At 43.1% G+C, this 128979-nt stretch overlaps 5 protein-coding genes across 13 annotated transcripts; 2 read left to right on the top strand and 3 right to left on the bottom strand.

Annotated features, from left to right (window-relative positions):
• Positions 1 to 9368: 9368 nt before the first annotated feature.
• Positions 9369 to 22638, bottom strand: LOC124018393 (glucocorticoid modulatory element-binding protein 1-like). 3 transcript variants are annotated; one of them, XM_046333697.1, is made up of 11 exons: positions 22547 to 22596; positions 21988 to 22066; positions 15292 to 15436; positions 14895 to 14953; positions 14544 to 14665; positions 14215 to 14318; positions 13420 to 13568; positions 12742 to 12885; positions 12178 to 12315; positions 11563 to 11685; positions 9369 to 10876 (listed from the first exon to the last, which is right to left on the bottom strand). In XM_046333697.1, exons 3-11 carry the CDS (start codon positions 15417 to 15419, stop codon positions 10239 to 10241), a joined length of 1605 nt encoding a protein of 534 aa, XP_046189653.1. In that variant the 5' UTR covers positions 15420 to 15436; positions 21988 to 22066; positions 22547 to 22596; the 3' UTR covers positions 9369 to 10238. The 3 variants fall into 3 exon arrangements, with proteins under 3 accessions (XP_046189653.1, XP_046189655.1, XP_046189654.1); XM_046333699.1 differs by lacking the exon at positions 21988 to 22066 and having other exon boundaries at positions 22547 to 22638; XM_046333698.1 differs by lacking the exon at positions 22547 to 22596 and having other exon boundaries at positions 15292 to 15433; positions 21988 to 22102.
• A 205-nt stretch (positions 22639 to 22843) lies between these two features.
• si:dkey-34d22.1 (discoidin, CUB and LCCL domain-containing protein 1) lies at positions 22844 to 63585 on the top strand. Of its 4 annotated transcripts, none has more exons than XM_046333701.1 (15): positions 22844 to 22998; positions 37101 to 37322; positions 45032 to 45169; positions 50091 to 50142; positions 50308 to 50380; positions 50582 to 50715; positions 50961 to 50998; positions 51568 to 51762; positions 52076 to 52188; positions 52372 to 52546; positions 52740 to 52832; positions 53639 to 53732; positions 54106 to 54146; positions 54230 to 54337; positions 62314 to 63585. In XM_046333701.1, exons 1-15 carry the CDS (start codon positions 22899 to 22901, stop codon positions 62748 to 62750), a joined length of 2013 nt encoding a protein of 670 aa, XP_046189657.1. In that variant the 5' UTR covers positions 22844 to 22898; the 3' UTR covers positions 62751 to 63585. The 4 variants fall into 4 exon arrangements, with proteins under 4 accessions (XP_046189657.1, XP_046189656.1, XP_046189659.1 ...); XM_046333700.1 differs by having other exon boundaries at positions 54227 to 54337; XM_046333703.1 differs by lacking the exon at positions 62314 to 63585 and adding an exon at positions 54942 to 55487.
• Positions 63586 to 63810: 225 nt separating this feature from the next.
• On the top strand, positions 63811 to 69342 carry taf12 (TAF12 RNA polymerase II, TATA box binding protein (TBP)-associated factor). Of its 2 annotated transcripts, none has more exons than XM_046333695.1 (6): positions 63811 to 63961; positions 65618 to 65868; positions 66293 to 66370; positions 66508 to 66622; positions 67057 to 67145; positions 68517 to 69342. In XM_046333695.1, exons 2-6 carry the CDS (start codon positions 65698 to 65700, stop codon positions 68550 to 68552), a joined length of 489 nt encoding a protein of 162 aa, XP_046189651.1. In that variant the 5' UTR covers positions 63811 to 63961; positions 65618 to 65697; the 3' UTR covers positions 68553 to 69342. The 2 variants fall into 2 exon arrangements, with proteins under 2 accessions (XP_046189651.1, XP_046189652.1); XM_046333696.1 differs by lacking the exon at positions 63811 to 63961 and adding an exon at positions 64166 to 64323.
• On the bottom strand, positions 69331 to 89498 carry rab42b (RAB42, member RAS oncogene family). The gene is made up of 2 exons (XM_046333693.1): positions 88253 to 89498; positions 69331 to 70211 (listed from the first exon to the last, which is right to left on the bottom strand). Exons 1-2 carry the CDS (start codon positions 88468 to 88470, stop codon positions 69770 to 69772), a joined length of 660 nt encoding a protein of 219 aa, XP_046189649.1. The 5' UTR covers positions 88471 to 89498; the 3' UTR covers positions 69331 to 69769.
• A 489-nt stretch (positions 89499 to 89987) lies between these two features.
• Positions 89988 to 119212, bottom strand: ctps1b (CTP synthase 1b). Of its 3 annotated transcripts, none has more exons than XM_046333690.1 (18): positions 118704 to 119212; positions 106568 to 106748; positions 106291 to 106461; positions 106005 to 106105; positions 105626 to 105742; positions 105253 to 105336; positions 105091 to 105171; positions 104780 to 104931; positions 99542 to 99674; positions 99161 to 99249; positions 91742 to 91836; positions 91474 to 91536; positions 91297 to 91340; positions 91108 to 91204; positions 90973 to 91028; positions 90770 to 90866; positions 90391 to 90535; positions 89988 to 90172 (listed from the first exon to the last, which is right to left on the bottom strand). In XM_046333690.1, exons 2-18 carry the CDS (start codon positions 106731 to 106733, stop codon positions 90106 to 90108), a joined length of 1758 nt encoding a protein of 585 aa, XP_046189646.1. In that variant the 5' UTR covers positions 106734 to 106748; positions 118704 to 119212; the 3' UTR covers positions 89988 to 90105. The 3 variants fall into 3 exon arrangements, with proteins under 3 accessions (XP_046189646.1, XP_046189647.1, XP_046189648.1); XM_046333691.1 differs by lacking the exon at positions 118704 to 119212 and adding an exon at positions 118106 to 118237; XM_046333692.1 differs by lacking the exons at positions 106291 to 106461; positions 106568 to 106748; positions 118704 to 119212 and adding an exon at positions 106191 to 106222.
• Between the last annotated feature and the right edge of the window lie 9767 nt (positions 119213 to 128979).

Raw genomic sequence — 128979 nt, 5'->3', positions numbered from 1 at the left:
AACGGAGTGTTAAGCGCCGTTTTCCACTCGTCCCCCTCTCTGATGCGCACGAGATGGTAAGCGTTACGAGGTCCAACAGTAAGCACCTGGCTCCCTGCAGAATCTCGAGGCTGATGACATAAGGGAAGCGGATAACGATTCTTAACCGTTATGTCATTCAGCCCTCGATAATCCACGCAGGGGCGCAGAGTACCGTCCTTCTTCTTAACAAAAAAGAACCGCCCCGGCCGAGGAGAGGAAGAAGGCACTATGGTACCGGCGTCAAGAGACACAGACAAATAATCTCGAGAGCCTTACGTTCGGGAGCCGACAGAGAGTATAGTCTACCTCGAGGAGAGTGGTCCCGGAAGGAGATCAATACTACAATCATACGACCCGGTGAGGAGGAAGGAGTTGGCTCAGGACCGACTGAAGACCGTGCGCAGATCATGATATTCCTCGGCACTCTGTCAAATCGCCAGGTTCCTCCTGAGAAGTAGGGACAGAAGAAAGCGGGAGGATGGCAGACATTAAACACTTCACATGACAAAAGCGTTCCAGGATAGGATAGAATTACTAGACCAATTAATAGAAGGATTATGACATACTAGCCAGGGATGACCCAAAGCAACTTGGGAATTAAAGGTGAACGAAAAATCAAAAGGAAAATAGTCTCACTGTGGTTGCAGATACTGTGAGGTTAAAGGTAGTGTCTCAAATCTGATACTGGGAAGATGACTACCATCTAAAGGCGAACATGGCGTAGGCTTCTCTAACTCTCTGAAAGAATGTCCATGTTTCCGAGCCCATGCTTCGTCCATAAAACAACCCCTCAGCCCCAGTCTATCAAGGCACTGCATGCAGCACCCGAACCGGTCCAGCGTAGATGGAGATGGACAGGATCCCTGGTAATGGCGTCACCAGTAGCCCTCCGGCTTACTGATGGCGCTGCTACTCGGGTGCCATCAAGATCCTATTCTGCCATGTCGGTCCACACGCTGGTTTCGTTCATCCTTATTAAACATGGACGAAAGCATGGGACTCCCGCGCCGTGACATTCCCTTCAGGCAGATTGAAAAGCCTTCGCCCCATGATTCGCCTTAGATGAGTGGTCATCTCATACGGTATCAGGCCCCGAGACACTCCGTGGCACGCTCACGTATGCTGAGACTGTCTCTTTTTGATTTTCGTTCTGTTTACACCTGTTGTCCTAACACGATAATGTCATAATCCTTCCTGATTTAGTGGTCTGTGAATATCTAATCAGATCTGGTGCAGTGTTGCGTGACCCAATGTCTGCCATCCTCCCGTCCCGTCCGTCCTACCTTCTCATGGCGAGCTGCAGGAGTGCGAGCATGCGCACGGTCTTTCGGTGATCCCGAAACCAACTCCCATTCTCCTCACCCGGTATGCTCGTGTAATCCGAGGATTACTCACTCACCATCACGGCTCCCAGCGCTCAGGGTGGGCCCATGTCTGTGATCTCTTGACGCCGGCATATGTGCCCTCTCCTGCCGGGGCGGCGTTTTTTTTTTTTGTTGGGACGACTGCGCCCCTGCGTGGATTATCGAGGGCTGAAATGACATGTGGTTGAAATCGATTTATCCATCTTCCCCTTATGTCGAAGATTCTGCAGTTCTTACTAAGTTGGACAACGCTTACCATCTTGTGTCGCATAGAGAGGAGACAGTGAAAACGGCGTTTAACACTCCGTTAGGAGCATTTTGAGTACCGGGTTGCCGTTTGGTCTTCATGTCGTAGCTATTTTTCCAGGCATTAGTTAATGATGTTCTGAAGACATGCTGGCTGTCTTTGTTTTTGTCTATCTTGTGATATCTGATTTTTCTCCGTCACTCGGGATTTAATATTCAGCTTGCGTTAAGTGTTCTAGCGCCTTTTGAAAATTGTCTCTACGCAAAGTCTGAAGTGCTTTTTCATGTCTCCTCAAGGTGCTTTTTCTCGATTCCGTTATTTCCATGAAGGCATTCAGATGGATTCACTTCAAGGTCAACTGTCAGTGATTGTGTTCCAAAGTCAGTTACTGCTTTTCCCCAAATTTCAAGGCATTCTTCATCGGCGTTCTGCATTGTGAAGATTTGATCAATTACTGCCTCTGCCCCTCTGGCGGCTAAAGTAATCCCAGTTCCTTAAAGCCTGATCTTCTAAAAAGAAGCGATTTTAAATCATTTCTCTATCTCGTTACTCCCAACGTCACTAGGCTCTTCATTGGCAGCGCTTAGGGAGTAGCGGCTCTCAAGCAGCTTCCGGTGATCTGGCGATAAGGCTAAATCCTTGCTATTTTCTAGCCCCATATGTCGGCGTAACCTGATAATGACATCGCCGGCAGCCCCTAGGCGGGCCAAATTTCAGTGAGCAGAGAAGCGGCATTCGTTTGGACAGACCATAAGAACCTTGAGTATCCGTTCTACAAGCGACCTGTACCATCAAGCAGTTTAATGTGATTTTAAACTCGTTGAGTTTGATTACAAGATCAGTATGAACATAACCCTGGCTCATTTGAATTTATTCAACCATGATCGATTCTTCCTTATAAATGTTGTCGGGTTAACAGTCTGGGGAATTGAAAGACGGGTTAACCAGCACTCCACGCACACTCTCGCCAGCAGCGCTTGTCCTAGTAACCTCCTTTTAAGTTCTGTTTCCTTTTTCATCAGCTGTTCTTCGGTGACTCACTCTGCCAATTGAGCGGTATCCGATTGTTCAGTATCTTAATCTATTAGCCAGCGCTTTTTGGTGGCGACTCGAGGCGTGACCACCGCTTGGTTCGTGACTAACATGGACTCGCACTTTGCAAGACTAAAGTGGTAAACTCCTCCCTCCTGCAATTAGTCTCAGAACCCCACTCCCCATTCTTCAAGCCATGGTGCCTCATGGCCTGTTTGACTTCTGGTCTTTTGTCTGCGGGAAGACTGTGATTCTTACGGTTGTCGATAGGTTCTCTAAGGCGGCACATTTCATTCCCTCGCTAAACTTCCTTCCGCTAAGGAGACGGCACAAATCATTATCGAGAATGTATTCAGAATTCATGGCCTCCGTTAGACGCCCGTTTCAGACAGAGGCCCGCAATTCACGTCACAGTTTTGGAGGGAGTTCTGTCGTTTGATTGGTGCGTCGTCAGTCTCTCTTCCGGGTTTCATCCCCAGTCTAACGGTCAAGCAGAGGGCCAATCAGACGATTGGTCGCATACTACGCAGCCTTTCTTTCAGAAACCCTGCGTCTTGGGCAGAACAGCTCCCTGGGCAGAATACGCTCACAATTCGCTTCCTTCGTCTGCTACCGGGTTATCTCCGTTTCAGAGTAGTCTGGGTTACCAGCCTCCTCTGTTCTCATCCCAGCTTGCCGAGTCCAGCGTTCCCTCCGCTCAGCGTTTGTCCAACGTTGTGAGCGCACCTGGAGGAGGGTGAGGTCTGCACTTTGCCGTTACAGGGCACAGACTGTGAGAGCCGCCAATAAACGCAGGATTAAGAGTCCAAGGTATTGTTGCGGCCCAGGCTTTCCACTCGCAACCTTCCTCTTACGACAGCTTCTCGTAAGTTGACTCCGCGGTTCATTGGTCCGTTCCGTGTCTCCCAGGTCGTCAATCCTGTCGCTGTGCGACTGCTTCTTCCGCGACATCTTCGTCGCGTCCATCCTGTCTTCCATGTCTCCTGTGTTAAGCCCTTTCTTCGCACCCCATTCGTCTTCCCTCCCCCTCCCGTCCTTGTCGAGAGCGCACCTATTTACAAGGTACATAAGATCATGGACATGCGTTCTCGGGGACGGGGTCACCAATACTTAGTGGATTGGGAGGGTTACGGTCCTGAGGAGAGGAGTTGGGTTCCGTCTCGGACGTGCTGGACCGTTCACTCATTGATGATTTCCTCCGTTGCCGCCAGGATTCCTCCTCGAGTGCGCCAGGAGGCGCTCGGTGAGTGGGGGGTACTGTCATGTTTTGTCATTTATTATCTTGTCTTGTCCCTGTGCTTCCCATTCTATTCGTTTCCCTCTGCTGGTCTTATTAGGTTCTTTCCCTCTTTCTATCCCTCTCTCTCCCCCTCCCTCTCTCACTCTCTCGCTCTCTCTTCTCTCTATCGTTCCGTTCCTGCTCCCAGCTGTTCCTATTCCCCTAATCAATCATTTAGTCTTCCCACACCTGTTCCCGATCCTTTCCCCTGATTAGAGTCCCTATTTCTTCCTTTGTGTTCCGTTCCTGTCCTGTCGGTTCCTTGTCTAGAATTCACCGTGCTGTGTTTGTGTATCGCCCTGTCGTGTCGTGTTTTCCTCAGATGCTGCGTGGTGAGCAGGTGTCTGAGTCTGTCTGGTTCAAGTGCCTTCCCGAGGCAACCTGCTGTTCACCTGCTGTTCAAGATCGAGTCTCCAGTTTGTCCTCGTCATTTCGAGTGAAAGTTGTGTTTTTTGTTTGTATTTACTTTACTGGATTAAAGACTCTGTTTTCGCCAAGTCGCTTTTGGGTCCTCTTTCACCTGCATGACACATCCACACACTTTATCATTTTTTTGTTTGCAGTCGGGAAAGGCTTACTGACTAGTGGCCAATGTGTTCTTAGTCAACTTACCTGGTAAAACAATGGTAAAATAAAATAAATAAAATACTGTGACTACTAGGAAGTAGTCAAGAGCCAATAGAAAGAGAATCATCCAGGAGCCAATTGAAAGAGGGGGTTTGTTTTCCCTGAGAGTTTTGTAACTGATAGGCCTGAGATATGAGAGCAACAGTGTGTGATTGCGGGGTGTTCCTGCATTTTGGGCATTCCTGCATGTGGGCATTCCTGCAGCTGCAGGAACACCCCCCTCAAACATCCCATAGGTCCATCTGAAAAAAAGTGTGACCAACTCATATCTAAGGCTCTGTAGCAATTGACAAGCTATTCTTAGTGTGTACTTATCAGGTTTGAAGGTAAGACCCAGGTGCAGACAGTGTCAAAGTAACAAAAGTTTATTAAATTGAACACGGGTAGGCAAAGGTACAGGATGGCAGGCAAGCTCAGGGTCAGGTCAGGCAGAGTTCGGTAATCCAGAGTAGTGGGGAAAAGGTACAGGACAGCAGACAGGCTCAGGGCAGGCAAAGGTCGGTAATCCAGAGTAGTAGGCAAAGGTACAGGACAGCAGGCAGGCTCAAGGCAGGCAGAAAGGTCAAAACCGGGAAAATTAGAGAACAGGAACTATAGACAAGACAGGAGCAAGTGGCAACAGACAAACAGAGAACACAGGTATAAATACACAGGGGATAATGGGAAAGATGGGCGACACCTGGAGGGGGGTGGAGACAATCACAAAGACAGGTGAGATCATGGTGTGATAGTACTAGCTAGATAGGGGATGGGCAACTTTTATTTGTATTTTAATAGAAGACACAATGTGCAATTTCGATATTTGGTTGCGCATCATCAGTTTTCTCTTGTTATGTCAATTAGCCCATGTCAGCTAACATTTTTTAGATTACTAAATTAGTTTAGCGGCCAGCTATCTAAACTTGTTAACAGGTCGAAGTACCGGCCGGGGGGCATTATTTTGTTAGTCAGTCTCACTTCAATGTAACCCTCTCCTACAGTTAAATTACCTAGTGTCCTCATGGGTGGAATGTTATTAATATTTTTCTTAATTTCATCATTAATAAACATATATCTTTTTTAACTGTTTTGTTATATTTCAGTCTTCTGTAAATGATGTCTATAAAGTGTAATATTGGGATGCAAACTCAAAATGTAATACATTTCAACTCTATATCTGACATGGTACAGGTGTCTTAATTTTGATAAGCCCATAAACCATGTGTCTGAGGTGTATACTTTTGTTTCAAAGTAGATTTGTTTAAGTCCTCCAGGAAACACTCTGTGTGACCCGTATTTAGCCCAATGCAGTAAAAGGTTAAATACAATTATATCATATTAAAAACAGCAAACATTTCTAACCGCCCTATTGAAAAATGTGTAGAATTGCAGGAAATGAGCTGTAAAACAGCAACATTCTCTCTACACCCCATGGTAAAATGTATAGAATTGCACAAAATCGAATCGCCTTTTAACCCTTTCTGCATTTATGCTAACCCTTACCCTAACCCGTGTTTTGTGTTTGCTTTTCATGTATAGTGTAATTGTTGTTTATTGATGTGTTCATTCAGGGCTCATCTGCGAAATAGACCGTGGTCTCAGCATGACTCCCTGCTTAAATAAAGGTTAAATAAATACAATAACACCCTTTTCCAAACCTTAAGCTAATTATCCTAACCTGCTACGTTGTATTACATAAACTGTGTACCATCTAGCCAAAGCCTCTAACCTATGGCATAGTGCTTTAGACACGCAAACTCCTTCCTTTCAACGCACCCACATGCCCACTACTCCGGGGTGCACCTACCCATAGTTGCCTTGTGCTAGCAGGGACATCAAACATGTGCCATTCAGACTGCCTTGGTGTAGGTTGTCTCCTTGCCTTCTTAACTTGCAAGGGGAGAAGGTTTAAAAACGGGGAAAATATGCCTACAGTAAGATTTCCACCACCACGCCAGTAGTGCTACACCAAGAAGTAGCGTTCGGCGTCCAGCCAATCATTTGCACATTGTACATACAGACCAGGCTTGACTCTGTATGTTAGGAGCAACCTGATTGGCTGAACAATATTAGCTACGCTTACCATGGTGATGGATTTAAAAATAGATATTTTAAGACTGCAGGCATATTTCCCCAGTTGTGCATAAATCTGCTCACCTTTTAAATTGGAAAGGAGCAAACCGACGCCATCTCAATGGCACGACCATGGTGAACCTTTGGCGCGGAAGCATGCAACTGGTTGAATCAACATGGTTTCCACGTAATTTCAACCAAAAAATTCAACGGAATTTCTTCATTTTTCACCCAACTTTTAACCTAAATCCAATGACATGGTGACATTTTTTGTTGAGTGCACATTGGATTCACGTTAGTTGACAACTCAACCAAATGTAAATAAAAACTAGAAACTGAACTGGTGTCTGTGCACAGTGGAATATTTTTCAAGTTTTGTCCCAAAAAACAAACCAACAAAATTCTGCGATTTCAATATTCCTCACTGGATTAGTAACTCAGCACTTTTTTTTTGTAAAATAAACCAATGGTGACTCCATTCCGCTGCCTCCGCTCTATAAAACTTCAACCTCGGTGCCAACCCTACAATCACGGTATTGCGATGTAAATGTAAAGCAATGACAGTGTGGGTTGTTGTCGTCGGTCTTTCATTTTTCTACTGAATGAATTCACAGATAAAGATCTCATATGCAATGGATTTTTAATTCAACTTTTACATAACAAGTTTGTACAATTGTCATTATCAGTCTTACTCAATGTAGTGCATTTACTCTCACAATTAAAGGTGCTATGACGTTTCAATATATATATTTTTTCAATTGTTGTTGGGTAGATGATGTGGGACGAAAGTGACAAACACAAAAAAGTTTTGCTTTAAATCTTTAGCAAACATGTTTGCCGGTTTAAAAAAGAATCAAACTACAGACGCATCTCTCGGTAATATAAATAATAACGCAAAATATTTCTTTATACAAAATAATAACCCTGAAGAAGGCAATATGATGCCGAAACATTGGTGGTTTACCGAATACATTTCTGGGAGGCTTATACATGGTGTGTGACTATTCATTTTTTATAGCATACCAAATAATAAAACATTAGATGTCTATGCATCAGAAGCACCTCTAACAACCAAAACATTTATCATGGAGCATTCCATTACTAACAAAAATGGGAAACAACGTTTTTCATTTGAACATGTGAAAACTTTAGGAAGAAAAAATATTTAAAGGAATATTCTAATGTTTGCACACAAAACCCTTTCGACAACTTTGGACTTGCTAGAGTCCTGCCCCAGTCTGTGCTGTCATTTTGATGCCAATATGTAATCAAATCTGAACTAAAGGAGACAGGAACCATCTGCGCTATTATCATTTGGCCGTTTGTTCCATTCTGGGTTCTTCTATGATAATTCAGAACCCAGAATGGAACAAACAGCCAAATGATAATAGCACAGATGGTTCCTATCTCCTGGTGTACTTGAGAGGAACAGTGAGTTCTGCGTCTCAGAGTAGGAGTGCTGTTTAAGGATCAGGTCCCCCCTTTTTATTCATTATGATTTAAAATGCAAAACTGATCCAAGAGCAGCAATCCTACTCTGATATGGTTTATGAATACAAGTTGTGATTTACAGGAGTTGATGAGAACTACTGAAGAGGTTGTGATAAAACCCTGTAGGGGAGGGTGGGGTAAGCTGAGCCAAAGGGTAAGTTAGGCCACTCTTGTTTTTAGGAAACCATACACAAAACATGTAATACATGACCAAATATTTAGGAAGAGCTCTGTGAAGAAAGAAACCACATGGAAAAAGTGGTAAGCAAGTTAGATCCCAAAAAATGAATTTATTGTGGTAAGTGTTTTCATGATGCTTGTACTGTATCTAAACCAATGTAGATCATTTTAAGATCGTTCTGTACATCAGTTGGGGGTCTCTATAACATTTACATTTACATTTAAGTCATTTAGCAGACGCTCTTATCCAGAGCGACTTACAAATTGGTGCATTCACCTTATGACATCCAGTGGAACAGCCACTTTACAATAGTGCATCTAAATCTTTTAAGGGGGGGTGAGAAGGATTACTTTATCCTATCCTAGGTATTCCTTAAAGAGGTGGGGTTTCAGGTGTCTCCGGAAGGTGGTGATTGACTCCGCTGTCCTGGCGTCGTGAGGGAGTTTGTTCCACCATTGGGGGGCCAGAGCAGCGAACAGTTTTGACTGGGCTGAGCGGGAACTGTACTTCCTCAGTGGTAGGGAGGCGAGCAGGCCAGAGGTGGATGAACGCAGTGCCCTTGTTTGGGTGTAGGGCCTGATCAGAGCCTGGAGGTACTGAGGTGCCGTTCCCCTCACAGCTCCGTAGGCAAGCACCATGGTCTTGTAGCGGATGCGAGCTTCAACTGGAAGCCAGTGGAGAGAGCGGAGGAGCGGGGTGACGTGAGAGAACTTGGGAAGGTTGAACACCAGACGGGCTGCGGCGTTCTGGATGAGTTGTAGGGGTTTAATGGCACAGGCAGGGAGCCCAGCCAACAGCGAGTTGCAGTAATCCAGACGGGAGATGACAAGTGCCTGGATTAGGACCTGCGCCGCTTCCTGTGTGAGGCAGGGTCGTACTCTGCGGATGTTGTAGAGCATGAACCTACACGAACGGGCCACCGCCTTGATGTTAGTTTCAATATGAGGTCCTAAACCTAGCATGAAAGTGCATCCTTGTAGCTGTGTGGGCTAATATAGTCAAAATGTTTGCCATGGGGTGTAGCCAATGGCAAGTTGAGCAAATGTAAGTGTTTTCTTCTCATTATCGCTGGGATATGAGGTGACAATAGGGCCTGGCCTAAGTTAAATGTGTTTTTTAAAAGTACAAAGAGTTTTAGAGAGCTAAACAGTAAAACTGCTAAAAACTGGTTTAAAGTCACTTGCTTTTTTGTAACCTATTGTGTGTACTAAGTGTGAGTTAAGAGAAATGTTATTAAATATGCTAGTGTTAAATATGCTTTAAATTATTAAAACACAAAAAATTGATTGTGATTGTGTTGATTTGTGTTTAGGAAATAAAGGTAGACAGTGTTTTAAAACAGTAGTGGTAATATTTAATTCAGTACAGAAATAGGCGGCTTAACTTACCTTGTCCCGCAAAACTGTAATATATACATAATTCTGATTATTTTCAGGGATACACAACATCCTGAAATAAATGTAGACATCTTTGTTAGAAAGAATACAATATTTCCCTTGACGGAGAAATGGCTCAACTTAGCCCACTCTCCCCTATCATTAAGTATATCAATATCTTTGATGATGAAGACCATGGGTAATTAAAGTACTATGGGCCCTGCAGTAATAAACACCATGTGAAAAAGTACTGTACGTTAAAATGATGTTACACATATAGCCTAAAACACATATAGCCTAAAATCTGTGTGGAGCTACACATGACATGACATGGCGAAGTTCACCTTCTTGCTCTCTTCCACACAGACACACTGTCACACACTCACTCACTCACTCACTCACTCACTCACTCACTCACTCACTCACTCACTCACTCACTCACTCACTCACTCACTCACTCACTCACTCACTCTTTCAACTGTATTCCTTACAGTTCTCTCTTCTCTCAATTGGTTTTACGTTCTTTTAATGCCCTCTTCCTGCCAAAGACTCTACATTATACTCTACATTATGCAACCCTTCCTTCTGTACCTTCACTCTCCTGTCCCTCCCCTGCTCCTGCTCCTCCCCCTCTTCCTCCATCTCTGATTGAGCCCCCACTGTTCCCATCAAAGTGTGTCTGAATCCCTGGAGTGTCCAGTAGTACCCCCTGCTGCACAAGTACTATCCTCTCCTCCCCCAGTCTCTGACTCTCCTTGTCCCCAGAGTCCTGCTCCTTCTTCTGGGTTAGATGAAGCGCCTGTAGAGGGGTCCCCACCCATGACTCTGTGGTTGTGTTGAGCACAGTCACCCTGGAGGCTGCATGGAGAGCCACAGACATGGCACTGCCTCTCTTTCCTGCAGAGGTGTTGCCAGTGGTGTAGTGGGTGAAGAGCTGGGAGCCAGTGGGGAGTTGGGCCAGTGTGGCCACAGGCAAGCCGGCCACATTGAGAGGCTGACCCACTAGGGATGTGGTAATGGGAGATAAGACGATGGACGATTGTGTGGTCTGGTTCTGAGGCTGGATGGTGGAAGAGCTAGAGGGATGCAGCCGCGGGCACTTTGAGGGGGTGGCCTTGGAGAAGCTGCCCATGTAGAGGTGACCAGGGCTGGGTGGGGGCTCATCCTGCCTCAGCTTCCTCTGGTCCTCCAACTGGTCCTCCAGCACTGAGGAATGACACATGGTTGTACTGGTATAACATCGAGCAATGAAAAGTGTGTGGTATCCCAGGAGGTCTACCCCAGGGGGTGATAATAGAGGGGAGGTACGTGATGCGACATTTGGCACTGTGGCACACCGCCAGCGAGAACCGGGAGAGACCGACACAGAGCCAAAGCTGAGAAGAAGGACTGAGCCAAACCTATGTGATTTTCTTTGCTATGTTTATTTTATGGCCTAGTATAGTTGTGTTTGCTGACTAACACCTCACTGTCTCTGTGTTAATCTCTGCACACTCAACCCAACACCCCACGTTTTACCACAAGTGAAATAAGAAAACCTAACATAGTAATAGTCTGTATACATATCAGGTAAGCAAAAATAACTTAAACAACGGTGTTACTTTTAGTGCAGGGATCCAACCCTATATATTGTAAGTACAGTACAAATGTGTTGTGCAATCTAGAATCCCATAGGAGAGCCCTTTGAAGAACCCCTTTTGGTTCCAGGTAGAACCCATTACAGAGGGTTCTACATGGAACCCAACATAGTTATACCTGGAACCAAAAAGGGTTCTACCTGAAACCAAAAAGGGTTCTCCAATGGGGACAGCAAAAGAACCCTTTTTGAACCCTTTTTCCAAGAGTGTATGTTTGCCCATTCTAAGCTCACATCCAAGCTTACATTATCTCACCATTAAGAGCATTGTGGACCTGCTGCTGGTTGTCATCAGTCTCACTGCGTCTCAGGTCCAGAACCCTCCTCACTGAGTCCAGCAACCCAAACATCTCAGAAAGGGAGTTCAGCACAACAGCATCTGACACAACAAAACACATTACAGGAACAACAAATAGACAGGCAATTCAAATAAATCAGTCCAACAAATTAACCAATCCCCAATTATAATTTTTTTCTACGAAACTCTTGCCAATCCACCTGCCTCTATATAAACCTGCTAAATACACTGAGTACAGGTGCTCAACAGTTTCCCGTGTGTACCAAGAATGGTCCACAACCCAAAGGACATCCAGCCAACTTGACACAACTGTGAGAAGCATTGCCGTCAACATGGGCCAGCATCCCTGTGGAACGCTTTCGACACCTTTTAGAGTACATGCCCCGACAAACTGAGGCTGTTCTGATGGCAAAAGGGAGGGTGCAACTCAATATTAGTAAGGTGTTCTTAATGATTTGTACACTCAGTGTACATGTTACCCATAGAACATTACATTTTTTAACTCTCTGATATTTCATACATGTAAGTATTATGTAAGTATGTGTGGGAACCTGTAACAGTGTGTAAGCTCACCGGCTTCTTGCAAAATGGCCTTCTCACTGCGGACCTCCACTCCTCTCAACATGGCCACTAGTTCTGTGCGGAAACTGGATAACACCTCCCCCATCAGGCCAACGTCTGCTATGCCTCTCCAAAAGCTTAGACTGCCATCTAGAGAAAGGCAAGAGACGTGGCATGATTAGGAAAGTGGAATGGTGTTGGGGGAATGTGTGTGTATGTCAAGACGTCAGATGTGACCAGGATGCCTTTTTAGTCATCAAAGTGACTTTCCTTAGTACTGTAAGTCCCTAACACACGTGTGTGTGTGTGTGTGTGTGTGTGTGTGTGTGTGTGTGTGTGTGTGTGTGTGTGTGTGTGTGTGTGTGTGTGCGTGCGTGCGTGCGTGCGTGCGTGCGTGCGTGCGTGCGTGCGTGCGTGTGCGTGCGTGTGTGTGTGTGTGTGTGTGCCACCATGCGTGCGTTAGTGTGTGTGTTTATACAGTATGTGTGTGTGAACGTGTGTGCGTAAGCGCGTGCCTGTTTGCATGTGTTTACATTAAGCTAACTATCAATGTATCCCTGTTGTTGTTATACTGACCAGGGATGGTGTCACCCCTTTTCCTCTTGACATGTCCATTGGCTGTGCTGGTGATGGGAGGAGCTGGCCCAGGGCTCCACTCCACTGTAGTGTAGGCCTTCTCCTCTATCCTGTCATCTGACACTGCAGCATGGCCTCCATCTACTATACACAGAGAGCCACCAACACACATCAAATCACTCCTCCAACATCTCATGTCATCACTCATATCAGTAGCTCAAATTCTGGTTCAGTTCTGTCATAGACATTTTGTTGTAAGCAGTGGTAACAACTGTGTGGCTCTGCAAGTGCCTTCACAGCACAGGGTTTTCAATTCAAGTGCTATGCGCATCTGAGGAGACCATTGAGGCCCCTAAATCGAATTGTTTTCCTACTTCTAGATTCCAATCACTGCCCTGTGCAGTGATAAAATAGGTGCCACACCAAAGACTGCTGAGGGCAATTATTCATTGATGTTTTGATGTAGTCCATTTCAAAATATGAGTGGTACAGTTTATGAAGGTGAAGTGTAGTTTGTGCAGGGATAAAAACAGCAGTTTAATAAATGGCAGCAGCCACGGGATATGAGAGAGTAAATGTGTACATAGTAAACGTGTACTGTAGTTAGGTAAGCTCTTGGCTGATAGGCACACTGGGCAATGTGTAGTCAGCCCTTGGCTAATTGGCTGATAGGCTCACTTGGCAGAGGAGAAGGGGGGAGCTGCATGGCTCTGCCCGGAAGGAAGCGGGTGCTGTTGATCAACACGTCAAACTTGGTGCTGCGGCAGGTGTTGGTGCACACTGTGTCATGCTGATAGAAGTCAATCTGACCTGAGTCCATCATTTTCCTGCATAGAGGACATAAGAGAAGATTTGGGAGAAGGAGAATGGTTTAGTATATTTATTTTATGATTAGTTATATAATAATAAGCATTGTTATCACTATATCTAATCCAGTCAGAAAATAGCTACTTCTAGTTGCGGCAATATGTGTATTACACAGTGAAATGTTTACAAGTGGTTAATGAATTCAATGTTTCATCAAAGCTTTGCTTGTAACAAAAGCTTCTGATCTGATATGTAGGGATAAAGGCAGCAGACTAAACCACAGATGGACAGAGAACATGTGCAAACACGAAGATGGGGTGAGAAATGCATCACTCAGCAATTTGACAGCGTGATATGTGATCCTACCACCACAAGAACGCTGCTTACTAACTGCTAGTGGAATGTATGGGGCAAAAAAACTCCAGGTAACCCGATGCAGGCAAAACAAGAAGATCCCAGACACATATTGACCCCAACCTGTCTTTTTCCTAGCACTGATTCTGCTTATAGATGCTTTATTTAATACAGTTTTTACTTGAGATATGTGGTTGTCTTAGCTTCTTTAGTTATATGCACTGACTGTAAGTATCTCTGGATAAGAGCGTCTGCTAAACGACCAAAATGTAAATGTAAACCCTGCCCTCCACCCAGTATGACGCAGCCTACCTGAGCATCACCCCTCCCAGTCGGATGGCCCTCTTCCAGTCCTTCAGAGTGGCTTTCCCTGCCACGTGAACAAACTGCTTGGGGCTGATCAGCTGGTCATTGAACTGCAGGGAGGAGAAAAAGCAACACAGAGAATCACAGGCACAGAGAGAGTTAAATAATAATAAAATATCTCACATGCTTTCATATCGACAATGGAAAGCAAAATTATCTATGAACACCCCCCCCCCCCCACACACACACACACAAAAACAGCACACACACACAGGTACCAGCGTGTTTCTTAGTGGCATACTGTACTTATGAACAAGTTACTTGATGACTGGTACCTTGACACATCTGATGTTGATGCCAGGACAGACAAACTTCTTAAACAGGAGGACAGCTTTGCTCTTGCCACAGGTGATGGGGTATCCATACTCAACCTCCTCACCCTCCGCAAGATTGTCTTCTAGCATCCATAATGGTAAAATACAATATAAACACACAGTATATAACATACACAATATCACAAGCAAGCATCCATACATCAAAACAAAACAAAATAATACAAATTATATATCCAGTTTTTAAAAATTACTAGATGATGTATACAATACAAATCTAATCTCCAAGTTGAATGGATTAAAATATGGGTCATACAAATAAGCAATAGAAACAAAGCGTCTTTGGAATCTTACCATGATGCGTCTCTATGGCTAGAACAGTAGAGCCAGTGTCAGCGTTGTCCTCATTTGCCCTGTAGGGGGCGACAAAGTCCACTATTTCATGCAATATTCACTCCCACTGAGGCAGCTGTTACAATGTACAGTATATAACAGAACCTGCTATCAGAATTCTACACTTCAAAGACAGTTTTATCTTACTGACAACTTGGATGTCTAGAAAAGCACACTTTGTACACTTAAAAAAATACATTTGTAATGTCTTAGTGTAATTACATTACGTAGTAACGATAAATTAAATTAGTTACTAATTGCAAATAGAATTTTGAGACTTTTGCGTTTTGTCCAAATGGTAACTCCAACCCTCCACCCTGTTGTGTCCAGTGCCCCCTCTTTGCATTGCAAGTCTTACCCCTGTATGATGGGCTGCAGATGGAGGATGACCTGAGTCTTGCGGCTCTCACAGTGCTCCCCTTCCTCCTCCTCTTCCTTCACCATCACTATGTTTCTTGAGGACACTGTGATCTCAGCACTCGCCATGACCACTCCCTGGACTGCTGTAGGGACAGGCATATTTATGGGCATATATATATATATATTTATTTTTTATTTAACCTTTATTTAACCAGGCAAGTCAGTTAAGAACAAATTCTTATTTACAATTACTGCCTAACGGGGAACAGTGGGTTAACTGCCTTGTTCAGGGTCAGAAAGACAGATTTTTACCTTGTCAGTTCAGGAATTCACTCTGTATGTTCTAACGACTAGGCTACCTGCCTAGGCTACCCCATGCACGCACACACACACACACACACACACACACACACACACACACACACACACACACACACACACACACACACACACACACACACACACACACACACACACACACACACACACACACACACACACACACACACACACACACACACACTTTTCAGCATACTGTATAGAGGTCCATGTTACGCTAGTCCTAAATAGTACTGTAGGTCCTGACATGCAATAGTAGCTATTGAGAATAGATCCATATTGAATTTATGGCACAAATGGTTCTGACTGGGATTTCTTCTCATGTAATCAAATAATTTATCATCTGACAAAAAGTATTTTGCATGAAGGTTATGAGCCATTCCTAGTATGGGTTACCCCCCTTCAAAAAAATATATATATAAATAGGGGTTAACAAAAACAGACTGACAGGCTTCAACAAGTTGAATTGTTCTTTCCCTAACTTCGGAATGGTTTATAAGAAGAAGTAGAGAAAACAACATTACCACTTAATTGCATGTGGTGCTAAAATCATATTCTAGTTAGCTACATATAAGTAGCAGACAGTGTAGTCTCTCATTGGTTATTCTGGGTGCTAGATTACCTACTGTATTAACCAGGGTCGGGTAGGTTACTTTCTAAATCGAATCCGTTAACAGTTACTAGTTACTTGTCCAGTAAAGTAACTTACCTGTAAATTACCTGTAATCAGTAACGTAACTTTTGGATTACCCAAACTCAGTAACGTAATCTGATTACGTTCCGTTACTTTTAATTTACTTTCCCCTTAAGAAGTATTAGAAGAAGACAAAAATGTATGTTACCAATTGAACTACATCTATTGCAGGATAAATCAATGTTAAAGTTTACATAGCTGGCAAAACACGGATGTAAAATTTTACTTTATGGGTTGTTTATGTAGGATTCTTCTAACCCCTCGCTTTTTACTACATATAATAATACAATTACAATGTAAGTACACACACTGTACATAAAAGTAGCCCAGTGAACAAAAATATAAACGCAACATCTAAAGTGTTGGTCCCATGTTTCATGAGCTGAAATAAAAGATCCCAGAAATGTTCCATATGCACAAAAATTGTATTTCTCTCAAATTTTGTGCACAAATTAGTTTACCTTCCTGTTAGTGAGTATTTCTCGTTTGCCAAGATAATCCATCCACCTGACTGGTGTGGCATATCAAGAAGCTGATTAAACAGCATGATCATTACACAGATACACCTTGTAAGGCCAAATGCAATGTTTCATCAAATATATACAGTACCAGTCAAAAGTTTGGACACACCTACTCATTCAAGGGTTTTTCTTTATTTCTACTATTTTACACATTGTATAATAATAGTGAAGACATCAAAACTATGAAATAACACATAATTTAGTAACCGAAAAAGTGGTAAACAAATCAGAATATATTTGAAATTTGAGATTCTTTAAAGTAGCCACCCTGTGCCTTGATGACAGAATGCATTTCAATTAACGGGTGTTACTTTGAAGAATATACCATTTTATTTGTTTAAAAAAATGTTGGTTACTACATGATTCCATATGTGTTATTTCATAGTTTTGATGTCTTCACTATTATTCTACAATGTATAAAATAGTAAAAATAATGAGTAGGTGTGTCCAAACAATTGACTGGTATTGTATATATTTGATGAAACATAGAATTTGGCCTTGCCACTACTAGCCCATAGAAATGCATTGAATAACAGATTCATACATGGAAAAACAGTTCTTAAGTGTCTGTCCTATATCTAAAATCTAAGAAAGCTTAGGGGAAAAAATCAAATACATTTTTACCGTGGTATTACCTGTATACCTTTGACGTGGAAATGCCCTATTCACTTCCATACATTTTTCAGGTAACAAGTTACCTTCATACGTGTACGATGACACTCGTAGAGCAAAACACCATCGTGAGAGTAATCTTTCCATTGAGGGGTCATGTTAATTTGTAGGACAAACCGTTTGGACACTACAGACGTTTTTGTTAGAAGACGGATTTTCGAGATGTCTCCTGGCCTGACAAACACCGCTGGAGCTCTGCCACCTTCCACGGCAAATGCAGAAAGTCAAAATCAGCATTTGAAACGCAGCTCATGCAAAACAACAGCTGAAGCAGACAGATATTGATTGGGATGTTTTATTTGATTTATTTATTATGCCTCGAGCAGAGCATAATATTTTACGCCTGAAGCATAGAAATGCACTATGCATAAATCGCTCCGCCATTTCCTGGTTGCTAAAATTCTAATAGTTTGCCTAATTTCAGTTTATATGACAAAACAAGCAAATATAGTGTAGAGAATCATTGTACCATCTAAACCACAGTGGAATATATTTTCCATAACCAAAAATATTGTATTTTCAGCTGTTTGAAGCTGGTGTACAAAACAACTTCAAGACAGAAAAATGACACATAGAACTACAGCTTCTTAGACTTGCATTCAACGATAATGACAGATCTACAGTATAAGTCACATTTCTATGTGAATTTGGTCTGGTCGCCCAAAAAGTTAAATGCCATTATTGCGTATGTGATGTATGGGGACCACCCATACGTAGAATGTATGCACACATGACTGTAAGTCGCTTTGGATAAAAGCGTCTGCTAAATGGCATATATTGATGTATGTAGGATTGGAGGGATGCATTTTCAAAATGGTACAGTAAAATAGCTTCCAGTCCATAACATAGATATGGGAGTAGTTGTTGGATGAATGGCACGACAATGGGCCTCAGAATCTCGTCAGGACCTCAGTGCATTAAAATGGCTATTGATAAAATGCAATTGTGTTCATTGTCTGTAGCTTATGCCTGCCTATACCATAACCCCACCATGGTGCACTCTGTTCACAACGTTGACATCAGCAAACCGCTCACCACACGATGCCATACACGCGGTCTGCCATCTGCCCCGTGAAGAGCACACTTCTCCAGCATGCCAGTGGCCATCGAAAGGTGAGCAGTTGCTCATTGTAGTCGGTTATGACGCATAACTGCAGTCAGGTCAAGACCCTGGTGAGGACAACGAGTGAGGACAACAAACACGCAGACAGGTTCTGACATTTTGTGCAGATATTCTTCAGTTGTGCAAACCCACACTTTCGTCAACTGTGGTTGGTCTCAGACGATCCCGCAGGTGATGAAGCTGGATTCGGAGGTCCTGGGCTGGCGTGGTTATGTTGGAGGCGGCTTATGGTAGAGAAATGAGCATTAAATTATCTGACAACAGCTCTGGTGGACATCCCTGCAGTCAGCATGCCAAATGTGTTGTGTGACAATCTGCACATTTTGGAGTGGCCTTTCAGTGTCCCCAGCACAAGGTGCACCTGTGTAATGATCATGCTGTTTAATCAACTTCTTAATATGCCACACCTGTCAGGTGGATGGATTATCTTGGCAAAGGAAAATTCTCACTAACAGTAATGTAAACTCTACATTTTATTTGAAAAATAAGATTTTTGTGCATGTGGAAAATGTCTGAGATCTTTTATTTCAGCTCATGAAACATGGGACAAACACTTTACATGTTGCGTTTAGATTTTTGTTCAGTGTAGTTTGCAACTGGAGGAAAAAATGTAATTCAGTTTTGTCTGAAGTGTGCTCTATACACAAAATTGACACTGGGAGATGGGAGATGAATGCACTTTGCAGCAGGACAATAACTTAAAACACAAGGCCAGATCTACCCTGGAGTTGCTTACCAAGAAGACAATAAATGTTACTGAGTGGCCGAGTTACAGTTTTGACATAAATCTACTTAAAAATATATGGCAAGACTTGAAAATGTTTGTCTAATAATGACCAACAACAAATTGTTAGAATTCTTTAAAGAATAATGGGCAAATGTAGCACAATCCAGGTGTGGAACGCTCTTAGAGACTCATCCAGAAAGACTCACAGCTGTAATCGCTGCCAAAGGTGCTTCTACAAAGTACTGACTCAGGGGTATGAATACTTAAGTAAATTAGATATTTCTGTATTTCATTTTCAATAAATGTGCAAACATTTCTAAAAAACAAATGTTCACTTTTTTACTATGGGGTATTTATTTAATACATTTTTAATTCAGGCAGTAACAATAAAATGACGAATAAGTCAAGGGGTTTGAAAGGTTTCTGAAGGAACTGCAAATGCCATTATGTCGTATAAGTAGATTGGAGGAGTGCATTTTCAAAATGGTACAGTAAAAATTACTCTAGATCATAACATAGATAGTGGAGTAGTTGTACTACATTAATCCATTGAGTTTGATCACAAAGTATATGAAACAGCCCTTTAATTTATTCTTTAACATGGGAAAAATGCCATTATTTTGTGTGATGTAATTAGGTTTAGAGGAGTGGATTTTGTAAATGGTACAGTAAATATGCTTCTAATACATAACTTGATAGAAGAGTTGTTGAAAACATTAATCCATTGAGTTTGCTGACAAAGAATTTGAATCAGTCCTTTAATTTAGTCTCCATTATAGGATAAATGCCATTATCATATATGCAAGTATTCAGACATTCAACATTTTGTTATATTACAGTCTTATTCTAAAATGTTTCAAATTGTGTTGTTTCAAATTTACACACAATACCCCACAATGACAAAGCAAAAACTGTTTTTTATTTATAATTTTTTTTTATAAAAAATAAAATAAAAAATAACTGAAATATCACATTTACATAAGTATTCAGACCCTTTACTCAGTACTTTGTTGAAGCACCTTTGGCAGCGAGGGTTAGGGTTAGGGTTAGCATTGTCTTGGCTGTGTGCTTAGGGTCATTGTCCTGTTGGAAGGTGAACATTCACCAAGTATGAGGTCCTGAGCATGGAGCAGGTTTTCTTTAAGGATCTCACTGTACTTTGCTTCGTTAATCTTTCCCTCGATCCTGATTAGTCTGCCAGTCCCTGCCCCTGAAAAACAGCTCCACATCATGATGCATTTCCTCCAGATGTGTCGCTTGGCATTCAGGCCAATTAGTTCAATCTTGGTTTCATCAGACAAGAGAATCTTGTTTCTCATTGTCTTGAGATTCTTCAGGTGTCTTTTGGCAAACTCCAAGTGGGCTGTCATGTGCCTTTTACTGAGGAGTGGCTTCCGTCTGGCCATTCTATCATAAAGGCCTTATTGGTGGAGTGCTGCAGAGATGGTTGTCCTTCGAGAAGTTTCTCCCATCTCCACAGAGGAACTGTAGTTCTGGCATCGGGTTCTTGGTCACCTCCCTGATCAAGGGCCTTCTCCCCCGATTGCTCAGTTTGGCCAGGTGGCCAGCTCTAAGAAGACTTCTTCCATGTAAACTTCTTCCATGTAAGAATGATGGAGGCCACTGTGTTCGTGGGGACCTTCAATGCTGTGGGGACCTTCACTTTTTGGTACCCTTCCCCAGATCTGTGCCTCAACACTCCTGTCTCGGTGCTCTACGTATAATTCCTTCGACCTCATGGCTTGGTTTTTGCTCTGATATGCATTATCAACTGTGGGACCTTATATAGACAGGTGTGTGCCTTTCCAAACCATGTCCAATCAATTGAATTTACCACAGGTGGACTCCAATCAAGATGTAGAAACATCTCAAGGTCAATGGAAACAGGATGCACCTTAGCTCAATTTCGAGTCTCATAGCAAAGGGTCTGAATACTCACGTAAATAAGGTATTTCTGTTTTTTATTTGTAATACATTTGCTAAAAATAAAAAAAATAAAAACTGTTTTTGATTTGTCATTATGGGGTTTTGTGTGTATAAAATAGTTTAATCCGTTTTAGAATAAGGCTGTAACGTAACAAAATGTGTAAAAAGTCAAGGGGTCTGAATACTTTCCGAATGCACTGTAAGTTTGGGGGGGGGGGTGCATTATAAAAATGGCACAGTAAAGATAGATGCTTCCAATCCAATCCATAGATAGTGGAGTAGTACATTAATCCATTGAGTTTTCTAAAAAAGTATTAGAAACAGTTCTATAATTGAGTCTATAATATGGGACAACAACTGTGGTTAATGAAAGGAATTAAACCCTATCAAAAAAAGACACCCAAGTTATTCAAAAATTAGGAAAATCCGATGGAGATCCACTATAAAATACCAACAAAGGTTTCAGAGATCTTAGCCAGTATTCCCAGCGCATAAACCACTTCGGCACTTGCGTGCCTCTCTCCCTCCTTCACCCACTCAAACTGACGTTATGTTGGTGCGGCGGCACGCACACAACCAACCAATGTGTACATAGTACACACCATTCCAGACTAGGCAAACGAAAACACAACGTAAACCAACCAGAAATGATCAAATATTATTTTAACTGAATACTCTGTGTTTTTCCTTACCGTTTCACTGCAGAGAATTCATCATTTGCTTGCAGAGAGTTCTCAGAACATGCGCTGTACTGCTGCTTCGCTACACTTCCTGCAACGAAGGCAGTATTTGCCTGTGAGAAGCATCTGTCCTACTGTCACGAGAAGCGGTTGTTCGCACGCGATGTGTATATCGGTCAAACTGCTCTACTGCACCGCTTGCTTGAGCACCGCGGAATGGTTTAGAGAATGTTAAGGCTAAAATGACTAGAATAGCTCACAACAACTATAAATATTGTTTTATTTGACCGCGCGTATGTCATTAGGCCACTAAAGGAGTGTTGTTATAATACACATATATTATTTGCATGCAATAAGTGATGTTTGTTGAGCGTGTAAAATGATTTAGCATATAATAAATATGTAGAAATCAATGCACACCTTGTAGCAAAGGGTAGCAGACTTTTACAGTTGTGTACAGTAGGCTAATCATAGAGCGCACATAGTTGTATTAGGCTATGGGCTCAACCCACAGCCTAATAAATCATTAGCACTCAATTAAACTCAGAAAATATAGGGAATGTATGCTCACCTGCTCTAATGCATTTTGCACAACTCAAGTCATTTCAAGTTTTAGGGGGTGGTTGTCACTAAGCACGGGTCTAGGACCAGCGTATCCCCCTCGGCGACATGAAATAACAAGTTATACTGACCTTAGATCAGCATTTATGGGTCCACATCTAGCAAGACCCCCTTATTTGGGAAAGCGATTCTTGAAGTGATTTAATTGACACATCTGGAAGCCAATGAGATCTCAGTTCGTCTCCCTGTGCCCAATCGTAAATATTCAATGCCTCGTAATTTAGTAATTTCTGCAGAAGTGAACTGAGTAGTGTTATCCCGGGGTTTGAGGGTTTTACTCCTTGCATTTATCCTCGGAAATCATGTTCTTGAAACCTGGACAGATTAGAGATGCTGTGAATTATTTGGGCAGTTTTTGGATCGTCTTTAGTGTCGTGTTTATAATTGTCAACGGACAGGAGGGTAAGCTATTTATTCCCTTGTGTATGTCCTCGGCAATGTACAGTATAGTATAATATATGTAGAGCAATAGACAACCAAAGACATTCGACTAGCTATATTTTTTATAAATCGCTTACCATATTTTTATTGAGATAATTACTCTGAGCCTTGACTGGATAATTATGAAATAACTCTATAAATTGTAGGCTATTATGTTTATATAATAAAAGTTGTGGAATTTAGTTGGTACTGTAAACTCATCGACATGAATAGCCTACATAGCCTACATAAATGAACATATTCACAGATTATCTTCATGTCATTTTAATGTTGTGTGGTGCTTACTTTATTGAAGATATTGTCATCACTTTCTAATTATTATTTTTTGTTGGCTGTGGGCTACACACCTTGTCCACATTTGAAACCGTTTGACATTTTCTAAAGTGGCTATTGGTGACATAAATAGTGCTCCTGCTGCAATTTCCAGTCCAGTTCAGAAGGCCATAGATTATTGATCAATCAGATGACTTTTTTAAAATACAGTTAAGAATACATTCTTATTTTCAATGACAGCCTAGGAACAGTGGGTTATAACTGCCTGTTCAGGGGCAGAACGACCTTGTCAGCTCAGGGGCTTGAACTTGCAGCCTTCCGGTTACTAGTCCAACGCTCTAACCACTAGGCTACCCTGATACCCTGATGCATGAGTTTAATTCAGGTTTCTTATAAAAGTCCTCATAAACAAGGTAGCTGTTGTATTGGTAAGTTAAAGGTACACTGCCCTTCTTTGGTAACTCACTCTTATTGGCAAGGGTGAGGTGTGTGTACACATCCTCGTTTGGAGCTGTTCTGCTTGTGTTAGTCATTCCAAGTATTTACGACAAACTGAGCATCCTTTCCATTGCTGAGCATCCTTTCAAATCATTTCCAAGAGTAAATATTTTATGCAAAAACCCTGTCACACATACAGTTGACTTCAGCAAAAGGTGTGCATGCAAGTAGTCGACAACACTAGCTTTGATAGGGTTTAAATGAATATAAGGCTCAGTGCTCCTGTCAATAACTCTCTTCCAAAACATGGGGTGGATCAAACCAAAGCCACAAATATCTTTGGGACTGTCTGGAGCAAACAATCCCGATAGTTCAAAGGTCATCTGTGATGTCATGGTGGCATTCCATTGCAGATAGTGAACTCTCATCTGTGTTTACCTATGATTGCCAGGGCCCGTAACCGAAAGCTCGCTGGTTTGAATACCCAAGCCGACAAGGTGAAAAATCTGCCGATGTGCCCTTGAGCAAGGAACATAACTATAATTTGCTCCAGGGGCACTGTACTACTGCGGCTGACCCTATAAAACAACACATTTAATTGCACCTGGTGTATGTGACAAAACATATATACATGTTTCCCCCCCCACTATTCCCCACAAGAAGACTTGCAGGAAGACATGCAACAATAAGAGAGTGTACCCCTTGTGTTGACATGGTATTTCACAATCAGGCAAGGGTCAACATGAATCACACATATATGGAAACTTACTGTGAATGTCCAAGCAGATCTGGGCTCTCTTGACACATTTTGTTTTGCTGCTGGGGATTTAGTATCATCATAGAGGAAGATGACCAATTCATGGTACATTTCTTCCTCTGAATCACTTTGGCACCAGAGAGAAGCAAGAGACAAATGTACAAGAAAAAAACATATCAATCCTCTCCTGGTCAATGAATAACTCAGTGTGTGTTGTCATGCTCTGATTGACACAGCAGTATTGTGTAGTGACAGATTACACAGCTAAACATCCTGTCTCATAGTACAGACCTGTGGGGGCCTGCCTGCAAATCCCCCAAAGATGTCAATACATTTTGGTCCAATACAGAGCTAATGATTGACTACAATTCCCTATCATCTGTCCAGTTATTACTACACTACCGGTCAAAAGTTTTAGAATACCTACTCATTCAAGGCTTTTGATTTTTTTTTTTTTTTTTTACAATTTTCTACATTGTAGAATAATAGTGAAGACATCAAACTATGGAATAACACATACAATTGAAGTCGGAAGTTTACATACACTTAGGTTGGATGTCATGTTTGTCATTTATTATCATGTCTTGTCCCTGTGCTCCCCATTCTATTCGTTTCCCTCTGCTGGTCTTATTAGGTTCTTTCCCTCTTTCTATCCCTCTCTCTCCCCCTCCCTCTCTCACTCTCTCGCTCTCTCTTCTCTCTATCGTTCCGTTCCTGCTCCCAGCTGTTCCTATTCCCCTAATCATCATTTAGTCTTCCCACACCTGTTCCCGATCCTTTCCCCTGATTGGAGTCCCTACTTATTCCTTTGTGTTCCGTTCCTGTCCCGTCGGTTCCTTGTTTAGTATTCACCGTGCTGTGATTGTGTTTCGCCCTGTCCTGTCGTGTTTTTTGCCTTCATCAGATGCTGCGTGTGAGCAGTTGTCTCTGTCAACTACGGCCTGCGCCTACCCGAAGCGACCTGCAGTCTGTGGCCGCTTCTCCTGTTATTCCCCTCTACAGACTAGAGGATGTCTGTTATTCCCTGTTTGGACTTGAATAAACTCTGTTTCTGTTAAGTCGCTTTTGGGTCCTCTTTCACCTGCATGACAGAAGGAACCGACCAAGGAATGGACCCAGCGACTTCAGACGCTCGTTACACTGCCGTCAAGATCCAAGGAGCCATGCTCGGCAGACACGAGCAGGAATTGTCTGCTGCTCGCCATGCCGTGGAGAACCTGGCCGCTCAGGTTTCCGACCTCTCTGGACAGTTCCAGAGTCTACGTCTCGTGCCACCTGTTACTTCCTGGCCTGCCGAGCCTCCAGAACCTAGGGTTAATAACCCACCTTGCTACTCCGGGCAGCCCACTGAGTGCCGCTCCTTTCTCACGCAGTGTGAGATTGTGTTCTCTCTCCAACCCAACACATACTCTAGAGAGAGAGCTCGGGTTGCTTACGTCATTTCACTCCTTACTGGCCGGGCTCGAGAATGGGGCACAGCTATCTGGGAGGCAAGGGCTGATTGCTCTAACAAGTTCCAGAACTTTAAAGAGGAGATGATTCGGGTTTTTGACCGTTCAGTTTTTGGTAGGGAGGCTTCTAGGGCCCTGGCTTCCTTATGCCAAGGTGAACGGTCCATAACGGATTATTCTATTGAGTTTCGCACTCTTGCTGCCTCTAGTGAGTGGAACGAGCCGGCGCTGCTCGCTCGTTTTCTGGAGGGACTCCACGCAGTGGTTAAGGATGAGATTCTCTCCCGGGAGGTTCCTTCAGATGTGGACTCTTTGATTGCTCTCGCCATCCGCATAGAACGACGGGTAGATCTTCGTCACCGGGCTCGTGGAAGAGAGCTCGCATCAACGGTGTTTCCCTGCTCCGCATCGCAACCATCTCCCTCCTCTGGCTTTGAGACTGAGCCCATGCAGCTGGGAGGGATTCGCATCTCGACTAAGGAGAGGGAACGGAGGATCACCAACCGCCTGTGCCTCTATTGCGGAGTTGCTGGACATTTTGTTAATTCATGTCCAGTAAGAGGCCAGAGCCCATCAGTAAGCGGAGGGCTACTGGTGAGCGCTACTACTCAGGTCTCTTCATCTAGATCTTGTACTACTATGTCGGTCCATCTACGCTGGACCGGTTCGGGTGCTACATGCAGTGCCTTGATTGACTCTGGGGCTGAGGGTTGTTTCATGGACGAAGCATGGGTTCGGAAACATAACATTCCTTTCAGACCGTTAGACAAGCCTACGCCCATGTTTGCCTTAGATGGTAGTCATCTTCCCAGTATCAAATTTGAGACACTACCTTTAACTCTCACAGTATCTGGTAACCACAGTGAGATTATTTCTTTTTGATTTTCCGTTCACCGTTTACACCTGTTGTTTTGGGTCATCCCTGGCTAGTATGTCATAATCCTTCTATTAATTGGTCTAGTAATTCTATCCTATCCTGGAACGTTTCTTGTCATGTGAAGTGTTTAATGTCTGCCATCCCTCCCGTTTCTTCTGTCCCTACTTCTCAGGAGGAACCTGGCGATTTGACAGGAGTGCCGGAGGAATATCATGATCTGCGCACGGTCTTCAGTCGGTCCCGAGCCAACTCCCTTCCTCCTCACCGGTCGTATGATTGTAGTATTGATCTCCTTCCGGGGACCACTCCTCCTCGAGGTAGACTATACTCTCTGTCGGCTCCCGAACGTAAGGCTCTCGAGGATTATTTGTCTGTGTCTCTTGACGCCGGTACCATAGTGCCTTCTTCCTCTCCGGCCGGGGCGGGGTTCTTTTTGTTAAGAAGAAGGACGGTACTCTGCGCCCCTGCGTGGATTATCGAGGGCTGAATGACATAACGGTTAAGAATCGTTATCCGCTTCCCCTTATGTCATCAGCCTTCGAGATTCTGCAGGGAGCCAGGTGCTTTACTAAGTTGGACCTTCGTAACGCTTACCATCTCGTGCGCATCAGAGAGGGGGACGAGTGGAAAACGGCGTTTAACACTCCGTTAGGGCATTTTGAGTACCGGGTTCTGCCGTTCGGTCTCGCCAATGCGCCAGCTGTTTTTCAGGCATTAGTTAATGATGTTCTGAGAGACATGCTGAACATCTTTGTTTTTGTCTATCTTGACGATATCCTGATTTTTTCTCCGTCACTCGAGATTCATGTTCAGCACGTTCGACGTGTTCTACAGCGCCTTTTAGAGAATTGTCTCTACGTAAAGGCTGAGAAGTGCTCTTTTCATGTCTCCTCCGTTACTTTTCTCGGTTCCGTTATTTCCGCTGAAGGCATTCAGATGGATTCCGCTAAGGTCCAAGCTGTCAGTGATTGGCCCGTTCCAAGGTCACGTGTCGAGTTGCAGCGCTTTTTAGGTTTCGCTAATTTCTATCGGCGTTTCATTCGTAATTTCGGTCAAGTTGCTGCCCCTCTCACAGCTCTTACTTCTGTCAAGACGTGTTTTAAGTGGTCCGGTTCCGCCCAGGGAGCTTTTGATCTTCTAAAAGAACGTTTTACGTCCGCTCCTATCCTCGTTACTCCTGACGTCACTAGACAATTCATTGTCGAGGTTGACGCTTCAGAGGTAGGCGTGGGAGCCATTCTATCCCAGCGCTTCCAGTCTGACGATAAGGTTCATCCTTGCGCTTATTTTTCTCATCGCCTGTCGCCATCTGAGCGCAACTATGATGTGGGTAACCGTGAACTGCTCGCCATCCGCTTAGCCCTAGGCGAATGGCGACAGTGGTTGGAGGGGGCGACCGTTCCTTTTGTCGTTTGGACAGATCATAAGAACCTTGAGTACATCCGTTCTGCCAAACGACTTAATGCCCGTCAAGCTCGTTGGGCGTTGTTTTTCGCTCGTTTCGAGTTTGTGATTTCTTACCGTCCGGGTAGCAAGAACACTAAGCCTGATGCCTTATCCCGTCTGTTTAGTTCTTCTGTGGCTTCTACTGATCCCGAGGGGATTCTTCCTTATGGGCGTGTTGTCGGGTTAACAGTCTGGGGAATTGAAAGACAGGTTAAGCAAGCACTCACGCACACTGCGTCGCCGCGCGCTTGTCCTAGTAACCTCCTTTTCGTTCCTGTTTCCACTCGTCTGGCTGTTCTTCAGTGGGCTCACTCTGCCAAGTTAGCTGGTCATCCCGGTGTTCGAGGCACTCTTGCGTCTATCCGCCAGCGCTTTTGGTGGCCGACTCAGGAGCGTGACACGCGCCGTTTCGTGGCTGCTTGTTCGGACTGCGCGCAGACTAAGTCGGGTAACTCTCCTCCTGCCGGTCGTCTCAGACCGCTCCCCATTCCTTCTCGACCATGGTCTCACATCGCCTTAGACTTCATTACCGGTCTGCCTTTGTCTGCGGGGAAGACTGTGATTCTTACGGTTGTCGATAGGTTCTCTAAGGCGGCACATTTCATTCCCCTCGCTAAACTTCCTTCCGCTAAGGAGACGGCACAAATCATTATTGAGAATGTATTCAGAATTCATGGCCTCCCGTTAGACGCCGTTTCAGACAGAGGCCCGCAATTCACGTCACAGTTTTGGAGGGAGTTCTGTCGTTTGATTGGTGCGTCCGTCAGTCTCTCTTCCGGGTTTCATCCCCAGTCTAACGGTCAAGCAGAGAGGGCCAATCAGACGATTGGTCGCATACTACGCAGCCTTTCTTTCAGAAACCCTGCGTCTTGGGCAGAACAGCTCCCTGGGCAGAATACGCTCACAATTCGCTTCCTTCGTCTGCTACCGGGTTATCTCCGTTTCAGAGTAGTCTGGGTTACCAGCCTCCTCTGTTCTCATCCCAGCTTGCCGAGTCCAGCGTTCCCTCCGCTCAAGCGTTTGTCCAACGTTGTGAGCGCACCTGGAGGAGGGTGAGGTCTGCACTTTGCCATTACAGGGCACAGACGGTGAGAGCCGCCAATAAACGCAGGATTAAGAGTCCAAGGTATTGTTGCGGCCAGAGAGTGTGGCTTTCCACTCGCAACCTTCCTCTTACGACAGCTTCTCGTAAGTTGACTCCGCGGTTCATTGGTCCGTTCCGTGTCTCCCAGGTCGTCAATCCTGTCGCTGTGCGACTGCTTCTTCCGCGACATCTTCGTCGCGTCCATCCTGTCTTCCATGTCTCCTGTGTTAAGCCCTTTCTTCGCACCCCCGTTCGTCTTCCCTCCCCCTCCCGTCCTTGTCGAGAGCGCACCTATTTACAAGGTACATAAGATCATGGACATGCGTTCTCGGGGACGGGGTCACCAATACTTAGTGGATTGGGAGGGTTACGGTCCTGAGGAGAGGAGTTGGGTTCCGTCTCGGGACGTGCTGGACCGTTCACTCATCGATGATTTCCTCCGTTGCCGCCAGGATTCCTCCTCGAGTGCGCCAGGAGGCGCTCGGTGAGTGGGGGGTACTGTCATGTTTGTCATTTATTATCATGTCTTGTCCCTGTGCTCCCCATTCTATTCGTTTCCCTCTGCTGGTCTTATTAGGTTCTTTCCCTCTTTCTATCCCTCTCTCTCCCCCTCCCTCTCTCACTCTCTCGCTCTCTCTTCTCTCTATCGTTCCGTTCCTGCTCCCAGCTGTTCCTATTCCCCTAATCATCATTTAGTCTTCCCACACCTGTTCCCGATCCTTTCCCCTGATTGGAGTCCCTACTTATTCCTTTGTGTTCCGTTCCTGTCCCGTCGGTTCCTTGTTTAGTATTCACCGTGCTGTGATTGTGTTTCGCCCTGTCCTGTCGTGTTTTTTGCCTTCATCAGATGCTGCGTGTGAGCAGTTGTCTCTGTCAACTACGGCCTGCGCCTACCCGAAGCGACCTGCAGTCTGTGGCCGCTTCTCCTGTTATTCCCCTCTACAGACTAGAGGATGTCTGTTATTCCCTGTTTGGACTTGAATAAACTCTGTTTCTGTTAAGTCGCTTTTGGGTCCTCTTTCACCTGCATGACATTGGAGTCATTAAAACTCGCTTTTCAACCACTCCACAAATTTCTTGTTAACAAACTTCGTTAACAAAGTTTTTGCAAGTCGGTTAGGACATCTACTTTGTGCATGACACAAGTAATTTTTCCAACAATTATTTACAGACAGATTATTTCACTTACAATTCACTGTATCACCATTCCAGTGGGTCAGAAGTTTACATACATAATTTGACTGTGCCTTTAAACAGCTTGGAAAATTCCAGAAAATTGCATTAGAAGCTTCTGATAGGCTAATTGACATAATTTGAGTCAATTGGAGGTGTATTTGTGGATGTCTTTCAAGGCCTACCTTCAAATTCAGTGCCGCTTTGCTTGACATCATTGGACAATCAAAATAAATCAGCCAAGACCTCAGAAAAACAATTGTAGACCTTCAAAAGCCTGGTTCATCCTTGGGAGCAATTATCAAACGCCTGAAGGTTTCATGTTCATCTGTACAAAAAAATAGCACGCAAGAATTAACACCATGGGACCACGCAGCTGTCATACCACTCAGGAAGGAGAAGCGTTCTGTCTTCTAGAGTTGAACGTACTTTGGTGCGAAAAGTGCAAATCAATCCCAGAACAACAGCAAAGGACCTTGTGAAGATACTGGAGGAAACAGTTGTAAAAGTATCTATATCCAGAGTAAAACAAGTCCTATATTGACACAACCTGAAAGGCCGCTCAGTAAGGAAGAAGCCACTGCTCCCAAACCTCCATAAAAAAGCCAGACGACGGTCTGCAACTGCACATGGGGACAAAGGTCGTACTTTTTGGAGAAATGTCCTCTGGTCGGAAGAAACAAAAGTAGAACTGTCTGGCCATAATGACCATTGTTATGTTTGGAGGAAAAAGGGGGATGCTTGCAAGCTGAAGAACACCATCCCAAACGTGAAGCACGGGGCTGGCAGCATCATGTTGTGGGAGTGCTTTGCTGCAGGAGGGACTGGTGCACTTCACAAAATAAATTATGTGGCTATATTGAAGCAACATCTCAAGTTATCAGCCAGAAAGGTAAAGCTTGGTCGCAAACGAGTCTTCCAAATGGACAATGACCCAAAGCATATTTCTAAAGTTGTGGCAAAATGGCTTAAGAACAACAAAGTCAAGGTATTGGAGTGGCCATCACAAAGCCCTGACCACAAAGCCCTGACCTCAATCCTATAGAAAATTTGTGGGCAGCACTGAAAAGCGTGCAAAGAGGCCTTAAAAACCTGACTCAGTTACACCAGCTCTGTCAGGAGGAATGGGCCAAAATTCACCCAACGTATTGTGGGAAGCTTGTGAAAGGCTACCTGAAACGTTTGCCCCAAGTTAAACAATTTAAAGGCAATGCTACCAAATACTAATTGAGTGTATGTAAACTTCTGACCCACTGGGAATGTGATGAAAAAAAATAAAAGCTGAAATAAATCATTCTCTCTACTATTATTCTGGCATTTCACATTCTTAAAATAAAGTGGTGATCCTAACTGACCTAAAACAGGAAATTTTTACTTGGATTAAATGTCAGGAATTGTGAAAAACCGAGTTAAAATGTACAGTGGGGAGAACAAGTATTTGATACACTGCCAATTTTGCAGGTTTTCCTACTTACAAAGCATGTAGAGGTCTGTAATTTTTATCATAGGTACACTTCAACTGTGAGAGAAAATCACATTGTATGATTTTTAAGTAATTAATTGGCATTTTATTGCATGACATAAGTATTTGATACATCAGAAAAGCAGAACTTAATATTTGGTACAGAAACCTTTGTTTGCAATTACAGAGATCATACGTTTCCTGTAGTTCTTGACCAGGTTTGCACACATTGCAGCATGGATTTTGGCCCACTCCTCCATACAGACCTCCAGATCCTTCAGGTTTTTCTAAAGATTTTCTATTGGGTTCATGTCTGGAGACTGGCTAGGCCACTCTAGGACCTTGAGATGCTTCTTACGGAGCCACTCCTTTAGTTGCCCTGGCTGTGTGTTTCGGGTCGTTGTCATGCTGGAAGACCCAGCCTCGACCCATCTTCAATGCTCTTACTGAGGGAAGGAGGTTGTTGGCCAAGATCTCACGATACATGGCCCCATCCATCCTCCTCTCAATACGGTGCAGTCGTCCTGTCCCCTTTGCAGAAAAGCATCCCCAAAGAATGATGTTTCCACCTCCATGCTTCACGGTTGGGATGTTGTTCTTGGGGTTGTACTCATCCTTCTTCTTCCTCCAAACATGGCAAGTGGAGTTTAGACCAAAAAGCTCTATTTTTGTCTCATCAGTCCACATGACCTTCTCCCATTCCTCCTCTGGATCATCCAGATGGTCATAGGCAAACTTCAAACGGGCCTGGACATGCCCTGGCTTGAGCAGGGGGACCTTGCGTGCGCTGCAGGATTTTAATCCATGACAGCGTAGTGTGTTACTAATGGTTTTCTTTGAGACTGTGGTCCCAGCTCTCTTCAGGTCATTGAGCAGGTCCTGCCGTGTAGGTCTGGGCTGATCCCTCACCTTCCTCATGATCATTGATGCCCCACGAGGTGAGATCTTGCATGGAGCCCCAGACCGAGGGTGATTGACCGTCATCTTGAACTTCTTCCATTTTCTTATAATTGCACCAACAGTTGTTGCCTTCTCACCAAGCTGCTTGCTTATTGTCCTGTAGCCCATCCCAGCCTTGTGCAGGTCTACAATTTTATCCCTGATGTCCTGACACAGCTCTCTGGTCTTGGCCATTGTGGAGAGGTTGGAGTCTGTTTGATTGAGTGTGTGGACAGGTGTCTTTTATATAGGTAACGAATTCAAACAGGTGCAGTTAATACAGGTAATGAGTGGAGAACAGGAGGGCTTCTTAAAGAAAAACTAACAGGTCTGTGAGAGCCGGAATTCTTACTGTTTGGTAGGAGATCAAATACTTATGTCATGCATTAAAATGCAAATGAATCACTTAAAAATCATACAATGTGATTTTCTGGATTTTTGTTTTAGATTCCGTCTCTCACAGTTGAAGTGTACCTATGATAAAAATTACAGACCTCTACATGCTTTGTAAGTAGGAAAACCTGCAAAATCGTCAGTGTATCAAATACTTGTTCTCCCCACTGTATTTGGCTAAGGTTTATGTTAACTTCCAAATTCAACTGTATGGAATCTTGTAGTAACCAAAAAAGTGTCCAACAAATCAATATATATTTTGTATTTGAGATTCTTCAAATAGCCACCCTTTGCCTTGGTGACAGCTTTGGACACTCTTGTCATTCTCTCCACCAGCTTCATGAGGTCATCATGAAGCTGCTGCATTTCAATTAACAGGTGTGCCTTCTTAAAAGTTAATTGGTGAAATTTCTTTCTTTCTTAGTGCGTTTGAGACAATCAGTTGTGTTGTGACAAAGTAGGGGGGTAAACAGAAGATATCCCTATTTGGTAAAAGACCAAGTCCATATTATGGTAAGAACAGCTCAAATAAATACAGAGAACAGCAGTCCATCTTTACTTTAAGACATGATTGTCAGTCAATAAGGAAAATTTCAAGAACTTTGAAAGTTTCTTCAGGTGCAGTCACAAAAACCATCAAGCGATTTAATGAAACTGGTTCTCATGAGGACCGCCACAGGAATGGAAGACCCAGTGTTACCGCTTACTGTAGAGGATAAGTACATTAGAGTTACCAGCCTCAGAAATTGCAGCCCAAATAAGGGCTTCACGGAGGTCAAGTAACAGACACATCTCAACATCAACTGTTCAGAGGAGACTGTGTGAATCAGGCCTTTCATGGTCCAATTACTGCAAAGAAACCACTACTAAAGTACACCAAAAAGAAGAAGAGACTTGCTTGGGCCAAGAAACAAGCAATGGACATTAGATCGGTGGTAATTTGTCCTTTGGTCTGGAGTCCAAATTGTAGATTTTTGGTTCCAACCGCCGTGTTTGTGAGACGGATGAGATGGTGAACGGATGATCTCTGCATGTTTATTTCCCACCGTAAAGCAGGAGGAGGCGTTATGGTGTGGGGGTGCTTTGCTGGTGACACTATCTGTGATTTATTTCAAATTCAAGGCACACTTAACCAGCATGGCTACCACAGCATTCTGCAGCGATATGCCATCTGGTTTGGGCTTAGTGGGACTATCATTTGTTTTTCAACAGGATAATGAACCAACACACCTCCAGGCTGTGTAAGGGCTATTCTACCAATAAGGAGAGTGATGGAGTAATGCATCAGATGACCTGGCCTCCACAAATCACCCGACCTCAACCAAATTGAGATGGTTTGGAATGAGTCGGACCGCAGAGTGAAGGGAAAGCAGCCAACAAGTGCTCATCATATGTGGGAACTGTTTCAAGACTGTTGGAAAAGCATTCCAGGTGAAGCTGGTCAAGCTCATCAAAGCAAAGTGTGGCTATTTGAAGAATCTCAAATATAAAACAATTTTTTGGTTACTACATGATTCCATATGTGTTATGTCATAGTTTTGATGTCTTCACTATTATTCTACAATGTAGGAAATAGTCAAAATAAAGGAAAACCCTTGAATGAGTAGGTGTTCTAAAAACTTGTGTTACTACTTTTGGTTTTTCTGCCCCTGAAGGTGAGGGTTTCCAGAAGGATATCCATCATAATCTAAACGTTTGATTATATGTCTGAGACAGTCGGAAAGCCCAGTCTGTCAAGAGGGACCTAAAAGTAGGACGCACGTATGGGCCAGTAGCAGGAATGCCAGGGGGTAGGCTATTCACTCCATGGAACAACCAACAGCTATAACGCATGAGTTAAAGCTTAGGTTGATCCCAAGCACTGAGGAAAGAGAGAGAGAGAGCCCCACTAGACAAGACCTTAATGGGACAGGCCAGGTCAAAGACAGGGTGAGAGGGTAGGAGTGTAGGGGGGAAGCTCGGCCTGCCAACCCAAAAACGTCCCCAGAATACAAGGAATACTGCTCCCAAGCAGACTTGATGGTGACACAGATCCACGCTCTGTTGCCCACAGCTACAGTTTGTCGCGATGGCATTTCCAGTGAATCCTAAGGGACAGGAAATGGGGCGGTAGCGGTGAGAAGTTATGGGAGATAGTTAGAGAAAGGGGGAGAGAGAGAGAGAGAGAGAGAGAGAGAGAGAGAGAGAGAGAGAGAGAGAGAGAGAGAGAGAGAGAGAGAGAGAGAGAGAGAGAGAGAGAGAGAGGTAGATAGATAGATAGATAGATAGATAGATAGATAGATAGATAGATAGATAGATAGATAGATAGATGAGAAAGAAAGATAGAATGTTACGTATTATGATTGGAAGAGTCTCTTAGCCGGACAGGAAAGGCTAACCAGTGTGACATGTATGTGACATTTGAGTGGAAAGTAACAGAGACCACCAACTCTTCACGCAAACTTAATTTTAAACCCAAGGGAGAACTGCGCTTCTTTCTGTCTACCCTGGGAGCGTAGGTGTCCTTGGTTTGACCACAGTACAACTTTAATCCAGCCAGCCAACCCCACTGCACTTACCTCTATGACCTAATGCACTGACTCATCCAAACAGTCACATTAAGAATGTGTCTAGCTAAATATTTGAGTTCTTTCCGTTACAAAAATAGTTAGTCATAGCCACAGAGGTAGACCATGTTGTGTTGTTGTCTTAGGTCTCTCTTTATGTAGTGTTGTGTTGTCTCTCTTGTCGTGATGTGTGTTTTGTCCTATATTTGTATTTTATTTGTATTTTTAATCCCCGCAATAGGCCTGTTGCTTTGTGGTAGGCCATCATTGTGAATAAGATTTTATTCTGAACCCACTTGCCTAGTTAAATTAAGGTTAAATAAAGTACAAATTAAAAATAAATAGGAAAAATATAAGAATAAGGTACAACAGAGAACTAGCAGGAAAACATTGATTAAAATGAAATAGAAACAGAGTGGAAGGATGATGAGTTTGCTCAACACTCTGTAGTATTAAGGATTAGCCCCTGTAAGGAGGGTAATTGTTCAATCAAACATGTTAACAAACATGTTAACCCGTTAAAGAGTTATGATTGCAGTTTTGGAGTCAAATGACACAAATGACACAATCAAACACACTTTCTCATTGCCTTTGAATAATAGTATTTTCCACTTAGTTTTGATCGCATAGGGCCTTCAATCTTGTTTCACTGTAAGCAGTGTCCAACAGTGTTGAGGAGGACTGCTTCAGCAGCTGGTTGTTTTAGGACATTTTGCGGTTATGATCTCAGGAGTGTAAACATCTCCTGCTCTCCTGCGCACACTCAGTGCTCCCTCCCTGGAGACTCCTATTACTCACTTTGTCTGGGAAAGGAGCCCTATAATTATCAGAGCTCTAAATAGTGTCCTTACCGTATTAACATCATTAATGAAAGTCCCTGTTATGTACTGTGACTAAACAGTGGGGAACTTGGCCGTCCCCTCTGCTAACAAGCCACAGCTGCCCCGCCGTACTGCCTACACTGCTAGTCATGCATTCATTCATTTCTCACACCTACACACCATGCGGACAAGGATTTCCTGGAAATAGCCATTATCGTACTTGTGTGGAAATTTGACATTACTGTGGATTTACCCTGGATGCCAAAGCAACATTACCATACACAGTGTTAGGATATATCATTTGCCTGGAATTAGCCACCAAACCATTGCATATATGGCAGATGTATTATGAACAAATACAATAACTGTTATAACTGTAAGTTTGGTTGTCTTCATATTTCAGGCAATGGCTGCGGGCACACTGTGATGGCCACAGAGAGTGGCACCCTGGCCTCTCAGAACTACCCGTGGACCTACCCTGTTGATTCCTGGTGTAAGTGGAGACTGCGAGTTCCAAAGGGACGTACACTGCACCTCCTCTTTGGGGACTTTGACGTGGAAAGGAGTCCGGGCTGCAGGAATGGCTCCCTCACCATCACACCCAACAACGGAGCTCCCAGCCTGGGTAAGACTCTCCAGTGCACACAGGGCCGCAGATCTGGCTAGCTATGTGCTTGTCTCTACTTTTACAAGGAATTTACTGTACATGCTATTGACAAACTATTTTATAGTGACATTGTCATGTTTTGTCTTAGATTGTCTTGTCATTTTGCTTTTCCCTCTGTTCATTTTCCCCCTGCTGGTCTTTTTAGGTTCGTTCCCCTTTTTCTCTCTCCCTTCCTCTCTCTCTTCTCTCTATCGTTCCGTTCCTGCTCCCAGCTGTTCCTATTCCCCTAATCAATCATTTAGTCTTCCCACACCTGTTCCTTATCTTTTCCCCTGATTAGAGTCCCTATTTCTTCCCTTGTTTTCCGTTCCTGTCCTGTCGGATCCTTGTCTATTGTTCACCGTGCTGTGTCTGTGTATCGCCCTGTCGTGTCGTGTTTCCCTCAGATGCTGCGTGGAGAGCAGGTGTCTGAGTCTGCTAGGTTCAAGTGCCTTCCCGAGGCAACCTGCAGTTCTTGATCGAGTCTCCAGTCTGTTCTCGTCATTACGAGTGGAATTATGTCTTATGTTTGTAGAATTACTTTACTGGATTAAAGACTCTGTTTTCGCCAAGTCGCTTTTGGGTCCTCATTCACCTTCATGACAGAAGGATCCGACCAAAGAATGGACCCAGCGACTACAGACGTTCGTAACACTGCCGTCGAGATCCAAGGAGCCATGCTCGGCAGACACGAGCAGGAATTGTCTGCTGCTCGCCATGCCGTGGAGAACCTGTCCGCTCAGGTTTCCGACCTCTCTGGACAGTTCCAGAGTCTTCGTCTCGTGCCACCTGTTACTTCCTGGCCTGCCGAGCCTCCGGAACCTAGTGTTAATAACCCACCTTGCTACTCCGGGCAGCCCACGGAGTGCCGCTCCTTTCTCACCCAGTGTGATATTGTGTTCTCTCTCCAACCCAACACATACTCTAGCGAGAGAGCTCGGGTTGCTTACGTCATTTCACTCCTTACTGGCCGGGCTCGAGAGTGGGGCACAGCTATCTGGGAGGCAAGGGCTGATTGTTCAAACAATTACCAGAACTTTAAAGAGGAGATGATTCGGGTTTTTGACCGTTCAGTTTTTGGTAGGGAGGCTTCTAGGGCCCTGGCTTCCCTATGCCAAGGTGATCGATCCATAACGGATTACTCTATAGAGTTTCGCACTCTTGCTGCCTCTAGTGACTGGAACGAGCCGGCGCTGCTCGCTCGTTTTCTGGACGGACTCCACGCAGTGGTCAAAGATGAGATTCTCTCTCGGGAGGTTCCCTCCAGTGTGGACTCTTTGATTGCTCTCGCCATCCGCATAGAACGACGGGTAGATCTTCGTCACCAAGCTCGTGGAAGAGAGCTCGCGTCAACGGTGTTTCCTGCTCCGCATCGCAACCATCTCCCTCCTCTGGCTCAGAGACTGAGCCCATGCAGCTGGGAGGTATTCGCATCTCGACTAAGGAGAGGGAACGGAGGATCACCAACCGCCTGTGCCTCTATTATGGATTTGATGGACATTTTGTCAATTCATGTCCAGTAAAGGCCAGAGCTCATCAGTAAGCGGAGGGCTACTGGTGAGCGCTACTACTCAGGTCTCTTCATCTAGATCCTGTACTACTATGTCGGTCCATCTACGCTGGACCGGTTCGGGTGCTACATGCAGTGCCTTGATTGACTCGGGGCTGAGGGTTGTTTCATGGACGAAGCATGGGCTCGGAAACATGACATTCCTTTCAGACAGTTAGACAAGCCTACGCCCATGTTTGCCTTAGATGGTAGTCATCTTCCCAGTATCAGATTTGAGACACTACCTTTAACTCTCACAGTATCTGGTAACCACAGTGAGACTATTTCTTTTTGATTTTTCGTTCACCTTTTACACCTGTTGTTTTGGGTCATCCCTGGCTAGTATGTCATAATCCTTCTATTAATTGGTCTAGTAATTCTATCCTATCCTGGAACGTTTCTTGTCATGTGAAGTGTTTAATGTCTGCCATCCCTCCCATTTCTTCTGTCCCCACTTCTCAGGAGGAACCTGGCGATTTGACAGGAGTGCCGGAGGAATATCATGATCTGCGCACGGTCTTCAGTCGGTCCCGAGCCAACTCCCTTCCTCCTCACCGGTCGTATGATTGTAGTATTGATCTCCTTCCGGGGACCACTCCCCCTCGGGGTAGACTATACTCTCTGTCGGCTCCCGAACGTAAGGCTCTCGAGGATTATTTATCTGTGTCTCTTGACGCCGGTACAATAGTGCCTTCTTCCTCTCCGGCCGGGGCGGGGTTCTTTTTGTTAAGAAAAAGGACGGTACTCTGCGCCCCTGCGTGGATTATCGAGGGCTGAATGACATAACGGTTAAGAATCGTTATCCGCTTCCCCCTTATGTCATCAGCCTTCGAGATTCTGCAGGGAGCCAGGTGCTTTACTAAGTTGGACCTTCGTAACGCTTACCATCTCGTGCGCATCAGAGAGGGGGACGAGTGGAAAACGGCGTTTAACACTCCGTTAGGGCATTTTGAGTACCGGGTTCTGCCGTTTGGTCTCGCCAATGCGCCAGCTGTTTTTCAGGCATTAGTTAATGATGTTCTGAGAGACATGCTGAACATCTTTGTTTTTGTCTATCTTGACGATATCCTGATTTTTTTCACCGTCACTCGAGATTCATGTTCAGCACGTTCAAATGGTTCTACAGCGCCTTTTAGAGAATTGTCTTTACGTGAAGGCTGAGAAGTGCTCTTTTCATGTCTCCTCCGTTACTTTTCTCGGTTCCGTTATTTCCGCTGAAGGCATTCAGATGGATTCCGCTAAGGTCCAAGCTGTCAGTGATTGGCCCGTTCCAAGGTCACGTGTCGAGTTGCAGCGCTTTTTAGGTTTCGCTAATTTCTATCGGCGTTTCATTCGTAATTTCGGTCAAGTTGCTGCCCCTCTCACAGCTCTTCTGTCAAGACGTGTTTTAAGTGGTCCGGTTCCGCCCAGGGAGCTTTTGATCTTCTAAAAGAACGTTTTACGTCCGCTCCTATCCTCGTTACTCCTGACGTCACTAGACAATTCATTGTCGAGGTTGACGCTTCAGAGGTAGGCGTGGGAGCCATTCTATCCCAGCGCTTCCAGTCTGACGATAAGGTTCATCCTTGCGCTTATTTTTCTCATCGCCTGTCGCCATCTGAACGCAACTATGATGTGGGTAATCACGAACTGCTCGCCATCCGCTTAGCCCTAGGCGAATGGCGACAGTGGTTGGAGGGGGCGACCGTTCCTTTTGTCGTTTGGACAGACCATAAGAACCTTGAGTACATCCGTTCTGCCAAACGACTTAATGCCCGTCAAGCTCGTTGGGCGTTGTTTTTCGCTCGTTTCGAGTTTGTGATTTCTTACCGTCCGGGTAGCAAAAACACCAAGCCTGATGCCTTATCCCGTCTGTTTAGTTCTTCTGTGGCTTCTACTGATCCCGAGGGATTCTTCCTTATGGGCGTGTTGTCGGGTTGACAGTCTGGGGAATTGAAAGACAGGTTAAGCAAGCACTCACGCACACTGCGTCGCCGCGCGCTTGTCCTAGTAACCTCCTTTTCGTTCCTGTTTCCACTCGTCTGGCTGTTCTTCAGTGGGCTCACTCTGCCAAGTTAGCTGGTCATCCCGGTGTTCGAGGCACTCTTGCGTCTATTCGCCAGCGCTTTTGGTGGCCGACTCAGGAGCGTGACACGCGCCGTTTCGTGGCTGCTTGTTCGGACTGCGCGCAGACTAAGTCGGGTAACTCTCCTCCTGCCGGTCGTCTCAGACCGCTCCCCATTCCTTCTCGACCATGGTCTCACATCGCCCTAGACTTCATTACCGGTCTGCCTTTGTCTGCGGGGAAGACTGTGATTCTTACGGTTGTCGATAGGTTCTCTAAGGCGGCACATTTCATTCCCCTCGCTAAACTTCCTTCCGCTAAGGAGACGGCACAAATCATCATCGAGAATGTGTTCAGAATTCATGGCCTCCCGTTAGACGCCGTTTCAGACAGAGGCCCGCAATTCACGTCACAGTTTTGGAGGGAGTTCTGTCGTTTGATTGGTGCGTCCGTCAGTCTCTCTTCCGGGTTTCATCCCCAGTCTAACGGTCAAGCAGAGAGGGCCAATCAGACGATTGGTCGCATACTACGCAGCCTTTCTTTCAGAAACCCTGCGTCTTGGGCAGAACAGCTCCCTGGGCAGAATACGCTCACAACTCGCTTCCTTCGTCTGCTACCGGGTTATCTCGGTTTCAGAGTAGTCTGGGTTACCAGCCTCCTCTGTTCTCTTCCCAGCTTGCCGAGTCCAGCGTTCCCTCCGCTCAAGCGTTTGTCCAACGTTGTGAGCGCACCTGGAGGAGGGTGAGGTCTGCACTTTGCCGTTACAGGGCACAGACTGTGAGAGCCGCCAATAAACGCAGGATTAAGAGTCCTAGGTATTGTTGCGGCCAGAGAGTGTGGCTTTCCACTCGCAACCTTCCTCTTACGACAGCTTCTCGTAAGTTGACTCCGCGGTTCATTGGTCCGTTCCGTGTCTCCCAGGTCGTCAATCCTGTCGCTGTGCGACTGCTTCTTCCGCGACATCTTCGTCGCGTCCATCCTGTCTTCCATGTCTCCTGTGTCAAGCCCTTTCTTCGCACCCCCGTTCGTCTTCCCTCCCCCCTCCCGTCCTTGTCGAGAGCGCACCTATTTACAAGGTACGTAGGATCATGGACATGCGTTCTCGGGGACGGGGTCACCAATACTTAGTGGATTGGGAGGGTTATACGGTCCTGAGGAGAGGAGTTGGGTTCCGTCTCGGGACGTGCTGGACCGTTCACTCATTGATGATTTCCTCCGTTGCCGCCAGGATTCCTCCTCGAGTGCGCCAGGAGGCGCTCGGTGAGTGGGGGGTACTGTCATGTTTTGTCTTAGATTGTCTTGTCATTTTGCTTTTCCTCTGTTCATTTCCCCCTGCTGGTCTTTTTAGGTTCGTTCCCTTTTTCTCTCTCCCTTCCTCTCTCTCTTCTCTCTATCGTTCCGTTCCTGCTCCCAGCTGTTCCTATTCCCTAATCAATCATTTAGTCTTCCCACACCTGTTCCTTATCTTTTCCCCTGATTAGAGTCCCTATTTCTTCCCTTGTTTTCCGTTCCTGTCCTGTCGGATCCTTGTCTATTGTTCACCGTGCTGTGTCTGTGTATCGCCCTGTCGTGTCGTGTTTCCCTCAGATGCTGCGTGGAGAGCAGGTGTCTTAGTCTGCTAGGTTCAAGTGCCTTCCCGAGGCAACCTGCAGTTCTTGATCGAGTCTCCAGTCTGTTCTCGTCATTACGAGTGGAATTATGTCTTATGTTTGTAGAATTACTTTACTGGATTAAAGACTCTGTTTTCGCCAAGTCGCTTTTGGGTCCTCATTCACCTTCATGACAGACATTTTGAATTCTCACTCAAGTTCTGAATGACTGAATTAATGCTTGTCATTAAGACAAATCCACCCACTTCTGATGGACCACTTGATCTGTCTCTTCTGTTAAAACCTTTTAAGGAGGCTGCAAATTTTTTCAGCTTTTTGTTAAAAATCGCGCAAAATTTCAACGTCCTGCTACTCATGCCTGTAATATAGTATATGCATATGATTAGTATGTGTGGATATAAAACACTCTGAAGTCTCTAAAACTGGTTAAATAATGTCTGTGACTATAACAGAACGTGTGTGTTATGCAGGTGAATGAGGACCCAACAGCGACTTAGCGAAAACAGAGTCTTTATTCCAGTAAATGGCAAAAGTAATCATCCTGGAACACTCAAGAAGAAAACAAAACAGGAAAAAACTTAAATCCACTCGTAGTAACGAGGACAGACTGGAGACTCGACCATTGACTGCAGGTTGCTTCGGGAAGGCACCGACCGTAGCAGACTAAAGACACCTGCTCACACGCAGCATCTGAAGGAGACAAGACACGACAGGGCGAGACAAGGACACAGCACAGCGAACATCATACAAGGATCCGACAAGGACAGAAGTGGAAAACAAGGGGAGAAATAGGGTCTCTAATCAGTGGGCAAAATAGGGGACAGGTGTGAAAAGACTAAATGAGTGAGTTAGGAGAATGAGGAACAGCTGGGAGCAGGAACGGAACGATAGAGAGAAGAGAGAGAGGGAGGGGGAGAGAGAGGGATAGAAAAAGGGAACGAACCTAATAAGACCAGCAGGGGGAAACGAACAGAAGGGAAAGCACAAGGACAAGACAATATATGACAAAACATGACAGTGTGTAGGAGGCAAAATCCCAAGGAAAACTGTTCACAAAAAACACAAAAAAAATATCCCTCCGCCAGTCTCTATGGCAAGGGAAAATAGATAGCGTCCAGTTTACAAATGCCTACAGCTTCCACACGATATCGCCAGTACTGGCAATTGGCTTGAAGTTTATCCTTGGTTAGATGAGGAATAGGCACTTCCTGTCTTTGGGTACACCAGAGGAAGTTATGAAAGGGAGAAAATGGACCATGATTTCAAGACTTGCTGCTATCGAATACAGATCGCCCCGTGATCAATTTGATCGATTATTAACGTTTACTAATAGCTAAAGTTGGATTACAAAAGTAGTTTGAAGTGTTTTGTCAAAGTTTATAGGCAACTTTTTTAATTAAAAAAAATGACGTTGCGTTTTTGAAAGTAGTTTTTTCCTGATCAGACAGGCTTCATAAATGGACATTTTGGGTATACATGGACGGATTTAATCGAAAAAAATACCCAATTGTGATGTTTATGGGACATATAGGAGTACCAACAAAGAAGCTCGTCAAAGGTATTGAATGTTTTATATTTTATTTCTGCGTTTTGTGTAGCGCCGGCTACGCTAATTATTCTGTTTACGTCCCCTTTGGGTATTTCGGGCGTTGCATGCTATCAGATAATAGCTTCTCATGCTTTCGCAGAAAAGCATTTTAAAAATCTGACATGTTGGCTAGATTCACAACGAGTGTAGCTTTAATTGAGTACCCTGCATTGTGTGTTTTAATGAAAGTTTGAGTTGTATATCGAGTACTATTAGTTGTCACTCTGAAATTTCCGCTGATTTCCGCTGATGTTGATCCCTGTACAGGGCTGCAGCCCTAAGAGGTAAGTAGTTAATTCAAAACCTATCTTTGCTACTTGTAAAAGCCATGCAGAGCTGACTGCAGAGAGCACACAAACACAATGTCACTGCCAATGCATCTCTGCCGATTCTACACCACTACGGTGCATCCAGCCATACCTTGTGGATACAAGGGTATGATGCCATTCCTAGATATTAGATGACAATTCCAGAGGCTGTAACTATTCAGTTACCCTTCTTATTATATTGTTTTTATTAGCGGATTCCACAGGGGCAACCTCATGCTGTTCTGGAGCCCACTTCATGTCATCTGTTCACACAAGCATGGATGGTCTGCAGTACTACACAAACATGACTAGGAGACCACACACTAGCATAGCCAGACTGCTCTGCCTCTAGGCCTCCAACTTGGTCATGTTTGTGTCTGTGTGTGTGTGTGTGTGTGTGTGTGTGTGTGTGTGTGTGTGTGTGTGTGTGTGTGTGTGTGTGTGTGTGTGTGTGTGTGTGTGTGTGTGTGTGTGTGTGTGTGTGTGTGTGTGTGTGTGTGTGTGTGTGTGTGTGTGTGTGTGTGTGTGTGTGTGTGTGTGTGTGGCATATGGTTTCATACATGCATGCCTGTCTGTCTGTCATCCACAGGCCCCCTGTGTGGACAACTTGAAAACTCAGAGAAAAATGTGACTGTAAACAGCAATGAGGTGACAATAGTATTCTACTCTGGCCCCCATCACTCAGGCCGAGGGTTCCTGTTCTCCTACACCACAGACCAACACTCAGGTATGGCCCAATTCATCACACACTGCTCACACGTTTACTTTCTATAGCTACCTTTGTATATACAACTGTGCTACATATGGAAATGCTTCGTCTAATTTAATTAATTCATCATACAATCACATTACACACATTACACACATGTTGATGATAATATATTATTTTCCCACATGTGCACAGTAGCTCTGCGGTGGAACTTTCTCAGTGAAAGCAATGACCCACACTGTAGTAAAAAAAAAAATGGACAAAAAAAAAGTTGATTCAACATACAATTGTCAAGCTGCAATAGGATTGTGAGTTTGCTCAACATTGCTCAGCATACTCAACATTTGGGTATTTAGCTGAACCAACATACAGTGTTGCCTTCCAAGGGTTAACATGAATTTGTAATTTTACTCAACAAGCTTTTTCAAATTCACTCACTTTGAGCAGAGTTTGTTGAGTGAACAAATGTGAACACCTTAGCTCAAATTCTTGTCCATTTGAAGGCCACTCAACTCAGAAAAACGCTGATTAAGCAAAGTTGTATTTTTTTTTACAGTGGCCCTACCTCATTGATGTAAACTACAGTGCTGAAGAGCACCCACTGTGATCATAATTGTTGTTTTTCTGCTCGTCACCTACATCACTGGTAACCCCCAAAGTGCTGCTAAGCAAGTTGAAAGGCACAAACAACCATTACTGAGGTGTCAAAGAGATTGGAAACATGCTGTAATTTCATACCCAGTTGCATTCAAGTCCAGCATTAGAGTTGATGGAGTCACAGGCATGAAGTCAGTTTAATGTATGCACACATGTTTACACCAATGGAATTTGTACGCCAATGTTCATATGTGTGTTGGAGTGATGGAAACAGGAGACAAAGGGCTATGAGACAGGGGTTTAATTCTAGATACATGGAAAGTTGGATGTATACAGAGGGTGCGGGGCAACAGCAGGCCAACAGCAGAAGGGATAAGGACCTTAGAGACGGGGAAAGGGCCGATAAAACGAGGGGAAAGTTTGCGGGACTCCACCCAGAGGGGCAGATCCCGAGTAGAAAGCCATACCCTCTGCCCAAGACGGTAGCGGGGAGCAGGGGTCCGGTGGTCTTGACCATGGCGACGGGAAGTCCATGGATTACGGAAGACGTGCTGAAGGTCTGAGAACGCCCAGTCAGCTGCTGGAGACCATGAGAATGGAAACTTGGGAGAGGTGAGTGCAGAGAGCGGGGAAGCAAGGGTGCTGTAACCCCAGATGAAACGACGGTAGAAATTAGCAAACCCCAGGAAATTTTGCAGCTGCACTCTGGATGTGGGTTGAGGCCAATCCACCACCCCTCTCACCTTGTCAGGGTCCATCTGAATATTCTCTGCAGCGATGACGTATCCTCGGAAGGATATGGTGGAGCAATGGAACTCACATTTCTCCGCCTTCACGAAAAGCTGGTTCTCCAGGAGACGCTGGATCGGACATTGAGGACATGCTCTTGAGCTGACCGGGAATAAATTAGGATATCCTCGAGGTAGACAAACACAAATCGGGTCAACATGTACGGAGCACATCATTGACAAGGGCCTGGAACACTGTGGGAGCGTTGGTCAGTCCGAATGTTATCACCAGGTACTAGTAGTGCCCACCAGTCTTGTTAAAGGCTGTCTTCCTCTCGTCTCCTTCCCGTAACCAAACCTAATGGTAGGCGTTTGGAAGGTCCAACTTGGAGAAGATGACTGCTCCCTGGAAAGTCTCGAAAGCTGAGGAGATGAGTGGTAGCGGGTAACAGTTTTTAACCATAATGTCATTAAGGCCCCGGTAGTCGATACACGGTCTTGTCCTTCTTCTCCACAAAGAAGAACTCTGCGCTGGGGGGGAGACAGAGGGACACAGAATCCCTGCTGCGAAAGAGTCCTCATTGTACCCCTCCGTCGCGTTGGTCTCCGGACACGGCAGGGAATAAAGTCTCCCCCGAGGCGGTGCAGTGCCGGGGAGAAGGTCGATTGCGCAGTCATAGGGCCAATGTGGAGGAAGAGATGTGGAGCGGCCAGAGTTGAAAACCTCCCATAAGTCCTGGTACTCTGCGGGAATGGCAGAGAGATCCAAGGCTTTACCCAAGCCCGCAGGAAGATGTCCTGGGGCAGGCTGTGCCGACTTCAGACAATGTGCATAGCAAAATAGGCTCCAACCGATGATGGAAGTCGATTAGGGGATTGTTCCTCTGGAGCCATTAAAACCTCAAAACGATGTGTACATGAGGAGCAAAAACTGCATAGCCTCACTGTGGTTGCCTGACACTCACAGGTTGATAGGAACCATATTGTGGGTGACTGTCAATAGAGCGCCCATCCTGCGCTCTAACGTCCATCGGGATGGAAAGGGGTTGAGTGGAGATACCCAGCTCTGACACAGGGTTAGTGTCCATAAAGGTCTCGTCAGCCCCAGAGTCAATGAGCACCCGGATGAATTTGGACTGGTCTCACCACAACAAGGTAGCATAAGGGGTTACGAGTGTACTCGTACCTACTGATGAGCCTGGTCTTTTAATGGGCAGCTAAATAAGAAGTGTCCCGTAGCTCCACAATACAGACAGCTCTTGGTGTTCAGTCTATGTAAGCACTCAGCAGGAGACAATCTATCCCTGCCCAGTTGCATGGGCTCCAGAAGAGCCTAGTCGAGAGCCCTTGGTGATCTCCGAGGGAACTCGGGTGACACCGGATTCTCTTGGAAATGTAGACCAGGGATTTCTGCCATTCCTTGGAGGCGAGTTGGGAATTTGAGGACGAGCAAGGGCGACAGGGAACAGACCCACTCTCCCTTCTACGTTCCGGATGGTCTAGGCTATGAGGGAGTCGAGATCCATGGGCAGCTCCCTGGCTGCAAGCTCATCTTTAATCACCTCTGAAAATCTGTGAAGAAACATTGGATTTGGGACAAATCATTCACTAAACCCTAAACCTCAACTTTTCTAATGAATAATGTGCAAATTGAGCAAGTCGACTGTCATGGTCAAAACATATTGATACAACAGCAGCTAAAATGGGGAGAAGTATCTATAATAAAGTGCTGCTGTTCCTTCTTAATAGCACTATCAACATGGCAGGTCCTACAGGCCCTAGTTTTGTCGCACATGGACAAATTGCAATTAGCTCAGAACAAGGCAGCACGTCTGGCCCTTGAATGTACGAGAGCTAACAGTAATAATATGCATGTTAATCTCTCCTGGCTCAAAGTGGAGGAGAGATTCACTTCATCACTACTAGTATTTGTGAGTCTTTTTTGAACGCACCAAACTGTCTGTTTGAACTACTGGCACACAGCTCGGACACCCATGCATACCCCACAAGGCATGCCACCAGAGGTCTCTTCACAGTCCAGAACAGACTATGGGAGGCGTACAGTACTACATAGAGCCATGACTACATGGAACTCTATTCCACATCAAATAACTCATGCAAGCAGTAATTTTTTTTTTTTTTTACAAATAAAAATACAACTTATGGAATAGCGAGGACTGTGAAGTGATACAAACACAGACACAGACACATGCATACAGAGACATTATACCATACAACTATACACACATGTACACATGGATTTTGTGTTGTAGATATATGGTAGTAGAGTAGTGGCCTGAGGGCACAGACTTAATGTGTTGTTAAATCTGTTGTGAATGTATTGTAATGTTTTTAAAATTCTAGAACTAGCTTAATTTTGCAGGACCCCAGGAAGTGTCGCTGCTGTATTGTATTGTTAACAAATTACAAGAAAATCATATCAAATGTGAACTGAATATTGCATTTTGAAAAGCAGATACAATACTTAGATTGAATATGTGTCCAAACTAAATTAGTGATTTGGTGTAGTAAACAAGCGACTTTGTGAATGTGTCTGTTGTACTCAGTCAATTGAAAATGTGCTTAGAGTTTTGAAACATGAGCCTTTTTGATTATCTGTTTTGAATTTTGTGCTTCAAATTGTAAAAATGTACCACCTACTTGTGAAAATCATTCCCAAAAGAAGGAGATGTTTTGACTTGACATTGTTGTCTCATTGATAGTAGAATTAGTGTCACGGATCCCTCTGGAACTTTCATTGCGCACACCCAGCCCCTATTCTCACTGATTGTATTTGTATATATGTGCTCTTTGTTCACCATGGTGCTGTCAATTATTGTTACTATGTCTGTTAGTGCGTGTGAGTACCTGTGCTGTGTGTTTTGTGTTTTCGCGCCATTGTGGATTGCGCAGATGATTGCGGGTCTCATCCCGTATGATAATCATTGTGCGCTAGTGTTATTTATTCAAGGTACTCCTCGCTCTTTTTGGGGGGTTTCAGCCCTGTGTTTTTGTGACGTGTTTGTTTGGTCTTCGTCACCGTGCCTTTACACGGCACGCCGTAATTTGGGGCTTAATTTAAAAAATGATTACGCATTCCTGTGCCTGTCTCCCGACTCATTTATACCAGTGTGACAATTAGTGATGTGTGCATTGATCTTTTTTGGGGTCATAAAATGACCTTTTACCCAATTTACAGGCACAAATAGTGTGCGTTTAAATATTTTTTTTCTCCAATTCGTGCTAAAGTGGTTTGTATATCCCTGTTTCCTGTTATTTACTCAGTTGTTTATGAAATGCAGCTATGTCTGGAGCCAGTGCCACAAATTGCACTCTGTCACGTTAACACACAAGAGGCATTCTCTCTGCTTTGTGAGTTAAGTCACAAATGACAAAATACTTAGTCACATCTACAGTAACAATCACAAGTCCCCTGTAAGTGCATGTGTGTGTATAGTGTATGTGCGTCTGTATATGTGCATGTATGTGTGTGCCTGTCTGTTTGTGTTACTCACCCGTCTATTGCGAAGTTCCTTAGAATTATCCTGAGAGTGGACAGATGTTTTTTGTTTTGTTTGTTTACAAACCCATATTCTATTTGATTTCAATACCAGGTCTCATTTCGTGTCGACAGAGAGGAACACATTTTATCTCTCAGCAGTTTAGGTAAGTGGACCACTCTGGCTATTTCAGTAGTCACTTCTCAGTGTTGTTTTTACTGTGAACTACATTTTGTCTTTACAGGCTCGTTGAGGAATTTTTAACATATGGCTATAGAGAAACTGTGTGTGAAATGGTGGACCTGTGTGACACGTGACTCCTCTTCTCCAGTGTGTACTGTCCTGCTGGGTGTAAGGACGTGACGGGGGACATATGTGGTCACTCTGAGCAGGGTTACAGAGATGTGAGTATACTGCCTCAGCTCCAGTTTCACTTCCTCATCAACTCAGCCTTGTGATAATGACATTGGTTGTACTGGGCCACACGTGGAAGGCTAAACAGTGGAGAGCTGCAATAGTTTATTGAAACTATTTGTTCTCTTTCTCTTATTCTCTCTCTAAATCTCTCTCACAAACACACACACACATTCCCCCACCCCACTCAGACGTCAGTCTTGTGCAAAGCTGCGATCCATGCCGGGGTGGTGTCAGACAACCTAGGAGGACGGATCACTGTGACCCGTGGGAGGAGCCTCACGCTTTATGAGTCCAGCTTTGCCAACGGCATTCTGTCCAAGATGTATGTTTCTATCCACATCATATTGGTTTGGGAGAAAGGGATGCGTAGTCATTATTCATGATGACACACTGTTAATATTTGCTGTATTCAGAATGGTAACGTTTCATGTAATGTAATCTAATCAGCATTCCAGGACCTCTGTAGGTGTTATTGGGTAGCTGAAATGTGGGCCACTTACTGTATATGGATCCGCTCTTGCTTGTGGTATGCAGGGATGCCATTCATGAACATTGTTGTTTTGACAGGGGATCACTGTCTGAAAAGAAGCTGGTCTTCACCAAAGGTAAGCGGAGCCATGAGATATAATGCCAGACTAAATTAGCTGTTCAAGTCATTATTGCAAGTTATCTTCCTCTGCAGGGCCGGTTCCAGTTATAAGCGACATAAGCGGTCGCTTAGGGCCACCAGGTGCAATTTTGAAATGTGTTTGTGCATCTGCAGTTTTTATTTAGTTTATCAGTCAGTCACTCAATTAGCCATGTCAACTAACATTTTTTTCATTTGGCAGTAAGTCTAGCCAGTTAACTAAACTTGTAGTAATCATGTCCGAAATCCGACCGGACATGCACCATTGATTTTGTTAGTCATACTCACTCAGATATCATATTAACATGGAATAAGTCCTAAAAAGAATTGGAGGAAATGTGCTTTAAATCTGCAACATTTTTTCTCCCTCCCTTAGTAAAATGTGTAGAATTGCAGGAAATGAACTTTTAAACATACATTTTTCTCTACACTGTCAAAAGGGATGCTAGTAAAATGTTTTTCCGCAAGATGCTTAGGGCCCCGAAAAAGCTAGAGTTGGCCCTGTTCCTCTGTCACTTCAACTCTCTTCTTGCCTCTCCTCTCCAGAGTGTAATGATGAACTGACTGTGTCTGGTTTCAATGCATCTTCCATCTGGAGAGAAGTGAACAGACTTGGGCAGCTTGTATTATGGTCCCCTAAGAACATGGATGCAGAGGGACAGTTACTACCCTGGGCATCGGATGGTAGTGACCGGGAGCCCTGGCTGGAGCTAGAGCTTACAGACAAGAGCAGTGTCACAGGTCAGTGAAAGTTTATGAGGTGATGTTCTTCTCCCCTCATGGCCAAAATAGGAGTCTAATTTACTACATCCACTATAATTTACATTGAGTTGTTATTAAAATTAAAATATGAAGATAGAAACCACTGTCTTTTCATTGAACTCAAAATACTATTTTGCTGATTTCAAAACTCTATTCATTGGATGAAAAAAAAATCCAGTTCCAGCTGTGATGTTGATAGGCTAACTTCTAGTTAGATTTGCCAAACAATCCGTGTGTAGCCTATTATGAATGTGGTCTGGAGTGTTGAAAAAGACACGCTGTGTTTTCCCAGGAATAATAACAAGGGGATCGGCTGACTTCTACATCGAATCTTACGTTCTCCTTTTTAGCAAAGACCGCCACAACTGGAAAGTCTACAAAGCTGCTCTCAGCAGAGAGAAAAAGGTACGCTGCCTACAATGTTTTCTTCGACATTTACTGATCAATTTCCTATCGGTGCTAAGTTTTCCTAGCTGCGCTGAGCAAACAGACATATTAGTCAACACTCCAGGAGGCCGTAGAACAGGGAAGTGCTGTTAGCCATCTAAGAGAACTAGCTTCGTTAATGTCACTCTTCTTGTCCTGTAGGTGTTTGAAGCCCACTCTGATGGTCATCTGAGGGTTCTCAATAGCCTGTTTCCTCCGGTGGTAGTCCGGTACCTCCGGCTGCAGCCCCAGAACTGGCAAGGTAGGGCCTCGGCACACGTCCAGGTCCTGGGCTGCCCTCTCCCCAAGATCCACCCCAGGCCTCGCTCCGCTGGGGGTAAGGCTCAACCATACCTTCCAGATAAAAAACAGTCTAGAAGATGTGAATACTACATGCTCTTAGCAGCTGTGCCACTAGAATAAACTATCCATTATATTGTATGGTAAATTGCAATTGTGGCATCAGCAAGAGCGAATGTAGCTTGTATGCTGGATGCCATTCATATCATATCCTCCAACTCTCTCTATAGGATCTCCATTCTTAAAAGTTGATGTTAGCACAACACCGCATCTCAGTCCAGTCCCCACAGAGGGCCCTGTTATCATAAAGGACTCAAGCCTGAGTATGTACCTAATGTGTTCAAACCCCTAAAAGTCTAATCCTTTTGGGGACCATTTTGCTATTTGCGTTTGAATTTTAGGAGATTAGGTATAAAAAATATAAATGTGATTATTATTTGATTAAACATTTAATTTGGCCCTAGTGCTTTTAGCCCATAAAAACGCATTGAATAACGTATTCTTACATGGCAAAACAGAGGCAATTCAAGGCAATTGACAGATCAGTAGTACCGACGAGTCTCGTGAAGCTTGTGGGGGTCGTAGAGCAAAATGGAGAACACCATCGTGTTCGTGTAAGTCATCTTTCCACATATTAGTTTGTAGCCCAAACAGACATTATCATGACAAGACCGATTTTTAGGATGTGTCCTGGTCTGACAAACAATGCTGTAGTTCTGCCAACTTCCATCGCAGATGCGGAATGCAGACATCTAGCCTAAACTGATGGATTTTGATAGGGATTTTTGTATTGTGGCAATTAGATTTACACACGGATGCAGGCATTGACTAAGTACTTTATGTTTTTTCAATTTGAACTGCAGCCGTTTCTGAGGAATTTAATTTGTACTTGATTGATCGGAATAAGCCTTGGGGCCTCCATGCCTTTTATAACAGCTGTAAAAATGGTTATACGACCGTATCGATTTTGATGTTAGATTGCTTATTTGCTTGACACTGGACTTCCTTCACATTGTTATAAAGCACATAGCTAAATGATAGTTTAAAGCTGGCCTTTCTTCAGCAGTGGTTGTTTGTTGTGCTGACCCTTCAGCCTAGCATGCTAATGACTCCTCCTGTGCCCTTGCAGGCTCCAATCAGCCAGTGATAGTTGCAGTGGGCGTGGTTCTCGGACTGATCCTGTGTGTCAGTTGTCTGTTGGCTGGAGTCTGGTGGAATAGAAGGTATTGTAACACTATACCATATGTAGTTAGCAGTCCAACACCCACTCACTGGCTATCCTCCCAATGCTTGATATTTGAATCAGTTTCAATCGGATCAAGTGTTGACCGGCAATAGCTCAATAGCTGTCGGAGGTGTAACTACGTTAGAGCTGTTAAAGCGGTGAGCGGCTGCTAGTGTGATCATTGTTACGAAGCCACACCCATCCAACTTGTGTTAAATTCACCTCAGACACCGCTGCCATCTCCGCTAGCGCGGATCTGAGAATCTAGTCCACAAGTGTCCACATACTTTCCAGTGTTATTCTGATGTTATGATAAATCATTATGGTGTAGTTCGATTTAATTTGATTTGTTGTCTTGTTGTCTTTTTTAGGAAAAGATCTGCACACATGAAAAAGTTTTCCTTACCCAAAGGTATTCTTGCGCATTGCTCACTGTTGTTTTACCCTTACTACTCTTCCAGGACCTCTCTGAAAGTGTTTTTGTCTGTCCAGCAGCCTCTCAGAGTTTCCAGGAGAAGAGCCTCCCCTGCTCTGACTCTGAGCTTATCTCCTACCCTCTAGAGCGGAGTGTCCATGATGCTTTACCCAACCCTCCTCTCAATGGTAAGAATGTACAAACAACCCAGCCTTTTCAAATGAGCATGCCAGTGAGGCTGGGTATATCCCTTAAGCTTTTCTTCATGATATGTATTACTCTGACTTTTCCTCTTATCAGCTGCATGCCTGACCCTGAATTAGTTCTAGAATTGTTCTATCTATCTATTTTATCTCTCTGGCAGACAGGCATTCTTCCTTTAAATGCCTTAGAGTAAAAAATAGAATAAATCCTTGGTTCTCTATAGAACTTTCTCATCTTGCTATGATGATAAATCCGGGGGCCAAGGCTAGAAAAACTGACTGTAGCTGATAGGTATAGTTTCAAGGCAATTCCTCAATCAAGAAAGCGAAATCTAGGTAATTTCTAAGTTTTATCTCAGACCTTGTTGGTGATTTGTAAACATTTTGGAAAACAGTTAATGGACTGAAGCGTGGAAATTCCTCTCTTTCCCTGCCTAAGCAAGTTGTGTCAGACTCTGGCATCATTACTGAGAAAAATGAGACAAGTGATGCTTTCAATCTGCATTTTATCTCGGCAGGCTTTTTATTTGAACAAAATGGTAGTTTAATTGATCCTGGTCAACCAGTTGACTGCCTAACCTTCTCCCAGCCTCTAGTTGGATCAATGGATGTTCCGTCAACTTCTAGTGAATCTTCAATCGGCCTTTACTGTCCTGCTGAAAGCCTTTGTTGAACTGAAATTGGAACTTAATGCCGGTAAAACCAAGTATATGTTATTTTCCAAATCAAGTAAAAATGTATCTGATGCATAAGTACTTTGGATGGTGCCCTCGTTGCTGGTATCCTCATTTATAAATATCTGGATTGACGAAAAGCTGTCCTTCAAAAAGGATGTTGATGAATTAGTTAAGAAATTAAGAATTCAAATAGGTTTCTTCTATAGGAGTAGGTCCTTTCTTTTTAAATACAGTTGAAGTCAGAAGTTTACATACACCTTAGCCAACTACATTTAAATTCAGTTATTCACAATTCCTGACATTTAATCCTAGTTAAAAATACCTTTTAGGGGAGTTAGGATCACCACTTTATTTTAAGAATCTGAAATGTCAGAATAATAGTAGAGTGATTCATTTCAGTTTTAATTCCTTTCATCTCATTCCCAGTGGGTCAGAAGTGTACATGCACTCAATTAGTATTTGGTAGCATTGCCTTTAAATTGTTTAACTTGGGTCAAATGTTTCGGGCAGCCTTCCACAAGCTTCCCACATAAAGTTGGGTGAATTTTGGCCCATTCCTCCTGACAGAGCTGGTGTAACTGAGTCAGGTTTGTGGGCCTCCTTGCTCGCACAAGCTTTTTCAGTTCTGCCCACAAATTTCTATAGGGTTGAGGTCAGGACTTTGTGATGGCCACTCCAATACTTTGACTTTGTTGTCCTTAAGCCATTTTGTCACGACTTTGGAAGTATGCTTGGGGTCATTGTCCATTTGGAAGACCCATTTGCGACCAAGCTTTAACTTCCTGACTGATGTCTTGAGATGTTGCTTCAATATATTCACATAATTTTCCTCGCTCATGATGTCATCTATTTTGTGAAGTGCACCAGTCCCTCCTGCAGCAAAGCACCCCCACACATGATGCTGCCATCCCCGTGCTTCACGTTTGGGATGGTGTTCTTCGGCTTGCAAGTCTCCCCCTTTTTCCTCGATTGTCATTATGGTCAAACAGTCCTTTTTTTGTTTCATCAGACCAGAGGACATTTCTCAAAAGTACAATCTTTGTCCCCATGTGCAGGTGCAAACCGAAGTCTGTCTTTTTTATGGTGGTTTTGGAGCAGTGGCTTCTTCCTTGCTGAACGGCCTTTGAGGTTATGTTGATATAGGACTCGTTTTACTCTGGATATAGATACTTTTGTAACTGTTTCCTCCAGCATCTTCACAAGGTCCTTTGCTGTTGTTCTGGGATTGATTTGCACTTTTCGCACCAAAGTACGTTCATCTCTAGTGGTGAGCGGTATGACTGCTGCATGGTCCCATGGTGTTTAGACTTGCGTACTATTGTTTGTACAGATAAACGTGGTACCTTCAGGCATTTGAAAATAGTTCCCAAGGATGAACCAGGCTTGTGGAGGTTCACAATTTTTTTCTGAGGTCTTGGCTGATTTCTTTTGATTTTCCCATTATGTCAAGCAAAGAGGCACTGAGTTTGAAGGTACTCCTTGAAGTACAGGTACACCTCCAATTTTCTGGAATTGTCCAAGCTGTTTAAAGGCCCACTTAACTTAGAGTATGTAAACCTCTGACCCACTGGAATTGTGATACAGTGAGCTATAAGTGAAATAATCTGTCTGTAAACAATTGTTGGAAAAATTACTTGTGTCATGCACAAAGTAGATGTCCTAATCGACTTGCCAAAACTATAGGTTGTTAACAAGAAATTTGTGGAGTGGTTGAAAAATTTGTTTTAATGACTCCAACCTAAGTGTATGTAAACTTCCGACTTCAACTGTAGCAGAAAACAAATAATTCAGTCAACATTCATTCCGGTTATTGACTATGGCAGTTGCCATTGTATTGAAGCCTTTGGACGCAGTTTATCATAGCACATTGTGATTTATTCCGGGCAATAGGTTCAGTACACAAAATCTTGTATCACAATCTTTTTCTCTATTATGTCCCACTTGCATAAATTTCCGCCATACCTTAACCCGTTATAGACCCGTTATAGACCTTCAGATCTATAAGTTACCAGACCCAGACTCGGATGGCCAACCCTGGAGATTCCTTCATTCTCCACCGAGTTAGATATATCTGCTTTAAGTTTTGCGTGTGGAATGATATTCAAAAGTCCTTATATTTTAGAGGGCCTTTTTACTGAAGAATGTTTTTGATGCATGTGATTGTGTTTTGGTTTTCGTGTTTTGTGTTTGCTTTTAATGTATTGTGTAATTGATGTATATAGATATGTATAGTGTAATGGTCGTTTATTGATGTGTTCGTTCAAGGCTCATCTGCGAAAGTGACAGTGGTCCCAGCATGACTCCCTGCTTAAATAAAGGTTAAATCAAATATAAAATAGAAAGAAGACATGCAGCTGTCGGATATATTTTGCTATTTGCCAGATGTATTCACAGTAAACCAAGAGCCAGAGACATAGCAGTCATAATCCTGAAATGAGAGCGGCATGTCAAGCCTAGCCTGGTTCCAGGTCTGTTTGTACTGTTTTGCCAACTCCTAGGCTATTCAACACAAACAGATCCAGGACCAGGCTAGCCTGCCAGGGCAACAGGACTACACATGCCCTTCTCCCCCTGTTTACTATTGCTAGGCCAATGAATATTCACGTGGATTCATCTCATTGCAGTTCTGGACTGTTTCAATATTACTCAACAATTTTCCCACTCACATCAAGGGATACTTGATCTTGTCTGCAATGTTAGCCTCAACCTAACTCATATTAACCCTTCTCAATTCTCAATGTTTGACCACAATATTCTTCATTTCTCTCTTCTCTCATACACACCTCACAACATTGATAAAAGCCTCCTCTCCTTCTGCAACATTAAAGCTGTTAACCCCCTCCAACTCTTTGTTTTTCTATGTTTGAGTTTCAACTGTTAGGGAAGAGAAGACAACGCTTCAACTAGTCAGACTCAATCTCACAGGCACAAATATGACTGGGGGTGCCATACCATATAACCCCTTAAAGGGGCAGGTGAACATTTTTGTCTAATTTGTGATATTTGGTTAAAAGACTCGGGTCACAAGAAATGAAATTTAACAATATACCACATTACTTTTTACTAGTAATACATTTATTGTTTTAGAAACAATGCAAAGCATGCTCATCTGTTTTTTTTTTGTTGTTGGTGTAATTTTAGCAACAACAAAAATATTTGGGCTGGTAAAAAATCTGATTGGCTGGTATATTTTTTTATCTACCTTATCTTGAATCTTATACCCTGCTTCCCTTCCTTGCCAAGACTCTGGAATGGACTTCTGCCTCCATTCCAAACCCACCTGCTAATCGAGCCCTTCCAGTCTGGTTTCCCTCACCGCCACAGTACTGAAACTGCACTCAAAGTTATCAATGACCTCCTCACCTCTGCTGATGCTGGTGCCCTCATCCTGATTCTTCTCAATCTAAGTGCCGCTTTTGACAGTGAGCCATCAGATCCTCCTCACCAGGCTTCAGGGTCTGGGTGTTGAGGGCACCGCAGTCATGGCTACAATCATAACTCACAAACCAGACCCTCAATGGCCACAACTCTGACTCAGCTGAAGTTACACAGGGTGTCCTCCAGGGCTCTGTGCTGGGCCCCTTACTCTTCATTATCTACATCCTCCACCTTGGTCAGATCCTCTGTCACTTCAACCTTGATTTCCACTGCTATGCCGACACCACCCAGATCGACCTCTGCACCAAATCCTTCCACAACCAGCCTCTGACCCACATTGAATCCTGCCTCTGCAATAAAAACATGGATGCAACAAAACTTCAAGTTCAACAGTGATAAAACGGAACTCCTCTTGATAGGCACCAAATCCACCCTCACCAAAGCTGTCAACTTCACTACTGTCTCTCCCTCCCCTCACGCATGTATCCTTGACATCATCCTGGACTCCACCCTCTTCCCCCTGCAACATTGCCAAAGTCAAGTCCTCCCTCTCCCTTCCTGCCACTGAAACCCTCATACATGCATTAATCTCCTCCCATCTTGACTATTGCAACTCACTACTCTCCGGCTTTAACTCAAGCTCCCTCCTTAAGCTCCAAATTGTTCAAAACGCTGCAGTCCTTCTCACCCACACTAAGTTCTGGCAGCACATCACCCCTGTCCTCCATCAGCTTCACTGACTCCCTGTCTCCCAACACACTGATTACAAGACCCTCCTTCTGACCTACAAAGCCCTCCACCACCACCTTGCCCCCCCTTACCTCTCAGACCTTCTCCCCTGTCAGATTAAGATTTAGATCACTTTATTGATCAATTGCACGCAAGGTCCAACCAAAATTTTACTTCCGCTTTTAACCCAACCCCTCTGAAAGACACACATACATAAACAGATTTTAGAGAAGAACAGGGGGCTGCCACACTGGATGCCCGGTGAGCTGTCGTTGTGGGGGGTAAGTGCCTTGCTCAAGGGCACAACGGCAGGTAATGCCCTCTAGGATTCGAATTGGCAACGCTCCGGTTGCTGGCTCGCTTCTAACCGCTAGGCTACCTGCCGCACCAACCTACATGCTCACTCCGTTCCACCACAGCAGGCCACCTTGACATCCCCAGGTCCAAGCTCCAGAGCTTTGGTGACAGGGCCTTCCCCAAGGCTGCTCCTAGGCTCTGGAACTCCCTCCCTCCAGCCATCTGTGACTCTGAGTCCATCACCATCTTTCAGTCCAACCTCATTCCAAAGTTCTCTCGCTCTCTCTCGCTCTCACACACACATCCTCTGACTTGGCTGGCCAGTTTGCAGAGCTCAGACCAGGCTTGACAAGCAAACAGCTTTCTCCATGGGCTGCCCATTCTTCCCCTTCGCTTAGTCCGTCTCCCAATTGCAGTATAAACATTCCTTTCTTTGGTCGGCGGAGCCCGCTCTGAAAGAGACCCTTTAATTGGAGCTGGATAAAAGGCATTCATGCCAGGGAAGCACAGCCTCCCCCTCCCTCCCACAGATGAAGGGGCACTACACTGAGAAGGCCAGTGATAAACAGAACTGAGGGTCAGTCGCTAAGACCATTATAGGCGTATCTAATTAAAATAGCTCCCCCTCAGAGGTTGGGTGAGGGATAGGGTCTGAGGCCTCCCCTGTCAGCCCTCATCCCTGTCCCTAGAGATCGGCCATGTTTGTGGCCGCAGAGCTCTTGTAGGGGCTTAACAATGCCCATGATATGAGCCCTACTGAGTATGAGGGAGGCACTTTCAAGACATGGCTGGAGGGAGTACAGAGCAACACTTTAATTTGAATGTTTTTTTATGAGCCCTACTGTCATGACAACATACCCCCAGTACTGTAAAAAAAACATTTAATCTAGGCAAGTCAGTTAAGAAAAATTCTTATTTACAATGACTGCCTTCACCAGTCAAACCCGGACTTCACTGGGCCAATTGTGCGCCACCCTATGGGACTCCCAATCACGGCCGGTTGTGATGCAGCCTGGATTCGAACCAGGGTGTCTGTAGAGACGCCTCTAGCACTGAGATGCAGTGCCTTAGACCACAGCAACACTCGGGAGCCCAAGCCCCTGCTTGTACAGTACTGGGGTATGTTGTCATGACAAGTCCTTAACCCCTGTTACCCTTTCTGAAATTAAGGATGTTACATTTAAACTGTACTTCAGCTACAGTGGCAAGAAAATTATGTGAACCCTTTGGAATTACCTGGATTTCTGCATAAATTGGTCATAAAATTCGATCTGACCTTCATCTAAGTCACAACAATAGACAAACAGTGTGCTTCAACTAATAACACACATTAATGTATTTTTCTTGTCTATATTGAATACATATTTTAATAATTCACAGTGTAGGTTGGAAAAGGTATGTGTACCCCTAGACTTCTCCAAACACTAACTAGAGTCAGGAGTCAACTAACCTGGAGTCCAGTCAATGAGACGAGATTGGAAATATTGGTTAGAGTTGCCCTGCCCTTTATAAAACACTAATAGAATGTGAGTTTGCTATTCACAAAAGCATTGCCTGATGTGAACCATGCCTCGAACAAAAGACATATCAGAAGACCTAAGATTAAGAATTGTTGAATTGCATAAAGCTGGAAAGGGTTACAAAAGTATCTCTAAAAGCCTTGATGTTCATCAGTCCACAGTAAGCCAAATGGTCTATAAATGGAGAAAATTCAGCACTGTTGCTACTCTCCCTAGGAGTGGCCGTCCTGCAAAGATGACTGCAAAAACACAGAGCAGAATGCTCAATGAGGTTAAGAAGAATACTTGAGTGTCTGTTTAAGACTTAAAGAATTCTCTGGAAACTGCTAACATCTCTGTTGACGAGTCTACGATACGTAAAACACTAAACAAGAATGGTGTTCATGGGAGGACACCACAGAAGAAGCCACTGCTGTCCAAAAAAAACATTGCTGCACGTCTGAAGTTCGGAAAAGAGCACCTGGATGTTCCACAGCGCTACTGGAAAAATATTCTGTGGAGAGATTAAACTAATGTTGAGTTGTTTGGAAGGAACAAACAACACTATGTGTGAATAAAAAAGGCACAGCACACTAACATCAAAACCTTATCCCAACTGTGAATTATGGTGGCGGGAGCATAGTGGTTTGGGTCTGCTTTGCTGCCTCAGGGCCTGGACAGCTTGCTATCGTCGACGGAAAAATGAATTCCCAAGTTTATCAAGACTTTTTGCAGGAAATTGTAAGGCTATCAACAGAAGTTGGGTGAACCAACAGGACAACAACCCAAACAACCCAAAAGACAGAAGTAAATCAACAACAGAATGGCTTGAACAGAATAAAATATGCCTTCTGGAGTGGCCCAGTCAGTCCTGACCTCAACCTGATTTGAGATGCTGTGGCATGACCTCAAGAGAGCGGTTCACACCAGATATCCCAAAAATATTGCTGAATTGAAACAGTTTTGTTAAGAGGAATGGTCCAAAATTCCTCCTGACCATTGTGCAGGTCTGATCCGCAACTACAGAAAACGTTTGGTTGAGGTTATTGCTGCCAAAGGAGGGTCAACCAGTTATTAAATCCAAGGGTTCACATACTTTTTCCACCCTGCACTGTGAATGTTTACACAGTGTGTTCAAAAAAGACATGAAAATTTAGAATTGTTTGAGTTATTAGTTTAAGCAGACTGTGTTTGTCTATTGTTGTGACTTAGATTAATATAAGATCAAATTGTATGACCAATTTAAGCAGAAATCCAGGTAATTCCAAAGGGTTCATATCATTGTTCTTGCCACTGTATGTGTTTCTGGTGCTTCATAGAACTAGAAGTAATATGTGAGCTCTATGACACATTCATGTTTGTTGTGTTTCTGCTTGCCCAGACTATGCAGAGCCAGATGTGATGGCTTGGGGGCAGAAGCTTGGCTCCACCTTCCGGCCCACAGTGGAGGGCTACACCGTCCCCTTCACTTTCAACCACTATGATACCCCTGGAAAGCTCCTAGAGCACACTGAGCCCCTGCCCCTGGAGCCCGAGTATGCCACCCCATTCAGTGACCTGCCCCCAGATCCCAATCTGGCAACTCCACAGGGGACACTACACAACAACAAACATGTACTGCCTATGGTTTTTACAGGGACAAGGACCACAATAACCCAAGCCCAGTATGACTGCCCCTCTCACAGAAAGTTGCCCAATGGCTATTGCACTACGTCTCTCCATGCCAATGTCCCACGCCCGGCCAGTGTGGTCTACACTGAGCCTGAGCCCCTGTTGTCTGACTCCCTGCTACAGCACCCATATGAGGAGCCTTTCTGAATACAGCAAGTTCAACCACTATTGCTGAAGTGTTACATATTGCACGCTATAAATCTAAAGGTAATTTACGATTGTGCCGATACATGCAGCATTTACTGTGAATGCAGTCTCCGCTATAACACAGGAACATTGTCTTTCAATTGAATTCACACTGTAACCCTGAATTTCATCAATAAGGATTGAATAGAGCCCAACCTGGTACACACAGACTCATTATTTTCATTGTCTGTGTGTACCAGTTTGCACTTGGTGGCACCATTGGCTGCTCTCTGCTTGGCACTCCCACCCCTTGGGCCACCGTAATGGGCAAAGAAGGGACCATTCATGACCAGTACCGTCCAAAGTTGATGACCTGTTATTTACAAGAAAATGTGTCTAATGGCATATATTGATTCCAATTAACTAATATGTGAATAAAACGGCACAAAAAGTAAAATATAAATTACAAATCAAAGTTTAACGTACTTGAAAGCTGAAATGCTCATTGAAGTGTCAGTTTAAATCATTCTTACAGGAGCTGTAAAAAGAAAGAGCATGTCTTGGAAACAGCAATATGACTGTCTGATTACAGAGTATTATTTCTCTCTTTTGTTTAGATAATGCTTACTATTTTTGTTTTTTTACTGTGATATTTTTAAAATAATTTTCAGGGGAACTTCATGTTCACAGAGTGAACTGAATGACACTGAAAAGTGAATATTTTTGTACTGGAAAAATAAATACAGTGACGAATATAGTTATTTCTATTATATTTAACACTATTTCCTGGGCCTCAAATGTTTGTGTACAGAGATAAAAGTGTGTGTTGTGGTTGAATAAAAATTACACAAACGTGCTTTGTTGACATCTTGTGGTAAAGAAAATGATGTGTGAAGAAAACATTAAGACCAATCATTTTTATTTAGTCTTAAATTATTTTATGCCCAAATTTACCGATACACAATCACATTGACCAGTTGTGGGTTATTGACTAAGGCTAGACGTGATATCAGTTTTTGGGGATAGCGTTCACATTCATATTGTAGATTGAGCAACATTTCCTTCACCAGACACTGGGGGCAGGAGTACGTCAATTTGGGTGTACCGGAAATACAGTTATTCAAATAGGAAGATCTGAAAAAAATCTGACTTTCTAGCCATAGACGGGTTTGTGTTGTGTGGGATTAAATTTGCTAATTCAAAACATGGAGAGATAGTGTTTGTTTTGTCAGGTAAGTATTTAAAACATATATATATATATTTATATATCTTGGTATTCTTGGTATGTATTTTTTTCCAGCTAGTTTGCACAGCGTTATGATTATGGGAAGATCTCAATCATTTACTCTTCGCGTCCTCTCCCCTTCTCAAAAACCCATTGGATGAGAAAGCCGGAGGTCCCGCCCTTCTGACCCTCTCCCCCAATGGGTTTTTGAAAATGAGGCAAAGAAAGGAACGCGTAAAATTGAGATCCTCCCCATATTGTGTTAGCAGGTATCTAGCTGGCTAATATCTAGCTAGCAAGACGGCTAAGGTTAAGCTAGCTGCATTTATGGCTTGACATTAAAATGTAACGTTCGAGTGAAATATAAAGGTATTTATTTTATATATGTAAATACGTTTGCTTGGACCATTCCATGGAAAATGTGACCGCTGTGTCTTCAAGCTGAATCTTTGCTAAATCTGTAACGTTAACGTTACCTAAGCTAAATCATGTTAGCCTGCTAACTAACGGATGTTAACTGAAATTAGCTGTGGTTGTGATGCATTTATGACTAGTTTTTCAACATGATTACGGCTTCCTCTAGTTAAATTCAACGCTTGTCTCACGATATCAAACAATCAACATGTGCTCAATCAATATGTATCCAGTTAACATGAGTCGGCAGGCTAGCTAGTCAACAAACATAGCCAGCTAGCTAGTCAACAAACATAGCTGTCACCTGAGTGTTGAAATGCCCATACGCAATAATGTAAGACTGACAGACGGTGTAATGTTATTGGTTTGCCAGCCGCAATGTGTGATATTTGTTTTTTTAACTACCCAGTAAATATCCATAGAAATATCATGCTAGGTTTTTAGTTAGCTAGTCTGACATTTTTTTTAAACTACCTAAATGTCATAATATGGCTAGGGCCCTCTAAGATTTGTAGAATATTTCCCCAAATTATTATGTTTTTGTTTTTCCAGGTTTCTCTTTTTCCAAGCCTTTTCAGATTTTTATGCTCAAATCACACTTAATATTGTAGTCCACAACAACGCCAGGAGACCACTTTTGAGGTCTGGGGAAAAATAGAAGAAATGTGGGTTTTGGGGTGTCGTTACCCTTTAATGCAAGTGTGCACCAGCAATAGTTCCTTGCTTGGTTGGCTATGTTTCTGTAGCGTTCATGTGATTGCATTGATGCAAGTAATCATGATATCATTATGTGAGGAAGGTATAGGGTATTTTGTAGTTAACATTTTAATTTAGAGGGTTTTTGAGAGTCTTTCTATTTCTACCAGAAGAGATTACACAAAGTGTAGACATACGCGAGCACCGCACACACAGACGGGGCATTCCTGTGCCGTTTCCAAAAGTTGCAGGCAAATATGAATAACGGATGCATTTTGTGCATGTCTTATGATTAACTTGTGCAAATTATTGCATTTTGTAATGTATTGCATTTTCTAATGTTTCATACATTTAGTACATTCCTACTAAGTTCAGTAAAATTGTTTTTACTGTTGAATTCTGTTTTAATGGCTGGATGCCGTCTGCAACGCAGATTTTACAAGGCCCTAGTCATATCCCATGTACCAGTCTACCCTCACCCTGGCATTATGTGTGTTGTTGATTGAGGGCGCAAGGGGCTTTTTTGTCTCACACTTTTCCCTTCTTATTCCAGTTTCACGGACTTGGTCCTTACGACGAAAGTGCAGACCCAGAGAGAGGCACCACCATCTGACATCCTAGGTCTGGAAGATTATGACCCAGTACCAACCACAGTCCAACCGTTCCAACTTCTTCACCGTGAAAGCCGAGGCCTCCTCAACACCACCTCTCGCCACCAGCATGGCCAATAGCAGCACCGCCGCTCCAGGGAAGGTGATGGGCACACCTGGCCCTGCCGGCAGAATCAGCCCAGAAGGAAGTCAGGTGAGTCCTCATATCCATCTCCTCATCACCAACCTGGGGCATGCTGTAAAAATTTTGTGACGGAAAATGAAAATGTATCTTTTTTATTGGACAGGAAGTCCCTCCCTGTTTCAGTTTGGATTCTTCCATTTGGTAGCTAATAAACACGACCATGGTATACTCCAGCTGGGTGATGTTTTTCAGTAGAATTGTTCAAAGAATTCACTAAAGCTGTAAGGTACAGTTACTATTTGGCTTTGCACATATTGACACCAATCCTTTAGTTTCACATGCTGATTGGTTCTGTAAAAACATGCCTTCTATGTTCATCTCCCTAGCCAGATGCCAAGTTTCAGGGTGTACAATGAGCATATGTAGCCACTCTGCTTGACCGCTTCAAGTGCACCATTGACTATGACTAACAACCTGTTTGCCCTCCACTCAGGTGTTGAGTAAAAAGAAGCTGCAGGACCTAGTAAGAGAGATTGACCCCAATGAGCAGCTCGATGAGGATGTGGAGGAGGTATGTTTACTACAGTAGCTCAGAAGTGTCTTTCACTGAAGATGGCGTCCCAAAACCACAAGGCAAAGACTAGTGCATGCAATGTTTTGAAGCCTCGCCACTTGTGACCCAAGGTCCCCCATCTGTCTTCCTCTCAGATGCTGCTGCAGATTGCAGATGACTTTATTGACAGTGTGGTGACGGCTGCCTGTCAGCTGGCCCGCCATCGCAAGTCCAACACCTTAGAAGTGAAGGACGTCCAGCTACACCTGGGTGAGTACTAGCTGATGGTTGGAGCAGTAGCCGCTGCAGTCAGGGCTCTACGCGGAACTTTTTTACAAGGAGCACGTGTGCGCCTCAGTTGAGAAATGTTGGCGCACACAAATAAATTTAGGATCCTTCATTTTTCTAGGCGTACTGGTGCTTCTAAATAACAATTGCAGGTTGCACAGAAAAATATTTTGGTGTATATGCGAGTAAAATGGTCTCACTGTAGAGCCCTGGCAACTAATTGTGGCATAAGCAGTGTTTGTCTCCATTACTGGAATGATTAATTTACTATGGCAAAAAGGAGCCATGGGTGTAGCAGTTTTGAGTTTTAAAGATATGCATATAAAAGATGGATGAAGTTAATGGACCATTTCCTGTTGAGTGTATTTTCTTTTTGATTTTTATTCTCACTCCCTGTGTTGTCTGCCACTCAACAGAGCGCCAATGGAACATGTGGATTCCTGGCTATGGTTCAGATGAGATTCGGCCGTATAAGAAGGCTTGTACCACAGAGGCCCACAAACAGGTTTGTTTGTAACACTTTCATCTTGATCACACCCAGGGTTGAAATTTATACTAATGAATTGTGCTAAACGTTCAATAATATAAATGTACAGTGCTGTGAAAGTATTTTCCCCCTTTCTGAATTTCTCTATTTTTGTACTGAATGTATCTTCAACCAACACCTAATATTAGATAAAGGGAACCTTTATTAGATCAAGGGAATGACTACAACCAAATATCATCGAAAAAGTTTACTCACGTTTGCCAAAAAGCACCTGGAAGCACCTGAATGATCATCAAGACTCTTAGAAGAATGTTCTATGGACAGATGAGTCAAAAGTATGACTTTTTGGACGACACAGGTCTCATTATGCCTGGTGAAAACCAAACACTGCATTCCACAGTTAGATCCGTATACCAATGGTCAAGCATGGTGGTGGATGATAGTGTGATAGTTTTAGGATGCTTTGCTGCCTCAGGACCTGGACAACTTGCCTTAATAGAAGGAACCATGAATTCTGCTCTGTATCAGATAATTCTACAGGAGAATGTCAGGCCATCTGTCTGTGAGCTGAAGCTGAAGTCATGCAGCAAGATAATGATCCAAAACACACAATCAAGTCTACATGAAAATGGCTAAAAAACAGCACATTTGAAGTTTTGGAATGGCCTAGTCAAGGTCCAGACCTAATCCCAATTGAGATGTTGTGGCAGGACTTGAAATGAGCAATTCATGTTGCTGAGTTAAAGCAGTTCTGCATGGAAGAGTGTGCCAGACATCTTTACAAATGAAGCATTTGTGTTTAATGAGTCCGCCAGATCAGACCAGGAATGTTCTCTTGATAAGTGCGTGAATTTGACCATTTTCCTGTCCTGTTAAGTATTCAAAATGTAATGTGTACTTTAGGGTGTCAGGGAAAAGGTATTGAGTAAAAAGTTATTTATTTTCTTTAGGAATGTAGTGAAGTAAAAGTTGTCACATTTAAATAGTAAATTACAGATAACTCAAAAAACTACTTAAGTAGTACTTTTACTTACTTACTTCCAGTGGTGTAAAGTACTTATGTAATTGTTGTTATTGGTTCACTCAGGTTCCCTTTGTCTAATATTAGGTTTTGGTTGAAGATATAACATTCAGTATCAAAAATATGCAAAAGGAGAGAAAATTATAAAGGGGACAAATACTTTTTCACAGCACTGAATATGTATTAAATAAATATTATTTTTGGTGTATTGTTTAGAAAGTATTGAAAATAATTTCAATAATTGAATGTGGTTGTCTTACTACCTTAGTTGAATGCACTGACTGTAAGGCGCTCTGGATAAGAATGTCTACGAAAAAATGACCTAAGTGCAATAGTGATTGAGCATGTTTTTCATTTGTCTCATCCAGAGAATGGCATTGATCCGCAAAACAACCAAAAAGTAGCAAGACCTGGAACCAGCCTCGCACAAACACTCTGTGCTTTTTGTCTTTTCTCTGTGTATTTCTAATAATGGGGGACATTGTTTCACCCACGTCTCCATCTCCCCCAGGTTGTGTGTGTGATTTGTCAGCTCCACTATCACACAAGTATTTTGATATCTTGTCCTTTTTAATGCTTTTCACCATAAACTGGCCAAAATCACACACTCTCTCATTCAGTGTAAATGTACACTCAGGTATGAAGTGTTGTTTTTGGACAGTGTTTTGTTTTTTGGAATTATCTGTTCAACTTTACATTTTTGTTAAGGGGGTAACCATCAAACACACACACCTTCAATATGGTGGTGGCTACCATACTCTTTCTCACTTTTTTTATTTTATTTTGTCTGGCATGCGTTTGCTGTTGTGCGTTTAGTTTTTGTCATATAAACCCCCTTCATCTAACATCAGAAATGGACACCTTTTGCAGTTAGTTAGTTTTCAGGGTACTTTCATGGCACTATGTTTTTGTGTGCTGTAGGGATCTGATGTCATCTTCATAGTTCATTAGAAAATGACCCAGGACATTGTTTTTCATAAGATGTCAACAATTAACTGATTATTATTCAAAAATCATAAGTATGTGAAGTATTGCTTGTATCGCCAGACTGCCGTGAGATGGGGTTGGGTAATGGTCCTTATTTGGGGATGTGTAGGGAAGCAGTAACATTTGGTTTTACTTCATATGGCCGTGTTTTAGTTAAACCTGTTCCTTTTTATTCCATAAATAAAACAAGATTCATATTTCACTTGGCATTTGATTTGTGTGTTTTATTTCAGTGTTAAGTCATGTTCTTTCTCATTTGTTGGAACCTTGAGTATTTTGGAGTTCACTTTCTACATAAATGGATTACATCAGTATATCACTATTCAGGGTAAAGAGATTTGACTAGATTTCCTTAACTGTAATACCACTGTGATAATGTTTCTCGATTCTGGATGACAAACTAACGACCTCCTTCAGAAAAGTCCCTGAACACACACTTGCAAGTCTTTTACATGTGTTATGTCTATTTCCATGTTCTGAAATATTGTCACAATAGGTAATGCCCATCTTGTAAAACTTATTCTCATCCGGTGAAGAGCCTCAAGTCAAGATTACTTTATGATCTTTTATCTAATATGGCAGGCAGTTTTTGAAGAGAGGCATTGTGACATGGCATACATGACAATACAGCAACTCAGGAACAGCACCTTCTGTTGTTGGATATATTGATCTTGGGATTTTGTAGCTGTGCTAAGGTTGCACGTGGAGCCAAGCACTTCACCCCGTCCCAGCCCTCTTGTAGCTGCACCTCCCCACTCAGCAAGCCCTGGTACACCCGGCGGGTCAGCAGCTCGAAAGCCTCCGTCACACACTGACCAGTCTTAGCCGATGCCTCAATGTAGGGCATCCCCAGCTGGCCTGCCAGTTTCTCAGCCTCGTTATGGCCCACCACCCGCTCTCCCTGGGCCACCCGGTCATTCTTGTGGCCCACAAGTACAAACAGCACCGTGTGGGGCTGCACATGTTCACACACCTCTGCGTGCCACTCCTGCACATGCTCAAAGGAGGCACGGTTAGTCAGGTCAAACACCAGCAGGCCCCCCACTGAGTTACGGAAGTAGGACCGAGTCACTGACCTGAGAGAAAAGAAAAACATATCAAAAAGTGAAAGGAATTGTGTAAAAAAATTTTTTTTTAAATGGAATCAATTTATGGATGTGAATCAATGATCAGCATATAAATAGTTGTGATAATTACTATGAACTCATACACATTGGTAAATGTTAACCTAAATTAGGCTAATGTTGACCAAAATTAGGCTAATGTTGACTATGTATGTAGGAACTCTATCTATTGCATCTGCAAAAGAGGATGTGGTATTCATTGAAGGGAGGTTTCACCAGAATAGGTATCCTCTTTGAACGACCCCTAGTTGTGTTTCAGTAGATGTCAGATGCATTGTGTCTGGATATCTTACAATTGAAGACAATACTAAAGTGCCTATAGGAACATCCAATAGTCAAAGGTATATGAAATACAAATGGTATAGAGAGAAATAGTCCTATGATTCCTATAATAACTACAACCTAAAACGTATTTACTGGGAATATTGAAGACTCATGTTAAAAGGAACCACCAGCTTTCATATGTTCTCATGTTCTGAACAAGGAACTTAAACGTTAGCTTTTTTACATAGCATATTATGCACTTTTACTTTCTTCTCCAACACTGTGTTTTTCATTATTTATTTGAGATGAAATAGATTTGATTAATGTATAATATTAAGTTAAAATAAATAAAATAAAAATTTATTCAGTATTATTGCAATTGTCATTTATTACAAATATATATACAGTTGAAGTCGGAAGTTTACATACACCTTAGCCAACTACATTTAAACTTTCTCACAATTCCTAACATTTAATCCTAGTAAAACCTCCCTGTTGTAGGTCAGTGAGGATCACCCCTTTATTTTAAGAATGTGTAAGAATAGTAGAGAGAATTATTTATTTAAGTTTTTATTTCTTTCATCACATTCCCAGTGGTCCTTCTGTAGCTCAGTTGGTAGAGCATGGCGCTTGTAACGCCAGGGTAGTGGGTTCAATCCCCGGGACCACCCATACGTAGAATGTATGCACACATGACTGTAAGTCGCTTTGGATAAAATCGTCTGCTAAATGGCATATATTATTATATATTATACGTTTACATGCACTCAATTAGTATTTGGTAGCATTGCCTTTAAATTACTTCTTAAGGATGACGCAGAATACAGTTCCCATGCAGGAACATCACTCAGCGGAATTTCAGAGCGCCACCTACAGTTTTTGATAAAACTCAAGCCTTCATTAAACTTTCATTAAAATACACATTCAAGGTAGTTAATTAAAGCTACACTCGTTGTGAATCTATCCACCAAGTCAGATTTGTAAAATGCTTTTCGACGAAAGCATGAGAAGCTATTATCTGATAGCATGTACCCCCAAAACACTGCAACGTCACCTAACACGACAGATTTTGCGGTAGCCGGCGCTACCCAAAACGCATAAATAAAATATAAAACATTCATTACCTTTGACGAGATTCTTTCTTGGCACTCCTAGATGTCCCATAAACATTTATTTTGGTCTTTTTTTCGATTAAATCGGTCCATATATAGCCTAGATATCGATCTATGAAGACTGTAATCAAGGAAAACACTGAGTTTGATAACGCAACATCATAAAAAATAAAAAAAATTGACGATAAACTTTCACAAAACACTTCGAAATACTTTTGTAATGCAACTTTAGGTATTAGTAAACGTTAATAATCTATCAAAATGATCACGGGGCGATGTATATTCTATAGCTCCACGTCTTGAAATCATGTCCGGATATTTCTCAACCAAAACATCCTGTCGGAGACCGGAAGAAATCGGCTTCCTTGTTTCGGTTTGACCAAGAAACAAATCAGAGACAAATGACAAGACTGTTGACATCGTGTGGAAGCTGTAGGTATTGCAACCTCGGCCCAATTTAATGTGGGTCACTTTTAACAAATGGTTGAAGTGGCGCATGGATATATTTTCCCATTTTCAGTGATCAGATTTTCCTGCACTTTTCGATGAAACGCACGTTCTGTTATAGTCACAGCCGTGATTTAACCCGTTTAAAGAAACGTCTGAGTGTTTTCTATCCATACATACTAATCATATGCATATACTATATTCCTGGCATGAGTAGCAGGGCGCTGAAATGTTGCGCGATTTTTAACAAAAAGCGGCGAAAATTCGCATCCTCCCTAAGAGGTTTTAACTTGGGTCAAATCTTTTGGGTAGCCTTCCACAAGCTTCCCACATAAAGTTGGGTGAATTTTGGCCCAATCCTCCTGACAGAGCTGGTGTAACTGAGTCAGGTTTGTGGGCCTCCTGGCTTGCACAAGCTTTTTCAGTTCTGCCCACAAATTTTCTATGGGATTGAGGTCAGGACTTTGTGATGGCCAATCCAATACATTGACTTTGTTGTCCTTAATCCATTTTGCCACAACTTTGGAAGTATGCTTGGGGTCATTGTCCATTTGGAAGACCCATTTGTGACCAAGCTTTAACTTCCTGATTGATGTCTTGAGATGTTGCTTCAATATATCCACATAATTTTCCATCCTCATAATGCCATCTATTTTGTGAAGTGCACCAGTCTCTCCTGCAGCAAAGCACCCCCACAACATGATGCCTGCCACCCCCGTGCTTCACGGTTGAGGTGGTGTTCTTCGGCTTGCAAGCATCCCCCTTTTTCCTCCAAACATAACGATGGTCATTATGGCCAAACAGTCCTACTTTTGTTTCATCAGACCAGAGGACATTTCTCCAAAAAGTACAATCTTTGTCCCCATGTGCAGTTGCAAACCGTAGTCTGGCTTTTTTATGGAGGTTTTGGAGCTGTGGCTTCTTCCTTTCAGGTTATGTCAATACAGGACTCGTTTTACTCTGGATATAGATACTTTTGTACCTATTTCCTCCAGCATCAAGGTCCTTTGCTGTTGTTCTGTGATTGATTTGCACTTTTCGCACCAAAGTACGTTCATCTCTAGCTCCTTCCTGAGCGGTATGACGGCTGCGTGGTCCCATGGTGTTTATACTTGCGTACTATTGTCTGTACAGATGAACGTGGTACCTTCAGGCGTTTGGAAATTGCTCCCAAGGATGAACCAGACTTGTCGAAGTCCAAAAAATAAATCCTGACGTTTCGGCTGATTTCTTTTGATTTTCCCATGATGTCAACCAAATAGGCACTGTGTTTGAAGGTAGGCCTTGAAATACATCCACAGGTACACCTCCAATTCACTCAAATTATGTCAATTAGAAGCTTCTAAAGCCATGACATAATTTTCTGGAATTTTCCTAAGCTGTTTAAAGGCACAGTCAACTTAGTGTATGTAAACTTCTGACCCACTGGAATGGTGATACAGTGAATTATAATTGAAATAATCTGTCTGTAAACAATTGTTGGAAAAATTGACATAGAGATTGACATAATATATATTTTCTTTTGAACTTTTATTTAACTAGGCAAGTCAGTTAAAAAATTATATTATTTACATTAACGACTTGCGCCAATTGTGTGCCGCCCTATGGGACTCCCAATCACGGCCAGTTGTGAAACGGCCTGGATTCAAACCAGGGTGTCTGTAGTGACAACTCTAGCACTGAGATGTAGTGCCTTAGACCGTTGCGCAACTCAGGAACCCAAATTTACCCTATTTATACAAAAGTATGTGGACACCCCTTCAAATCTGTGGATTCGGCTAGGTGTATAAAATCAAGCACACAGCCATGCAATCTCCATTGACAAACATTGGCTGTGAAAAAGGCATTACTGAAGAGCTCAATGACATTCAACGTGACAACGTCATAGGATGCCACCTTTCCAACAAGTCAGTTAGTAAAACTTCTGCCCCAGTCAACTGTAAGTGCTGTTATTACGACCTGGAAACGTCTTGGAGCAACAACGGCTCGGCCGCGAAGTGGTAGGCCACACAAGCTCACAGAATGGGACCCCCAAGTGTTGAAGTGCGTAGCGCATAAAAAACTGTTGCCCTTGGATGCAACACTCACTACTGAGTTCCAAACTACCTCTGGAAGCAACATCAGCACAATAACTTTCGTCAGGAGCTTCATAGGTTTCCATGGCCGAGCAGCCACACACGAGCCTAAGATCACCATGAGCCTAAGATCACCATGAGCAATGCCAAGCCTCAGCTGGAGTGGTGTAAAGCTTGCCGCCATTGGACTCTGGAACAGTGGAAATGCGTTCTCTGGAGAGAAGAATCATGCTTCACCATCTGGATGTCCGACTGACATTTCTGGGTTTGGCAGATGCCAGGAAAAAGCTACCTGCCCCTATGCATAGTGCCAACTGTAAAGTTTGGTGGAGAAGGAATAATGGTCTGGGCTGTTTTTCATGGTTCGGGCTAGGCTCCTTAGTTCCAGGGAAGGGAAATCTTAACACTACAGCATACAATGACATTCTGCTTCCAACTTTTTGGCAACAGTTTGGGGAAGGCCCTTTCCTGTTTCAGCACGACAATGCCCCCATGCACAAAGCAAAGTCCATACAGAAATGTTTTTTCGAGATTGGTGTGGAAGAACTTGACAGAAAAACTTGACAGAGCCCTGACCTCAACTCCATCGAACACTTTTGGGATGAATTGGAATGCCGACTGCGAGCCATGCCTAATCACCCAACATTAGTGCCTGACCTCACTAATAATGCACTAGTGGTTGAATGGAAGCAAGTCCCCGCAGCAATATTCCAACATCTAGTGGAAAGCCTTCCCAGAAAAGAGGAGGCTATTATAGCAGCAAAGGGGGGACCAACTCCATATTAATGCACAAGATTTTGGAATGAGATGTTCCACGAGCAGGTGTCCACATACTTTTGGTAAATCGAGTGTAAATAATATATAATAATACATATGCCATTTAGCAGACTCAAATTACAGTCACGCGTGCGTACATCTTCCATATGGGTTGCCCCGGAAATCGAACCCACAACGCTGGAGGTGCAAGAGCCACACTCCACCAACTGAGCCATACAGGACCACAATGACATGCATGAGAAATATGTGCTGCTCTGATTTGGACTAACTGCAACTTGCCTATGTCTTTCTTTGCTGTACCTGACCACACAATTGGACAGTAAGACCAGGTGCAACTAAACTAGAGCCTGAGTCTGGTTGACTGAGATATCAAGAAAGAAGAGCAATGCCTTATGGACAGACCTCATCCCATTTTAGTAACCATTGAGTTTATATGTTTTGACCACGATAACTTGCTATCTAGGGTGACAGCCAGCGGTTTAGTCTCTTCAACTTGCTCAATAGCCGCATTAGTCAACAATAGATCAAGATGAGGTTTAGGGTTGAGCGAATGTTTTCTCACAAAAATTATGCTTTTAGCTTTTGAGATATTCGTCCAGAAACATACAACATCTCTTTTCCATAAAATAAAGATTTGAATTTTCAAACTAGTTTTCATTGGGAAGACAGATAAAGCATTTTGCTAACACTTTATTTGAAACCCGGCTCCATAACACGGTCATAACCATATCATATGTCAAAACAGCTGACATTACTTGTCATAACATGGTTGTATATTAAGTTATTTTATGGCTGGTTATAAAACCTACATAAGAGTGTCAAAACCGCTCTGGATAAGAGCGTCTGCTAAATGACTTAAATGTAATGTAATGTAAAACCCACATTTATTCAAATGTTTTTTCCTTGCGTTTGAAAGTTTGTTTCTTAAATCCTTTGTTGTTATTGTAATGAATTCTTTACAGTCATGTTTTTGTCCCATCATATTTTAAATAACAAGTAATGATGAAGTCAATCGCTCTTCCACTTTGAGCCATGAGAGATTGATATGCATGTCATTAATGTTAGCTCTCCGTGTACTTTAAGGGCCAGCCGTGCTGCCCTGTTCTGAGCCAACTGCAATTTTCCCAAGTCCCTCTTTGTGGCTCCTGACCACACTACTGAACAGTAGTCTAGGTGCGACAAAACCAGGGCCTGTAGGACCTGCCTTGTTGATAGTGTTGTTAAGAAGGCAGAGCAGTGCTTTATTATGGACAGACTTCTCCCCATTTTAGCTACTGTTGTATCAATATGTTTTGACAATGACAGATTACAATCCAGGGTTACTCAAAGCAGTTTAGTCACCTCTAATTTACTCAATTTCCACATTATTCATTAGGAGGTGTAGTTGAGGTTTAGGGTTTAGTGAATGATTTGTCCCAAATACAATACTTTTAGTTTAGGAAATATTTAGGATAACTTATTCCTTGATACCCATTCCCGAAACTAACTTCGGCACTTTGTTAAGTGTTTGCAGTCATTTCAGTCGCTGTAGTAGCTGACGTGTATAGTGTTGAGTCATCCCCATACATAGACACACTGGCCTTAGTCAAAGCCAGTGTCATGACGTTAGTAAAGATTGAAAAAAGTAAGGGGCCTAAACAGCTGCCCAGGGGAATTCCTGATTCTACCTGGATTATGTTTGAAAGGTTTCCATTAAAGAACACCCTCTGTGTTCTGTTAGACAAGTAATTCTTTATCCACATTATAGCATGGGGTGTAAAGTCATAACACATACATTTTTCCAGCAGTAGACTATGATCGATAATGTCAAAAGTTGCACTGAAGTCTAACAAGACAGCCCCCACAATAATTGTATCATCAATTTATCTCAGCCAATCATCAGTCATTTGTGTAAGTGCTGTGCTTGTTGAGTGTCCTTCCCTATATGCATGCTGAAAGTCTGTTGTCAATTTGTTTACTGTGGAATAGCATTATATCTGGTCGAACACAAGGGTTGGTAACAGGCTGATTGCTCGGCTATTTGAGCCAGTAAAGGGGACTTTACTATTCTCGGGTAGCGGAATGACTTTAGCTTCCCTCCAGGCCTGAGGGCATACACTTTCTAGTAGGCTTAAATTTAAGATGTGGCAAATAGGAGTGGCAACATTGTCCACTATTATCCTCAGTAATTTACCTTCCAGATTGTCAGACCCCAGTGGCTTGTTCTTGTTGATAGACAACAATAATTTTTTTCACCTCTTCCACACTGACTTTACGGAATTCAAAAGTACTAATTCTTCTCTTTCATAATTTGGTCAGATATACTTGGATGAGTAGTGTCAGCGTTTGTTGCTGACATATCATCCCTAAGTTTGCTTATCTTGCCAATGAAAAAGTCATTAAAGTAGTTGGCAAAATCAGTGGGTTTTGTAATAAATGAGCCATCTGATTCAATGAATAATGTTTAAGTTGGCTTTAAAAAAAAAGAATCCCAAAAATGTCATTTAAGATGCTTCAAAGCTTTTTTTACTATAATTTTTTATATAATTTATCTTTGTTTCATAGTATAGTTTCATTTGGTTTTTATTTAGCTTAGTCACATGATTTATTAATTTGCAGTATGTTTGCCAATCAGTTGGGCTGCCAGATATATTTGCCATACCTTTTGCCTCATCCCTCTCAACCATAAAATTTCTTAATTCCTCATCAATCCACAGGGATTTAACTGTTTGTACAGTCATTTCCTTAATGGGTGCATGCTTATTAGTAACCGGAATAAGCAATTTCATAAATGTGTCAAGTGTGGCCTCTGGTTGCTCCTCAATACAAACCACAGACCAGCAAATATTCTTTACATCATCAACATATGAATCATTACAAAAACTTATTGTATGACCTCTTATACACTATATTAGGCCCAGACTTTGGAACTTTTGGTTTTCCTAGATATGGCTATTATATTATGATCACTACATCCTATGGATTTGGATACTGATTTGATTTCTGCAGCATTAGTAAAGATGTGATAAATACAAGTTGATGATTTCATCCCTGTGCTGTTTGTAAATACCCTGGTAGGTTGACTGACAACCTGAAGCAGGTTGCAGGCAGTGGTTACAGTTTGATGTTTTTTCTTCAGTGGGTAGCTGTTGAGAGCCAGTCAATATTTAAATCTTAAATATTTAAACCCATAAAATATACTTTTCTGTTGATATCACATACATTATCAAGCATTTCACACATATTAGTGTTAGCACTTGGTGGTCTACATTTACATTTAAGTCTATTGCAGCTTGCAGCATCTATTGCAGCTTCTGTCATGTTTTGTCTTATATTGTCTTGTCATTTTGCTTTCCCTTCTGTTCGTTTTCCCCCTGCTGGTCTTATTAGGTTCATTCCCTTTTTTCTCTCTCCCTCCCTCTCTCTCTTCTCTCTATCGTTCCGTTCCTGCTCCCAGCTGTTCCTATTCCCCTACTCAATCATCTAGTCTTTTCACACCTGTTCCTTATCTTGCCCTCTGATTAGAGTCCCTATTTCTCCCCTTGTTTTCCGTTTCTGTCCTGTCGGATCCTTGTATATTGTTCGCCGTGCTGTGTCTTTGTCTCGCCCTGTCGTGTCTTGTTTCCCTCAGATGCTGCGTGTGAGCAGGTGTCTGAGTCTGCTACGGTCGGTGCCTTCCCGAGGCAACCTACAGTTAATGGTCGAGTCTCCAGTCTGTCCTCGTCACTACGAGTGGAATTAAGTTTTTTATGTTTTGTTTTCTGCTCTGATTGTCCAGGAGTATTGCCTATTTCCTTTACTGGAATAAAGACTCTGTTTTCGCCAAGTCGCTTTTGGGTCCTCATTCACCTGCATAACAGAAGGATCCGACCAAGAATGGACCCAGCGACTACAGATTCTCGTAACACTGCCGTCGAGATCCAAGGAGCCATGCTCGGCAGACACGAGCAGGAATTGTCTGCTGCTCGTCATGCCGTTGAGAACCTGGCCGCTCAGGTTTCCAACCTCTCTGGACAGTTCCAGAGTCTTCGTCTCGTGCCACCTGCTACTTCCTGGTCTGCCGAGCCTCCGGAACCTAGGGTTAATAACCCACCTTGTTACTCCGGGCAGCCCATGGAGTGCCGCTCCTTTCTCACCCAGTGTGATATTGTGTTCTCTCTCCAACCCAACACATACTCTAGAGAGAGAGCTCGGGTTGCTTACGTCATATCACTCCTTACTGGCCGGGCTCGAGAGTGGGGCACAGCTATCTGGGAGGCAAGGGTTGATTGTTCGAACAATTACCAGAACTTTAAAGAGGAGATGATTCGGGTTTTTGATCGTTCAGTTTTTGGTAGGGAGGCTTCTAGGGCCCTGGCTTCCCTATGTCAAGGTGATCGATCCATAACGGATTACTCTATAGAGTTTCGCACTCTTGCTGCCTCTAGTGACTGGAACGAGCCGGCGCTGCTCGCTCGTTTTCTGGAGGGACTCCACGCAGAGGTTAAAGATGAGATTCTCTCCCGGGAGGTTCCTTCCAGTGTGGACTCTTTGATTGCACTCGCCATCCGCATAGAACGACGGGTAGATCTTCGTCACCAAGCTCGTGGAAGAGAGCTCGCGTTAACGGTGTTTCCCCTCTCCGCATCGCAACCATCTCCCTCCTCTGGCTCAGAGACTGAGCCCATGCAGCTGGGAGGTATTCGCATCTCGACTAAGGAGAGGGAACGGAGGATCACCAACCGCCTGTGCCTCTATTGCGGACTTGCTGGACATTTTGTCAATTCATGTCCAGTAAAAGCCAGAGCTCATCAGTAAGCGGAGGGCTACTGGTGAGCGCTACTACTCAAGTCTCTCCATCAAGATCCTGTACTACTATGTCGGTCCATCTACGCTGGACCGGTTCGGGTGCTACATGCAGTGCCTTGATAGACTCTGGGGCTGAGGGTTGTTTTATGGACGAAGCATGGGCTCGGAAACATGACATTCCTCTCAGACAGTTAGGGAAGCCTACGCCCATGTTCGCCTTAGATGGTAGTCATCTCCCCAGTATCAGATATGAGACACTACCTTTAACCCTCACAGTATCTGGTAACCACAGTGAGACTATTTCCTTTTTGATTTTTCGTTCACCTTTTACACCTGTTGTTTTGGGTCATCCCTGGCTAGTATGTCATAATCCTTCTATTAATTGGTCTAGTAATTCTATCCTATCCTGGAACGTTTCTTGTCATGTGAAGTGTTTAATGTCTGCTATCCCTCCCGTTTCTTCTGTCCCCACTTCTCAGGAGGAACCTGGCGATTTGACAGGAGTGCCGGAGGAATATCATGATCTGCGCACGGTCTTCAGTCGGTCCAGAGCCAACTCCCTTCCTCCTCACCGGTCGTATGATTGTAGTATTGATCTCCTTCCGGGGACCACTCCTCCTCGGGGTAGACTATACTCTCTGTCGGCTCCCGAACGTAAGGCTCTCGAGGATTATTTGTCTGTGTCTCTTGACGCCGGCACCGTAGTGCCTTCTTCCTCCCCTGCCGGGGCGGGTTTTTTTTTTGTTAAGAAGAAAGACGGTACTCTGCGCCCCTGCGTGGATTATCGAGGGCTGAATGACATAACGGTTAAGAATCGTTATCCGCTTCCCCTTATGTCATCAGCCTTCGAGATTCTGCAGGGAGCCAGGTTCTTTACTAAGTTGGACCTTCGTAACGCTTACCATCTCGTGCGCATCAGAGAGGGGGACGAGTGGAAAACGGCGTTTAACACTCCGTTAGGGCATTTTGAGTACCGGGTTCTGCCGTTTGGTCTCGCTAATGCGCCAGCTGTTTTTCAGGCATTAGTTAATGATGTTCTGAGAGACATGCTGAACATCTTTGTTTTTGTCTACCTTGACGATATCCTGATTTTTTCACCGTCACTCGAGATTCATGTTCAGCACGTTCGACGTGTACTCCAGCGCCTTTTAAAGAATTGTCTCTACGTGAAGGCTGAGAAGTGCTCTTTTCATGTCTCCTCCGTCACTTTTCTCGGTTCTGTTATTTCCGCTGAAGGCATTCAGATGGATCCCGCTAAGGTCCAGGCTGTCAGTGATTGGCCCGTTCCAAGGTCACGTGTCGAGGTGCAGCGCTTTCTAGGTTTCGCTAATTTCTATCGGCGTTTCATTCGTAATTTCGGTCAAGTTGCTGCCCCTCTCACAGCTCTTACTTCTGTCAAGACGTGTTTTAAGTGGTCCGGTTCCGCCCAGGGAGCTTTTGATCTTCTCAAGAAACGTTTTACGTCCGCTCCTATCCTCGTTACTCCTGACGTCACTAAACAATTCATTGTCGAGGTTGACGCTTCAGAGGTAGGCGTGGGAGCCATTCTATCCCAGCGCTTCCAGTCTGACGATAAGGTTCATCCTTGCGCTTATTTTTCTCATCGCCTGTCGCCATCGGAACGCAACTATGATGTGGGTAACCGCGAACTGCTCGCCATCCGCTTAGCCCTAGGCGAATGGCGACAGTGGTTGGAGGGGGCGACCGTTCCTTTTGTCGTTTGGACAGACCATAAGAACCTTGAGTACATCCGTTCTGCCAAACGACTTAATGCACGTCAAGCTCGTTGGGCGTTGTTTTTGGCTCGTTTCGAGTTTGTGATTTCTTACCGTCCGGGTAGTAAGAACACCAAGCCTGATGCCTTATCCCGTCTCTTTAGTTCTTCTGTGGCTTCTACTGATCCCGAGGGGATTCTTCCTTATGGGCGTGTTGTCGGGTTGACAGTCTGGGGAATTGAAAGACAGGTTAAGCAAGCACTCACGCACACTGCATCGCCGCGCGCTTGTCCTAGTAACCTTCTTTTCGTTCCTGTTTCTACTCGTCTGGCTGTTCTTCAGTGGGCTCACTCTGCCAAGTTAGCTGGTCATCCCGGCGTTCGAGGTACTCTTGCTTCTATTCGCCAGCGCTTTTGGTGGCCTACTCAGGAGCGTGACACGCGCCGTTTCGTGGCTGCTTGTTCGGACTGCGCGCAGACTAAGTCAGGTAACTCTCCTCCTGCCGGTCGTCTCAGACCGCTTCCCATTCCTTCTCGACCATGGTCTCACATCGCCTTAGACTTCATTACCGGTCTGCCTTTGTCTGCGGGGAAGACTGTGATTCTTACGGTTGTCGATAGGTTCTCTAAGGCGGCACATTTCATTCCCCTCGCTAAGCTTCCTTCCGCTAAGGAGACGGCACAAATCATCATCGAGAATGTGTTCAGAATTCATGGCCTCCCGTTAGACGCCGTTTCAGACAGAGGTCCGCAATTCACATCACAGTTTTGGAGGGAGTTCTGTCGTTTGATTGGTGCGTCCGTCAGTCTCTCTTCCGGGTTTCATCCCCAGTCTAACGGTCAAGCCTAAAGGGCCAATCAGACGATTGGTCGCATACTACGCAGCCTTTCTTTTAGAAACCCTGCGTCTTGGGCAGAACAGCTCCCCTGGGCAGAATACGCTCACAACTCGCTTCCTTCGTCTGCTACCGGGTTATCTCCGTTTCAGAGTAGTCTGGGTTACCAGCCTCCTCTGTTCTCATCCCAGCTTGCCGAGTCCAGCGTTCCCTCCGCTCAAGCGTTTGTCCAACGTTGTGAGCGCACCTGGAGGAGGGTGAGGTCTGCACTTTGCCGTTACAGGGCACAGACTGTGAGAGCCGCCAATAAACGTAGGATTAAGAGTCCTAGGTATTGTTGCGGCCAGAGAGTGTGGCTTTCCACTCGTAACCTTCCCCTTACGACAGCTTCTCGTAAGTTGACTCCGCGGTTCATTGGTCCGTTCCGTGTCTCCCAGGTCGTCAATCCTGTCGCTGTGCGACTGCTTCTTCCGCGACATCTTCGTCGCGTCCATCCTGTCTTCCATGTCTCCTGTGTCAAGCCCTTTCTTCGCACCCCGTTCGTCTTCCCCCCGTCCTTGTCGAGAGCGCACCTATTTACAAGGTACGTAGGATCATGGACATGCGTTCTCGGGGACGGGGTCACCAATACTTAGTGGATTGGGAGGGTTACGGTCCTGAGGAGAGGAGTTGGGTTCCATCTCGGGACGTGCTGGACCGTTCGCTGATTGATGATTTCCTCCGTTGCCGCCAGGATTCCTCCTCGAGTGCGCCAGGAGGCGCTCGGTGAGTGGGGGGGTACTGTCATGTTTTGTCTTATATTGTCTTGTCATTTTGCTTTCCCTTCTGTTCGTTTTCCCCCTGCTGGTCTTATTAGGTTCGTTCCCTTTTTTCTCTCTCCCTCCCTCTCTCTCTTCTCTCTATCGTTCCGTTCCTGCTCCCAGCTGTTCCTATTCCCCTACTCAATCATCTAGTCTTTTCACACCTGTTCCTTATCTTGCCCTCTGATTAGAGTCCCTATTTCTCCCCTTGTTTTCCGTTTCTGTCCTGTCGGATCCTTGTATATTGTTCGCGGTGCTGTGTCTTTGTCTCGCCCTGTCGTGTCTTGTTTCCCTCAGATGCAACGTGTGAGCAGGTGTCTGAGTCTGCTACGGTCGGTGCCTTCCCGAGGCAACCTACAGTTAATGGTCGAGTCTCCAGTCTGTCCTCGTCACTACGAGTGGAATTAAGTTTTTTATGTTTTGTTTTCTGCTCTGATTGTCCAGGAGTATTGCCTATTTCCTTTACTGGAATAAAGACTCTGTTTTCGCCAAGTCGCTTTTGGGTCCTCATTCACCTGCATAACAGCTTCCCACAAGAATGGGCTTTAGGTGAGGCAGATGAACCTGTGAGCCATATTACTTCAACAGTATTTAACAAGAGATCTTCTCTCAGCTTTACAGGAATGTGGTGCTTTATATAGACCGCAACACCTCCCCCGTTGGCATTTATTTCTGTTCGGTAAATGTTATAACCATGTATTGCTACCACTGTATCATCAAAGGCATTATCGAAGTGAGTTTCAGAGATGCAATATGAACATCATCTGTTTACAAGCAAGTTATTGACTTCATGGACCTTGTTTCTCAGGCTGCAAGTTAATATGGGCTATTTTAGCACTTTTCTGGGTTGCGTGATGGTTTTTAATGCTTTACTGGGAGGCTTATCAGAAGTAGACTTGCTCATGTTACTTATATTGGAGCTGATAGTGCAGGGTGAGCTGCACAAAGTGGTCTTCCTACTAGGGCAGTGTAACTCTGGTTCATAGGCTCATGATTACTGCATACAATAGCTGTAGGATCAACAGAGGTATTCAGGGCAATTAGGGGGACATACATTAAGATACTTACATTGTGTCTGCCAACGCCCCTCGGATAATGTACATCTGATGCAGCATAATGACGATTCATTGTCACAATGATAGGGATTAACTGAGCTGGTCTTGGGTCATTGATAAGTCATTGTTTCAACTTAGCCTTGAAATGCACGGACAGAGTCCAGGAGCCAAGATGATTTAGATGGACTCCATCATTCCTGTAGAATATTTTCTGTTTCCAGAAGGTGTCATAGTTATCTATAAAAGTGACTCCAGCAGAGCTACAATAATCTTTCAGCCAGATGTATAATGCCAGTAGCCTGCTGAATCTCCCACACCCAACGATGGTACTGGACCTGAAATGGACCTGAAATGATTGGCCGTTTTTTGGAGCCTTTTAAGGCTAAAATAAGTTCCTTAAAATCCATGTTCAGATGTTCTTAGCTAGCCCTCCTGATGTAGTTTGACCCCACATAGACTATTACAGTGTCAGCTCCTGGCATCTGTGGTAAAACAGCCGATAGAAGCTTTGTGATGTCCTGTACTCGTGCTCCTAGGTAGCACTGTCGTAGCATTTTTTTTTGTATTTTACTCGCATAAAACGTTTGGATGGAAACTTGGTTATACATTAGATTGGAAAGTATTCAGAATATTTTCAGACCCCTTGACTTCTCCCCAATTGTCTTACGTCACAGCCTTATTCTAAAACTGATTAAATTGTTTTTCCTCATCAATCTACACACAATACCCCATAATGACAAGGCAAAAACAGGTTTTTAGAAATGTTTGCAAATGTAAAAATATCACATTTACATAAGTACTCAGGCCCTTTATGAAGTACTTTGTTGAAGCACCTTTTTCATCGATTACAGCCTCAAGTCCTGTTGAGTACAACCTTGGCACACCTGTATTTGGAAGTTTCTCCCATTCTTCTCTGCAGATCCTCTCAAGTTAGGTCAGGTTGGATGGGGAGCATCGCTGCCCAGCTATTTTCAGGTCTCCAGAGATGTTAGATCGGGTTCAAGTCGGGCTTGGCTACCCAAGGACATTCAGAGACTTGTCCCGAAGCCACTCTTGCGTTGTCTTGGCTGTGTCGTTGTCCTATTGGAAGGTGAACCTTCAACCCAGTCTGAGGTCCTGATCACTCTGGAGCAGGTTTTCATCTCCCTGTATTTTGCTCCGTTCATCTTTCCCTCCATCCTGACTAGTCTCCCAGTCCCTGCCGCTGAGTGGCTTCCGTCTGGCCACTCTACCATGAAGGCCTGATTGATGGAGTGCTGCAGAGATGGTTGTCCTTCTGGAAGGTTCTCCCATCTCCACAGAGGAACTCTATCAGAGTGACCATCCTGACCAAGGCTCTTCTCCCCCGATTTACTCAGTTTGGCCTGTGGTCAAATGATCAATGGAAACAGGATGCCCCTGAGCTCAATTTTGAGTCTCATAGCAAGGGTCTGAATACTTATTCAAATAAGATCATTCAAAAAAAATGTTTTCACATTGTCATTATGGGGTATTGTGTGCAGATTGATGAAGAGAAACTTGTATTTAGTCCATTTTAGAATAAGGCTGTAATGTAACAAAATGTGTAAAAAGTCAAGGGGTCTGAATACTTTCCGAATGCACTGTAGTACCTGTTTGTTACCTATTACCTGACTATGGGTGTATGTGTTCACATAAACATGTATGGAGCCAGCTCATGGATACTTGCAATATGATGTGATGAAGTCCAGAATGACAGACAGGCTTGATACTGATGTATCTGAATGGAGAGAGACCTGACACAGCATGAACATTTTACTAGACAACTTTTACTTGTCTTTTTTTATTATTGAATTGAATGGTATCAGTCAATATGGGGAGGGAGAAACCCAGTGTACCAAGACCAGGATCAGGTAACTCCTGGTGGGGCACCACGCAGGAAGGTATATTACCACTCTGACATGTTTGCCAAGGTAGCCCCATTATCACCTCAACATACACCTGCCTGTAGTTATTGAACTCAACTATGAGTGTCTGGAAACAGCTGCGGGCAAGGTTCTGATAGATGGGTGTGTCTTGGTAGTTGCAAGGACACACCCAATTAACACCCACATCAACCACACCCCCAAGCCAACTCACATTTGGCTTCTGTCATGGTCGCCAACATTTCTTGAGGAGCAAGCCAAAAGAACGAGGCAAAATCTACCACCATAACTAACGAGGCAAAAACTACCACCATATGATATGTAACATGGGCCAGGTTTTTTACAGAGGGACAGGTTTTTAATTATTCAAATGTCATGCCTTAAGGGGTCTACGGTTGTACACCCCCCCACCCCCCACAGAGAGGATTAAGCAGATTGTTTCTCTCACTCTCACTCTTGCAAATAAATTAACTCTTCAGCTCCCCTTTCATCACTGAATAATATCAACAGTGTTGGGGAAGCTTCTCTGAAAATGTAGTTTAGCAAACTACCAATTACTCCACATTGAAAGAAATTAAGCTTCACTAAAGCTTCACTAAATATAATTTATTTAACTATAGTTACTTTGAAAAAGTAATTCACTACATTCAAACTACTTTTTCATAAATGATCACATCCCTTGAGTCCCAGTCCCAAAATGAAGTTTTTCCAGCTGATGAAACTCATACTGTAAAGTAGATCCGTGTTATTTCCTGATTGTTGCTGGTTGAAAATACACAGGACCTTCTAATCATCAGGTTTGCATGAGCGGGGGTTTTGGCTTTCAATGGTGACATGACCATGCAGTAACAGAATGTGTAACTTGGCCTATTAAACACAAAAACTGTTTCAAGTGACAATTAGGCAGGTCTGATGACAAAAAAGAAAGACAATTCTACTTCATCCATATTTATTTTTGCCAAAAAGTATTGTGTGGTTAGCTACACTTCTAAAATGGCAACAACAAAAAAGTTAACTATTGAAAACGATACCAAGATTTTAATGTAGTTCAACTACCACCAAGCTACAGCAAAATGTAGTTAAATTACTAATTGAACTATATGTAGTTTACTACTCCCCAACACTGAATATCAACTCATGAGGCAGAGAGGGAGACAGATGATAAACCAGACTATAAGGAACGCTTGCACTATGGTCAAATGTGCAAGTATGTGACAGTTAAAAGAAACTCCTAACCATTGATTCACAGGGAATATTTTGTTTGGCTGTGGTGAGTCACAGTGTTCATTACATTCTGTAAGGAGGGCAGGTCTGATGCACCTTACTCCCATATAGGTTATATTGTATTTGTTTGATTTTCCTTTAGGTAGACTGATGAATACTCCTATTGTTGAAAATACCCAAATCAAAGAGCAGGTAGTTTATCAGGGTATTGCATTTGCATGAACATTGCAGTGGTGTGAAGATAAGGGGAATAGAGAGGGGAAGTTGCAGCTCTCTGAAGGGAAAGGGTGCATTCTGCTCCATATCAAGGCAAGCTCTGTATTTCCTGTTGTCAATATGGTTAGTTCTTACTAGTAAGAATTGTCCTTTTATGGGAACAATCCTATCCCCGAGCCTCTGTAAAATACCCAGTTTGTGCAGGTCATGGCATTAAAATCCAATCAAATTGTATTGGTCACATACACGTGATTAGCAGGTGTAGAGTAAGGCTTGTGCTTCTAGCTCCCACAGTGCAGTAATATCTAACAAATTACACAACATATACCCAATACACACAAATCAAAGTAGGAATTAATTTAGACTATATACATATATGGACGAGCGATGTCAGAGCAGAACGGACTAAGATACAGTAGAATAGTATAGAATACATTATATACATATGAGATGAGTAATGCCAGATATATAAACATTATTAAAGTGACTAGTGTTTCCTTCCTTAAAGTGGGCGAGTGATGGCTGTTTAACAGTCTGATGGCCTTGAGATAGAAGCTGTTTTTCAGTCTCTCAGTCCCAGCTTTAATGCACCAGTACTGACCTCATCTTCTGGATGATAGCAGTGTTAACAGGCAGTGGCTTGGGTGTATGGTAATCATGTATTTACATGATTTATGCCATGGAGTAGAAAGCAGGTCCCTCAAGTCAGAAAAGTAACTGGGTGGTGGATTAGTAAATGAATAGCTAACATTACAGAATGGAGTGATGTTGTAGGCTGAATGAATGTGTTGTTGTGGTAATACATCACATTACAGTTCTTTACCTGAACCTCTCCTGGCCTGCTGTGTCCCAGAACTGCAGTTTGACCCTAACGCCAGGCTCCACCTCCAGGAAGTGGACGTAGAAGTCCACCCCTACTGTCTGGTTGATGCAGTCCAGAAACATCTCCTCTGTGTAGCGCTTCAGCAGGGACGACTTGCCCACTGTCGAGTCCCCTAACATGATGATCCTGAACTGATACTGCCACAGAGTCAGGTCCATAGCAGCTGCTGAGGACTGTAGAGGGGGATAGGGCAGATGGAGGGAGATATGGGAGATATGGAGAGAGGGATTCCCCTCAGGAAGCCAGAGGCAGATAGGGTTTTTACAAGCTGGATCTAGTTCCTCGACGCTCCCTCTGAGGAGAAATAGTGTGAGGCACTTCTCACGGCTCCCACATAAAACAGTCTCTGTCCATAGTGTCAGCAGCCAGGAAACACCCTCACATTGTTGATCTCCTGTTGTCGAAAGTGTGTTTGGTTCAGTGTGTGTGCTTGCTCCTCAAATCCTCAGTGAAAGCACCTGTGGAAGAATGTCCATCCCATCGAGTTCTTAAGTTGTAATGCTGCCGTCCTCCTTCATGTAGATCTTGACTGATATTGCACAAGCATGTGCATGTGTGTATGAGTGTTTGGTAGGGGTGGGGACTTCCAAAGTTTGCCTGTGCAAACTTGATAAAGGGAGAGGTGCAAGAGTGTGAGAGGGAGGGCTCTCCAATGGAAAGGGAGGGGTGTGCAGATGGAAAGAGAGAAAAGGGGAGTTGCGGCTCTCTGAAGGGAACGGGTGCATATTCTCCTCTGAATCATGCATTTCCTGTTGTCACTATTTGACACTATGTTTCACTAAATAAGAATATGACATGGGTTGCAAGCACTCATTTTATATCAAGTTATCAAGAAACTTACACTGAATTGTAGCCTCCCCCATAACCCACTATATGGGTACAGTTGAGCCTCTGAAAAAGGGAAGTGGACAACAATACAACCTAAACTCTCCGAGGACTCACACGGAGGGGCTACTTGGGATTTTAATAGCTCAGGATATGTAAACTGAGCTTTATTTCATAGGTTGTCAAATTAATCTCTCTCAAGTCAAGACAGGAACTTGCACGTTCAGCTGTAAGGATTGTCATTGGAAACAAGAGGGACTGGTGCACACTGAAAAGGGTGGTCTATTCAGGGTCACAGAATATCACTAGTCTTATATCAGTCTTATATTCTGTACAGCACTTTGAGATATCAGCTGATGTACGAAGGGCTATATAAATAAATTTGATTTGATATCAAAGCTGATCTCAAAGAATTCTAAAAGTTAAATAAATTCAAGGTTTTCTTTGTTATAAAAAAACATGTGAAGGATGATATTGAAATAGTGCAGAATGGAAGATGGATCAAATTCACACCGACTTTTTATTTTCATCTTCCATTCATTAGTGCATCACTGTTTTATTCAATAACACCTCGCTGGGTGTTTTTTTTTCTGAGGGAAATTGACAAGCACATACATCTCTTACTACATTTACATATTATCAAACTGTATTCACACTGTTGTTTCTTAGTGTTCTTGGACAAAGTTTCACTTTGAAGAATACCATTTAAAAAAGGGGGGCATTGTAATGCCGATATGTTGCATTCAATTGTTCAATTCAATTGTTTAAAAATAGTCAAAAATCTAGCCATTTTAGTTTCCTGCATCATTTCAGTGAGCTACTTTTCTCAGTAACAAGACCTTCCGTTGGGTGACAGAAAAAATGATTTATTGTCAGGTAGATGAGCGGAGGCTGTGTATTGAGTTCGAAAAGATGAGGTGAACTATAACAGCATCAACAGAGTAACAGGTGCATGTAACTGGTAATTCCTAAAATTTCAGTTCAGCGATCTCAGAGTCTGGAGAGCTGCTGTCGCTGCGGTCACTGTATGTGTCTCTGTAACACAAGGGACAGAGTTACATACATCCATAATACTTTTTCAGGATGATATGATAAGTCAGAGATATAAACTAGGTATAGCATTACAAAAATCCAATACTGGCCGGGTAACTTTTTTCCATTCCCCTTTACGCCAGACCAAATGCCATTCATCTTGCTTGCCTCCATGGAGTAAAAGGAAATTATGAGAAATACAATGATCTGCATGGTCTTACCGTGGTGAGAGGCGACAACCTTTCTGTAGGTAGCTCTGGAGTTTCCCTGCTGCAGCCAGCAGGAGGCCAAAGTAGGGGGGTGAGGGCTTGATGGGACGAGAAGTGAACTCTGGGTGGTACTGCACTCCAACAAAATAGGCATGATCTGAAACAACACAGGTGGGAAGATGATCAGTTTGAGATGGATACTACGGACATACACATTTCGGTTGGCATAGCTACAACTGTCATTACATTTGATACCCCTACAAATTGTGTTAATTTTTTTGTTCAATTCAGTCAAGAAAGTACTTTATGAAGTGATAACGCACTATTTAACAATAACATTTCCAAGAGTCAGACAGTGGAAAACACTGAAATGTCTCAATGGTTAACTCACCATCCAGCTCAATGACCTCCATCCTCTCTCCCTCTACGTCTTGGCCGACAAAATGGAAGCCCCTCTCCTCAAAGTGGTGCTTCAGCTCAGGGTTCACCTAAGAGGACAGAGAGCTCCCATCAATCCAAGTAACATGTCATGTAAAATGTACTTTAAAAATGTAACGCAAATATACACATCAAGAATTGATTCAGCTCTACTACCTCAAAACGGTGACGATGCCTCTCGTCAACATATTCAGCATCACCATACAACTTTCCTGAAAAAGAAATACTGAATATTAATCAACCATTATAACACACCAAACCCTATGTGGTTTTGCCAAGATTAGCACTCACTCAAAATGCTGGTGTTGGATTTGAAGATGGTCCGCCTCTTCCCCAACCTCATAGTCCCACCCATCTGCCCAGGGTTGTGTTCTGGCATGTCAATCACCTGTCAAAAAAGGACCAGAATATCACAATGTTTGTGAGCCAAAACTCAGTGAGAAGTGACAGAGAAGGGCATGATTACTATGGCACACCTACCACAGGGTGTTTAGATTCTGGGTGGAATTCAGTCGAGTTTGCATCTGTTATAAAAAAAAAGGAATATGTATTTCAGTTCCATTATAAGGTTTGAGAGTTGAACATTTAACTTATGAACATTCTGGAATTACGCAACATACACCTCGAGGATATAACGATTACTGATTCAAATATTACCTTGCCAGCCAAGAACATTGCGGGCAAATTCACACACTGCCAACTGCATGCCCAAACATACCCCTGCAACAAGACAATTGGGATTAAATGTGTGCAATAAAAAAAGTCAGGCTGAACTAGTCTGATCAGAAGTTCTGATGGAACTATAAAGATTGACATACAGAATATCATTTCCATTTAACAAAACATGCTAAACTGACACATGATACATGACAATACTATTACTATTGATTCGTTTGTATTTCATTAATGCATAAATACATCTTACCTAAAAATGGCTTTTTCTTTTTCCTTGCCCAGCTGATAGCCTGGATTTTCCCCTCTGTCCCCCGTACACCGAAGCCTCCAGGTACCAAGACACCACTGTGTGCATGAGACAACATTGATCCTTCACTGACAGGAGAACACAGCTCCCTTGGCTTAGGGTTACAATTACACAGAAACATTTTTTATTCACAATGCTCATGTAAATGCTGTGGGATTTATGGTGTCAAGCAGCCTATTATATTGAGTTGCACCCCCCCCCCCTCCTTTTGCCCTCAGAATAGTCTCAATTCTCAAAACAAGGCATCGAAAGCTTTCTAAAGGGAACACAACACATGTAGACCTTACATTTAAGTCATTTAGCAGACGCTCTTATCCAGTGAAATGCTTACTCACGAACCCTTAAGCAACAACACAGTTAAGAAAAAAGTTGACTGGGTGTCCTTTGGGTGGACCATTCTTGATACACACAGGAAACTTTGGAGCATGAAAAACCCAGCAGAGTTGCAGTTTTTGACACAAACCAGTGTCAGGCACCTACTACCATACCCTGTTCAAAAGGCACTTACATATTTTGTCTTGCCCATTCATTCTGTTAAGTTCTCATCTTTTGAGTAAATCACTCACGGACACTAAAGAAGCTTGACCAAGTTTAATTCTTCCCAAAGGGTCGACAGAGCTGTATTCAGACCAATAAATGGCTTCCCCCGAGGTGGTATTCATACCTCACTTTGGGTGGAGTCTCCTCTTCATCTCTAAACATCGCATCATTCTTGCTAAGCAGGAAACTAAGTGATATGAGCCTTCAGTGGTTTCTCCACTTATTATCAAATACCGTCACATGCAATTGTTTTCCCTGTAGTCAGCCCCTCCCAAGCTCCATTATGGCACCTCTCATGTCTCTTGTGTAACTAATGTTCCTATACTCTTGAGTATAACAATGTTCAAAGTTTACTCCAGAATCCAACAGTCCCTCTTTTTGAACAATGGCGTCCCACTGTTCAATTGACATAAACTTGGAAATTACTTATAAATGAAAAAATGCTAAAAAAAACATGAATCAAAAATAAAAGATAATACATGATTAGATATGAACGAACAATGACAGAACAAACTCCACCGTGAGGTTTACAAACTCAGAGACTTATGGTTCTATGACCACACCATACACCATTTTATTTCCATCTCTCATCACACAACAAAATGACATTCCAGCTGAGTCTGCTGTCTTGTTCCATGTCAGATGGAACGCCTATTCTGTATGTCACTCTTTACAGTTCCATCAGAAATTCTGATCAGACTCGAATCACAAATATGATGACTTGCAGCTCGACTGACTTTAACACCAATGACTCATGATTTGAGCCTTATGACTCGACCTGACTTGATATCTTCCCCAAGCCAAAATATAAAAAATTATGCTATTAAAGTGTGCAGCGCATCAACTCTTCATTTAACGGATTAGTTTGAATCGGACAGCAGCCAATCAAATTGTGAGTGGCAGTGCAAAGGAACGTCGGCGGGTGAATTCAGATGGAGCTCTTGGAAAGATGATACCCCAAATTATTATTTTCAGATATAAAGACCTGCTATATAAACAAAAAACGGATTGCAACTTGCAAAACATGCGGGAAGAAAATTAAAGACGGAGGCGCAACAATTTCCAACTTTGTTCGACATTTGAAGCTGCATGAAGAATGGTAAGTCGTGGCTAATATAGCCGACAGCTATCCATCACACGAGGTTGTGTGTTTATTCTCTCTGGCGCAGGCGTTCCGCTAGCAACCTACCTCGACAACATCCGGTGAAATTGCAGAGCGCCAAATTCAAAATTACAGAAATAGTCATAATAAACATAAAAATACAAGTGTTATACATCGGCTTAAAAGAGTGTGTGTAACGTGTTTGTTTCATGGGTTTCTTTTAGCTGGCTTGTGATGTCTGGAACCTGTATTGTTATGTGCGCTCCTCACTGCTCGCCTAGATTAGACTTGCAGATCGACTCACCACCACGCTGTTTGGAGCTGGAAAAGATCAAAGCACATTTGTGGCAGAGTGCCTCCTAGAATGGTTGTGTATTCTTCCTAACTTGCTGATTACGGCAAGTGCTTAAACCTCTGATTGTGTTTATGCTTCACACAAATCCCACCATCCCTCTCTCTGCTGTCCTCTGCAGTTTTGAGCTTTCTCCATTGTAAATTAATGAAGAACGGCGGCTTATTTCATCTAAGGCACCGCATTTAGATACAGTTTTCCAGATAGAAATGCAATATATAGATCTGTTCTCGATTCTACACGGCAAAGGCTGTTGTAGGTGATGTATTTCTATGTGAATTGCCATGTTGGATGGCCAGCAGATACTCTGCTGCTTAATTCATCTACAGGAAAGCAACCACCCCACACAACCCGACCCAGCCTACCCCGCCTCTCCCGCTGTTACAGAGAGAGAGGGTCTTTCTCATAGCTAACCATGTATTTCCAAGGAAATATCAAATTTATTTGGAAAGTAATAAATAAAGATATTTTTTTTAAAGCATTCATGATTTGCGTAAATGTAATATACTATTACTCTTGTTAAAAATATGAAATGGTATTACATTTGGTGAAGAGCACATTATGACTTGTTTAGGACTTGAGACTTGACTCGGACCTCTCTCCCTCTCTCCCTCCAGTTACTGTCCCTCACGAGTTGGCAAAACTCAGTCACAGATTTCCTGAATGTTTACCATAGTGTCTGTAATGCTACCAATCTTCTACTCTCACCATGATCTAGGTATGTGTAATGTTCAACTAAATCCCCATATTGTATACCGATTAGCCCTCTCCTATGAGCGATCTCCTGTAACAATATAGAGTCTCTGAGAATGATACTCCGCTATCATAACATCTAACCCATAACACACTAGTCACTACTCCTAATGCATTTTTTACAGTTATAAACATACACATTCTCAAATCAATTTGTCAATATACATCCTTCCCTCCTCTGGAACAACAATCACTCTTATGTTTCCCAAAACCTAAAAACAGATTGACATGAAAAGGAAAGACGAATTTAAAAAATACATGTTTAATAACTTAGCACCGCCCATTGATGTGATTTAACATAACAATTCTGAGTACAGGGTAAAACAAAAGAGAACAAAAAATGTTCATGGTTGTCCCAAGCTAAACAAACCACCTCCCTTTAGGATGACACTTCGAGATAAAGTTTCTGGAGACTCTCTCGGCCAAATACATTTTAGCAGCGCCCCCACCCCTCATCGTTCTGTAGCAACTCTCTCCCGCTGTGTCCAAATCAGAACTAAAACATTCTATAAATTATCCAACCCAAATTTAGAATGACAGTCCTTAGTGCTTACTTTGAGTCTAGGACTCAAATTCCAGTTCCTCAATTTAGCACACATCATCCCCGTTAGAACATACATTTATAAACAACCATTTATTTCCGGCAATAACTATTCTTATTAAGATCAGTATCTCAATGCATTCTTAGTCCAAATTGTACGCAGTGTGTAGGACACCCCCCCCGCCACCACCACCCGGCACTTGTCATTCTAGCGTGTCTTTTTCAGATATCGTTTTCCCAACGGCACATGTAACTTTTGCCTGTCACATTTTATGGCCCTTGATAACGTCCCGATTTTAATATCCAAGTAGATACACACGTTTCTCCCACGTACATGAGCCTCTCACCTGAGCCGCTCTCTCTCTCCACGCTCACTCCACACGCGCTCTCAGCACTACGGCCCCGGTTTATGGCTCGGACTCAGGAGTGTTAAAAGTCACTGTCGCGTTGCACGCCTTTGTCGCTCTTTCTTCAGATGGTTAGGGAGGGTTTTGAGGTTCGCACACACTGTTTGTGGCCAAATTATTCCTACCATGCATTAAGACACGGTATGACGTCACCTTCCACGATAACCTCAAAAAGCACAGATCATAACAACAGTTTAGTTAATTTAATTTCTGTTTCAGGAAATCCAGACAAGCATTTCTTAATAACATTATATCTATGAAAAATGTCAAAAAGCATAACATACGTGTTACTGCTAAACCCATTTTCTAAATCAGTCCATACACCCTTATTCAGCTGGCGACCTCTCGGAAGAGTTACCAGATCGTGAAGTTAGCACCCTAACCCCTCGCAGAATTCCACACTCCAGTATCCCAATCGGGTGAAATTTGTATCGAAACAAAAACACAAAATGAAATGAGCAATACATATATCACAATCCATTTGAAGTCACTGTCATCCCTTATAACATATATTTTCCTCGGGGAACTGGTAATTTACCCCGTCGAACACGTGATTCAAAAACAATATGTTAAATAAAAAATAAACAAATTAGAATAAAAAATCAATTTAGAACTACAACTCTTTATAACTCCCTACGGAAATAATAATAATCTCCTAAAGTAATGGTACAGTTTTGATAGAGACTGGTGTTGCTCATTCATTTTATAATTAAATCCCCATTTCGATAATTTCTACAGAGGTTGAACAGACTTCATAAGACATTTTAGGATACAGGGCATTCGACCCCATTTAAAATGTTTCCTCTCCCTTTTCTTTCCCATTCCACCACCTTTAGGCACGATGAAATGATAAATAAGGTCGAGCAACTTGTCAGTTCCAAGGTGAACATCTACTTTATTTTATCAGATAGAAATATCAACATTCTCCATGCACTGTAAATTACAAATTGATAAGAGCTATTGATAAGATCTAGGTAAACATGTAAGTTGTTTGGATGAGGGGATCGTAAATATAAATTACAATATTGTTTTAGATATATTTTAACTTATGATCGCTGGAGACTGTATTGACAAATCTGAACCCAGTCATATTGAAACACGGTGTCCAGGATATTTCAGAAACCATTTAAATACCTTTCAAAACATGTCCATCCTTCTGCATACCCAATTTAACCGAATTGAAAAGACCCCATCCAATAAATCCCACAGTATCAACACACCACTGACGCACATTCGTAACCAATAAATGGTGTGTGCGTGCTGGTGAACTGTAGGTCCAGAACACACATTAACAGGCCTCACTTATTATCTGGAACTCGGTTATGGCTTAATCCAGATACGTTAATACCTAAAAATGCCAAATATCACTAACTGCACTCCCCTCACAATCTCCGGGAACCTTCCAACGAAAAATAACAAAACCCTGTCTTCTGGAAAAGAGTGTACATTTCGTTAGCATTCACTGTGCTACATTTTAATCAGCAGCCCAATAGTATTAATTATAAACCAAACCTGTTATTTGTAAATCCACTGTCCTTTCTCCAATCATTAAATGTTTGTTTTAATCCACCCCATCCTTTATTTTGCATGTACTACCCTTAGACAAGGCAACATTATCTCGCCACCGAGTCTAACGATTCACTGGTCTCTTTTCCCCATGATTCTCCATAACCACCTCACCACATAAAAAAATGAAAAGTTCATTTTAGGTTTGATAACCCCTATACCAATACCTCGTGACTCCTCGACCCTTTCAACCATTCTAGAAATCTTTTTCAGAATAAAGACGACATAAAACGTAAATATATTTTAAAAATAAAAACACAAAATGTCTCATGATATTAACAAAAAACCCAAGGCTTTCTGAGTTTGCAAGGAGTGTTTGGCAATATATTTTAAATGTGTTACCTTTAGAATTCATTCCCCTGGCATTTTGCCTAGATTCTTCAACCCCAAATACATTTTCCTGTGGCAAATTTAGCCCATTTCCCGTCGTAAGGAAACCGCAATATTTGAACCCTGGCCTCTACTAAAAAGTTAGCTAAAATGTGATCTCATACGTCTTCCATCATATAGAAACTGCAATCTCTATGAACCACTAATCGATCGAACAGAGACTATACACCGCTAGGTGAAAGTTCCATTCCTGCTACTTTCCAGAGTATTTGTTGTTGCCGTTTTCAAAACGATGCAAACGCTTGCCTGGCAGCATTTTCTACGAATACAGCAGGTTCCATACCCACTTTACACTCCCTTTTCCAATGACCAATAGCCCCACACCTAAAAAGGGGACTCGGTCTCCCTACGCTGTGATGCATTTCCGCTACGTTTCATTGTCTTATCTTGGCCATTTTGGCCAAACTATAGTTAGTGCTTTTCTCTATGGCCCTATTAACCCCTCGCACGTCGGCGAGGTTAGCAGAGCTATATTCCACTCTCAAAACATCGTCTTGAATTAAATCTACTACCCCTGCAAATACCGTTTTGATCACAGGGTTCAAACCTGCCATCAAAGCAGAACTGCAAATTCGATCAATACACTCCCGTTACGTCTTTCTGTGGCAGAGTCCTGGTACTCATTCTGGGTTTATCGTGATGCACTTTTTGTTGATAGAATGCTGACATCAAAACGCTGGTATATTGAGCTTTTGATTCTGGTTTTATGTCTTTGTGCCAAGTCCTAATTGCCTCCCTGAAGTCTTTATTTGTTTCAAATTCTCCGTCAGCAGGAAAATGTTGTCCAATTTTATCTAATTTTCTCAATTTGTCCCATATTCCAGCCAAATTGGTAGAATGCTTGTGCGCCTCTTTCAGAGCCTCCATGGCTTCATTAAAATCCCTAGCTCTGTTCTACAGGGAGAATCGGAGCCGTTTGTCGACATATCAATAGTTATTATTCCATAAACTCTCCCGACGGTGTCCAGGATATTTTAGATTCCTTCACTCCCGTCTATAATACACAACTTCTATTAACTAGTTGACAAGTTAGCGCTACACACTTCCCCGGATAATAATTAATTGGTCACGGCACTTAATACCTTGCATTAGAACCGAAACCATAGCGTCTGAAAATGTATTACTGGAGAATACGGATGACTTAATTTGTAAGTCGCTCTGGATAAGAGCGTCTGCTAAATGACTTAAATGTAAATGTAACTTAATGTCCTATTCCAGTACATCCTCAAATATCACTATTATTGATAACCCGCATCATCTCTCATGTCTCCCTCTCCCCATAGGGCATAAACCAACCTCTCTCCATATTGATACTGCTACTACACGTAAATGAGCCTTCAACAGTTTCTCACCTTATCAATAGTGTCACATGCAATTGTTTTCCCTGCACTCAGCCCCTCCCAAGCTTCATTATGGCACCCCTCATGTCTCTTGTGTAACTAATGTTCCTATGCTCTGAGTATAACAAATGTTCAAAGTTTACTCCAGAATCCAACAATACACAAATACACAATCCATGTCTCAACTGTCTCAAGGATTAAAAATAACCCTTCCTTAACCTGTCTCCTCCCCATCTACACTGTTTGAAGTGGATTTAACAAGTGACATCAATAACGCATCATAGCTTTCACTTGGTCAGCCTATGTTATGGAAAGAGCAGGTGTTTTTAATGTTTTGTATACTCATTGTAGGTATTTTGCTGTAGACTCACTCAGCACTGCAGAGTTTCTGCCAGGCCTCGTGGTACTTCACAGGCTCCTCCTGCAGTGTATTTGGCTCTAGGTCTGCAGAGTCGATGAACTGCAAGAGGAAGACTGAGGGTCAGTGGGAGGTGGGTGACATAAGAACATGACATACAGTAATCGTCATTTTAATTATAACATAACAAATAAGGCCATATTTAACACAGTCCATTAGAACAGAGCTTCTCATAATCCTCGTCTAAGGACACGCAAGGTATGGTTAGCACAAAAGATAACATCAATGCCACCGATGTAAGCAGAGTCGTCTCTTCCTACACACAGATGCTGTGCGTAGGGACCTGCAGTCGCTCCAAAGAGGGAGCATGGGTGAATGTGACTGTGTTCCATACCTTGATCTCTAGTTTGTGGTTGATGGCGAGGGCTGAGTGCTCCAGGGCCTTGATGACAGAGGCATATGAGTCAGAGAACTTTGTGTACTTCCCTACCAGGGCGATGGACACATGTTCCAGGAGTCGGTCAGACCTGAGAGGAGACAGTTTAGTTCCAACATGTTCCGAGGACCCTGGGGTATCAAGTCAATATATATTTTAGACTAAAACATGGTAAATACTCAATCAAACCAGGGTGAGAATCCCAATACAGTATGGGGAAATTCAAGTTAATCGTGCATAAATGGAACATAATTCCCTTTTTATGCACTTCTCTCTATACGCGCACTCTGACCTTGAACTAAAGCATGAGAATAGCATGCTATTCAACCGCTTTTCACTTTGGGTGGAGATCAAAGGAATTAGGGTGCAGCGGAGGTGTGTCTAACAGTATTCTGACCTTGACTTAATTCCCGCATAATTCCACCACCTTTAGGCACGATGAAATGATAAATAACGTCGAACAACTTGTCAGTTCCAAGGTGAACATCTACTTTATTTTATCAGATAGAAATATCAACATTCTCCATGCACTGTAAATTACAAATTGATAAGAGCTATTGATAAGATCTAGGTAAACATGTAAGTTGTTTGGATGAGGGGATCGTACATATAAATTACAATATTGTTTTAGATCTATTTTAACTGATGATCGCTGGAGACTGTATTGACAAATCTGAACCCAGTCATATTGAAACACGCACACAGACACACGATAACATACGCAATATACACACACACATGCACGCATGGATTTTGTGTTGTAGATTTGTTGTAGTAGAATAGTGGCCTGAGGGCACACACTTAATGTGTTGTGAAAAGTATTGTAATGTTTTAAAAATTATATAACCGCCTTAATTTTGCTGGACCCTAGGAAGAGTAGCTGCTGCTAAATATCTGTATGCAACCAATAAAATTGTTATTGTTATCGATCCACAATAAATACAAAAATGGCAGCAAACTGAAGCAAATCAATATATCACCTTTTCCAAAGTGACCTACAGTGGGGCAAAAAAGTATTTAGTCAGCCACCAATTGTGCAAGTCCTCCCACTTAAAAAGAAGAGAGGCCTGTAATTTTCATCATAGGTACACTTCAACTATGCCAGATAAAATGGAGAAAAAAAATCCAGAAAATCACATTGTAGGATTTTTAATGAATTTATTTGCAAATTATGGTGAAAAATAAGTATTTGGTCAATAACAAAAGTTTATCTCAATACTTTGTTGTATACCCTTTGTTGGCAATGGCAGAGGTCAAACGTTTTCTGTAAGTCTTCAGAAGGTTTTTCCTCCATGCAGATCTCCTCTAGAGCAGCGATGTTTTTGGGGCTGTTGCTGGGCAACACGGACTTTCAACTCCCTCCAAAGATTTTCTATGGGGTTGAGATCTGGAGACTGGCTAGGCCACTCCAGGACCTTGAAATGCTTCTTACGAAGCCACTCCTTCGTTGCCCGGGCGGTGTGTTTGGGATCATTGTCATGCTGAAAGACCCAGCCAATTTTCATCTCCAATACCCTTGCTGATGAAAGGAGGTTTTCACTCAAAATCTCACGATACATGGCCCCATTCATTCTTTCCTTTACACGGATCAGTCACGCTGGTCCCTTTGCAGGCAAACTGCCCCAAAGCATGATGTTTCCACCCCCATGCTTCACAGTAGGTGTGGTGTTATTTGGATGCAACTCAGCATTCTTTGTCCTCCAACACGACGAGTTGAGTGTTACTGCAGGTCATTCACTAGGTCCCCCCGTGTGGTTCTGGGATTTTTGCTCACCGCTCTTGTGATCATTTTGATCCCACGGGGTGAGATCTTGCGTGGAGCCCCAGATTAAGGGAGATTATCAGTGGTCTTGTATGTCTTCCATTTCCTAATAATTGCTCCCACAATTGATTTCTTCAAACCAAGCTGCTTGCCTATTGCAGATTCAGTCTTCCCAGCCTGGTGCAGGTCTACAATTTTGTTTCTGGTGTCCTTTGACAGCTCTTTGGTCTTGGCCATAGTAGAGTTTGGAGTGTGACTGTTTGAGGTTGTGAACAGGTGTCTTTTATACTGATAACAAGTTCAAACAGGTGCCATTAATACAGGTAACGAGTGGGAGACAGAGGAGCCTCTTAACGAAGGGGTCTGTGAGAGCCAGAAATCTTGTTTGTAGGTGACCAAATACTTATTTTCCACCATAATTTGCAAATAAATTAATTAAAAATCCTAAAATGTGATTTTCTGGATTTTTTTTCTCTCATTTTGCCGATCATAGTCGTAGTGTACCTATGATGAAAATTACAGGCCTCTCTCATCTTTTTAAGTGGGAGAACTTGCAAAATTGGTGGCTGACTAAATACTTTTTTTGCCCCACTGTATATGAAATGCTGGTCTTATAACTTCAGATGAAATTTGGAGACCGAAGCTATAGGCTTCTGCACCAATGACAGTATAGCGCCAAACCTAGAGTTGATTTATGATTTCTTGAATGTTTTAATTATTTGCCCGGACTTTTTACTGTATTTAAAAAAAAACATTTGTATAGTGTTACATGTTTTTTTATTTCACCTTTATTTAACCAGGTAGGCTAGTTATGAACAAGTTCTCATTTGCAACTGCGACCTGGCCAAGATAAAGCATAGCAATTCGACACATACAACAACACAGAGTTACACATGGAATAAACAAAACATAGTCAATAAGACAGTAGAACAAAAGAAAACAAAAGTCTATATACAGTGAGTGCAAATGAGGTAAGATAAGGGAGTTAAGGCAATAAATAGGCCATGGTGGCAAAGTAATTACAATATAGCAATTGAAACACTGGAATGGTAGATGTGCAGAAGATGAATGTGCAAGTAGAAATATTGGGGTGCAAAGCAGCAAGATAAATAAATAAATACTGTATGGGGATGGGATAGGTAGATAGATGGGCTGTTTACAGATGGGCTATGTACAGGTGCAGTGATCTGTGAGCTGCTCTGACAGCTGGTGCTTAAAGCTAGTGAGTGAGATTCTAGCTTCAGAGTCTCCAGCTTCAGAGATTTTTGCAGTTCGTTCCAGTCATTGGCAGCAGAGAACTGGACGGAAAGACGACCAAAGGAGGAATTGGCTTTGGGGGTGACCAGTGAGATATACCTGCTGGAGCGCGTGCTACGAGTGGGTGCTGCTATGGTGACCAGTGAGCTGAGATAAGGCGGGGCTTTACCTCGCAGAGATTTAAAGATAACCTGTAGCCAGTGGGTTTGGCGACGAGTATGAAGCGAGGGCCAACCAACGAGAGAGTACAGGTCGCAATGGTGGGTAGTGTGGGGCTTTGGTGACAAAACGGATGGCACTGTGATAGACTGCATCCAGTTTGTTGAGTAGTGTTGGAGGCTATTTTATAGATGACATCACCGAAGTCGAGGATCGGTAGGATGATCAGTTTTACGAGGGTATGTTTGGCAGCATGAGTGAAGGATGCTTTGTTGCGATATAGGAAGCCAATTCTAGATTTAATTTTGGATTGGAAATGCTTAACATGAGTCTGTAAGGAGAGTTTACAATCGCTAGCAATAGTGGATCATATTAGGCTAACGTACACTACATGGCAGGAAGTATGTAGACACCCTTTCAAATGAGTGGATTAGGCTATTTCAGCCACACCCGTTGCTGACAGGTGTATAAAATCGAGCATACAGCCATGCAATCTCCATAGACAAACATTGGCAGTAGAATAGCCTTACTGAAGATCTCAGTGACTTTCAACGTGGCACCGTCATAGGATGCCATCTTTCCAACAATTCAGTTAGTAAAATTTCTGCCCTGCTAGAGCTGCCCCGGCCAACTGTATGTGCTGTGATTGTGAAGTGGAAACGTTTAGGAGTAACAACGGCTCAGCCGTGAAGTGGTAGGCCACACAAGCTCACAGAACAGGACCGCCAAATGCTGAAGTGCCTAGCGTGTAAAAATCTTCTGCAACACTCACAACCGAGTTCCAAACTGCCCCTGTGCACAAAGCGAGGTCCATACAGAAATGGCCGACAGGACCGTTGTCATCACAGTTCCATGATTAGTAAGGATTATTAGGGTAGATTTCTAGGACTAATGTGCATTTTTTTCACCTTCTGATATTTCATGGATTGAACAATTGAATATGGCAACTTTCAAGATGAATCAATGTATATAGTTTTGTCCTTGAGCTGTTCTTGTCTATTGATGTTCTTTATTATGTCATTCTGTATTATGTTTCATGTTTTGTGTGGACCCCAGGAGGAGTAGCTGCTGCTTTTGCAACAGCTAATGGGGATCCTAATAAAATGCCAAAATACCAAAAAAAACACTATTTTTGTTTCACCAATATATTTTGTGCGTAAAGACTCTCCAAAGTGTTTCTTTTTTACAAATGATTATTCATAAATACTTTCATAACACTAAATAATATACAAGATCAGAGTATTTTTTTACATCTACCAATTGGTGCTGAAAAAATGAGAAGTCTATTTAGGCCCACATGGCTTTCTTTCATTGATCCCTAATGTTCTTAACTGGAAAAAAAAAATGTATGTACACCACATTTAAAGGGGTAGCTTCAGATAACTGTACTGAAAACCCTCTTGAATGAAAACCCTGCGAGAAAATCTGATGGCCAGCAAGTGAGAGGGATTTCAGCAGTTGAAGTACATTTATTCTGCGTGCGCAAGGGTACCACACCTGCAAAGCCCACTACGCACCTGCTTAAGGTCAGTCTGAATACCAACTACTGAGAAGTGAGTCTGAATCTTGCCCTATGTCAGCATGTAGTAAAAGTCTAAGCTCCACAGTAACCTTCTCATATGTTGTACTATAGTGATGTTACATTTGATACCGGAGCTCCGAGGCATGCGTCGAAATCACAGAGCAGTCTACTTGAAAGCAGTGTGCCGATGCCTGTATCACTTTATCAGAGGCACGAGATCAATGATGTCCTAAGCTTTGTTTAGTTGAACAACCAACTGACTGGTTTGCTATTGCTTTTGGTTGAAGACAAAAGGCTACACTACGTGCAATATTTGCCACTAGTGTACGCTGTATTGAGTAAAGCCTTGAATAATGAACCTACAGTATTTCAACACAATACTTCAGGTAGCTTTGTTTCCCATCACTATTGTACTACAGCAGAGTAGTGCTACATTCAGAAGCCTATTTCTGCCCAAAACAGTCCAACTGGACTCGGGGCCAGGGGTCCCCTTCACCTGTCGGACATCTCCTTCCACTTGGTGAGCATCTTCCTGGCCCTCATCTCAATAGGCAGGTCCAGCCGCTGGCAGATATAGCCCACCACCCCCTGCTCCTCCAGTAGTAGGGGTACTCTGTAGATGGACGACACATCTGCCACGCAGATCACCTGGGGACAGGGAGAGAGAAAAGCATAAGAATCGGATTACGTTTTTTCAAAAGTATATGATATGTTGCTGGTTGACGTTACATTCACTTTTTTCTGGGTTGTGTTCATTTAGGCACGCAACGGAAAACGGAAATTCGTCACGGACAGAGAAGGCCTTACCTGCGTGGGCTCTACGTGACAAAACATGGAGATCTTCTCTTTGACAGCGTTCTCCAGAGGTGTCGCACAGCGGCACATGATCTGAAAATACATTAGGAGAAGCATATAGTTAGCCAATTCCAAGAGTCCCAAGGCAAAAGGATGAGGGAGTATCTAACTCACCAGATCTGGAGAGAGTCCTAGTCCACGGAGCTCTCGGACACTGTTCTGAGTGGGTTTCGTCTTCTGTTCTCCTGTGGCACTGGGCTAAAGGCAGACAAATGACATTTCAGTTCTCAGTTAAGCATCATTGTAAAACCTTTTACTTGAAACACAACTGATGTACTTTTGAGACGAAGTTAAAGTGTTCATGATGTTTTACAATGCTTATGTAAGAGACTGTGTTTTGATTAAATTGTATGTGTGTATGTACTAATTCAGTAAAGGGCTGACAATGTTTTGGACATTTTTGGTACTACAGATGTGCTTTGTCACAACGCTGAAATCGTCTTTCAAACAAGCCTTACTCTGCGTGTGTGTGTGTTAAAGCTCTTACCTGTGGGACTAAGCTGACATGAATGTTGCAGAAGTTATCCCTCTTCACCTTGAACTGGAACTGTCTAAAGGCCTCGATAAATGGCATGCTCTCAATGTCTCCCACAGTGCCTCCCAACTGTCAAAACAGGACACAGCCTGAGACCTCAACATTCACTAGGCAAAAACGCAAGAAACCATCTGAAAAGGTTAGGTACTATCTGAACTGCTCAATTTCCATTGCACAACATTTTGAAATGTTTTGCTACAGTGTGCCCTAATGAATATGACCCATATTATGGCTGAAAACAGACACCAATAACAACTTCATGGGGACAATCACAATGGCCTATAATGAATGACCCATAATAAGACAAACTTGACTACGCTGTGGCTCGTACCTCTATAACACAGACTTGTGGCTCCACCCCATCGTCATCCACTGAGATCTTGGCCTGCTTCACCACCCACTCCTGAATGGCATCTGTGATGTGTGGCACCACTGAGATAAGAGAGAAAACATCAGCAAAATAGAATCAGCATCCACAGAAACAGCATAGAAAAAAGGACAATGGAGAGACCCTTACAAATCAACACAACAGCTAGGAGTGATGTCAATAGGTTTCCAGGTGTTGCCCTAATCCCAATGCCCCTTGCCTTGCGGAGAACCCTTGTTCTCTCGCTCACCCTGTACAGTTTTGCCCAAGTAGTCTCCCCTCCTCTCCTTGTTGATGACAGACTGGTAGATTTTGCCCGTGGTCAGGTTGTTGTCCCTGGTTAACCTGATGTCCAGGAAGCGCTCGTAGTTTCCTAAATCCAGGTCCACCTCACCTCCATCGTCCAACACAAACACTTCACCTAGATGGGTGATGCAGCTCAAGTCAATTAGATAGGCATGCATTGGCCTAGCCCTCACAGATTAAATGCTTTAGTCTGAGAGAACTCACCACCCAAATGCACTCACCATGTTCATAAGGTGAGAAGGTGCCAGCATCAATGTTGATGTAGGGGTCGATTTTGATGGCAGTCACATGCAGACCACAGGACTTCAGGATTAAGCCCACACTACTGGCAATGATGCCCTTGCCAATTCCGGATATGACACCTCCAGTGACCAAGATGTACTTCATAGTGGCATGTGAAACCTAGAAACAAAAATAGAAGATGACAATCAATGTTAGGTTAGTGCTGAGCGATTAACCGAAATGTCTGTTATTGTACAGTTTTTAAAACAACTGAGACGTCGGTTCAATAGTTTTTTTCTGTGACCTCAAGGTTGGGACAGGGATCAGAAAACCAGTCCGTATCTGGTGTGACCATCATTTGCCTCACACAGTATCTCCTTCGCATAGAGTTGATAAGGATGTTGATTGTGGCCTGTGGATTGTTGTCCCACTCCTCTGTGCAAAGTTGCTAGATACTGGCGGGAATTGTAACACTTCGATCCAGAGCATCCCACACATGCTCAAATGGGTGACATGTCAGGTGAGTATGCAGGCCATGGAAGAACTGGGACATTTTCAGCTTCCATGAATTGTCTATAGATCCTTGCGACATGGGGCTGTGCATTATCATGCTGAAACATATGATGGCGGAGGATGATTGGCATGACAATGTGCCTCAGTATCTCGTCTGCGCATTCAATTTGCCATCGATAAAATGCGATTATGTTTGTTGTCCGTAGCTTATGCCTGCCCATACCATTGCCCCAAAGTGGCGGTTGGGTTCTCGGTTCACAACATTAAAACCACTCGCCATCTGCCCCGTACAGTTGAAACCCGTATTCATCTGTGAAGAGCACACTTCTCCAGAGTGCCATTGGCTATCAAAGGTGAGCATTTGCCCACTGAAGTCGGTTACGACCCCGATGAGGACGACAAGCACGCAGATGATCTTCACTGAGACGGTTTGTGCAGAATTTCTTCAGTTGTGCAAACCCCGAGTTTCATCAACGGTCCGGATGGCTGGTCTCAGACGATCCCGCTATTGAAGAAGCCAGATGTGGAGATCCTGGGCTGGCATGGTTACACGTGGTCTGCGGTTCTTGCAGACATTCCTGCAGTCAATATGACAATTGCACACTCCCTCAAAACTTGAGACATCTGTGGCATTTGTTGTGTGGCAAAACTGCACATTTTAGCGCAGCCTTTTATTGTCCCCAGCACAAGGTGCACCTGGGTAATAATCATGCTGTTTAATCAGCTTCTTGATATGCCACACCTGTCAGGTGGATAGACTATCTTGGCAAAAAAGAAATGCACACTAACAAGGATGTAAACAACTTTGTGCACCAAATTGTGTGTATATGACATTTCTGGGATCTTTTAATTCAGCTCATGAAACCAACACTTGTTGCATTTATATATTTGTTATATATTAGTTTAGCACAGAAAACGTGCTCATTAACTACAATGACCAAAATCCATTGCGTATCTACTTTTCCGGTCTGTGTGGTGGACAGATCGAGAGGGATAGAGAGCAGTTGCTTCGAGAGGTACCTAAGTGATTGATAGTTGGTACGCAGCATTCATAAAATGATGCCTTATTTACATTGAAGAACTACTAAAATAGTGTTTTTGTCAGACAGCATAGGCAGCAGCAGCTCTATAGAAATGAGATTATGACTTGAAGTCATCATAATAAAGTCATCAAATAAACCGAAATGTAATAGACACAATTTAAATATTTTATTAAAGTAATGTGAATAAATGATGGTTAATAAGTGAGAAATTAACCATCACAAGCCATTTATTATTTGTTTTATTCTGTGTTAAAGCATTCAACCCACAAAATGGATAGTGCTTTCAATGTTTAAAACCAACAATCTTATGAAACCAAAAACCGGGATTATTTTTTAATAATAGAACAGAAAAACGAACAGACCTCAATTTTTTTATCGCTCAGCACTACTGCCGATAAAGATTTTACTATCCTACCTCCTACTATACTAGTCTAAGCAGTTTTAGCCAACATCTGTTTGGTGAGTAGGTCTAGGCTTAATGATTCTGATGAAAATACGCTTTATCAAAATAATGCTTTTGCATATTTTCAGTGTGGAACCCGTCTATGTTTAGGGGGGGTTATAGCCTAGGCTAATCAATTCTAAATGGCACTAGCAGTTTGCAAAGTCCTAAATTGAAAATAGACGGCATGCAATTATTACCAAATCCAAACTCATTGTTGTGACACATACACTATATATACACAAAGGGACATCCCTTCAAATTAGTGGATTCGGCTATTTCTGCCACACCCGTTGCTGACAGGTGTATAAAATCGAGCACATAGCTATGCTATCTAATAGCATAGCAGCACTGTAGAAACTATTACACTCAACGGAACAACTTGATTAGTGTAGTGTCAACAACGCAGCCACTGCCAGCTAGCCTACAAAGTCAACAACGCAGCCACTGCCAGCTAGCCTACTTCAGCAGTACTGTATCATTTTAATAATTTTAGTCAATAAGATTCTTGCTACGTAAGCTTAACTTTCTGAACATTTGAGACGTGTAGTCCACTTGTCATTCCAATCTCCTTGCATTAGCGTAGCCTCTTCTGTAGCCTGTCAACTATGTGTCTGTCTATCCCTGTTCTCTCCTCTCTGCACAGACCATACAAACGCTCCACACCGCGTGGCCGCTGCCACCCTAATCTGGTGATCCCAGCGCGCACGACCCACGTGGAGTTCCAGGTCTCCGGTAGCCTCTGGAACTGCCGATCTGCAGCCAACAAGGCAGAGTTCATCTCAGCCTATGCCTCCCTCCAGTCCCTCGACTTCTTGGCACTGACAGAAACATGGATCACCACAGATAACACTGCTACTCCTACTGCTCTCTCTTCGTCCGCCCACGTGTTCTCGCACACCCCGAGAGCTTCTGGTCAGCGGGGTGGTGGCATCGGGATCCTTATCTCTCCCAAGTGGTCATTCTCTCTTTCTCCCCTTACCCATCTGTCTATCGCCTCCTTTGAATTTCATGCTGTCACAGTTACCAGCCCTTTCAAGCTTAACATCCTTATCATTTATCGCCCTCCAGGTCCCCTCGGAGAGTTCATCAATGAGCTTGATGCCTTGATAAGCTCCTTTCCTGAGGATGGCTCACCTCTCACAGTTCTGGGCGACTTTAAACTCCCCACGTCTACCTTTGACTCATTCCTCTCTGCCTCCTTCTTTCCACTCCTCTCCTCTTTTGACCTCACCCTCTCACCTTCCCCCCTACTCACAAGGCAGGCAATACGCTCGACCTCATCTTTACTAGATGCTGTTTTTCCACTAACCTCATTGCAACTCCCCTCCAAGTCTCCGACCACTACCTTGTATCCTTTTCCCTCTCGCTCTCATCCAACACTTCCCACACTGCCCCTACTCGGATGGTATCGCGCCGTCCCAACCTTCGCTCTCTCTCCCCGCTACTCTCTCCTCTTCCATCCTATCATCTCTTCCCTCTGCTCAAACCTATCTCCTGATTCTGCCTCCTCAACCCTCCTCTCTTCCCTTTCTGCATCCTTTGACTCTCTATGTCCCCTATCTTCCAGGCCGGCTCGGTCCTCCCCTCCCGCTCCGTGGCTTGACGACTCATTGCGAGCTCACAGAACAGGGCTCCGGGCAGCCGAGCGGAAATGGAGGAAAACTCGCCTCCCTGCGGACCTGGCATCCTTTCACTCCCTCCTCTCTACATTTTCCTCCTCTGTCTCTGCTGCTAAAGCCACTTTCTACCACTCTAAATTCCAAGCATCTGCCTCTAACCCTAGGAAGCTCTTTGCCACCTTCTCCTCCCTCCTGAATCCTCCTCCCCCTCCCCCCTCCTCCCTCTCTGCAGATGACTTCGTCAACCATTTTGAAAAGAAGGTCGACGACATCCGATCCTCGTTTGCTAAGTCAAACGACACCGCTGGTTCTGCTCACAGTGCCCTACCCTGTGCTCTGACCTCTTTCTCCCTCTCTCTCCAGATGAAATCTTGCGTCTTGTGACGGCCGGCCGCCCAACAACCTGCCCGCTTGACCCTATCCCCTCCTCTCTTCTCCAGACCATTTCCGGAGACCTTCTCCCTTACCTCACCTCGCTCATCAACTTATCCCTGACCGCTGGCTACGTCCCTTCCGTCTTCAAGAGAGCGAGAGTTGCACCCCTTCTGAAAAAACCTACACTCGATCCCTCCGATGTCAACAACTACAGACCAGTATCCCTTCTTTCTTTTCTCTCCAAAACTCTTGAACGTGCCGTCCTTGGTCAGCTCTCCCGCTATCTCTCTCAGAATGACCTTCTTGATCCAAATCAGTCAGGTTTCAAGACTAGTCATTCAACTGAGACTGCTCTTCTCTGTATCACGGAGGTGCTCCGCACCGCTAAAGCTAACTCTCTCTCCTCTGCTCTCATCCTTCTAGACCTATCGGCTGCCTTCGATACTGTGAACCATCAGATACTCCTCTCCACCCTCTCCGAGTTGGGCATCTCCGGCGTGGCCCACGCTTGGATTGCGTCCTACCTGACAGGTCGCTCCTACCAGGTGGCGTGGCGAGAATCTGTCTCCTCACCATGCGCTCTCACCACTGGTGTCCCCCAGGGCTCTGTTCTAGGCCCTCTCCTATTCTCGCTATACACCAAGTCACTTGGCTCTGTCATAACCTCACATGGTCTCTCCTATCATTGCTATGCAGACGACACACAATTAATCTTCTCCTTTCCCCCTTCTGATGACCAGGTGGCGAATCGCATCTCTGCATGTCTGGCAGGCATATCAGTGTGGATGACGGATCACCACCTCAAGCTGAACTTCGGCAAGACGGAGCTGCTCTTCCTCCCGGGGAAGGACTGCCCGTTCCATGATCTCGCCATCACGGTTGACAACTCCATTGTGTCCTCCTCCCAGAGCGCTAAGAACCTTGGCGTGATCCTGGACAACACCCTGTCGTTCTCAACTAACATCAAGGCGGTGGCCCGTTCCTGTAGGTTCATGCTCTACAACATCCGCAGAGTACGACCCTGCCTCACACAGGAAGCGGCACAGGTCCTAATCCAGGCACTTGTCATCTCCCGTCTGGATTACTGCAACTCGCTGTTGGCTGGGCTCCCTGCCTGTGCCATTAAACCCCTACAACTCATCCAGAACGCCGCAGCCCGTCTGGTGTTCAACCTTCCCAAGTTCTCTCACGTCACCCCGCTCCTCCGCTCTCTCCACTGGCTTCCAGTTGAAGCTCGCATCCGCTACAAGACCATGGTGCTTGCCTACGGAGCTGTGAGGGGAACGGCACCTCAGTACCTCCAGGCTCTGATCAGGCCCTACACCCAAATAAGGGCACTGCGTTCATCCACCTCTGGCCTGCTCGCCTCCCTACCACTGAGGAAGTACAGTTCCCGCTCAGCCCAGTCAAAACTGTTCGCTGCTCTGGCTCCCCAATGGTGGAACAAACTCCCTCACGACGCCAGGACAGCGGAGTCAATCACCACCTTCCGGAGACACCTGAAACCCCACCTCTTTAAGGAATACCTAGGATAGGATAAAGTAATCCTTCTCACCCCCCCCCTTAAAATATGTAGATGCACTATTGTAAAGTGGCTGTTCCACTGGATGTCATAAGGTGAATGCACCAATTTGTAAGTCGCTCTGGATAAGAGCGTCTGCTAAATGACTTAAATGTAATGTAAATGTCTATCTCTATAGACAAACATTGTCAGTAGAATGGCCTTACTGAAAAGCTCAGTGACTTTCAACATTGCACCTTTCCAACAAGCCAGCTCATACATTTAGAGCTTCCATGGTCAACTTTAAGTGGTGTAATTGTGAAGTGGAAACATCTAAGAACAACAACGACTCGGTCGCAAAGTGGTAGGCCACACAACCTCACAGAAAGGGACCGCCAAGGGCTGAAGCGCATAAAAAACGCCTGTTCTCGGTTGCAACACTCACTACAGAGTTCCAAACTGCCTCTGGAAGAGATGTCAGCACAATAACTGTTCATTTGTAGCTTCATGAAATGCGTTTCCATGGCCGAGTAGCAGCACACAAGCCTAAGATAACAATGTGCAATGCCAAGCAAAATATCAGTCTCAACGTCAACAGTGAAGAGGCGACTCCGGGATGCTGGCCTTCTAGACAGAGTTCCTCTGTCCAGTGTCTGTGTTCTTTTGCCCATCTTAATCTTTTCTTCTTATTGGCCAGTCTGAGTTATGGCTTTTTTCCCCTTTGCAACTCTGCCTAGAAGGCTAGCATCCCGAGGTCGCCTCTTCACTGTTGACGTTGAGACTGGTGTTTTTAATGAAGCTGCCAGTTGAGGACTTGTGAGGAGTCCGTTTCTCAAACTCTAATGTACTTGTCCTCTTGCTCAGTTGTGCACTGGGGCCTCCCACTCCTCTTTCTATTCTGGTTAGAGACAGTTTGTGCTGTTCTGTGAAGGTAGTACACAGCGTTGTACGAGATCTTCAGTTTCTTGGAAATGTCTTACATGGAATAGCCTTCATTTCTCAGAACAAGAATAGACTGACGAGTTTCAGAAGAAAGGTCTTTGTTTCTGGCCACTTTGAGTCTGTATTCGAACCCACAAATGGTGATGCTCCAGATACTCAACGAGTCTAAAGGCCAATTGTAATTGCTTCTTTTCAGCTGTGCTAACATAGTTGCAAAATGTTTTTTTAATGATCAATTAGCCTTTTAAAATTATAAACTTGGATGAGCTAACACAACGTGCAATTGGAACACAGGAGAGATGGTTACTGATAATGGGCCACTGTACACCTATGTAGATATTCCATTAATAATCAGCCGTTTCCAGCTACAATAGTCATTTACAATATTAACAATATCTACACTTTATTTCTGATCAATTTGATGTTATTTTAAATAGACAAAAAAATGTGTTTTTCTTTCAAAAACAAGGACATTTATAAGTGACCCCAAACTTTTGAATGGTAGTGTATAGTGCACTTGATTTGCTCATCGGTCCCACTGGGAAGGCAGAGATTGAACCTTCAGACACATTAAATTAGTCAAAATGGGAACACCAACTATCTGGTGCGGAAGGCAGCTGAATCGTGCACCTACCGCCCACAGCGCTAGATGAAAAAATACAAATTGGAACACAAGACTTCAGCGTTTTTTTCCCCCCAGAAATGTTTGGCGATCGACTATGAATGTCTTAGAGATCAACCGGTTGGTGGCCAACGGTGTAGAGGGAACGGTCAAAATGCAATTGAGTGAGACACGGAGGGGAAAGGGAATTTAGGGAGCTGTGTGATGCTTGCCTTTTTTGTTGTGGTGCGCAAACCATGTACAACTGGAACACATTACATTTACATTTACATTTAAGTCATTTAGCAGACGCTCTTATCCAGAGCGACTTACAAATTGGTGCATTCACCTTATGACATCCAGTGGGACAGTCACTTAACAATAGTGCATCTAAAACTTAGGGGGGGGGGTGAAATTACAAATTTTGGGGGGGACAAAGCCACAAAGCACATTCCACCAAATAGTTTTATAGTATTTTTTTTAATCTCTGGTTAAAGATACACTATGCAGAAATCGCTCCGCCATTTCCTGGTTGCTAAAATTATAATAGTTTGCCTAATTTCAGTTTGTGGCAAAACAAGCAATGTTTAGTGTGAAAGATATTTTCCATAACCAAAAATATTGTATTTTCATCTGTTTGAAACTGGAGTACAAAACTAAGTAAAAGACAAAAAAAAAATGAAGTACGGGAAGCATAAAAATAGTGCAAATAGAACAGATTTACTGCTTCTTACATTCTGACCACAAATAAATGAACACATACATGTTATGCACCCACTCTGCTCGCGAGCATCTGCGTAGCCAGGCGCTAAAATAGAATTTGGTTCTAAACTCAACCAAAAAAAGAAACGTCCTCTCACTGTCAACTGTGTTTATCTTCAGCAAACTTAACATGTGTAAATATTTCTATGAACATAAGATTCAACAACTGAGACATAAACTGAACAAGCTCCACAGACATTTGACCAACAGAACTTGAATTGTGTCCCTGAACAAAGGGGGGGGTTCAATATCAAAAGTAACAGTCAGTATCTGGTGTGGCGACCAGCTGCATTAAGTACTGCAGTGCATCTCCTCCTCATGGACTGCACCAGATTTGCCAGTTCTTGCTGTGAGATGTTACCCTACTCTTCCACCAAGGCACTTGCAAGTTCCAAGACATTTCTGGGGGGAATGGCCCTAGCCCTCACCCTCCAATCCAACAGGTCTCAGATACGCTCAATGGGATTGAGATCCGGGCTTTTTGCTGGCCTGTCTGGCAGGAAATTACGCACAGAACGAGCAGCATGCCTGGTGGCTTGGTCATACTGGAGGGTCATGTCAGGATGAGCCTGCAGGAAGGCTACCACATGAGGAGGATGGCTTCCCTGTAACAACAAGCTCAGTCCATGATGCTGTGACACACGGCCCCAGACCATGACGGACCCTCCACCTCGATCCCGCTTCAGAGTACAGGCTTTGGTGTAACGCTCATTCCTTCGACGATAAACGTGAATCCGACCACCACCCCTGGTGAGACGAAACCGCGACTCGTCAGTGAAGAGCACTTTTTGCCAGTCCTGTCTGGTCCAGCGACGGTGGGTTTGTGCCCACAGCCGACGTCGTTGCTGGTGATGTCTGGTGAGGACCTGCCTTACAACAGGCCTACAAGCCCTCAGTCCAGCCCCTCTCAGCCTATTGCGGACAGTTTGAGCACTGATGGAGGGATTGTGCGTTCCTGGTATAACTCGGGCAGTTGTTGTTACCATCCTGTACCTGTCCCGCAGGTGTCATGTTCGGATGTACCGATCCTGTGCAGGTATTGTTACACGTGGTCTGCCACTGCGAGGACGATCAGCTGTTCGTCCTGTCTCCCTGTAGCGCTGTCTTAGGCGTCTCACAGTACGGACATTGCAATTTATTGCCCTGGCCACATCTGCAATCCCCATGCCTCCTTGCAGCATGCCTAAGGCACATTCATGCAGATGAGCAGGGACCCTGGATATCTTTCTTTTGGTGTTTTTCAGAGTCAGTAGAGAGGCCTCTCTAGTGTCTTAAGTTTTCATAAGTGTGACCTTAATTGCCTACCGTCTGTAAGCTGTCAGTGTCTTCACAACCGTTCCACAGGTGCATGTTCATTAATTGTTTATGGTTCATTGAACAAGCATGGGAAACAGTGTTGAAACACTTTACAATGAAGATATGTTAAATAATTAGGATTTTTCCGAATTATCTTTGAAAGACTGGGTCCTGAAAAAGGGACATTTCTTTTTTTGCTGAGTTTATTTGTCACGCTCAAGTCCTGCTTCTTCCATCTCCTCATTGGTTTTTAGGAGCATATACCCACGTGGCTGATTGAAAGATGAACACTCCAGTCGGTTGTGGTAATGCACCTTAAAGTTGGTTGCCAACTGCCATATAAAGTCAAAATAAGAAGAAGCCCGAAGGAGGAGAGATGACTAGAAACAAATTCAGTTTACTGGTTTATCTGTGGATTAATTGTCATAGTAGAGTACCTTATGCATGAGGCAAAATAACAACCCAATTTTTATATCCCGGGACCAATTAGCTAGCAACAGCAAGTTAGCCCTCTAAATTGCCATTCATGTTTAATGCTTTTCGACCTGTCCCCAAATTAATAAAATTGGTTCAGAGTTTGTTTTGATATTTCAACATGCATGTGGGGGGACTAAATCAACGTGCATGTGTGGTCTGGTCAGCATGTAAAGTTGAACTTCATTCTATTTTTGAATCATGATGCACTGCAAGTTCCGCCTCTCCCATCTCCTCATTGGTTTTTCGAGGGCATTTACCCACATGGGTGATTGAAAGATGAACAGAGTTCCACACACCAGTCCAGTTGGTGGCAGTAATGCACCTTAGTTAGTTGCTGAAAGGGGAGTGATTACTAGAAACTAAGTAGGTTTCCCCTTTTATCTGTGGATTAGTTAGAGAACACATGATGTCATGTGTCAAATTATACAAAGATTCAGAAAAATGGAACATGTGCATTTCAATGTTTAAATCACAAGACAAATGAGCTAGCTAGCTCGCTAAATGTCCATGAATATTTTGGCCTGTCCCCAAATTAATATAGTTGGTTCAGAGTTCATTTTGATATTTCAACTTGTGTGTCCTCATCGCATCTGGTGTGGATGGCCAAAATCACCATGCTCGCGATGGTGGACGCACGTGTAGACTTACTTTCAATTAGAATGACAGGACCTGTAACTCACATTTCTATGTGAATTTAGTCAGGTTGCACAAAAAGTTACATATTGCAGCTTTAAAGATTGAGTTTTGATATCTGTTCGAGTACTCATGCCCATCCCTAACATGTTCCCCACCTTCTCACCATTAAATATAGTTAAGGAGGAAATCAACGCCTTTGCAGTCTGAAATTAGATTGTTTTGGTTATGAACTGGTGCAAGTGTATTGCCGGCTGCATACATAGTGAAATGAAAGCAATCTGCCGGCCTTTCGACTAAAGCAATTTAAGGCCGGAGAAACATTAATCAAATGAGTTATGAATAGAGATCAACCGATTAATTAGGGCCGATTTCAAGTTTTCATAATTTTGGATGCCGATTACATTGCAATCCACGAGGAAACTTCAAGCCTATCAACTCCCAAGATTAGGCTGGCAATACTAAAGTGCCTATAAGAACATTCAATAGTCAAAGGTCTATGAACTATAAATGGTATAGAGAGAAATGGTCGACACGTCATAATTCCTATAATAACTACAACCTAAAACTTCTTAACTGGGAATATTGAAGAACTGGGAATATTGAACCACCAGCTTTCACATGTTCTTATGTTCTGAGCAAGGTACTTAAATGTTAGCTTTTTCACATGGCACATATTGCACTTTTACTTTCTTCCCCAACACTGTGTTTTTGCATTATTTAAACCAAATTTAACATGTTTCATTATTTATTTGAGACTAAATAGATTTTATGTATGTATTATATTAAGTTAAAATAAGTGTTCATTGTTCATTCAATATAGTTGTAATTGTCATTATATATCAATTGGCCGATTAGTCGGTATGGATTTTTTGGTCCTCCAAAAACATTGGCGTTGAAAAATCATGATCGGTCGACCTCTATTAATGAATGATATAAATGGCGAAGTACTTGTTGTCATAATACACCATAAGTTTGATTGATCGAGGCAATTCGTTTCCCCCGACATCTTAGTCTTCATTTAAATAATGTAACGTTAGCCTAATGCCGCATTCAAACTAAACTGGGAACTCGGAAATATCCGACCTCTGTCCGATCAAGACAACTGGAAACTCGGAGGGGGAAAAAAATCTGTTCGACTGTGAAAAATCGTGTAACACTCACCCAACTCGGAATTCTAAATCGGAAACCTTTCTCGAGCTCATACCTTCCGACCTGAACAGCACTGTAATGATTTGACCTCATTTACCACTCGAATCTTCCCGAATTCCCAGTTGTCTTGAAAGCACCATAACATTCAATCATGTCATGGTAGCTGTAATACACTCACCGTAGTGTTTGGATCTCTTCTATTACATGAACACCGTTCATGTTTGTATGTTCACTTCTAACTACTATAGTGTTCTATGTGGCTGTAGTTTATTTTGTCTGGAGCTCGAGACGGGTTGTTCACCCAGTTTCAACTTGTCACAATTGCGGAAATCCAATGGCGGGAAATAAAAATGGCTCTACAGTTGAATATTAATTGCGAATTCCTCATGGCAATCACATCGTTTCTGTTTCGATCGTTTTGTTTATACACTAAAATATAAGTCACATGATATGACAAGTATAGCCAGCCAGGTTCGCTGCTTCTTACATGATCTCGCTAGCTAGCGATGTAAAATGACTTTATCACTACTGGGAGAGTCCATTAACATTGCAACAGTAGACCTCACTTGATCAAACTACAATACTAATCCGTAGCTGTCTTGCTAACTATCTGGTGGAGTTAGCACAGCAAACTCGTAGCTAGCTTCTACTCGATTTGAACTCGCCGAATTATACAAATACAGATTAAATCGTTCACACAAGCCCCAGGAGGATCACACATGTAATGATGTATTCTGTATGTATTCTGTGTCATGCACGATATTGTTACTACTTGCCTGCGCACGTTCTTCTGTGTTGGTACACGTGTGGCGTAAACTGACACAAAAGAATACTTCGCAGACGCAAAAACAAGGCAGAATTGAATGCAATGATTTACATATTACAAAGTGAAAAGAGTTGACGTTGCATGCAGATCAGCCAAATGGTGTACAATTTGCTGCGCACTGCACAGTAAACACTCATGAGAAGGACTTTGAGCAACGTCACCACCTCTTCATCGTCACTGTTGTGTTTGCGGTAGAAATGGGTACTTGCTTGGAGAAGGCACGACAAAGAGGGAAAGAAGGCTGGGTTTAAGGGCCCACACGCGTTTATCGAAGGAAGAATGATTACTGGGTAACTCTGTTGACATTAACCAAATTGGAACTGTGAGTAATACCACGAGTACAGTTAATGTACTGCCACGAGTAAATGTACCGTTCGAACTACAACCGATGAACACTTGCCAACAACAAAAGGAAGTAAATAGATTTGTTATTCTGTTAACCACCACCGCTACCTCAGCCGAGCGTAGTTTTCCGTCGGAGTAATCATCTCAAGGTTCACTGTTTGTTTTATTGGTCACATTACTACTTGTGTTATCTAATTTGTGTTCTTTTTTTTTTAAATGCCGGAGTTCGTTTTCAGTTCACTCGATATCGTTAGCCTGAATGCTAGGGGTTTGAGAAATCCTACAAAAAGGAAAGCTTTTATTTTTATATTGTAAACGCAGTAGCGCAGATTGTGTCATTCAGGAAGGAAAGTGATTTTAAACTTTGGAAAGCACAATGGGGAGATATGGCCTATTTCAGTCATGGATCAAATCATTCTGCTGGTGTTTTGACACTTATTCACAAGTTTAAAGGTGACGTTCTAGAATCCACATCTTCACAAGACGGGATATGGGTCATAGTAACTGTTAAACTTGACAATGCTATTTTCATCATCTGTAATGTATACGGACATAACTCACATACTCCTAATAAGACCCTTTTTACCCAATTTACCAGGAAAGTACAGGATTTAAGCAACAAATACTCAGAGGCTTTTCTAATTATTTCAGGGGATTTTAATGAAACACCTGATGCATCTGCTGATCGTTTTCCTCCTAGAACGAGTCAAAGCCCTCAAGATAGTAACATTATCGTTACATTATGCAATGATCTCTGTGTTGAGGATGTCTGGCGTTATTTCAATCCAAATGCAAAGGGTTATACCTGTACCAACAACTATGTCACGTAAATCTAGAATAGGTTTATTCATAATGCCCCTCTTTTTGTTAAAATGTATAGATGTAGATCATCAGTTGGCTCCCTTTTCTGATCATCACTTGATTTCCCTGAATTTACAAGCTACTCAAAAATCAAAAGGTACTCGAGGTTATTGGAAATTAAACAACACACTTCTTAAAGATACTACTCTCATTGAAAACATCAAATCATTAGCTGAATATATTTTTGCTAGAAAAGACTTGGGTCATGGAAGTAGATGGGAATTTTTCAAATATAAAGTGGCCATTAAACTCGCCAAAGAGCTGATGCAATTAAAGAGCCTAGAGAAAAGGAGCTGATGAGCAAGCTTGACAGTTTTCTAAAGAAATATTATCTATCTGAAGAAGAGGAGTCTGTATTCAAGTCTTTACAACTATAATTAGGACAGCTTTACACAGATTTGGCAAAGGGTGCCTTTGTAATTTCAAGAGCATAATGGATTGAAGAGGGGGAATGAAACACTAGTTACTTTTTTGCACTTGAAAAGAGAAACCACAAAATAAAATCTATAACTGCACTCAAAATTAACTATGTTTTATGCAAAGATCCCATTAAAATATCATAATTTGTCAATTCCTTTTATGAAAACCTTTACAGCTCTCAATTTCAGGAAGATGGTTGTGAAAGCTACATTTGCCACATTCAGAATTCTGGCCATGTAATTGAGGATGATTTCCACTCATTTTGCAATTCACCTACGTCAATTGAAGAAATTAGAGGTTCTGAATTCAAAGAAAAAAGGGAAATCACCTGGCCCTGATGGCCCTGTCAGTTGAATTCTATAGACAGTTTTGGGGGTTACTAGAAGACCCCATTTTCAATATGTTTCAAGATTGCGTTAAAAATGGGGAAATGGTCTCCACTATGAAACAGGGCCTTATTTCATTGATTCCGAAGCCCGATAAAGACCCTTCTCTTATAGACAATTGGAAACCAAATGCTTTATTAAATATTGATTACAAATTGATTGCTCTGGTTTATGCCAACAGATTAAAGAAAGGAATAGATACCATTATAAATGAGACTCAAACGGGACTTCTGAAGGGCCGTCACATAAACTCTAACATTCGTTTATTCTTGGACAGCAGGACGGTGGCCATGGAAGTCGGAATCCGCTAGGAGTGTGTAACAACTGACCTGCTGAATCAACTAGCCCTGAAAATGGATGGTGCTGGAGTGGTGCGTCTCCATGGTTCTCCTTAACCTTTTATTTAACTTGGCAAGTCAGTTAAGAACAAATTTTTATTTTACAATGAAGGTCTACCCCAGCCAAACCCTAACCCGGATGATGCTGGTGATTGAGACTGCATCTCTGTCAATTAGGTTAGTATTGTGGAGTAACTACAATGTTGTTGACAGTGGTGTAAAGTACTTAACTAAAAATAGTACTACTTAAGTAGCTATTTTGGGGTATCTGTACCTGACTATTTATATTTTTGACTACTTTTACTTCACTACATTCTTTAAAAAAAATAAAGTACCTTTTACTCCATACATTTTTCCTGACACCCAAAAGTACTTGTTACATTTGGAAAGCTTAGCAGGACAGGAAAATTGAAAAATTCACGCACTTATCAAGAGAACATCCCAACTACCTCTTGTCTGACGGACTCACTAAACACACATGCTTTGTTTGTAAATGATGGCTGAGTGTTGGAGTGTGCCCCTGGCTATCTGGAAAAAAGGGGTGTCTGGTTTGCTTAATATAAGAATTTTAAAAATGATTAATACTTTTACTTTTGATACTTAAGTATATTTTAGCAATTACATTTACTTTTATACTTAAGTATATTTAAAACCAAATACTGTTAGACATTTACTCAAGTAGTATTTTACTGGGTGAATTTCACTTACTATTTTCTATTAAGGTATCTTTACTTTTACTCAAGTATGACAATTGGGTACTTTTCCACCGCTGGTTGTTGATCCACCCTCAGTTTTCTCTTATCACAGCTGTACCTGTTTTAAAGTCACCATTGCCCTTATGGTCAAATCCCTGAGCGGTTTCCTTCCTCTCCGGCAACTGAGTTAGGAAAGACGCCTGTATCTTTGTAGTGACGGGGCTCCCGAGTGGCACAGCGGTCTAGCCGGCGTAGGCCATCATTGTAAATAACAATTTGTTCTTAACTGACTTGCCTAGTTACAATAAAGGTTAAATAAAAAAAGAAGTATTGTTATACCATCCAAAGTGTAATTAATATCTCCACCATGTTCAAAGGGATATTCAATGTAATAATAATAATAATAATATATGCCATTTTGCAGACGCTTTTATCCAAAGCGACTTACAGTCATGTGTGCATACATTCTACGTATGGGTGGTCCCGGGAATCGAACCCACTACCCTGGCGTTACAAGCGCCATGCTCTACCAACTGAGCTACAGAAGTCTGCTTTTACATTTTGTACCATCTACCGATAGGTGCCCTTCTTTGTGAGGCATTGGAAAACCTTCCTGGTGTTTTGTGGTTAAATCTGTGTTTGAAATTCACTGCTCGACTGAGGGACCTTACAGATAATTGTGTGTGTGTGGGAAACAGAGATGAGGTAGTCATTAAAAAATCATGTTAAACACTATTATTGCACACAGAGTGAGTCTATGCAACTTATTATGTGACTTGTTAAGCACATTTGTAATCCTGCATTTATTTAGGCTTGCCATAACAAAGGTGTTGAGTACTTATTGACTCAAGACATTTCAGCTTTTCATTTTTTTATTAATTTGTAAGCATTTTCCAAAAAACATAATTCAACGTTGACATTGTGGGGTATTGTGTGTAGGCCAGTGACCAAAAATATTCTGAATTCAATAAATTACAAATTTGGGATGTGACAACAAAATGTGGAAGAAGTAAATGGGTGTGTGAACTTTCTGAAGACACTGTAGGTAGCTAGCTATATTTTGATCTAGCGAGCCAGGCAAGCTAATGTAACTAGCTAGCTAGATACCTCATTTGAACGTAGTTAGGTCGTAGCTCATACAAGTTTATTGTGTATTATCTAGATACTGCTGGTTATGTAACTTTATCATTTGATAATGCTAGCAAGGCAGGTTGGCTACATACTAGCTAACGTTAGTTAACTAACTAGCTAATGTTAGCCTACAAGTCGTATTTGCAAGTTATTTTGTAGCTCGTACAGGTGTATTCCATTTTGTTTAGGGCAAAACTTAATAATGGATGTAGCTAACTCATGTCTGACTAATACAGTGAACTATTGGTGCTTTCAAGGGAACTGGGAGGGGAAAAACTAGGTCAAACATGACGTCAGTGATCTTCAGATCGGAAAGTCAGAGCACTTAGAAAAATGCCTGAGTTTGCAACTTGGAATTTCGAGTTGGAATACTGTTCAAAATTACATTTCCCAATCGGAGGTAATTTTTGTCCACACACTCACTAATTAATTTCTGGCTACACCACTGATGTTAGGCATAAGGTTATCTGTGTGGTTAAGGTTAGGTTTAAAATCACATTTTAAGAAGAGCAATTGTAGAAATAGGCGGCCTATGACTTTGTGGCTGTAACTAGTGACAACCTAGAATTATCTTGACCGAGTTACTGCCCTGATGACACAGACGGCTTCATCAACAACGGTAATGAGTGTTATGAGTGTAATGAGTGTTATGTGAAGTTGTATACTAAATAAATATATCCAGTTTGAAAAACTCATTTGAATTACCCAGCCAAGCAGATACAAGTAGCAGAGTCATTTTGGTTGTGAAGTACATTATCAAAACACTTAGTCCTTTCTTTATAACAATGAAATGTGTTACTTGGCTGTCTATTGTATCACGCTGTCCCAGATCCTACCAGTCAACACCACCTCGTAAGATGACGAAGTACATTGCCTGCTGCAGTTGTTTGAGAGATGTCCAGTTTCATGCAACATAGAAAAGACCAGCAAGGGGACCCACAAACACACAGACATGCCCTTCCTGTGAGCATTCCTATAAATGGAACAGTGGGAACACTTGAATCAGGTTGGTGACATTTGCCCTGGTCAAGGTCAAACAGTTGTGAGTTTGGTCCCAATTCACCTTCATAACATAGCCTGGTCATAATATTTCACTTTGCATATCATGACATCTGAAGTGAAATAGAAAGGTGAATGCAACGATCAGGTTGATTTCACCATGCTAATTATAACCACCATTAATAATGTAATCAGTGCTCTGTTTGTGTGAATGACCAGTATCTTTGAGGGGCTAGGAGTTCATCTATGCTGCCATGCCCATCAATGGAGCGCTGGCAAAGAACTTACCTCCAGCCTCACTTCTTGCCTGCTTACTAACGGTCGTCAATGGAGAGGTAGGTAGGTTTAGTCTGACCTGTTCAAACTTTAACATTGTATATCACATATCCTAACTGGCATTGGTAATCGAACAGTGACTGTGTATTTGTTCACAGATGCATCTGTAACGGATGTGAAACGGCTAGCTTAGTTAGCGGTGTGCGCTAAATAGCGTTTCAATCGGTTACGTCACTTGCTCTGAGACCTTGAAGTAGTAGTTCCCCTTGCTCTGCAAGGGCCGCGGCCTTTGTGGAGCGATGGGTAACGATGCTTCGAGGGGTGACTGTTGTCGTTGTGTGCAGAAGGTCCCTGGTTCGCGCCCGGGTATGGGCGAGGGGACGGTTTAAAATTATACTGTTACACATCTATTGACCCAGCACTAGGAGACTTGCAAAATGATGTGATGTGAAGTCCAGACTGACATACGGGCTTCATACTGATGTCTCTAAATTGAGAGAGACCTGGTACTTGGCATGAACATTTTACTAGACAACTTTTACTGGTTGTCTTTTATTATTGAATTGAATGGTATCAGTCAATATGGGGAGGGAGAAACTCAGTGTATTCTGCACCAGGATCAGGTAAATCCTGGTGTATACAGGACACCATATAGGAAGGTATGACCACTCTGACATGTTTACCAAGGTAGCCGAATTATCACCAGACAAAATGTTGATAGGCACAGTATCTCTATCGGCAGGGAATGACAATGAATGATGAAAGGTGCACATTGTTATATCAGCAGAACACTGATTCTATGGTTTTATGTAAAGGGTTGTTTATTCTACATGGACCTGTTACTACATTTGCATGTTATCAAAACACTTAGTTTAGAATATCTACACACATTATTTTTATTTACCTTTATTTAACTTTGCATTCTTATTTACAATGATGGCCTACCAAAATGCCTCCTGCGGGGAAGGAGGCTGGAATTATTTTTTTTTTAAATTCAACACGTATCACGACAAGAGAGACAACACTACATAAAGCAAGACCTAAGACAACAACATAGCATGGCAGCAACACATGACAACAAAGCATGGTAGCAACATGACAACAACATGGTATCAACACAGCATTTCAGCAGCACAAAACAAGGTACAAACATTGGGCACAGACAACAGCACAAAGGCCAAGAAGGTAGAGACAACAATACATCACGTAAAGCAGCCACAACTGCCAGTAAGAGTGTCCATGATTGAGTCTTTGAATGAAGAGATTGAGATAAACTGTCTAGTTTGAGTGTTTGTTGCAGCTCGTTCCAGTCGCTAGCTGCAGCAAACTGAAAAGACGAGTAACTCACGGATGTGTGTGCTTTGGGGACCTTGGTAGAACGGGTGTTGTGTGTGGAGGATGAGGGCTGCATTAGATATCTCAGATGGGGCGGGGGAGTGAGGTCTAAGGGTTTTATAAATAAGCATCAACCAGTGGGTCTTGCGACGGGTATACAGAGATGACCAGTTTACAGAAGAGTATAGAGTGCAGTGATGTGTCCTATAAGGAGCATTGGTGGCAAATCTGATGGCCGAATGGTAAAGAACATCTAGCCGCTCGAGAGCATCCTTACCTGCCGATCTATAAATTACATTCCCGTAATCTAGCATGGGTAAGATGGTCATCTGAATCAGAGTTAGTTTGGCAGCTGGGGTGAAAGAGGAACAATTACGATAGAAGAAACCAAATCTAGATTTAACTTTAGCCTGCAGCTTTGATATGTGCTGAGAGAAGGACAGTGTACCATCTAGCCATACTCCCAAGTACGTATATGAGGTAACTACCTCAAGTTCTAAACCCGCAGAGGTAGTAATCACACCTGTGGGAAGAGGGGCATTCTTCTTACCAAACCACGTGGGGGGGCAGCTGAGTGTAAGACCTGTAAATTCAGCAATTGCATTCTTCTCATATTACTCTGTAGGCTACTAACCTATTAAAATATTCCTCTGGCGTTTCTCACCATACATCTGCCTGTTGTTATTGAACTCCACCTGCAGGAGGTTTGTTTATTGTGATTGGGGGGGGGAGCTGTGGGCAAGGTTCTGACAGATGGGTGTGTCTTGGTGGCGGCAAGGACACCCCCAAGAAACACCCACATCAAACCACACCCCCAAGCCAAATCACATTTGGCTTCTGTCATGGCCGCCAGAATTTCTTGAGGAGCAAGCCAAAAAACGAGTCCAAATCAGCGGGTGCAGTTCCCCTTTAAGTTTTAGTCATTAGTCATTCAATTCTATTACCTAATATATTTTCAAAACAGCCTTTACTTTAGGGGCCCAAATGTAATTTGATTGTTAAACATGTTGAAGGGGATTCTCGTGTTTTGTTATTGTTCAAACTCATCATTTTACATTTTGATACACACAGAGGCTGGGAGGCCTACTGTTGTGGGAGGCAGAAGGTGGCCCCATCTTGTGGCAGTTAGTTCTATGACCACCAGACTGCATGTGAGCTCTCATTGTTTTTGTTAACCTGCTTGATGATGTACACTGAGTATACCCCCCTACAAGGTGTCAACAGCGTTCCACAGGGATGCTGGCCCATGTTGGCTCCAATGCTTCCCACAGTTGTGTGAAGTTGGCTGGATGTCCTTTGGGTGGTGGACTATTCTTGATACAGAGGTCAGGTGTTGAGTGTGAAAAAACCCAGCAGGGTTGCAATTCCTGACACCGATGCACCTGGCACCTACTACGATATCCAATAAATATGTTGTCTTCCCCATTCACCCTTAATGGCACACAAACCATGTCTCAATTGTCTCAAGCCTTAAAAATCCTTCTTTAACCTGTCTAATCCCCTTCATCTGCACTGATTTGAGGTGGATTTAACAAGTGACATCAATAAGGGATCATAGCATTCACCTGGTCAGTCTGTCATGGGAACAGCAGGTGTTCCTAATGTTTTGTACACTTTTGTACACAGCAGGGAAAGACCTCAGCCTGACCTGAAAATACAGTATTGTCACAATCAATTGAACAGGAATGCAGACTTGCTTAGGCCTACATGTGACATAATACTTTACAGTCCTAAGGGAATTGAAAAGCGATATAAATGGTATCCTTTCTCAAAATACTACTATTACAACACTACAATGTCATACAACCAGTTTCACCTACATACTCTCCCGCCCTGCTCCAGTTTAGCTCTCCATAAATGAGTGGGGATTTTAATTAATTTCTGCTCATGATCTTGATCTAATTAAAGCCTTTGTCCCTGCCATGACATTTTCATAAGCTGCTCCCTCCAATTACATATAACAACCTAGCCCATTCAGATATTAACCTTCTGTGTGAAGTGTCTCTCCTTCCCTCGACTTATCTACTTGCGCATTTAAAAATAATACATCGGGAAACTCCAAGATAATTCCACCTTTTGCTTTGAATTCCACGATAGTTTAGCTATTGTATCATTTATTTCCCATTTTTCTCTGACAGACTCTTGTAGATAAAAGAGAAGTTTGTGTGTCAATTGTCCTGGTATATGTTCCAAACCTGGTAAATAAATGTCATTTTTAAGAAAAACTCTCAAATTGATGGCTCAGTCAAATACCACCAGTCGTCATTCTGGACATGTTAACTATTGATGTTGTGACCCTCTCTAACCCTGATTCTACGAAACTGAATGAAGTAAGGTCAACAAGGCCAGGGAAGATATGTCAATTGTAGATTCAAAATTGACCCAAAATAACTCCAGGCTAAAACGCTTGAACCGAGAGGAGTTATTATACTTCAAGGTTGACCTGATTTATCCATGCACAATACATCAGAACTCAAGGAGAACTCAAGAAGCTAAGATGACATGGTGCCCCATAACAAAAAAGCGTGTCTTAGATCATCCACTTTGTGAAATATTGATCCTAAACACACACACTTTAATTTCGTGCTGGTTTTAAAAGTACCTTCACTTTGGTCCAGCAGCAGGGCTGGGGTCAGATGCCATGCATGTTTCACTCTCCCAGCAGTACTCCGGTGGCCTGGGGGTTTCAAAGCTTAGTGAGGGTTCAGTGAGTGACTAAAGTGGCTGTAGCAGACCATGGACAAACAAAGTAACATTATCCTGGGTCCCCATCCACATTATTTATGAATGATACACTTTCTCCTTCGCCTGGTTTTGGAATGTGTGAGATTGGAATGTGTGAGATTTGATTTCAGTGAACACACATGGTCATTTAGACATAATGCCGTACTTCACTATCAGCAACCTCAGGACCAAACTACTGTTATAACAAATAGACGCAAGTGTGAAGGTTCAGTGTTGTAGCGAACTTGAGATATGACCAGTAATTCTTAACAGTGGCTATAATTTGACAACTTGGTGAGGTACTGCAGTAAATGAGTCTGAGAAAAAAATTATGCCTCTGTGAAATGCAGCGCTGCCTCTTGGAAGAGCTACAAACATGGAGTTTGTTGTCATTATGTTAAACCTGGTTAATACACTGTGTGGGTCCGAGTGTCCTACCACAGCGCCCTTCCAGCCCAAGCCACAATTTACTAGGAAAACAATCTTCAGTTGGAGGGTGTTGTCTGTTGTGGGTCTGCACTTTATACAAGTCCTCCCTGTGTCTAGAATTAATTAAATTTCGTTATCTGGGAAAATAACGTGAGAAAAAGAAAGAATGGGACTGGAAGGCAAGTAATGGTTGATACACAGGGGGCAAATGAGAAGGTCACCAAAAGGGGGGGGGGCGGAAATACCTTCTATGCTAGATTAACACTGGGTGTGCCATTGCTCTGTTA

The sequence above is a fragment of the Oncorhynchus gorbuscha genome, unplaced genomic scaffold, assembly GCF_021184085.1.
Source record: "Oncorhynchus gorbuscha isolate QuinsamMale2020 ecotype Even-year unplaced genomic scaffold, OgorEven_v1.0 Un_scaffold_5:::fragment_6:::debris, whole genome shotgun sequence".
Lineage (NCBI taxonomy): Eukaryota > Metazoa > Chordata > Actinopteri > Salmoniformes > Salmonidae > Oncorhynchus > Oncorhynchus gorbuscha.
Note: the sequence above shows the minus strand (reverse complement) of the source record. Positions and strands in the feature narration are given on the sequence as shown.

Coding starts and splice junctions, on each gene's coding strand:
- taf12 (XM_046333695.1), top strand. CDS start 65,698: ATGACCCAGTACCAACCACAGTCCAACCGTTCCAACTTCTTCACCGTG. Junction 66,371..66,507: donor TCGATGAGGATGTGGAGGAG/GTATGTTTACTA, acceptor TCTTCCTCTCAG/ATGCTGCTGCAGATTGCAGA. Junction 67,146..68,516: donor CCACAGAGGCCCACAAACAG/GTTTGTTTGTAA, acceptor TGTCTCATCCAG/AGAATGGCATTGATCCGCAA.
- ctps1b (XM_046333690.1), bottom strand. CDS start 106,733: ATGAAGTACATCTTGGTCACTGGAGGTGTCATATCCGGAATTGGCAAG. Junction 99,675..104,779: donor TGGAAGGAGATGTCCGACAG/GTGAAGGGGACC, acceptor GTCTCCTCTCAG/GTCTGACCGACTCCTGGAAC. Junction 91,537..91,741: donor AAAGAAAAAGCCATTTTTAG/GTAAGATGTATT, acceptor GTCTTGTTGCAG/GGGTATGTTTGGGCATGCAG.
- LOC124018393 (XM_046333699.1), bottom strand. CDS start 15,419: ATGGCGAGTGCTGAGATCACAGTGTCCTCAAGAAACATAGTGATGGTG. Junction 14,954..15,291: donor CTGCAGCCCATCATACAGGG/GTAAGACTTGCA, acceptor CGCCCCCTACAG/GGCAAATGAGGACAACGCTG. Junction 13,569..14,214: donor CTGGGAGGGGTGATGCTCAG/GTAGGCTGCGTC, acceptor TCCTCTATGCAG/GAAAATGATGGACTCAGGTC.
- si:dkey-34d22.1 (XM_046333700.1), top strand. CDS start 22,899: ATGTTCTTGAAACCTGGACAGATTAGAGATGCTGTGAATTATTTGGGC. Junction 50,999..51,567: donor GAAGCTGGTCTTCACCAAAG/GTAAGCGGAGCC, acceptor TCTCCTCTCCAG/AGTGTAATGATGAACTGACT. Junction 52,547..52,739: donor CAGGCCTCGCTCCGCTGGGG/GTAAGGCTCAAC, acceptor CTCTCTCTATAG/GATCTCCATTCTTAAAAGTT.
- rab42b (XM_046333693.1), bottom strand. CDS start 88,470: ATGGACCTGACTCTGTGGCAGTATCAGTTCAGGATCATCATGTTAGGG. Junction 70,212..88,252: donor GCAGGCCAGGAGAGGTTCAG/GTAAAGAACTGT, acceptor CTTTTCTCTCAG/GTCAGTGACTCGGTCCTACT.